The sequence below is a fragment of the Bufo bufo genome, chromosome 6, assembly GCF_905171765.1.
Source record: "Bufo bufo chromosome 6, aBufBuf1.1, whole genome shotgun sequence".
Lineage (NCBI taxonomy): Eukaryota > Metazoa > Chordata > Amphibia > Anura > Bufonidae > Bufo > Bufo bufo.
In genome coordinates, this window is record NC_053394.1 from 354,231,451 (window position 1) to 354,375,629 (window position 144,179).

At 46.6% G+C, this 144,179-nt stretch overlaps 2 protein-coding genes across 8 annotated transcripts; one reads left to right on the forward strand and one right to left on the reverse strand.

Annotated features, from left to right (window-relative positions):
* Window positions 1-27,668: 27,668 nt before the first annotated feature.
* On the reverse strand, window positions 27,669-101,562 carry MFSD11 (major facilitator superfamily domain containing 11). 2 transcript variants are annotated; one of them, XR_005779588.1, is made up of 15 exons: window positions 101,263-101,562; window positions 99,335-99,497; window positions 96,410-96,465; window positions 95,301-95,408; window positions 95,116-95,195; window positions 90,497-90,593; window positions 90,338-90,396; window positions 70,796-70,943; window positions 69,702-69,742; window positions 69,554-69,619; window positions 48,056-48,181; window positions 47,790-47,964; window positions 32,739-32,874; window positions 29,141-30,354; window positions 27,669-29,105 (listed from the first exon to the last, which is right to left on the reverse strand). XR_005779588.1 is itself a non-coding variant. In XM_040435592.1 (14 exons), exons 2-14 carry the CDS (start codon window positions 99,428-99,430, stop codon window positions 30,190-30,192), a joined length of 1,353 nt encoding a protein of 450 aa, XP_040291526.1. In that variant the 5' UTR covers window positions 99,431-99,497; window positions 101,263-101,562; the 3' UTR covers window positions 27,669-30,189. The 2 variants fall into 2 exon arrangements, 1 of the variants encoding a protein (XP_040291526.1); XM_040435592.1 differs by having other exon boundaries at window positions 27,669-30,354.
* Window positions 101,563-137,878: 36,316 nt separating this feature from the next.
* On the forward strand, window positions 137,879-142,783 carry SRSF2 (serine and arginine rich splicing factor 2). 6 transcript variants are annotated; one of them, XR_005779434.1, is made up of 4 exons: window positions 137,888-138,383; window positions 139,540-139,838; window positions 141,923-142,032; window positions 142,421-142,783. XR_005779434.1 is itself a non-coding variant. In XM_040434786.1 (3 exons), exons 1-2 carry the CDS (start codon window positions 138,013-138,015, stop codon window positions 139,829-139,831), a joined length of 663 nt encoding a protein of 220 aa, XP_040290720.1. In that variant the 5' UTR covers window positions 137,888-138,012; the 3' UTR covers window positions 139,832-139,838; window positions 141,923-142,783. The 6 variants fall into 6 exon arrangements, 3 of the variants coding, with proteins under 3 accessions (XP_040290721.1, XP_040290720.1, XP_040290719.1); XR_005779433.1 differs by having other exon boundaries at window positions 137,889-138,383; window positions 139,540-140,140; XM_040434786.1 differs by having other exon boundaries at window positions 141,923-142,783.
* The last annotated feature ends 1,396 nt before the right edge of the window (window positions 142,784-144,179 follow it).

Below are 144,179 nucleotides of genomic sequence, written 5' to 3' on the forward strand. Positions count from 1 at the left end.
GAGGGGCCCTTGCATGGCGCAGTAGTGTCCCCGACATGTGCCTTTCATATAGTATCATTTATACTGTATGAGGGACGCATGTACCGTAGGGTGCATTATACGGTATAATGCCCCCCCCCCCCATACTGTATAATGCCCACATAGGGAATACTCGCCTAGCCCATGCTCCCACAACTAGATTTCTCACTTCAGATCTGCTCTGGTCTGTCTGCCGGCTATTCGCAGCCTGCGCCAGATCAATGGTCGCATAGGGAACGGTAATGCTCCCTGCTTCCCCACTGTGTTCAGCTGTATCCATGTCCTGGGGTCGGTGGCAGCAGGGGGCCCTCCTAATCCCTAGGATCCCATGCAATTGCGTCATTTGTGTGGTGGCCAAAACTGCCGTAGCTCACGGGGCACTTTATGGTGGCACAAGGTTTGCCAATAATCTATAATATGGATGAAGTGATGCACTGACTGCTGCTTCCCAGACACATACCCTCCGTTAAATTCTATTAGGCCTTTGTCTTCCAAACATCATTATAAAGTCATATTAGAATGAGGTCTGCACTACTCCCAAAGCACAGTATTTTTGCATTAATAGCCTGCCACCATAATGTGATTCCATGTGCAATCATTACATACCTATTAGTATATACTTAATTGCAGAGACTAATCAGCAGGTGGCCTTGATGAGCTTGATTTTGAAGAGATATTCATTTTCTGAGATGCATGACCCCTGCTGATCCAGGATCTACAGAGGCTGCAGCGACGTCCTACACGTTATGATGCAGGCACTGTCTCTGCTCAAGAAGACCATGCAGCATTGAAAGACAACATGTATTCCGTGTGTTTTTGCCATCGGTAGCGCCAACATTGAGCACTGGGTCATCAGTAAGAAGTAAAAGTGTTTTATCTGCAATGCTTCTGGGCAGAGAGGTGACTGAGGTATCCTTGGCCCAAATGCAAAATCTACAACAGGGCCCCCAACCATGGCTTACTGGGGGAGTAGGTCCCTTTGGCTCCCCTCAGGTTGCAGTATCTGGGTGCAACTACAACCTCTGAATCTTTTATAGTTATATGTTGTCCATAATTCAGATACCTGCTCTCTATATTATTGTCCTGCCTAGGGGGCTACACAAACCCAAGAATTGAGACATAAATCTATGGATTAACTAACCAATTCCCCACATTTCTCAAACTCACAAATGTAAGGACTCCAGTTAAACAGAAGGAACCTTTTACAGTGGTAGCGACTGCTGTGGTGCCCGCAGAGACAGGATGGCCCTGGGCTTTAGTCCCAGACCTCCCCTACCAAACTATATATATATATATATATATATATATATATATATATAGGTAGTAAGATTGCTCGCCTAATGGCTGTTAACAGGCATTACGAAGAGCTGAAGAACCTGTGATGTCATTATTGTGCATTCAGTACAGGAGGGGTGGAACTCAGCAGTGGAGAGAAGTGGTAAAGGACCTGTGATGACATCACCATTATGTGATCAGTGCAGGAGGGGTGGAGCTCAGAAATAGACAGGCGAAGAGGTGGTGAAGGACCTTTGATGATGTCAACGGGACCCAGCTTTGTGTGGAGGAGAAGAAAGTGAAGAAGCATGGATTCAATGTAAGAGCCAGGGAAAAGCAGGGAGTTGGAGTTGTCTCCTCTTATGCCTCCTCTCTGTAATGTTCTCTGATATCACATAATAATGGTTTGGACATGCTGGGAGTTGTAGTTCCCTCCTCTTATACCTCCTCGTGCAGCATGCCAGACCTGCAGGGTATTGCGATGTGAGGTCACGGTTTTGGGCAATCGAGGGTTGCTCACTGTATTGGAGAACCCTGGGCAGGCATGCGGCAGTGAAGGAGAGGTAGACACAGTTCCTCTGGGGCACACTCGGTATGTAGGGACCAGGCCTGATGGTGGATGAGGTGCCCTGGATGTTACAGGTATTTTGAGTGCCTGGGGCAAGGTCCCTTTTGGATTCGTGACGCCAGTGCCTGTGACGGTGGCACACCGATTTGTAGTGGGAATAACTGAGGTACACAGATGATATAGTGAACCAAACGTTGCTTTACTGAACAGTCCAACTTTGTACATATAGATGGTAACACAGTCCTTTAGATCACAGCTTTACAAGCAGGCTTTATTCCACACGATGGCAGGTATTAATTATGCAAGATACTCAGAGGGTAAATCCACAATGCACTCAGAATCAGGTTGTACCTTTCCTCAGAAATAGCGTACACTGTCCTTTCTAGAACTCCTGTCTGGTTTCAATCCCAAGGCCCGGATGCCTAAATGGTGGCTTAAATCCTTGGTATATATATATCTTCCTCTCGTATTAAATCCTTGTTTTTCTTTCTAAAGCATCTGCCTATCAGGGTTACTTATCTTTGCTTGGATGATGAAGGAATGCGGGTTTCTCCCAGGAGGTGCTGTCCTGCAACTGGGGTGTCTTTAGAGCTAACTAAGGCTCTCTTGATCCGCAGGTAGGCTAGGATCCCTCTACTAGCCTCCTGGTAACAACTAGTAGCCTGGGCTGTCTAGCTGCATGTCAGGAGGAGGCCCTCAGCTTGTCTCTGGCTGGTGCCTTCTAACTTCTGTCTCTGCAGACTCCTGACTCTGAACTCCCTCTCCCTGTCTGGGCCTGAACATTTATACTAGGGGCTACCTATCTCCCTCTAGTGTGTAGGATGTCTCACTACACCCAACTAGGCCTGCTTACACATTTACACAGGGGGAATGCATATAAAAACACATTAGAAAATACATAAAATGCACAATTAAATATAACATTTCTGTCCCTTGCGAGTAGGAGTAACGCGCACACCAATTGACCCTTGTGTAGTGCCCACGCCTATCTAGTGGGACACTACACTCGTGTAATGTCATCTGCCTTGAGGAAGCATGGGATCATGTGAAATGGCCATCTCCTGGCTATACACATCTCTCCCGTCCAAGCTTACATGTTAACTATAATGGGGACAGGCAGAGTTCCAACGGTAAAGCGGCAAATATGCCAAGAATCGGCCGGACAAATACCACTGCTAGAACAGCCTGTCTGATCTCACAAACTGTAGCGTGAAACTAGCCTTACTGCAGGGCCATTACATTTAAGTGAATGGGAAGAGTATGTGTAATACCACGCACAGCCACTACAAATCATACAGCAGTGCGTCTAATAATGAGGAGGCCACATTGATCACCTTCAAACATGTAATTGGTGGGGGCCCCCACTAATCTAATATTGATGGCCTATCTTAAAGGGGTTGTCCAGGTTCAGAGCTTAACCAGTACACAACCCAATCTGCACTTATTCACGATGAATGAGTGGAGCATCGGAGCATTTCATGCTGAATCATGCAGGGTAAGGGCTATTTGTTTACATTTGGACACTGCTAGGCAGAGGCTTCCCGCTGATATCACCTTCTCTAATGGGCGGGCTCTAGTGCTGCCCTAGCCTGTAAAAACAGGCTGGGGCAGCGCTTAAAGGGAGTCTGTCACCACATTTCAGCATATTAGACCGATCAAATAGTGTTATATGTGCCCCCCAGAACTTAAAAACGGTACCTTTGTTGTAAAAAACGGACTTTTCTTTTAGCCGAAAATGAACTTAAGGTTATGTTAATGAGCCCTCTCAAGTGCCCAGGGCGGTCTCTCAATCCTCGGAGCCCCAGGCAGCACCTCCTAAACGGCTCATAACCCCGCCCTCCGTGCGCCTCTGCCCGCCCGTTTACTCCCCTCCCCTGTCCTTTTCCAATTTGGCTGTGCGGTCCAAATCGTAGCGGGCGCATGCGCAATGCGATGCCCGCTCCTGGCAGGGCATCGCGATACCTACTGCGCATGCGCCCGCTACGATTTGGACCGCACAGCCGCAGTGGAAAAGGACAGGGGAGAGGGAGTAAACGGGCGGGCAGAGGCGCACGGAGGGCGGGGTTATGAGCCGTTTAGGAGGTGCTGCCTGGGGCTCCGAGGATTGAGAGACCGCCCTGGGCACTTGAGAGGGCTCATTAACATAACCTTATAAGTTCATTTTCGGCTAAAAGAAAAGTCAGTTTTCTACAACAAAGGTACCGTTTTTAAGTTCTGGGTGGATCATATAACCCTATTTGATCGGTCTAATATGCTGAAATGTGGTGACAGACTCCCTTTAAGACCGCCCATTAGGGCCGGTGGTGTCACCGGGCTCACTGCTAGGACGAAACCTCTGCCTAGTTTACACACGGAGAGCCCGGTATGTCACCGGACCTCAAGAAAATTCCCTTGCAAGGGCAAGGGGAATCATCGGAGTGTGAGAGGCTCCGATGCTCCACTCATTCATGGTGAATTAATGTGGATCGGGTTGTTACCGGGTTCAGCTCATCCCAAACAATCCCTTTAACTGTGTAAGTGTGGAATAGTAGAGTTGAGTTTTTTAATGTTGAGTAGTGGAAGTGCTGTTACTGTCCAATTACTGTGGAATAGTGTTGGGCGCGAATATTCTAATCGCGAATATTAATCGCGAATATCGGCACTTTGAGAATTCGCCAATATTTAGAAAATAGTGATATATATTCTTAATTTCAAATATTCTTGATTTTTTTTCATCAGTATCCTCCCTTCTTGCTTGTGGGCCAATGAGAAGGCTGCAATGTCTTTGTCTGAGCTCAGCAACATCCCTAGTAACCAATAGGAAAGTTGCCTACCCCTTACTATATAAGAACCTCCCCAGCAGCCATTTTCTGTAGTTTTTTTAAAGTTCTGAGAGAGACAGCAGTGTCATTGCTGTGCTCTGTGCTTTCCACTAATTACATTAGATAGATAGTTATATAATACAGATAGTTAGTGGGAGATAGTCAGTGTAAGTTATATCCTGATATAGTGTAGTTGATAGGTTCTGCTGTCCATACCTACATGCTACAGACATAGTGCTGTGATGTCACAACAATACATAGTGCACCAGTCACTAAAATGTAGTCAGACCTGCTAAAATGTGAAGTTTCACGTATTGCGCCCAAATATTCGCATCATTAGTGCCGATTAGCGCAATTGCGAATATATTGGAGCACTCTATCTGCATATAAAGCTATTGTAATGTTCTGCCGTGCCAACCATTTTCTCCAGTCTCAGGAAACTTCTAGCAGCTTGGAAAATGTAGCAAAAGTGACCCACGCCTGTATTTTGCACACATTACGCAAATATTACATTGCCGAATTTTCGCAATCAAGAAAATAATCTGGAATTCACGAATATATGACAATATTCGCCCAAATATTTGTGAAGTATCGCAAATTCGAATACAGCCCCTGCCGCTCATCACTACTGTGGAATAGCAAAGTTATGGGACATAGGCTAGTAACAGGAAACAGGTAGACACTTAGAAAGATTGCTGCCTGTTTAGTCACTATATGCTGGTTCTGTTTCAATCTTGAATGGTGGTATTTAGTTTTGCATTTAATTTGAACTGTATAGTGACATATATATATATATATATATATATATATATATGCAGCGAGGCCAGGAGAAGTCAGAGCGGAGGATGGGAGTATTAGTGGCTCTGGCTGTAACAGTCAATCACAGTGGCTTTCCTCACACCCTTGCTTCCCATGGCCGTACAGAGAAAGGGGGAGCACCATTTATTCCCCTGGAACACATCCTGGTTTTGGGGCTCCTGCCTGATAGTAGTCGGGGTGCCCGTGATGTTGATTATTTGTATAGGTGCAATGGCTGGTGTATGATGCAGGAGTCCGTAACCATGCCAAAGTTACTGATGTTTGCAGCGAGCCAGGACCGCAGGGGGATAACTTGTGAGGTGATGGTGTACCGAGGAATAATAACAGTTAGTTCTTTACTTACAGTTTTGACGCTCCCTGGGCCGGACTGCAGTGAAGGGGAGAACAGCACCAAATTCTCCGGGGCACACTCTTCTACAGGGGACACCGGCCAGGTGGTGATTGAGGTGCCCTTGATGGTGATTGGAATTTCTGGGTGCTTGTGCGGCTGGGCCCCTGAATTAGGTAAAATCGTGACGCCAGCACCTTGGTGGTGCAAAATGATGAGAGTGGTTGTAGTATGGAGATGGAAGAATGAGACAGGGTTCAAATCCAACTAAGAACTTTACTGTAAGCAGGTTCTTGATAGCAATTTACATCCAGATATAAACAGTCGCTCATGAATATGGAGGTTGAATGCTGTAAATCCAGGTAGCAGGCTGTATACGTGGCTATAATCTCAGGCTATGGTAGGAGGTTGTGTACAGTCGTGGCCAAAAGTTTTGAGAATTACATAAATATTGGAAATTGGAAAAGTTGCTGCTTAAGTTTTTCTAATAGCAATTTACATATACTCCAGAATGTTATGAAGAGTGATCAGATGAATTGCATAGTCCTTCTTTGCCATGAAAATTAACTTAATCCCCAAAAAAACCTTTCCACTGCATTTCATTGCTGTCATTAAAGGACCTGCTGAGATCATTTCAGTAATCGTCTTGTTAACTCAGGTGAGAATGTTGACGAGCACAAGGCTGGAGATCATTATGTCAGGCTGATTGGGTTAAAATGGCAGACTTGACATGTTAAAAGGAGGGTGAAGCTTGAAATCATTGTTCTTCCATTGTTAACCATGGTGACCTGCAAAGAAACTCGTGCAGCCATCATTGCGTTGCATAAAAATGGCTTCACAGGCAAGGATATTGTGGCTACAAAGATTGCACCTCAATCAACAATTTATAGGATCATCAAGAACTTCAAGGAAAGAGGTTCAATTCTTGTTAAGAAGGCTTCAGGTCGTCCAAGAAAGTCCAGCAAGCGCCAGGATCGTCTCCTAAAGAGGATTCAGCTACGGGATCGGAGTGCCACCAGTGCAGAGCTTGCTCAGGAATGGCAGCAGGCAGGTGTGAGCGCATCTGCATGCACAGTGAGGCGAAGACTTTTGGAAGATGGCCTGGTGTCAAGAAGGGCAGCCAAGAAGGCACTTCTCTCCAAAAAAAACCATCAGGGACAGATTGATCTTCTGCAGAAAGTTTGGTGAATGGACTGCTGAGGACTGGGGCAAAGTCATATTCTCAGATGATGCCTCTTTCCGATTGTTTGGGGCATCTGGAAAAAGGCTTGTCCGGAGAAGAAAAGGTGAGCGCTACCATCAGTCCTGTGTCATGCCAACAGTAAAGCATCCTGAGACCATTCATGTGTGGGGTTGCTTCTCATCCAAGGGAGTGGGCTCACTCACAATTTTGAACAAAAACACAGCCATGAATAAAGAATGGTACCAAAACACCCTCCAACAGCAACTTCTTCCAACAATCTAACAACAGTTTGGTGAAGAACAATGCATTTTTCAGCACGATGGAGCACCATGCCATAAGGCAAAAGTGATAACTAAGTGGCTCGGGGACCAAAACGTTGACATTTTGGGTCCATGGCCTGGAAACTCCCCAGATCTTAATCCCATTGAGAACTTGTGGTCAATCCTCAAGAGGCGGGTGGACAAACAAAAACCCACTAATTCTGACAAACTCCAAGAAGTGATTATGAAAGAATGGGTTGTTATCAGTCAGGAATTGGCCCAGAAGTTGATTGAGAGCATGCCCAGTCGAATTGCAGAGGTCCTGAAAAAGAAGGGCCAACACTGCAAATACTGACTCTTTGCATAAATGTCATGTAATTGTCGATAAAAGCCTTTGAAACGTATGAAGTGCGTGTAATTATATTTCACTACATCACAGAAACAACTGAAACAAAGATCTAAAAGCAGTTTAGCAGCAAACTTTGTGAAAACTAATATTTCTGTCATTCTCAAAACCTTTGGCCACGACTGTACTCACTGGTATTTAGTTCTGAATCTGGTCCTTTTTCCCCAGCTTATTAATGGTGAGCCTGCCGGAAGCTAATGAATCCTTCACCTTGAATCCAAAGGTCCTTAAAGCCCGGTAAAATGGCTATTGTTTTTCGTGACCTTATCCAGTCCTTCTACTCCTCAACTTCCCCACTCTAACTAACTTAATAACTAGGCCTGACCTGAAACTATATATACTTTGGTGCTATCCCCATCTAGTGGTGGAATGTGTGAATTACACCTATCAGCCTGTTAACTTGGATTTTACATAAAGGTGCAATACAGCATGATATAACATATAATATAACAACTTTGCAGTACCCACATACATGAGTTGGGACGCTGCATGTTCACAATCACAATAGGAGTTGTAGTACATCCAACAAGAGCAAAACATAGTTCCAACTGTACACTGTGCAATTCTTCCCAGACAACAATGTATGGATTTATGTATGGGTGGGAGTTATGGCCCTCTTCCCTCTCTATCTGTCTCAAGTCTCTTCCTGTAGAATGTATGGTGGGCAATAGTACTCTTTCGATGGTGGCTGTAATGTCTACTGAAGGATACAGGGTTTTAGAGATACGACTGGCCAGATCCTGTCCAGGTGTGAAGGGTGTCTTAACATTGTCCACTAGTTTAGTGCTCTCATTAAGAGAAACAAAATAAGAGTATTGCAGTTTTGATACCTTTTAATGGCTAACAAAAATAGAAGTAATGATGTTACATAGCGTGCTTTCGAGACATCACTAGTCCCTTCATCAGGCGTACTACAAGAATATAAGCAGTAAAGTCTTAACAGCTTTTGGTAGCAGGTTACCTTACTGTCTCCAATGCTCGGCCATGCAGACTCTAGGTTCTCTAGATCTCTCCTTCTGTAGATCATTGAGAGATTGGTGAGGTAGTACAAGTCACAGCTTCTTCTCCGATCCAAACTGCCTCTATGTTCTGCCATTCTTTTATTATTTCTACTAGAAGTTATGAATGAATTGCTAGCAGTCTGCAGTAAGGGTACAGAGGGGAGGGAATAAGTTGGGGGGGTTACCTGCACAGACTGAAAATGGCAGCACTGATTGAATAGAGTCAGACTTTGCAGGTACACCCCCCCCCCCTTTTGTACCCTTACTGCAGACTGACAGCAATTCATTCATAATTTCTAGTTGGAATAATGAGGGAATGGCACAGCATAGAGCCATAACAATAGATGCTCCAGAATTGTTATTACATGGGGAATTCCTGTGGTTAAAGGTCCTTTTTAACCCTGACTAACTGAGCTGGTGGCTGATCATGGATCCCCACCCAACCCCCTGTAAGGACTAAGCCAGGATTGTTAACCCTGGCTGTGTCATCCATACCTAGTTATGCTTGGTGCATTACATAAACCATTTGCAGATACCCCCTGCTCTGGGATACTGTATATGGCACTGTGATTTTTAGCTACCAAATGAAAATGTTCCTTGGCCAACATATGGCATTGTTATTTAGGCACTATGATGTATTGTGCTTCTAATCAGACAGGGTATGGTTATTAGTATGCTGTATGCAGCAGAATGTGCTGCTCCGGGCATCATTCAGCCTAAGGATATACATAATAAATGTGGCCATATGGCGAAGGTGCTAAATATTCACTGGATACCCTGTATCAGGTGGCAGAACTCGCTGTACGTTATATATGTGTCCTTGAATTGTATGTATACCATTTTTTTCTGCACATTTTGTAAACATGAGAGTTATATCTTCCTTAAATAGATAAAACGGAACGTCCACCAGCCCAGGAGCTCTGACAGTAGTATTGATAATTTCACACCCACATGTCAAGATGTCAGTGTACAGCGCAAAGGTCAATTGACTTCATATATTATCGCAGATGATGCCATCAATAGGAATATGCTGTACTGCACTGCAGCTGATTTGCAGGATCACTTGTCCAAGGCATCTATAGAAAACATGGAAATGAGGAAAACACATTGTACCGCTAGATATAAGTCCCCATCGCTCTTCTATTTCCTGTACCATCCTTCGGTCCTCCATGGCCAACCACGTCCAGGTGGAATGGTGTCACGTGTAGGTTCACACAAATTCAGTTTCACCGATACGTATTCCATGATGAGTTCAACCTCTCCTAATTATAGAAGTAGGGCGGGAGTATCTTATGCTTCAGTTTGTAAGGAAACTTTATGAAAACCTAGAGAAGGGATCAGCAACCTTTGGCACTCCAGCTGCTATGAAACTACAACTCTCAGCATGCAAACTTACTCGACTGTTCTTGAGGATTCTGGGAGTTGTAGCTTCAGAACAGCTGGAGTGTCGGAGGTTGCTGATCCCTGACCTAGAGAGAGGATCCCATTAACAGAACATTCCTATAGCAAGGCAAACAGTCCGGTTTATGTAAGTTAGGGTGGGTTCACACTAGCGTTAGGGATTCCGTCATGGCTTTCCGTTATAACAGGGTAATAACGGAATCCATAAGACGGAAGGGCAGATCCGTTTTGCTACCCATAGACTTGCATTATGACGGAATGCAAAACGGATGCCTTTAAAAAGGCATTCTGTTTGCTTTCCGTCCTAATAGAAGTCTATGGGAATCAAAACGGATCCGTCTGTTTTCCGTCTTGCATAACGAGATCCAATATGTTTTCCCGTAAACCTCTATTAGGACGGAGCAAAATGGAATGTCTCTTAACCCCTTAAGGACATAGCCTTATTTCACCTTAAAGAGGACCTTTCACTAGAATAAAACATCTAAACTAACTATACAGACATGGAGAACGGCGCCCATGTATCTCCCTGCACTTACTGTTATACCCGGGCGCCGCTCCGTTCGCCCAGTATAGCCTCCGGTATCTTCATAGTTAGGCTCCACCCAGGGGAACCTGCCGGCGTCTCCTTCTCCAATGCTGTAGCGCTGGCCAATCGCAGCGCTCAGCTCATAGCCTGAGAGGCTTTTTTTTCTCTCAGGCTATGAGCTGAGCGCTGCGATTGGCCAGCGCTACAGCATGGGAGAATGAGACCGCGGCAGGTTCCCCTGGGTGGAGCCTAACTATGAAGATACCGGAGGCTATAACGGGAGAACGGAGCGGCGCCCGGATATAACAGTAAGTGCAGGGAGATCCCTGGGCGCCGCTCTACACGTCTGTATAGTTAGTTTAGATGTTTTATTCTAGTGAAAGGTCCTCTTTAAAGGGAACCTGTCACCAGTTTTATGGTGTCCTAACTAAGGCAACATAAATAAGTGACTGATTCTCTTAGCACAATGCTGGGTCACTTTCTTTAATTGACCCAGTCAATCTGCCAACATCTTGTATTGAAAAGCTCCAGCTGATAATGATGAGTCATGAATATTCATGAGCTCCTGACTCTCCCCGCCCACCTGCAGCTGAATGACAGTTTGTTTCCATATGAACCAGCAGCAGGTGGGCAGGGGAGTGGCTATAGCTCTGAATTAAATAAACGCTGGACTCAATGACATCACGCTGGACTCCAATCAGCTCATTAGCATGCAGCATCTTTGTGTGTATATTATGAGGTAACCATCTGTCACACCAGTAAGTGAATACATCTAAGGCACTTTTTAGTAGTTAATGATTATAATCTAACTAATTATATACAATCAAATATCCACATGACAGGTTCCCTTTAAGGACCAGGCCATTTTTTGCAAATCTGACCAGTGTCACTTTAAGTGCTGATAACTTTAAAACGCTTTTACTTATCCAGGCCATTCTGAGATTGTTTTTTCGTCACATATTGTACTTCATGACACTGGTAAAATTAAGTCAAAAAAAATTATTTTTTTTGCATAAAAAAATACCTAATTTACCAAAAATTTGGAAAAATTAGCAAATTTCAAAGTTTCAGTTTCTCTACTTCTGTAATACATAGTAATACCCCAAAAAATTGTGATGACTTTACATTCCCCATATGTCTACTTCATGTTTGAATTATTTTGGAAATTATATTTTATTTTTTGGGGATGGTACAAGGCTTAGAAGTTTAGAAGCAAATCTTGAAATTTTTCAGAAATTTACAAAAAAAACTATTTTTAGGGACCACTACAGGTCTAAAGTCACTTTGCGAGGCTTACATAATAGAAACCACCCAAAAATGACCCCATCTAAGAAACTACAACCCTCAAGGTATTCAAAACTGATTTTACATACGTTGTTAACCCTTTAGGTGTTGCACAAGTTATTGGCAAATGGGGATGAAATTTGAGAATTTCATTTTTTTGTCTAATTTTCCATTTTAACCCATTTTTTCCACTAACAAAGCAAGGGTTAACAGCCAAACAAGACTGTATCTTTATTGCCCTGACTCTGCCATTTACAGAAACACCCAATATGTGGCCGTAAACTACTGTACGGCCACACAGCGGGGCGTAGAGTGAAAGGTGCGCCATATGGTTTTTGGAAGGCAGATTTTGCTGGACTGGTTTATTTACACCATGTCCCATTTGAAGCCCCCCTGATGCATCCCTAGAGTAGAAACTCCCTAAAAGTGACCCCATCTAAGAAACTATACCCCTCAAGGTATTCAAAACTGATTTTACATACGTCGTTAACCCTTTAGGTGTTGCACAAGAGTTATTGGCAAATGGGGATGAAATTTGAAAATTTTATTTTTTTGCCTAATTTTCCATTTTAACCCATTTTTTCCACTAAGAAAGCAAGGGTTAACAGCCAAACAAGACTGTATCTTTATTGCCCTGACTCTGCCGTTTACAGAAACACCCAATATGTGGCCGTAAACTACTGTACAGCCACACAGCGGGGCGTAGAGGGAAAGGTGCGCCGTTTGGTTTTTGGAGGGCTGATTTTTATGGACCGGTTAATTTACACTGTGTCCTGTTTCAACCCCCCTGATGCACCCCTGGAGTAGAAACTCCCTAAAATTGACCCCATTTTGGAAACTACGGGATAAGGTAGCATTTTTTTGGGACTATTTTTAGGGTACATATGATTTTTGGTTGCTCTATATTACATTTTTGTGAGGCAAGGTTACCAAAAATTGAAATTCTGAAATTTAATCTCCATTTGCCATTAACTGTTGAGGAACACCTAAAGGGTTAATAAAGTTTGTATAATCAGTTTTGAATACCTTGAGGGGTGTAGTTTCTTAGATGAGGTAACTTTTAGGGAGTTTTTACTCTAGGGGGACTTCAAAAGGGACATGGTGTCAATAAAAAAGGCCATCAAAATCGGCCTTCCAGAAACCATGTCGGTCCTTTCCTTTTGCGGCCTCCCTTTTACTGATACAGCAGTTTTGGACCACAAATGTGGCATTTCTGTAAACTGCAGTATCAGGGTAATAAATATTAACTTTTGTTTGGTTGTTAACCCTTGTTTTGTTACTGGGAAAAACGGATTGAAATGGAAAAGTGCCAAAAATAGCGGTTTTGGCACAGTTTATTTTTTTTTTGACCGTGTTAATCTGGGGGGTTAGGTCATGGGATATTTTTATAGAGGAGATTCTTACGGACACGGCGATACCTAATAAGTGTATTTTTTTTTACCATTATTTAGGTTTTTGACTATATTATCTTTTTTGATACAAAAAAAAAACTTTTTGTATCTCTAAAGTCTGTGTCATTTTTTTTATCCGATTACCTTATATGGGGGCTCATTTTTTGCGGGATGAGCGGACAGTTTTATTGGCACTATTTTGGGGGCTATATGACTTTTTAATCGCTTGCTAGTAAACTTTTTATTATGTAAGGTGACAAAAAAAAAACTTTTTTTGCACTTTTCTTTTTTTCTGGACCGTGTTAATCTGGGGGGTTAGGTCATGGGGTATTTTTATAGAGGAGATTATTACCGACGCGGCGATACCTAATATGTCTACTTTTAATAAATTATTTTAGTTTTTTGGGGTGTCTCAAGTCTGAGAATCAGTTTTTTTATCCAATGTCAGTGCTAAATTGGGAAATAAATTTAGTACTCCATGGAAGTGTGATACTCCCTGAAGCAACCAATAACGCAGAGGCCCGGATGATCGGGGCACGTGTCACATTGAGTTGTGGTGTCCTTCCGTATCCCCCTCCTGTGACACACTCTGCATCTTTTTTGGGTTCATCCCTTCTTTCCAGTATGGGGGACCACACCTGGAAAGTGTTGGCCAGGGACAATCCGGGCGCCTACAGTTCCCGAGGTACTCCGGCCTGCTCTTTCCCGGTCCGAAAAGATCAGGGCCTTGAGGACTGCCTCATAGAACTGGAGGAATGTCCCTGTGCTGCCAGCGCTTCAGGATAGTACAAAAGAGTTGTACATGGCAACCTGTACCAAGTAGACCGCAAATTTTTTGTACCATGCCCGGGTTTTGCGCATGGCGTTATATGGCTTGAAGACTTGATCAGAGAGATTAACTTCTCCCATATACCGATTGTAGTCGACGATACAATTGGGCTTGAGGACCGTTGCCGCGGTACCTCGCACAGGGACAGGGGTGATGCCGTTACCATGAATTGTGGACAGCATAAGAACATCCCTCTTGTCCTTATACCTGACCAGCAACAGGTTTCCAGTGGTAAGGGCACAGGTCTCACCCCTGGGGATAGGTACCTGGAGGGGGAGGGCAGGGAGGCTGCGTTGATTTTTCCGCACGGTCCCACAAGCGGACGTGGATCTGGCGGTAAGGGACTGGAACAAGGGGATACTGGTATAAAAATTATACACGTACAGGTGGTAACCCTTATCCAGCAGTGGATGCATAAGGTCCCACACAAGTTTCCCGGTAACACCCAGAGTGGGGGGACATTCTGGGGGTTGAATCCGGGAATCTCGCCCCCTCGTACACACGAAATTTGTAAGTGTACCCTGAGGTACTCTCACAAATTTTGTATAGCTTCACGCCATACCTCACCCGCTTGGAGGGCACATACTGGCAGAAAATGAGTCTCCCCTTGAACGCAATGAGATACTCATCAACCGCGACCTCCCTTCCAGGTACATGAATTTGGCCCCAAAGTGATCGATGACCGGCCGTATCTTATACAGACGGTCATGGGCAGGATCACCTCGGGGGGGACATGCTGCATTATCGGAATAATGGTGGGCCGGGAAACCAGTACGGCTGCTCGTACTAGTGTGGGCCACAGGGTCCCTAACATGGCGGTCCCCTTGCTCCGCCTGGTGACGTCTCCGCCGCCTTGGGGGCTCATCATCATCGCTAGATGATCAGGAGGACGTGGATGACAACAGGAATGTGGGGTCATCCTCGTCCTCACTGGGACTCTCGGAGTTGGAGGCAAGCTGGGCGTATGCCTCCTCGGCCGAGAACATCCGGCGGGCCATAGGGGAGTGTGTGTCTGCATGTGTATGTGCGTGTGTGTAAAACTTTATTTGGTGTGAGTGTGTGTGGGGGCATGGGTGTTCACGAACTCACCCTAAAAGTAACAGAAAAAAAAAATTATTAACTAACTAAAAAAAAGCGAAAAATGTGAAAAAAAATATTCAAAACCGCTGATCAACCGTCTAAAGTTGATCAGCGGTGGGTAGGGTGGCAACTGGCTTCACCCTAGAAAGCCGGACCGGCCCAAACCACACCCACAAACCACTCCCACAATGAACCAAACCACGCCTCCAAACCACAAAGCCACACCCCATGCCAGTGAAGCCACGCCCCCACCATCGGCTGGAAAAACACGGGGGAGGAGAGGGAAGAACTTTGTGAATGGAAGGTGAGCGGGGGCAGCCGGGGTGCTTCTCTTCCCCTCAGTCATCCACAGGGAGCCATATCTGCGGCTCTAGTGACTGACTGGGGGTGAGAGAAGCCTCGGTCAGTTGCTGCAGCTTACGCTCAGACAGCACAATGCTGCTGTCTGAGACGTGAGCTACTGAAAAGGAGGACATCCCTGTGTCCGTCCAGGCACTGCGGCGGACGGAGGACAGGGAGCCTGAAAACCGGACTGTCCGGCCTAAAACCGGACGTCTGGCCACCCTAGCGGTGGGGTGTGCGATACGCTAACAGTGGCCGGACGCTAAAATAATCCTGCACCCCAAAAAAGTGGGGGGGGGGGCAGGGGGGACAAGGGGCAGCCCCCCTGGGGGGGTCTAGGGTCACGCAGCTGTGCTGTGGACCCCAGACACCCTAACTTAGGGTGATGCAATCAAAGTTTTCAAACTAACTTTCCCTTTATTTTCCCTGCCTAACCCAAACTTTCCCTATGCTTTCCCTATGTACCTGAAGTTCAGATGGGGGGTGCTGGGGCACAGATCGGGTCCTGGGGGGCACAGATGGGGTGATGCTGGGAATGATGGACGACGTGCAGGCAGCAACTCTCTCCTTTGGCTCCGGAACACAAAAGGAGGAGGAGAGGAGCGCTTGCATCATTTGAATCTGCCGCCGGCCCGCCCACAGACCAATCAGAGGCGATCCTGAGAGGTGATGTCACCATCACCTCTCAGGATCGCTGGATGGTGATTGGTGGGGTGAAATCACACCACAGTCACCATCCTGTTCCGGGTTATCGGGTCTTCAGAGACCCGAATAACCCGGAAACGCAGAAAACAGCAGGTCTGAATTGACCTGCGGTTTTCTGCTATCGCCGACATGGGGGGGGTCACAGGACCCCCCGGCGCATTTAGCCTAGGTGCCTGCTCAATGATTTGAGCAGGCACCGGGTTCCGATCACCGCCCGCCGCGCGGCGGTGATCGGAACCATACATGACGTACCGGTACGTCATGTGTCCTTAAGAGGTTAAAGGCTTCCGTTTTGCATTCCATCCTATGGATTCCATTACCCTGTTATAACGGAAAGCCATAACGGAATCCCTAACGCTAGTGTGAACCCACCCTTAAAGGGGTTTTCTGAGACTTTTCTATTGATGACTAGGGATGAGCGAACTTGTGTTTTAAGTTCGGCATGCAAAGTTCGGGTTATCGGAGGATTCCATTATAACAGAATTTTTAGATAACCCAAACTTTGCACGCCAAACTTGAAACACAAGTTCACTCATTCCTACTGATGCCCTATCTAGAGGATAGGTCATCAGTATCTAATTGGTTGGGGTCTGACACCCAGGACCCCCGCTGATCAGCTGTTTGAGAAGGCACTGGCTCTCACAGTAGCGCCGTAGTCTTCTCTCAGCTTAGCCAAGGCCATGTGATGTCACGTTCATCGGTCACGTGCCCTAGGAGCAGCTCAGTCCCATTCAAGTGAATGGGTCTGAGCTGCAACTCCAAGCACAGCACGCTCTACAATGTACGGCGCTGCGCTTGGTGAGCAGGGAGAAGGCCATGGTGCTACTGCCTTCTCAAACAGCTGATCAGCGGGGGTCCCGGGTGTTGGAACCCCACCGATCAAATTCTGGTGTCCCATCAAGACGATGAGTCCTCAGTAGAAAAGTCTGAGAACCCTCTTAATTGGGAAAGAGATTCTAATATACAGTGAAGTAATTAAACAAAAAATGTCCTTGGAGTTGGAACCTGTTCATACATTTCACAAGAATAGAAACATATTTCTATTCGAAACAGCCTGAGAACCAAATGAAGTCTTTTTGATGGGTCTTTTCTTCATTCCACACCAGTGCCACCTAACTTGCAGTTAAACCTGCTCACCCGCTTTCATAGGGCTACCCTTAAGCAGTAGTACCGTGAAGACAGTGTTAGCTCTGAAACGTAGACCAGCGCTTTCATCTGTAACCCACATGAGATTACTTTTGCTCTCCACACTTATAATTGTGAAGCATTTCAGACTCTCATAAATCAACATGATTGCAGCCTCTAACCTCAAAGGGATAATGAGAGCTCCCATGCCCGATACAGCCGAGGAAAAAAAAAAGATTCACTTATCACAACTGCTGCTCGAAGAAAACTGAACTCCGTGAGATCAAAATGATTACATTGAGAAATCACATTATTATTTACTTGACCAAAAGGACAGGGATGAGTGCTTAGATTGCATTATTGAAGAGCTTTCTTAGCCTTAAATAAAATCCTTCTTTCCTCGTCTTGAGCCGTGTTGGTTTGATGTCATGACAACCGATAAGAACGGCTCTACAGGGGTTGTCAGCCAGCATTCCACCACTTCCAAGGTTTTCGTCACGTGAGCAAATCATACAATCTTTAACGGGAACCTGTCAGGAGCTTTGTGCTGCCTGAACCCTGGGTAGCTTGAAATAACGACAGGCTTCCTGGTTTCAAAAACACTATGTTTTTCTCTGAAACACTGCGTAGTTTCATAGAAGACCTATTCTAGCTAAGTTTTCAAACAAAAGTATGCACAATGGCTGTGCTTTTTTGTACAATCATAACTGTGAAGGAACAGTTGTGTTTGGGCTTCCCTAATGTTTTTTTCAGCCATATTATTCCCCTCTTTAGCCGCACAGCTAGATGCATTTCACTCAGAAGCAGGGGACATATCCCTTCTATGGAAGTCTGCCAGCACTGTACTACTGTGCCATCCTTTCTCTTACTTCCCGCTATGTTTGTTTTCAGCTCCGAAGCTCACAGAACAGATAAGAAGGGGGGGGGGAGAAATCACACTTACAGAATAGAAGCAGTTTATCAAGCTTGCCTGACAACAGGCAGTGGACTGCAAATTAGGTGGAAGTGAGATTCCTACTGGTAACGACTTTACAGCTTTTTTTCAGGTGAATGCAGGCAGTTTCTAAATGAAGTGATTTAGAAATTCACTAGTTACATCATTCTCTATTGAATGAAATTTTGTGAAAGTACATAACTCTTTAAAAATGAACTGGGGAGAGGGAGAAGAGTTAAGGGGCAGCTCCCCATCAGCTTCTCTTTACCCAGCTCAGCTTAATTGACAAATCTGAAGTGTTTCAGAGTAAAACATAGTTGTTTGTAACCAGGGGGCCTATTGGTACTTCAGGCTGCCCAAGATTCGGGGAAGATGACCTACTGACAGGTTCCATTTCAACCAATTTTAGACAGCCATAAAGGGTTCGAGTTCTAGCACCTATAATGCTCACACCATTTGGGCCTTCCTTACTTCTACTATACTGAACTCATCATAGATCCCTATGGTAACCTATACTATATGGACAAAAATCTTGGGACACATTCACATTAAACATACAGGAGCTGTCAGGTTAAACTTATCTGGCGGTCCAGATCTGCCTCCCGCTCCCATCCACCAGGAAAGCCTGGCCGCTGTGCCCCCTTTGTCAATTCATACAAGCTGAGGCCTGCCGCCTGGAAAAGCCTCTCCATCTCTGTCTACAGAGAAAGGGGGGAGAGCACACGCCCTAATCTTTACCAGCCAGCTGGCAGTCCTCGGGTACCTTGTCCTAGGGGAAAATGCCTATGCAATAAGGTTGCTTAACTTGCTATGTTCCCTGTGAAGGTGTGCTGATCAGCTGTCTGTCCACGTACCAACCTCTGCCCGTTTACTGTGTTCTGACCTTCCTGACCTAATCTGTTACCCATATTGCTGCTATGCTAAACCCCCCGATCTTGGATTCCCATGTTGTATGTACTCCACCAGCCCTGACCTTGGTCCATTTACTGCATAGCACATAATTCGCCAGCCCTGATCTTGATCTGTCCCTGACTATAGTTTGCCTGAACCCTTGTCTCTGATCCATGTGGGTCAGCTGTTAATCACACAGAGACTACTGCAGGAGGTAGTGGACTGGTAGCTTCCCTACAGCAGATCCTGTACAGAAGTTAAAGAGGACCTTTCATATAATATTTGAGGAAGCCGGGGAACCCTTCTTCTGTCCCTGAAAGGAAACCACAAGCTTAGAGAACGACTTCCAGTCCTGAGTGGCAGAAAGGTACCGAATTAGGCACCTCCTAACATCAAGGCAATGGATTTCCCTTTCCTTCTGATTTTTTGGTGAAGGGCAAAAGGAAGGTAAAACTACATCCTGTGATCGGTGAAAAGATGACGAAACCTTTGGAAGGAAGGCAGGGTCAGGAGATAAAATAACCCTATCCTCTAGAATGCTAAGATACGGCCTTTCAATTGAGAAGGCCAATATCTCGCTCACTCTTCTAGCAGATGTAATAGCTAGCAAAAAAGACAATTTATAGGTTAAGATTTTTATTGGGATATCTTCAATGGGCTCAAAGGGATCCCCAGTTAAGGCAGACAAAACTAGATTTAAATCCCAGGGAGGAACTCTGGACTTCTGGACTGGTGCAAGTTTCGAAATCGCAATGACAAATCTTTTTATCCAGGGGTGGTCTGCTAAATTATACTCAAAGAGAGCGCTTAAGGCAGAGATATGGACCTTCAAAGTACTAGGTCTAAGTTCTTTATTCCAACCCTCCTGGAGAAAGCTAAGAACTACAGGTAATTCCGGGGGTTCTAGGACATTAACAGGCTTATTTGCAAACCCTTAAATACATTTTTGAAGTAACAGCCTTTCTGCTGGACAAAAGGGTGTTTATTACCTCCCCCGAAAGACCCTTCATTTCTAGGATTTGCCTTTCAACAGCCAGGCTGTCAAGTGCAGGCTCTCTAATTGTGCATGAAGTACCGGACCCTGCACTAGTAGCCCCGGGAAGACCGGAAGCACCCAGGGATCTGCCACCGACATCCTCCTTAGCCAGGAAAACCAGACCCTCCCAGGCCAAAAGGGGGCTATGGTAATTACTAAAACAACCAACACTTATTTCCCTTAAACTTATTATATTAGCGATCCAGTATCACCATTAGCGTAACCAATCATAGATACATAGATCAGATTGAATAACAAAATCATAACTCCATCAACAGTTACTTTTAAATAATCATCAATTTTATTGGTACACAGAGTTATAACCATTGCTGGCCTCACAGACATTAAGAACATTTAAAATTAACCATCAGACTTCGGGTCTATGGCAGTTACCATTCATATAAATAAAGTGCTAGTGCAACCGTATACATGGAAAAGTATAATCAGTGCACATACAGAGTGTTGTCCTGTCCACAATGTATGGTCACAGAGCCAGAAATACCGACCCTGGATCCTACGGACACTATCAAACACACTACTTGCTAGGTTATCGTACAATCAGCAAAAAGCTATGCATACTGACCCAGGTATCTGTCACACCGTTAGACTGTGCCCCGACGCGCGTTTCGCCGTCAGCTTTTTCAAGGGGTATTACTAGAGCCTTCTCCTCCCGAATCTTCTTCAGGATTCTCGGGAGTAGTTTTATAGGAGGGAAGGCGTACAGGAGGCCTACTCTCCATGATTGGGCTAATGCGTCCACTGCTGTGGGCTGCTCCGATGGAGATAGGGAGAAGAATTTCTTCACTCTTCTGTTTTCCCTTGTGGCAAAGAGATCTACCACCGGGTGACCCCATAGGGCCACAATGTCGTCGAAGATCTGCTGATTTAGGGACCATTCCCCCTGCCGAACACGATGTCTGCTCAGAAAGTCTGCCGTTACATTCTCCGTCCCTTTTAAGTGTACTGCCCTGATCGATGGAAGGAAATTTTCTGCCAGCTCGAAAATTTCTTTGGTCAGAGACATCAGGTCTAGGGATCTGGTCCCCCCCTGACGATTGATGTGAGCCACTGCAGTCATGTTGTCTGAATAGATCAAGATATTTCTGCCTTTTAAGAGGTGTTAGCACCTCTTCAAGGCCATGAGAATAGCTAGAAGTTCTTTGAAGTTGTGAGACTTGGAGACTATTTCCTGATTCCATTGTCCCTGCAGAAGTAGTGAATCTGTGTGGGCTCCCCAACCCCAAGGACTTGCATCTGTAGTCAGAGTTAGGGGATCCTTCCTCAACCAAGGGACTCCTTTTTGAAGGTTGGAAGGCACCGTCCACCATTCTAAGTCTTTTAACGTTTGAGGTGAAAGGAAAAAGAGAGAATCCAAGGATTGGGGATCCTTGTCTCAAACCTCCAGGATCTGCCACTGTAGTGACCTTGAGTGGAAGTGGGCCCATTCTACTCCTGGGATTGTGGCCGTCATCAGGCCTAGAACTGACATCGCTTCTCTTAAGGAGATGGAGTGGCGAGCTATAAAGGTCTTGAACCCTGGAGACTAGCAGAGATATTTTTTGTGGTGGAAGAAAACACATTTGTTTCTGGGAGTCCAGGAGTAGCCCCAGAAAGGTGCATAACTGGTTTGGCACAAGACTGGATTTCTGGAGATTTAATTCCCAACCCAGTTTTTCTAGAACCTCCCTGAACCAGGAAATCTGACTGATTAACTGGTCTGTTCCTGAGAGAGAAGGAGAAAATCGTCTAGATAGGGAATGACAACCAAATCCCTCTCTCTCAGATAAGCCATCATTTCCGCTATTATTTTTGTGAAAAGTCTGGGTGCCTGGGGATAACCCAAACAGCAGGGCCTGAAACTGTACATGTAGGAGTCTGTCTGGAAACTGAACTGCTACTCTTAAGTATTTCTGGTGATTGGGATGGATTGGTACATGGTAGTAAGCGTCCCTGAGATCCAGGGTTGCCATGCAGCAGCCTGGGAATAGATTTGGAATTATAGAACTGATGGTCTCCATACGAAATTTCTCGTACACCAGGTATTTGTTGAGCAGTTTCAGGTTTATTATGGTACGGTAGGTGCCGTTTGGCTTTATTACAAGAAAAAGCGTTGAGTAAAAGCCCCTCCCCCACTCTTGAGCTGGAACCTCCCGCAGGACCTTCTTCTTTAACAAATCCGAAATCTCCAGACGCAACGCTTCCAGCTTCTCTGGGCTGGAGCGATAGTCCGTCAAGACAAACCTTTCTGGAAGAGTTTTCAGGAAGTTTAAGCAATAGCCTTCTGAAATAATTGAAAGAATCCAGGGGCTGTTCGAGATCCTCTGCCATTGCTCTGCGAAGAGGGAGAGCAGACCTCCTACCGGGGATCTGGCGTCATTGTTGAGGCTTTTTTTGAGGCCTCTCCACCTGAAAAAAGAAATCCCTTGTTTCTTCTAGCCGCATTACCAGGCTGTCTGGGAGCTTCTCTTCTCTTAAAATTGAATCTGGTCGTCTGAGAGCGAAAAGGTTTCTTAGGGGGCTGCTGATATGTAGAAGGAAACCCCTTTTTTTCTGTCAGAAGCTTTCTCCAGTAAATCATCTAATGTTGGCCCAAAGAGGAATTCACCCTGACAGGGAATGGCACATAACTTCGCTTTAGAAACCGAATCTCCTCTCCAATCCTTAAGCCAAATAGCCCTCCGGGCAGAATTTGAAAGAGCAGCGGCTCTCGCAGATAGCTTCAGAGAATCTACTGAGGCATCCGCTAGAAAATCGATGGCACTATAAAAGGGTTGGAAATGAGGCAAGCAACTGCTCCACAGGTACCCCTTTCTTTATCTGCTCCTCCAATTCGTTCATCCAGACTCTTAATGATCTGGCCACTGAGGTGGCGGCTATGGCGGGTCTGAATGAGCCCGCCGTCGCTTCCCAATTCTTTTTCAAATACACGGCCCTTCTGTCCATCGGATCCTTAAGTGTACCTGAATCTTCGAATGGAAGGGCTGCCTTTTTAGAGATTTTTGCTAGTGGGGCATCCAGTTTTGGAGCTCTATCCCAAACCGCTGAAGCCATATCTTCAAAAGGGATACTTCCGCTTTAGGGCAGATGGTACAAAAAACTTTCTGTCTGGCCTACTCCATTCATTTTTAATTACAGAAGTTATATTCTCGTGAACATCAAAACACTTCAACTTCCTAGGACCCAGGCCCTCAAACATAGTATCCCTCATAGACTGAGGTTCTGACTGATCATCAAGTCCCATGGTCGCCCTGATGATCCTGACTAGGGAATTAATGTTTTCTGATAGGAACAGAGGTCTCCCCGCCATTTGCTCATCCTGGGAGTGATCCGAGGACGGTAGCTCTCCCTCCTCCTCTAACCCCGATAACCACTCTTGATCACTTGAAAGGGGAATGGAGGCAGCAGCAGAAGTGCTGGGGCGATTTTCAAGCAGGTTACTCAAGGATTCTCTCACTGATTCCTTGACCTCGTCCTTGATAATTTGTTTTAGGCTTGATAAGAGAGAAGGGGCCTCATCCTCCAATAATTTGCCCATGCAGGCCTGGCAGGCAGGTTTACCCCAACCGGACGGTAGCCTTCTCTTACAAACTGCGCAGCCCTTCTCCTTGGATCTTGACACCCTTCTCTCTTTGGAAGTCTAGGCACACAGAATAAAAAACTCCCATCAGGTTAAATGTAATATATGAAGATTGCAGGGTATTCAACCCTCTTACCCCCACCGGTACCAGAGATTTGTTGGTGGTTTCAGTGGGTTCAACGCGCTGTGTGGGCTCCATTTTCTGCCCTTGGCTTCCCTCCATGGAGATCACTGCAGGCCCCAACACCAGCCTGCAGCGAGAGCTGGCTGGATTGAAACTTTGCCGGGCGCGTACCGACACCTCCCCCCTTCCGGCCTTAGGCACGCCCCCTCCCACTGCTCATACCGGAAGCTTAGGATTCGGCGCTGACATGACATCAGCGCCGACCCGCTCACCCGGAAGTGACGACGTCGCGCCCCGCGCGAACGCCGAATCGCAGCCGAACTTACGGCACGGCCGCAGAGGTTCGCCGTGCAGGGGACACCAAAGCAACCCCGACGGGGGAGTGACCGGAGCGAGGGGGAGTCCAGAGATCCAGGCTTCAGCAGCGGCTTCCAGAGAAGACTTATGCCGCTCGGGTAGGCCCTCCTCCCACGGGTAATCACCAGGGGCTCCCGCAGCTCAATCCTTTTAGCGTGCTGTGCATCCACCCTGTCCCTTAGGACAGGAAACAGAACTGGCATGATGGGGGTAGTACTTCCCTTTTAAAGAGGCTGTGCTTCCTGTTTCTTGTCCTGAAGAGAGGGGCGGATGCTATCCATGGGTGCTGTCATAGGCGAGGGGAGGGGGGAAACTCTCAGGCTATGAGCTGAGCGCTGCGATTGGCCAGCGCTACAGCATGGGAGAAAGAGACGCCGGCAGGTTCCCTTGGGTGGAGCCTAACATGTGAAGATACCGGAGGCTATACCGGTCGAACGGAGCAGCGCCCAGGGATAATAGTAAGTGCAGGGGGATCCCTGGGCACCACTCTACATGTCTGTATAGTTAGTTTACTTTTTTTTTTATCTAGTGAAAGGTCCTCTTTAAAGGGTGAATACCAGAGGACTGTCAGGATAACTCCTTTAACCAAATCAGTTTGTTAACACAGTGGTTCCACACCCACTGCCAGATATGAGACTTCCATTTTTCTATTTCAATACCTGAAAACAAAAGCAAAGTTTTGTTACTGATGTCAACCTAGCTTAATATAGTCCATTTTCCCTCTATTTACATAGTTTTTCCATGTCCAGTCCAGAACAGTAATGGAACTGTCCAGAAAACTCATTGATCACAGACATTTAACATTCATTGCGACCACAGCACCTGAGAGGCCTTTTCATCGGAGCTCTCTGCTTGCGGTTTGTTTGCTATGGGAGCCTCTCACCTAAGAGGGCCCGTCTCTCTGCCTCATAAAACACCAGTATTATTCATGGTAGGTGGGGGGCATTCATGTTATTCAACGAGTCTGGATGATTTCATGTACAGTCAACATTTTCTGCATAGCTTCTGGGTACGTTTTCTGCAGCGCCCCATGATGGGTGGTACTGAAGTGCGTCCTTTACCTATATCGCCTCAGATAACTTTATTTAAATTGAGAAAGAACAGAGAAAAAGGAACTTGAAAGGACATTGATCATTAATAATTTATATTAGTCTGCTTCTCATTATAACCACCGTGTTCAGCAATCCGCAGGTCTGAATAATATTCCGGATCTTAGCTTTGTATGAAGTGAATTTCATTTCCCATTTCCCAGCGTTTGCTGTTCTCTGTGTAGATTTATGAAAATGTTGGTTTAGCTCTAAAGACTCCCAGATGAGCTGCAAAATGGGGGTTTTATAAAGAGCGCTCCTATCCATTTATTTCTTGGGACAAGACCACAAACAAGTCCAGGGTGCCATGATGGTTCTGGTTATGCTCTGCCAATGGCTGCAGCTTCCATCCCCACGTGGGCACAGTAGACATGTCAAACCTGGAAGCCTTGGATGGGATATTGTGTAACACAGGAAAGAAGCTATTTAGAAGACCGTGTGATTGGGCTCATAGAAATCACTTCTGTAAAGTGGCGGCCAATGCATCTGCCATGTGAAGAAATTCATGCATCGTAAAACATCAAACTGTGAATGCTGCTGATACAATCTCCTGCTCATTACAGCAGAATCCGCTCCATCTACGGTATTAGAAAAGGTTTTCCATATAAAAGTTGGCCAAACACATTGGTTGTGGTCAAATGGGTCAACAATCTCATGTATAGGGGGAAATATCAAACTCCACCTCCACAACGGATGCTGAAAAAACAAGGTACCAAGCATATTGGATTTCAGTATTCTTGAAAAAATAAATAAAAATAATTTTATTCCAGCATAAAAACCTACAAAAATGTACTAAGCTTTGGCTTAGCTGAAGTTATGCCAGAATTTTTTTTTTTTTTTTGAGGATACGATTTTTGCAAGGATCTTCTAGTAACAGGTTTGGACTGACCTAGTTAGAAGGGCTCTTACTTTCCTTTGGGTGGGATGCTCGTTGGTGGTTCCATCTTCCAATTTTTATAATGCCTCCCAAAATGCCCTGACCCCTCATACAGGTTATACTTACCATGCTCCCTGGCACCCGCGTCGCTTCTGAATGCCGCCCGGCTGCCACTGCATTAAAACATCCAGCAAAGGAAGGGGGGTTGGGTGGTGCAGCCAATATCAGGCCGCGACAGGGACAAGCCTCCCGAGCATTGTGGATGTTTTGATCTGTGCGACAGGGAGATGCAGTGGCAGCCGTGCGGGCATCAGAAGTGACGTGGGGAGCGGGGTAAGTATAACCTGTATAAGGTGCCCGGGCATTTTGGGGAGCATTATAGGGGTTGCATAAGCCCTTTAAGTATGTCCAATCCTAAACCCTGGCTTATTCCAATCTTGCCACTGAAATAAACAAACATGTGGTGTCCCGAGAAATAGCTTGTCCAGCCTTAGTTATGTCATGAGTAAGGCCAGCTTAAAGGGGTTGTCTCAATTCAGCAAATGACATTTATCATGTAGAGAAAGTGAATACAAGGCACTTACTAATGTATTGTGATCGTCCATATTGCCTCCTTTGCTGGCTGGATTCATTTTTCCATCACATTATACACTGCTGATATCCAGGGGTTACGACTAGGGATGAGTAAAATTGACTTCGGATGGTACATCCGAAGTCTATTTGCAAAAAAATTTGTTGTAATACTTTACGGAGTTCCTGCTCTGCACAGTATTAGAATGTATTGGCTCCGATGAGGCAAAGTTATTACTTCGCAAAGTCGCGCAAGACTTCGTGTAATAACTTCGGGAATTATTACTGTAATAAAACCTTGGTACTGAACTCTGGTTCGGTTCCTAGTGGTACCTTGGGCAAATGCAGACAATGGCAAATGCAGACCACGGACACTGAAGTCAATGGGTCCACACAAAAAGAAATGGATGTAACACAGACTTCATCCATATTTTGTGGACCTCAAAATACATAGTCGTGTGAATGACCCCTTATAGTGTGATCATTTACTGCAGTAGTTCTGCCTAGCATTAGTGGAGAACACGGGCACCATTTATGGATGATGTGCTGCCGCTGAGGAATTCCGTGGGTCAGCCTCGGATTCCTCTGCCAATACACCTCAGGTTTTTCCAACATGTCCTCTACTGGGTGTGGACATTCCCCAATAGTGCCCACACGGGACAAGGGACAGCGTCTTACAAGCTACAGCTCCATATAACCAGCCATTCTTCCGCTACAGTAAACCTGACGTCAATTAGCTTTAAATTAATTTGGTTAAGGACTCTTAAAACTTTAATGAGCTGCTTGTTGTTGTTGCCGTGAAGTGGGCGTCTCACTGCGCTGCGCAAATGATCTCCACCAGAGAGGTTACAGAAGACAATACTTTCTTCCCAGTAAATAAAAATAGCTTTTAATTTTTTTTCCAATTGTGATCAAGATGTCAGAGGAGAATCTGATTGAATCCAGATTCATACATAATTCATCTGTAGATGGTATCAATAGCTATTACCAAGTCTCTCTTCCCTGTCACGTCCCGGAGATGATGGCTTTAGCTTCAAGAGCATCACGATTTATCTCCTCAGGTGTTGAGCGGTTTTCTATATTTTGCCCATGGCACGGATGGGAGATAAGCAATGTCATGGATCTGACGTGGCTTTCAAATGAACCGCCTCCAGCAAGGAATATAGGCAAGAGGAAAACAATTGTAAAATGGCTGGAGAAGGAACAGAAAAAAATGCAACTTTTTCTGCTGTGCCTACTGTTGTCACCATGCCACTGGCCACCGGAGCCTGGAGTCACCCACAGCTCAACTATGGAAACAACGCGAAAACCTCTTCAGTTTAAAAAGACCTGAGTGCATACATAAGACTGAACCTGTGGCTACCATCACTAATATTGTACTATGTCTAAAAATGAAAAAATTTTAAGGAATGCTCCAGGCAAAGCGGGGAAAATTTAAGAATGTGACTTAGCCAAGATCTTGTAAAATGCCCTAAAATTTGCAAGATAATGTAAAGTTAAAGACCTAGTTATGAAGCAAATGCACCTAAAAGAATAAACCACCGCACCCGTTTCGGGTGTCCAGCTTGACAAATGGGTTGTGGCTTAAGATGCAACAACATTTGGCAAAATTTTGGCACAAAGTAAGCCAACAGGTAACGCAAAGTCATACAACAGTGTCTAGTCACACAGCAAATTTATCATCTGGCCTGAGCCACTGCTATAAATCTGGCACGTCTCTAGACAGTCTATGTTTATGGCATCTACATTTTGTCTGCCCCAAAGGGTAATGCCCAGTGCCGGCCTGAGAGAGGGGCAGGGCATGACTTCCTGTGGTGTCCTAAGAATGCACTCCCCCCCCAGGCAATGTATTAGGCATTACACACTGCTTTGCTTGGAGTGCTCCTTTAAAGAACATTTACATATAAAATAACACCAGTAAACATGGATCTTATATGTCCTCGTCCGTCAAGTTGGTGATCATTCACTTCAGTCCGACGATTCTGGGAAACACAAGTGATAACCAATGTATTACAGCTCAGACATGAGTCGTCACTCAGATTTCCCAGGTTCACCCCTTCAATTTATAGGGCTCTGTTGTGAGATCCACAAAAGACAAAAATTCTGGCCTGTGTGTGGACCTAACCTATTTTGCATTGGGCTGAGGAGCTTCAGTTTACACCTCTGCATTTTTAAAGGTTCACTGAGCTTTCAAAAACTTTTGATATATGTCATAATAAATATGTCAAAGGTTTTGATCGGTGGGGGTCCGAGTGATGAGACGGCCACTGATCGCTAGACCGAGAAGAGAGAAGTCCTCACATAGCATTCTCTCCTCGCTGCAGGAGACAGAATTAAGACAGACCCATAAACTTTCTATTGAGCCCATTCCTTCCAGCAACAGAGAGCTATGCGAGCGCGTCTCTCTCCTCTTTCTAGCGATCGGTGGGGGTCTCAGAATCAGACCTTCCACCGATCAAACCTTTGATATGACATCAAAAGTTTTAGAAAGCTCAGTGACCCTTTAAAAATGCAGAGGCGTAAACTGAAGCTCCTCAGCAAAATGTCCAATCTGTCAGGTGCACACACACGTGTCCGAATTTTTTTTCTGTGGATCTCGCAGAGATGGGGTGAAATAAGCCGTGAAAAATCAGCAAAAAAAAATCTGACACAACTGACATGCTTGATTTTCCACAGTAAAATGTGGATGGGTCAAAATGCCATATGTTGCAAAAGTGTGGCAAATCCAGAATGTACCTTGAGCACTTTTGATACCATGTGGCAGTAGGGCCCCCCTCAGGCTACAGAAGGCAACCTTTCAGGCCCCTATATCTATATGCCATAGCATTTTTCAGGGGTCAGAGGAAAAGTGAAGGAGTAAAATGCTCTTTAAAGGTGATGAGCGCTTACGTAGCAATGCTCATATGGCACCATGAAAAATGTAAAACCGGCGATGATTTCTGTGCACAATGACTTGTAGACCCATTATGATCCCCACAGTAGAAACTTTAGGTGTAATTCTTAAAAACCGCAACCAAAAAAAAATAAAAATAATTAAAACGGCACAACATAAAAGCGCTGGGAGTGTGAAGAAGTGAATCGCATTCAGCGGCTAGAGAATTGTAATCACCATGTCTAGTGAACCGTCCAGATCCTGTAATTGTCATGCAACTGTAATTAGTGCAGAAGACAGCGAGCCAAGGAATTTAGCAGCTATTGTCCTGGCAGTGTCTAACAAGCACCGCCTTTTATTTGCCCCAAATGTCACTTGGGAGAAAGTGCATTGTGGTCAAGTTGTCCCAAATTTTTACACCGGCTCCAGGGAATGCCCTGCGGCCAGCGCAGATCTCAGTGTTTCGAATCATAACCTCTGGCACCCTCTGAAACAGCGGCTGTGGAACAGGAATCTCATCATCAAATGCTGCCATAGCGAGTCTCCTGAGGGTCCAAACTGACCACTGCCCATTCCACGAAGAAAAAGGAGATGGTGCCAAAGAATCCAAAGATCACCATGACTAACAGCTGCCACTGCAGGAGGAGGTAGTTGCTGTAGAAGAAGGCGACAGCTGCGCTGATGGACTGGAAAGAAGAAGGAGAGCATATTATACACATGGGTTGTTAAAAGGCATCTGTTTGCTTTGAATCACTTAGAAAAAGTCTAAAAATAAGACCAGCCAAAAAATCATTAGCGGATACAGGATAATCAGAATTAAATAGCGATTTGCTGATTACTAAGGTCATAACGCAGCATGCTGGAGTGACTGCTCACCTACAAGCCAGAGATAGTCCATCTCTAGGCATTTCACTAGACCCTGGCAGCATATGACGCCATATAGTGACTGGCATGAGCTAACAGTCAGCAGATCCACTAACAAAATTGGCAGGCCCCAGCCGTCATCCATCAGGAGAAACTAAGAAAGGATGGTTTGGTTTTTCTTGTTCATGTATGGTACATGCATAGTAAGCTTAAAGGCTATGTACACCTTCGGGGGCAATTTTCTATAATTGCATTTTACTCATTTTGGGCTAAAAATCATTTTTTTACTTTGTCTTTATTAAAAAATATTGAGCTGTTCTGTCACAAAGGGTTAACTGTCATCTAGCTGTGTGTATAGTACCTTACTTTCACTTTCTGCTGGTCAAGTAATAAACCTTACAGTATCTCTAAATTACTATGGGGTCATAAACACTTATTTAAGCCATATTTTTATCAATAAGTTAAGGATTGAGCTTCATGAGTGTTTATAATGTCAAAGGGCAGAGATAAGGAGCCTGTCAGCTGAGCTGCATGACCGAAAGAGTAAAAATACAGATCCTGCTACTAGAGCATCTCAGCTCTGTACAGAGAAAAAGACTTCATATTTTTTATAAAATTATTTTTACCTCACAATGAGTAAATGGAATAAAACAGAAAAATTGCCCCCAAAAGGTGTACATAGCCATTAAAGGGGTTGCCCAGGATTCCCTTCCATTTTAAATCCCCCTTTCCCTGGTGGACCTGTGAATGGAAGCATACTTGTCTGATCCTGGCTGCTTGGTTCTGACTTAACTGTCTGTTATCTGCTGCAGCCAATGACTGGCCACAGCAGTGAAGTGTCCCCAAGTGGCACATCACAGTGTTCACCTGCCACAGAAGTGAATAGGAGCTACAGAAACAATGTACCACGTTGCATGACAAGCTTGGCTGTCCTGTAATTCCAACCACTTCTGGATGCCACATATGATGGGTATGTCCTATGGGAATACACCTTTAAGGCTAGGGATTGATAACCGTGATGCCAAAGGTTCAGTCGATTCCCAATCTCAAGTTTATTTTTTTACCCTCCTTTCAAACCAATGGAAATATTGCATATCAGTAACTATTTCCAATGACTTGTAGAGTATGGATGCCAAAGTTCCCAGACAGTCCCAGACCTAGTCTTGTCCAACCATGAATGAAATAAATATAAAACTAGGAGACTGATGATCCAGATCTAGGGTCTGGTCTCAATTAATTTCTCTCTACCAAATAGGACCAGGACCAAATATGTTCAAGACACCTTTCTACAGAACGCAAGGTCACTGCTTTCTATTAGGCTTCTTAAAGGAAACCCGTCACCTTGGTTTCCCTCCTAAAACTGCTCACTCATTGAGCAGCTGGAAATATAAAGGTGGACCTACTAATCCCATATAATAATGCACATGACCTTTACACACCTGACATATGTCCAATGGGGCCAGGAAGAGCCCGCCAAACTCATGAGCTTCTCATACAATCCAGCCTGTTGACTAAAGTGCCAGATCTTAACAGCCTCCTGGATGTTCTCCATGAAATTAACTGGCTGAAGTACACAAGAGGCTCATAAATATGGCCAACTTTTCCTGGTCCTGAAGTGACCAACGAACACATCTCAGGTCATGGGAAAACTTTATAATGTAAATCGCATCATTATATGAGATCAATGATTTGCATGTCTTCCCGGTGTGTACAGTACATGGCAGAATGTTTAGAGGGGCGAAAGATCATAGGTTTCTTTTAAAAGGGTGGCCCACAGGACAGGGGATAAGTGTCTGATCGGCATGGGTTTGACTGCTGGGGCCCAGGATGATCATGAAAATGGGGACCTGTGTACCCCAGTTTGAAAGGAGCAGCAGTCATGCATGTGCTTTGCAGCAGGAAATAACTGAGTGCTTGCATTCTGCTGTCTCCGACAGTCCATAGAGTTGATAACAGCAGTGGACATGCATGAGCGTCTGTTGCTTTATTCAAATAGGGAAACATTGGGGGACCCAAATGGTCAGACCCCCATCAGACTTTATCCCCCTATCTCATGAATAGCAGGTACGTTGTTGTAATGGGACAGCACCTTTAAAGATTTCTAAATGGTTCATGATTTTTCTAACTGAATGTAAAAATATTCTGCTGCTCAAGCAACGTTAATGCAGATGAAGATGTACTAACTTATATTTTTGCATATTATTACCTGTACAAATTTGAAGATTGCAAAAGCAGGTGCACTGTCGTCTGCATACAAGGTCCCCAAGATGCTGAGGAGCTGGGTGTTGAAACAGCTATCTCCTAAGCCCAGCAGAAAGCTGCAGAACATGGCCAGGGCTTTGCTGGAAGAGAAGAAGAGATGCAAAGCTGACATGTACAGTCATATGATCACATAACCTTCTTCATCCTCTAATAACACTTTTAATGATATTGTGCTTAGAGTTTGCATAGTTTGGAGCTTTTATGGGTTCGCTGCAGAAACTGCTATAATGATGCTGTTTTCCAGCCCAGTCTATGTAGGATTCTGGCTGAAAGCCTAAGTTGTCAAAGTCTTCCTAGAGATGTCTATGAAGAATGTCTGTAGTCATCTCTTAATTTTCAGGGAAGGAAAACAGTGACCCCTACTGTCTGTATGATAATGCTACAACGGGGCCTATAACATCCACAACCAATAGACAAAGAGGTTGTCTCAGGATGACAACCCCTGTCCATGCTCCCTCAGAAAGAGTCACTACGTATGTATGCATGCATGCAATGTTATGAGAATATATAATATAAATATATACACACACACACACACACACAGTACAGACCAAAAGTTTGGACACACCTTCTCATTCAAAGAGTTTTCTTTATTTTCATGACTATGAAGGCATCAAAACTATGAATTAACACATGTGGAATTATATACATAACAAACAAGTGTAAAACAACTGAAAATATGTCATATTTTGGGTTCTTCAAAGTAGCCACCTTTTGCTTTGATTACTGCTTTGCACACTCTTGGCATTCTCTTGATGAGCTTCAAGAGGTAGTCCCCTGAAATGTTTTTCACTTCACAGGTGTGCCTTGTCAGGTTTAATAAGTGGGATTTCTTGCCTTATAAATGGGGTTGGGACCATCAGTTGCGTTGAGGAGAAGTCAGGTGGATACACAGCTGATAGTCCTACTGAATAGACTGTTAGAATTTGTATTATGGCAAGAAAAAAAGCAGCTAAGTAAAGAAAAACGAGTGGCCATCATTACTTTAAGAAATGAAGGTCAGTCAGCCGAAAAATTGGGAAAACTTTGAAAGTAAGGGCTATTTGACCATGAAGGAGAGTGATGGGGTGCTGCGCCAGATGACCTGGCCTCCACAGTCACCGGACCTGAACCCAATCGGGATGGTTTGGGGTGAGCTGGACCGCAGAGTGAAGACAAAAGGGCCAACAAGTGCTAAGCATCTCTGGGAACTCCTTCAAGACTGTTGGAAGACCATTTCAGGGGACTACCTCTTGAAGCTCATCAAGAGAATGCCAAGAGTGTGCAAAGCAGTAATCAAAGCAAAAGGTGGCTACTTTGAAGAACCTAGAATATGACATTTTCAGTTGTTTCACACTTGAAGAAAACTCTTTGAATGAGAAGGTGTGTCCAAACTTTTGGTCTGTACTAATATATATGAATAGGTGTCCACCTATTCACCTGTCCACCTGTACTAATATATATGAATAGGTATCCACATAAATTTTATAGGCTTAAAAAATAAACATGCTACAATATTACATATAAAACATCTCATAAAAACAATTAAAAATATACAGTATATACCGCAAATAGTCAAAGGCACTGAATATCTGGAATTAAATAGTGCTAAAAGTCCCTGGGAGGGGCAATTTTTCAATAGCACTGACACCCTTGAAACGGCTGTTTGGCCGTAGCTGTTTACTGCTAGCTCCAAGTATCCAGAGTCAATTATAATTATAATTTCCACAGTTATTGAGGAGTCGTTAGTATATCCACATTGCAGCACTATTTAGATTTATAATTAAACAAGGTACTTTACCGCTCCTATGATCGGTCCGCTTGTACACCGAGGTTTTCAAGTGTAATGCTCTGTTGTGAGCTGCAAGGACCTTTGGGCGAAGTCTGTATATAAAGTTCCCCACGTTCCTGGATACGTTGTAGCGGCGCCACTTGGTATCACCGCTCTGACCTTCCAGGACCTGTGTGGTGTCCCACGTGGTTTGCTGGACAGGTCAGGTGAGCTGTAATTCCAGGCGGGGTTTTCAAATTTCTTTAGTGCAGATGGTTTGAAGCTTTGAATCCAAGTGTAGATACACAATTGTAGATAGTTCTTCTTAGCAATCCCTCACTGTCATCACCAATCTACAATTGTGTATCTACACTTGGATTCAAAGCTTCAAACCATCTGCACTAAAGAAATTTGAAAACCCCGCCTGGAATTACAGCTCACCTGACCTGTCCAGCAAACCACGTGGGACGCCACACAGGTCCTGGAAGGTCAGAGCGGTGATATCAAGCATTTGGGAGTGCTGAGGGGTAGTGCACCTTTCCAGAAGTGGAACAGTGAGAGAGCCACCATTGTCATAATATATATATATATATATAAAAACAAAAAAGTTCAGTGGCAGCACCGTCAGAGGAAAAGCTATGGGTGCAGCTGGCCCAGTGTGGATAAAGCCAATCCAAATAGATAAAATTGCAAAGAAGGGCAGCACTCCAGAAAGTAAAAGAAGAAAAAACTTTAATTACCCATATGGGACAGGCGACGTTTCGGCTCAATGTGTGAGCCTTTCTCAAGGCTTGAGAAAGGCTCACACATTGAGCCGAAACGTCGCCTGTCCCATATGGGTAATTAAAGTTTTTTCTTCTTTTACTTTCTGGAGTGCTGCCCTTCTTTGCAATTTTATATATATATATATATACACATATATATATATATATATATATATATACACATACATACACATACAGTGGCGGAAATAATTATTTGACCCCTCACTGATTTTGTAAGTTTGTCCAATGACAAAGAAATGAAAAGTCTCAGAACAGTATCATTTCAATGGTAGGTTTATTGTAACAGTGGCAGATAGCACATCAAAAGGAAAATCGAAAAAATAACTTTAAATAAAAGATAGCAACTGATTTGCATTTCATTGAGTGAAATAAGTATTTGAACCCTCTAACAAAAAAAGACTTAATACTTGGTGGAAAAACCCTTGTTTGCAAGCACAGAGGTCAAACGTTTCTTGTAATTGATGACCAAGTTTGCGCACATTTTAGGAGGAATGTTGGTCCACTCCTCTTTGCAGATCATCTCTAAATCCCTAAGGTTTCGAGGCTGTCTCTGTGCAACTCTGAGCTTGAGCTCCCTCCATAGGTTTTCGATTGGATTAAGGTCCGGAGACTGACTAGGCCACTCCATGACCTTAATGTGCTTCTTCTTGAGCCACTCCTTTGTTGCCTTTGCTGTATGTTTTGGGTCATTGTCGTGCTGGAACACCCATCCACGACCCATTTTCAGTTTCCTGGCAGAGGGAAGGAGGTTGTCGCTCAGGATTTCACGATACATGGCTCCGTCCATTTTCCCGTTTATGCGAATAAGTTGTCCTGTGCCCTTAGCAGAAAAACACCCCCAAAGCAAAATGTTTCCACCCCCATGCTTGACGGTGGGGACGGTGTTTTGGGGGTCATAGGCAGCATTTTTCTTCCTCCAAACACAGCGAGTTGAGTTAATGCCAAAGAGCTCTATTTTGGTCTCATCAGACCACAGCACCTTCTCCCAGTCACTCTCTGAATCATTCAGGTGTTCATTGGCAAACTTCAGACGGGCCTGCACATGTGCCTTCCTGAGCAGGGGGACCTTGCGAGCCCTGCAGGATTTTAATCCATTGCGGTGTAATGTGTTTCCAATGGTTTTCTTGGTGACTGTGGTCCCTGCTAATTTGAGGTCATTAACTAACTCCTCCCGTGTAGTTCTAGGATGCTTTTTCACCTTTCTCAGAACCATTGACACCCCACGAGGTGAGATCTTGCGTGGAGCCCCAGAGCGAGGTCGATTGATGGTCATTTTGTGCTCCTTCCATTTTCGAACAATCGCACCAACAGTTGTCACCTTCTCTCCCAGCTTCTTGCTAATGGTTTTGTAGCCCATTCCAGCCTTGTGCAGGTCTACAATTTTGTCTCTGACATCCTTGGACAGCTCTTTGGTCTTTCCCATGTTGGAGAGTTTGGAGTCTGCTTGATTGATTGATTCTGTGGACAGGTGTCTTTTATACAGGTGACTAGTTAAGACAGGTGTCCTTAATGAGGGTGACTAATTGAGTAGAAGTGTCTAACCACTCTGTGGGAGCCAGAACTCTTAATGGTTGGTAGGGGTTCAAATACTTATTTCACTCAATGAAATGCAAATAAGTTGTTATCTTTTATTTAAAGTTATTTTTTCGATTTTCCTTTTGATGTGCTATCTGCCACTGTTACAATAAACCTACCATTGAAATGATACTGTTCTGAGACTTTTCATTTCTTTGTCATTGGACAAACTTACAAAATCAGTGAGGGGTCAAATAATTATTTCCGCCACTGTATGTATGTATGTATGTATGTATGTATGTATGTATGTATGTATGTATGTATGTATGTATGTATGTATGTATGTATATATATATATATATATATATATATATATATATATATATATATATATACACACACATACATACATACATACATACATACATACATATACACACATACATACATACATACACCCTAAATGTAAAAATACTGGAACAAAATGACTAGGGATGAGCAATGAAACACCTGAAATCAATTCTCATAAAACTTTGTTTTAATACTGTAAGGAGTAGGAGCTCCATACAGTATTAGAATGTATTGGCTCCGATGAGCCGAAGTTATTACTTTGTGAAGACTCGCAGGACTTCGCGCAATAACTTCATAAATTAATTTTTACTGTAAAACTTTATGAATACATTTTTACTGTGAAATGGTACCTTTTGAACCGAACACGAGTTCGGGAAATGTTTTTTTTTACAGTTTATGAAGTTATTGCGCGAAGTCCTGCGAGTCTTCACAAAGTAATAACTTCGGCTCATCGGAGCCAATACATTCTAATACTGTATGGAGCTCCTACTCCTTACAGTATTAAAACAAAGTTTTATGAGAATTGATTTCGGGTGTTTCATTGCTCATCCCTAGTCATTTTGTTCCAGTATTTTTACATTTAGGGTATATATATATATATATATATATATATATATATATATATTTATATTAGAAGAAAGCAGGACTGCACTCCAAATAAAGTGAAAAATCAGTGGAGCTTTATTCACCCATAACTTTAGCAAAGTTGCCAAAGTTATGGGTGAATAAAGCTCCACTGATTTTTCACTTTATTTGGAGTGCAGTCCTGCTTTCTTCTAATCGTATTGTTGGGGCATTACCGCTGCCTCTTTGGATTTTGCACCCGATTCCTGGTGGTGCTCCCGCTGGATTTTCATCCATCCATCCATCTATATACACATACACACACATACACCCTAAATGTAAAAATACTGGAACAAAATGACTAGGGATGAGCAATGAAACACCCGAAATCAATTCTCATAAAACTTTGTTTTAATACTGTAAGGAGTAGGAGCTCCATACAGTATTAGAATGTATTGGCTCCGGTGAGCCGAAGTTATTACTTTGTGAGGACTCGCAGGACTTCGCGCAATAACTTCATAAACTGTAAAAAAAACATTCCCCGAACTCGTGTTCGGTTCAAAAGGTACCATTTCACAGTAAAAATTTATTCATAAAGTTTTACAGTAAAGATTAATTTATGAAGTTATTGCGTGAAGTCTCGCGAGACTTCGCGAAGCAACAACATCAGTTCATCTGAGCCAATACATTCTAATACCGTACGGAGCTCCTGCTCCGTATAGTATTAGAACTAAGTTTTATGCGAATCGACTTCGGATGCTTCATCCGAAGTAGATTCGCTCATCTCTAAAAATGACCCTTCATTTAAACACCATACAAAAATGGCAGCACAAGAATGTAGCAAAAAACTAGGTGCAAGCACAAGGGGACTTGACCAAATCCCAATAGATATAGCAGAAAAACGGCAGTGCGCTCCAATGATTAAAAAAAAAAAAAGTAAAGTCTTTCATTCAGCCTAGTAATTATGACGCTTCAGCTGAGCATTAGAGCCTCTCTCAGGAGAAAGGTTTTACTTCTGAGCTGAAACTTCGCAATCACCTGGGTGAATAAAAGGTGTGTGTGTGTGTGTGTTCACTAAAGGAATCAGCACTGTGTGTGTGTGTGTGTGTGTGTGTTCACTAAAGGAATCAGCAGTGTGTGTGTGTGTGTGTGTTCACTAAAGGAATCAGCACTGTGTGTGTGTGTGTGTGTGTGTGTTCACTAAAGGAATCAGCACTGTGTGTGTGTGTGTGTGTTCACTAAAGGAATCAGCACTGTGTGTGTGTGTGTGTGTTCACTAAAGGAATCAGCACTGTGTGTGTGTGTTCACTAAAGGAATCAGCAGTGTGTGTGTGTGTGTTCACTAAAGGAATCAGCACTGTGTGTGTGTGTGTGTGTGTGTGTGTGTTCACTAAAGGAATCAGCACTGTGTGTGTGTGTGTGTGTTCACTAAAGGAATCAGCACTGTGTGTGTGTGTGTTCACTAAAGGAATCAGCACTGTGTGTGTGTGTGTGTGTGTGTGTGTGTTCACTAAAGGAATCAGCACTGTGTGTGTGTGTTCACTAAAGGAATCAGCACTGTGTGTGTGTGTGTGTGTGTGTGTGTGTGTGTTCACTAAAGGAATCAGCACTGTTTGTGTGTGTGTGTGTGTGTGTGTACTAAAGGAATCAGCACTGTGTGTGTGTGTTCACTAAAGGAATCAGCAGTGTGTGTGTGTGTGTGTTCACTAAAGGAATCAGCACTGTGTGTGTGTGTGTGTGTGTGTGTGTGTTCACTAAAGGAATCAGCACTGTGTGTGTGTGTTCACTAAAGGAATCAGCAGTGTGTGTGTGTGTGTGTGTGTTCACTAAAGGAATCAGCACTGTGTGTGTGTGTGTGTGTGTTCACTAAAGGAATCAGCACTGTGTGTGTGTGTGTGTGTGTGTGTGTGTGTTCACTAAAGGAATCAGCACTGTGTGTGTGTGTGTGTTCACTAAAGGAATCAGCAGTGTGTGTGTGTGTTCACTAAAGGAATCAGCACTGTGTTTGTGTGTGTGTGTGTGTGTGTTCACTAAAGGAATCAGCACTGTGTGTGTGTGTGTGTGTGTGTTCACTAAAGGAATCAGCACTGTGTTTGTGTGTGTGTGTGTGTTCACTAAAGGAATCAGCACTGTGTGTGTGTGTGTGTTCACTAAAGGAATCAGCACTGTGTGTGTGTGTGTGTGTGTGTTCACTAAAGGAATCAGCACTGTGTGTGTGTGTGTGTGTGTTCACTAAAGGAATCAGCACTGTGTGTGTGTGTGTGTGTTCACTAAAGGAATCAGCACTGTGTGTGTGTGTTCACTAAAGGAATCAGCAGTGTGTGTGTGTGTGTTCACTAAAGGAATCAGCACTGTGTGTGTGTGTGTGTGTGTGTGTGTGTGTTCACTAAAGGAATCAGCACTGTGTGTGTGTGTGTTCACTAAAGGAATCAGCACTGTGTGTGTGTGTGTGTGTGTGTTCACTAAAGGAATCAGCACTGTGTGTGTGTGTGTTCACTAAAGGAATCAGCACTGTGTGTGTGTGTGTGTGTGTGTGTGTGTGTTCACTAAAGGAATCAGCACTGTGTGTGTGTGTTCACTAAAGGAATCAGCACTGTGTGTGTGTGTGTGTGTGTGTGTGTTCACTAAAGGAATCAGCACTGTTTGTGTGTGTGTGTGTTCACTAAAGGAATCAGCACTGTGTGTGTGTGTGTGTGTGTGTGTGTGTGTGTGTGTACTAAAGGAATCAGCACTGTGTGTGTGTGTTCACTAAAGGAATCAGCAGTGTGTGTGTGTGTGTTCACTAAAGGAATCAGCACTGTGTGTGTGTGTGTGTGTGTGTTCACTAAAGGAATCAGCAGTGTGTGTGTGTGTGTGTGTGTGTGTGTTCACTAAAGGAATCAGCACTGTGTGTGTGTGTGTGTGTGTGTGTGTTCACTAAAGGAATCAGCACTGTGTGTGTGTGTGTGTGTGTGTGTTCACTAAAGGAATCAGCACTGTGTGTGTGTGTGTGTTCACTAAAGGAATCAGCAGTGTGTGTGTGTGTTCACTAAAGGAATCAGCACTGTGTTTGTGTGTGTGTGTGTGTGTGTTCACTAAAGGAATCAGCACTGTGTGTGTGTGTGTGTGTGTTCACTAAAGGAATCAGCACTGTGTTTGTGTGTGTGTGTGTGTTCACTAAAGGAATCAGCACTGTGTGTGTGTGTGTGTGTGTGTTCACTAAAGGAATCAGCACTGTGTGTGTGTGTGTGTGTGTGTGTGTTCACTAAAGGAATCAGCACTGTGTTTGTGTGTGTGTGTGTTCACTAAAGGAATCAGCACTGTGTGTGTGTGTGTGTGTTCACTAAAGGAATCAGCACTGTGTTTGTGTGTGTGTGTGTGTGTGTGTTCACTAAAGGAATCAGCACTGTGTGTGTGTGTGTGTTCACTAAAGGAATCAGCACTGTGTGTGTGTGTGTGTTCACTAAAGGAATCAGCACTGTGTGTGTGTGTGTGTTCACTAAAGGAATCAGCACTGTGTGTGTGTGTGTTCACTAAAGGAATCAGCACTGTGTGTGTGTGTGTGTTCACTAAAGGAATCAGCACTGTGTGTGTGTTCACTAAAGGAATCAGCACTGTGTGTGTGTGTGTGTGTGTGTTCACTAAAGGAATCAGCACTGTGTGTGTGTGTGTGTGTGTGTGTGTGTGTGTTCACTAAAGGAATCAGCACTGTGTGTGTGTGTGTGTGTGTGTGTTCACTAAAGGAATCAGCACAGTCGCATTTACAATCACGAAATTTGGTGTCTGGGAAGGTTTTAGACCGGGCATCAGCTCTCTAGGACGTACCGTTCCTGAGATATTCCCAAAAAAATGCAAATATGGCACATCACATGACCTACTTTAGCCAATAGAAGCTTGCAGGTCTTTCTTTTCATATCCCAACTGCCATACACGCGGTCACATGTCCCTTATCAGCCAATAAAAGCTCGCAGGCCCTAAGGCCTCTTTCACACTTGCGTTGTCCGGATACGGCGTGTACTCCACTTGCCGGAATTACACTCCGGATCCGGAAAAACGCAAGTGTACTGAAAGCATTTGAAGACGGAACCGTCTTCCAAATGCTTTCAGTGTTACTATGGCACCCAGGACGCTATTAAAGTCCTGGTTGCCATAGTAGGAGCGGGGAGCGGGGGAGCGGTATACTTACAGTCCGTGCGGCTCCCCGGGCGCTCCAGAATGAAGTCAGAGCGCCCCATGCGCATGGATGACGTGATCCATGCGCTTGGGGCGCCCTGACGTCACTCTGGAGCGCCCGGGGAGCCGCACGGACGGTAAGTACACTGCTCCCCGCTCCCCGCTACACTTTACCATGGCTGTCAGGACTTTAGCGTCCCGGCAGCCATGGTAACCACTCTGAAAAAGCTAAATGTCGGCTCCGGCAATGCGCCGAATTGACGTTTAGCTTAAGGCCGGATCCGGATCAATGCCTTTCAATGGGCATTAATTCCGGATCCGGCCTTGCGGCAAGTGTTCCGGATTTTTGGCCGGAGCAAAAAGCGCAGCATGCTGCGGTATTTTCTCCGGCCAAAAAACGTTCCGTTCCGGAACTGAAGACATCCTGATGCATCCTGAACGGATTTCTCTCCATTCAGAATGCATTAGGATAATCCTGATCAGGATTCTTCCGGCATAGAGCCCCGACGACGGAACTCTATGCCGGAAGACAAGAACGCAGGTGTGAAAGAGCCCTTAGTCTCCACATACAGTTTTACACCAGGTTTCCATAACAACCCAGCCATTTTTCTTCACTTCTGTACGTCAGCTTTAAAAGGGCAGGGTGCTGTGGATGACACTGTTAAGGGAGTGGAGTGCTGTGGAGGTCACAGTTCAGAGGGCAGGTAGGGTGGCCATTCAGGCCACCCTCAAAAGACAAACTTAAAAACCCTGCCCCCAGGTCCCGCTAAGCCATTCCCCTGATCCGGTTAGGCCACATACCCTCCCACTAAAATAAAAGATAAAAATCAACTTCTGTTAGCTGCAGGGGTGGGAGGGAGGGTGACTTTCTCCCTGCAGCTCACGCTCAAACATCACAGTGCTGCTGTCTGAGAGTAAGCTGTTCAAAAGAACATCCCTGTGTCCGTCCAGGCCCTGCACCGGACGGAGGACAGGGAGTCTGAAAGCTGGACTGTCCGGCCTAAAACCGGACCTCTGGCCACCCAAGGGGCAGGCTGCTGTGGAGGTCACTGTTAAGGAGATGGGGTACTGTGGAGGTTACTAATAAAGGGGCGGCTGCTGTGGAAGGTCACTGTTAAGGGGGCAGGATGCTGTGGCGGTCTCTGTTAAGGGGGCAGGGAACTAGGGTTGTAGGAGGTATCGAATTATTGATACCCAATCGATACTTTTGTCCCGGTATTGGTTCGATACCACAATTTAACATTTACCGATACTAGGCTGCGCTACTGCGCAGCCTAGTATAAGAGAACATGGCGCACGCTGCTCTCAGCGCGCACAATGTTCTCCTCAGCAGCACAGGGGAGAAGGAAGCAGTCTCTGCCCCCCCCCCCCCCACCGTGCCGCTGCTGCCGCCAACAAGAGAGAGGTGCGGAGGAGGGGAGGGGCTGTGGCCACTGCGCCACCAATGATGATAACTCACCCATTAATACAAATACAGGAGGCGGGTGCCGGTGGCAGAATCACATAGCCGGCACCCGACCCCTATTAAAGGGCGCTGCGATCCGCTGCAGTTAACCCCTCAGGTGTGGCACCTGAGGGGTTAACTGCCGCGGATCGCAGCCCCTTGTCATAGAGGTCGGGTGCCGGCTATGTGATTCTGCCACCGGCACCCGCCTCCTGTATTTGTATTAAAAAGTTACTCATCTTCATTAATGGCGCGGTGCGCCCACTCCCCTAGTATCATAGTCATTGGTGGCAGTGGCCACAGGATCCCCTCTCCTCCTTCTCATTGGTGGTGCAGTGGCAGCTGCCAATCGGAGCCCCAGCAATGTAATCCTGGGGCTCCAATCGGTTACCATGGCAGCCAGGATGCTACTGAAGACCTGGCTGCCATGGTAATCTCCCTGCTGCTGTGTGTACTATTCACAGGGCAGCAGGGAGAGTGTAAAGTCCTATTCACCCTAATATAGCTCTATCAGGGTGAATAGGACAAGGGATGAAAAGATCTCAGGTTCTAGCCCCTAAAGGGGGATAATAGTTATTAACCACCTCAGCCCCCAGTGCTTAAACACCCTGAAAGACCAGGCCACTTTTTACACTTCTGACCTACACTACTTTCACCGTTTATTGCTCGGTCATGCAACTTACCACCCAAATGAATTTTACCTCCTTTTCTTCTCACTAATAGAGCTTTCATTTGGTGGTATTTCATTGCTGCTGACATTTTTACTTTTTTTGTTATTAATCGAAATTTAACGATTTTTTTTGCAAAAAAATGACATTTTTCACTTTCAGTTGTAAAATTTTGCAAAAAAAAACGAGATCCATATAGAAATTTTGCTCTAAATTTATTGTTCTACATGTCTTTGATAAAAAAAAAAATGGTTTGGGTAAAAGTTATAGCGTTTACAAACTATGGTACAAAAATGTGAATTTCCGCTTTTTGAAGCAGCTCTGACTTTCTGAGCACCTGTCATGTTTCCTGAGGTTCTACAATGCCCAGACAGTACAAATACCCCACAAATGACCCCATTTCGGAAAGTACACACCCTAAGGTATTCGCTGATGGGCATGGCAAGTTCCTAGAATTTTTTATTTTTTGTCACAAGTTAGTGGAAAATGATGATTTTTTATTTTTATTTTTTTTTCATACAAAGTCTCATATTCCACTAACTTGTGACAAAAAATAAAAACTTCCATGAACTCACTATGCCCATCAGCGAATACCTTGGGGTCTCTTCTTTCCAAAATTGGGTCACTTGTGGGGTAGTTATACTGCCCTGGCATTCTAGGGGCCCAAATGTGTGGTAAGGAGTTTGAAATCAAATTCTGTAAAAAATGACCGGTGAAATCCGAAAGGTGCTCTTTGGAATATGGGCCCCTTTGCCCACCTAGGCTGCAAAAAAGTGTCACACATCTGGTATCTCTGTATTCATGCTGGGTGAGATAAATATCTTGGTCAAATGCCAACTTTGTATAAAAAAATGGGAAAAGTTGTCTTTTGCCAAGATATTTCTCTCACCCAGCATGGGTATATGTAAAATGACACCCCAAAACACATTCCCCAACTTCTCCTGAGTACGGAGATACCAGATGCGTGACACTTTTTTGCAGCCTAGGTGGGCAAAGGGGCCCATATTCCAAAGAGCACCTTTCGGATTTCACAGGTCATTTTTTACAGAATTTGATTTCAAACTCCTTACCACACATTTGGGCCCCTAGAATGCCAGGGCAGTATAACTACCCCACAAGTGACCCCATTTTGGAAAGAAGAGACCCCAAGGTATTCGCTGATGGGCATAGTGAGTTCATGGAAGTTTTTATTTTTTGTCACAAGTTAGTGGAATATGAGAGTTTGTATGAAAAAAAAAAAATAAATAAATAAAAATATATGCATTTTCCACTAACTTGTGAAAATAAATAAAAAATTCTAGGAACTCGCCATGCCCCTCACGGAATACCTTGGGGTGTCTTCTTTCCAAAATGGGGTCACTTGTGGGGTAGTTATACTGCCCTGGCATTTTCCAGGGGCCCTTATGTGTGGTAAGTAGGTAAATGACCTGTGAAATCCTAAAGGTGCTCTTTGGAATATGGGCCCCTTTGCCCACCTAGGCTGCAAAAAAGTGTCACACATCTGGTATCTCCGTACTCAGGAGAAGGTGGGGAATGTGTTTTGGGGTGTCATTTTACATATACCCTTGCTGGGTGAGAGAAATATCTTGGCAAAAGACAACTTTTCCCATTTTTTTATACAAAGTTGGCATTTGACCAAGATATTTATCTCACCCAGCATGGGTATATGTAAAATGACACCCCAAAACACATTCCCCAACTTCTCCTGAGTACGGCGATACCAGATGTGTGACACTTTTTTGCAGCCTAGATGCGCAAAGGTGCCCAAATTCCTTTTAGGGAGGGCATTTTTAGACATTTGGATACCAGACTACTTCTCACGCTTTGGGGCCCCTAGAATGCCAGGGCAGTATAAATACCCCACATGTGACCCCATTTTGGAAAGAAGACACCCCAAGGTATTTCGTGATGGGCATAGTGAGTTCATGTGAGATTTTATTTTTTGACACAAGTTAGTGGAATATGAGACTTTGTAAGAAAAAAAAAAAATAATTCTGCTAACTTGGGCCAAAAAAATGTCTGAATGGAGCCTTACAGAGGGGTGATCAATGACAGGGGGGGTGATCAATGACAGGGGGAGTGATCAATGACAGGGGGAGTGATCAATGACAGGGGGAGTGATCAGGGAGTCTATATGGGGTGATAACCACAGTCATTGATCATGCCCCTGTAAGGCTTCATTCAGACGTCCGGATGCGTTTTGCGGATCCGATCCATCTATCAGTGCATCCGTAAAAATCATGCGGACATCTGAATGGAGCTTTACAGGGGGGTGATCAGGGAGTCTATATGGGGTGATAACCACAGTCATTGATCATGCCCCTGTAAGGCTTCATTCAGACGTCCGGATGCGTTTTGCGGATCCGATCCATCTATCAGTGCATCCGTAAAAATCATGCGGACATCTGAATGGAGCTTTACAGGGGGGTAATCAATGACAGGGGGGTGATCAGGAAGTCTATATGGGGAGATCACCACAGTCATTGATCACGCCCGTGTAAGGCATCATTCAGACGTCCGGATGCGTTTTGCGGATCCAATCCATCTATCAGTGGATCCGTAAAAATCATGCGGACGTCTGAATGGAGCTTTACAGGGGGGTAATCAATGACAGGGGGGGTGATCAATGACAGGGGGGTGATCAGGGAGTCTATATGGGGTGATCACCACAGTCATTGATCATGCCCCTGTAAGGCTTCATTCAGACGTCCGGATGCGTTTTGCGGATCCGATCCATCTATCAGTGGATCCGTAAAAATCATGCGGACGTCTGAATGGAGCTTTACAGGGGGTTGATCAATGACAGGGGGGTAATCAATGACAGGGGGGTGATCAGGGAGTCTATATGGGGTGATCAGGGGCTAATAAGTGACGGGGGGGGGGGGGGTGTAGTGTAGTGTAGTGGTGCTTGGTGCTACTTTACTGAGCTACCTGTGTCCTCTGGTGGTCGATCCAAACAAAGGGGACCACCAGAGGACCAGGTAGCAGGTATATTAGACGCTGTTATCAAAACAGCGTCTAATATACCTGTTAGGGGTTAAAAAAAACACATCTCCAGCCTGCCAGCGAACGATCGCCGCTGGCAGGCTGGAGATCAACTCTTACCTTCCGTTCCTGTGAGCGCACGCGCGTTCACAGGAAATCTCGCGTCTCGCGAGAGGACGCGCCGGCGCGTCCACCCAGAAGAGCAGGGCCGCCGCAAAGACGCAATCCTGCGTACGGCGGTCCTGAGGAGGTTAAATAAAGTAAAAAAAACAAAACCCCAAAATATTAAGTATAAATCCCCCCCTTTTCCAATTTTACATATAAAATATATAAAACAATTAATAAACAAACATATCGCTTTTTTGGCGTTTTATTTTTTTCGCGTAGTATCGAATGGTATCGAGTATCGCAATACTTTTTTATGGTATCAGAATTGAATAAAAATTTTGGTATCGCAACAACCCTACAGGGAACGGTGGAGGTCACAGTTAAGGGGCAAGGTGCTGTTGAGGTCACTGTTGAGGGGGCCGGCTCCTGTGGAGGTCACTGTCAGGGGGGTGGGGTGCTGTGAAAGTCAAAGTTAAAGGGGTGGGCTGCTGTGGAGGCCCCATTTTAAGGAGACGGGGCACTGTGTGGGGGGGGGGGGTCAGTGTGAAGGGATGGGGGCTGTGGAGGTCACTTAAGGGGGTGGGGTACTGTAGATGTCACTGTTATAGTGGATACTGTCGATATTTTAACAACACACACAAACCTTATAATATGTTAATATACACTTTAATACCTTGGGTCTACAAAAGCACGACTGTATGTTCCATCACGGGAGGCAACAGGGGCATCATTTGGAACGCTGAGGAATATCAGGTAAAAGGCCAAAAAATGAACCACGAGGCCCAGGAGAAACACTGGATTTCTTCCAAAACGACTGTTCTTACTGAGCAATCCGAAGACTGCTCCACCTGGGAATAAATGGACAATGTGGAATAAGATGGGAACTGCAGAGAGGAATGTCGTTATCAAGCAGCAAGAAATGGACACAAAGGGACAAACCTAAAACCTCTCCGAGTCCAACAAATATTCCTGATAGTCCAATGAGGCTCTTGGCGTCGGCTCCAAACGAGTTGATGGATCCTATGCATGTGCCAAAGACACCTGAATAAAAGGTGAGCTCAAAACCTGAAAGGGCAAGAGAGACAAGGCTTGTTAGAAAGAGTGGGATGAGCTAAGGCAAAGTAAAAATAAAATAAATAAAAACACATATACACATATATATATATATATATATTAGGGCTGCACGATATGGGAATTTTGTGCGATTGCGATTAGGGCCCTAAAAATTGCGATAACGATATGCGATGTGAGATTTTAAAGGGAATTGTGCTAAAGGTCTATTTGCTTGGATTTTCAAGGCAAAAGCACACGGAAATTACTGATAATGCTGAAATGTAGTTATGCTTCACTCAAGAACTGAAATGCACAGTGTTTTTCAAAATAAAACATCTTTTACTAAATTAAATAACATATTTGCATTACTGCAAAAGTACAAAATACAAAACCTGCCATTTTCTTAATAGCACTGCACAGAACAGATAAACAGAATAAATAGAAGAACATTTGTTCAACAAAATAACGACTTGCCTCCAGCCCCTCCTCCCTCCCCGCACTGTAACTGATGTATCGCCGGCCGCGCTGTGCAACATAGCGGCCGGCGATACATCTGTGTGAGCCATGTAAAAAGTCAACCATCGCTTTATAAGACGCTTTATAAGAAGCAAAGCGAAAAATATGGTAATACAATTGCAGCATTTTTGGGTCGGCCAATTTGCGATTGCGATATGGCGACTTATTGTGCAGGCCTAATTATATATATATATATATATATATATATATATATATAATATGTGTCAGCTAAAGACTTACAAAAGTCTCTGGCATATGCTGAAATCACTGTTAGCGAATCTACGATACGTAAAACACTAAACAAGAATAGATTTCATGGGAGGATACCACAGAGGAAGCCACTGCTGTCCAAAAAAAAAACATTGCTGCACGTTTACAGTTTGCACAAGAGCACCTGGATGTTCCACAGCAGCATTGGCAAAATATTCTGTGGACAGATGAAACCAAAGTTGAGTTGTTTGGAAGAAACACACAACACTATGTGTGGAGAAAAATAGGCACAGCACACCAACATCAAAACATCATCCCAACTGTGTAGTATGGTGGTGGGGGCATTATGCTTTGGGGCTGCTTTGCTGCGTCAGGGCCTGGACGGATTGCTATCATAGAAGGAAAAATGAATTCAAGTTTATCAAACATTTTGCAGGAGAACTTAAGGCCATCTGTCCACCAGCTGAAGCTCAACAGAAGATGGGTGTTGCAACAGGACAACGACCCAAAGCATAGAAGTAAATCAACAACAGAATGGCTTAAACAGAAGAAAATACGCCTTCTGGCGTGGCCTAGTCAGAGTTCTGACCTCAACCCGATTGAGATGCTGTGGCATGACCTCAAGAAAGCGATTCACACCAGACATCCCAATAAAATTGCTGAACTGAAACAGTTCTGCAAAGAGGAACGGTCAAGAATTACTCCTGACCGTTGTGCACGTCTGATCTGCAACTACAGGAAACTTTATTGCTGCCAAAGGAGGTTCAACCAGTTATTAAATCCAAGGGTTCACATACTTTTTCCACCTGCACTGTGAATGTTTACATGGTGTGTTCAATAAAAACATGGTAACATTTAATTCTGTGTGTTATTAGTTTAAGCAGACTGTGATTGTCTATTGTTATGACTTAGATGAAGATCAGATCACATTTTATGACCAATTTGTGCAGAAATCCATATCATTCCAAAGGGTTAACATACTTTTTCTTGCAACGGATATACACTGCTCAAAAAAATAAAGGGAACACTTAAACAACACAAAGTAACTCCAAGTCAATCACACTTCTGTGAAATCAAACTGTCCACTTAGGAAGCAACACTGAGTGACAATCAATTTCACATGCTGTTGTGCAAATGGGATAGACAACAGGTGGAAATTATAGGCAATTAGCAAGACACCCCCAATAAAGGAGTGGTTCTGCAGGTGGTGACCTGACCACTTCTCAGTTCCTATGCTTCCTGGCTGATGTTTTGGTCACTTTTGAATGCTGGCGGTGCTTTCACTCTAGTGGTAGCATGAGACGGAGTCTACAACCCACACAAGTGGCTCAGGTAGTGCAGCTTATCCAGGATGGCACATCAATGCGAGCTGTGGCAAGTAGGTTTGCTGTGTCTGTCAGCGTAGTGTCCAGAGCATGGAGGCGCTACCAGGAGACAGGCCAGTACATCAGGAGATGTGGAGGAGGCCGTAGAAGGGCAACAACCCAGCAGCAGGACCGCTACCTCCACCTTTGTGCAAGGAGGAACAGGAGGAGCACTGCCAGAGCCCTGCAAAATGACCTCCAGCAGGCCACAAATGTGCATGTGTCTGCTCAAACGGTCAGAAACAGACTCCATGAGGGTGATATGAGGGCCCGACGTCCACAGGTGGGTGTTGTGCTTAAGCCCAACACCGTGCAGGACGTTTGGCATTTGCCAGAGAACACCAAATTCGCCACTGGCGCCCTGTGCTCTTCACAGATGAAAGCAGGTTCACACTGAGCACATGTGACAGACGTGACAGAGTCTGGAGACGCCGTGGAGAACGTTCTGCTGCCTGCAACATCCTCCAGCATGACCGGTTTGGCATTGGGTCAGTAATGGTGTGGAGTGGCATTTCTTTGGAGGGCCGCACAGCCCTCCATGTGCTCGCCAGAGGTAGCCTGACTGCCATTAGGTACCGAGATGAGATCCTCAGACCCCTTGTGAGACCATATGCTGGTGCGGTTGGCCCTGGGTTCCTCCTAATGCAAGACAATGTTAGACCTCATGTGGCTGGAGTGTGTCAGCAGTTCCTGCAAGACGAAGGCATTGATGCTATGGACTGGCCCGCCCGTTCCCCAGACCTGAATCCAATTGAGCACATCTGGGACATCATGTCTCGCTCTGTCCACCAACGTCACGTTGCACCACAGACTGTCCAGGAGTTGGCAGATGCTTTAGTCCAGGTCTGGGAGGAGATCCCTCAGGAGACCATCCGCCACCTCATCAGGAGCATGCACAGGCGTTGTAGGGAGGTCATACAGGCACGTGGAGGCCACACACACTACTGAGCCTCATTTTGACTTGTTTTAAGGACATTACATCAAAGTTGGATCAGCCTGTAGTGTGTTTTTCCACTTTAATTTTGAGGGTGACTCCAAATCCAGACCTCCATGGGTTGAAAAATTTGATTTCCATTTTTTTATTTTTGTGTGATTTTGTTGTCAGCACATTCAACTATGTAAAGAACAAAGTATTTCAGAAGAATATTTAATTAACTCAGATCTAGGATGTGTTATTTTTGTGTTCCCTTTATTTTTTTGAGCAGTGTATATCAGCTTGACAAAGGCTCCATTGAGAGGGCTGAAATGCTGCATTGCGTTTGGGTGTGAATAAAAGAGATTAGAGATATATCTCTCTCTCTCTCTCTCTCTCTATCTCAATCATGCTTCATTCCCCTGTGGAGGCGCTGCAGAGAAATTGAGCACTTGCTTCCAAGTTTTCCCACAAAACAAAGGGATTGTCCTCAGTACAAAATATACAAAAATAATGATATTCTATTTTATTGGGCTTAAAGAAGATGTATCACTAGAGACCACTCCTTACTAAATCCTCTCTTTCCTTGAGCGATCAGCAGATCAGGTCCTGCTCCCTGCACCACTATGAAAGAGCGGAGGATGTCAGGGTACGCTGATCATCCATCACATAGGAAGCTCTAAGGAGGGGACGCCCTCTATGATATCAATATTTCTGAATTAGTCATAAGAACGGGGGCTGACATCATGAGACAACTCCTTAAAAGCTGCTAAATTCAGGGATTAAAAAGGGTTGTCTCATCATAGACAATGGGGGCATATCGCTAGCATATACCCCCATTGTCTTATAGGTGTGGATCCCACCACTGGGACCCGCACGTATATAGAGAGCGGAGCCCTACAAGGTGGTGGCTGGAGGACTCCGGTCCGGCCATCACCAAGCCGGCTCCCCGTAGAAGTAAATGGGAGCGTACCGCGCATGCGCGGCCCTTGCTTCCCCTCAGCGCTCGGCCATTTTCGCCGGCGCCATAGAAAATGAATGGAGGGCGGCTGCGCATGTGCAGTGCGCCCTCCTTCACTTGTGGGGTGCCGTTCTCAATATAGGTGCGGGTCCCAGCGGTGGTGCACACCTATAAGACAATGGGGGCATATCCTAGCGATATGACTCCACTGTCCATGATGCAACAACCCCTTTAATGTATTATCATTTAGGGCCCATTTAGATTAGCAAATTATTGGCCCAATTATTAGGAAAGAATGTTTGCATGAACGCTAGTTTCTGATAATCTGATCAGTTATGTTGCCAATAAAATCTGTTTTTGTGGGCAGCAAATCGCCCTGCATAAACATAGATGCTGTTAGCATAGAGTGAAAGTGTATGAGGGATGAACGATCGCACTAACCAATCGCTCATCCCATACAGAGGAAATGAACGATCGCACTAACCAATCGCTCATCCCCATACAGAGAAGATGACTGTTGTATGAAAATGAAGCTGAATAAACCGGCAATGATAGGGAAGTAATGCTTTGACGAAAATATCAAACATGAGGATGAAAACCTCATCATAATCCATAAATTCAGAATTCTCAGTCCTTCTAGATGTGGAGCACTTGTAAAGACATACCTATATTCACAGCCATTCACCGCAATAAAAGGCGCAATGTATTTACAGCATTGATACAAAGTTGGACACCTAGTAACGGAACTTATCATAAAAGTGCAAGAAGCAAAAGAAAAAGTTAAAAACTATCTGAGGAGAAGACACAATTTCATCCTGCCACTATTAGCCGCTTCCAAGGCTAGAACATTTCAGGGTGTCACCTGCCTTCTCATTACAGGCAGTCAGTAATGGATTGTAAAGACGACCGTTCAACGCACCCTCCCCCCCATCCTGCCGGCTACGCCGCTTTTTCCTATTAGCCTGCTGGCCTCTGTCTTCTCCATTACATATCTTGTTAGCAGCTTGTCCTATGAAAAAATAAATAAATAAAAACTGTCGAATCCTAACACCGCCTCGCAGGTCTCACACGGCAAGGTGAGGGGGATCAGAGGAACGGGCTCATCCGCCATTTACCTGATGCTCCTTTTGCAGTCAACTCTTCTCTAGCCGTGTAGCGCGTTACAATCTTTGAAGCTTTTCATGATGTTAGTGAGGCTGCTTTGAACGAGAGGCTGCCCTGTAGGGGGCGATAATCAATAACCTGCCTCCTGCTGTGACTTTCTCCTCTGCAATCATTTGCTGAAAAGGATGGGCATTAAAAAGTAATTGTACAATAAGTCTGTTTTTTTTGGACCATCACTCTGATGCATTCACATCAGATTACCGCCTTTCCTGCGTCTGCTGGGATTTCTGTTCAGATGGAATGAAAGGAGGCGACATGAAACAACATGCAGCAGCGCACGATGGGCGAGACTGATCAAACACAAACACTTTCAAACGGATCGGCTGCTATGGGAAATTTTGATAAATCTCCATTGTCGTGTAGATGGTCAGTGCCTTTCTGTTTATAGTGTTAGTGGGGACACATCAGTCTACATAGAACCTGCATACAGCGCCGTACATTGCATTGCGGCGGTGCTTGGTATTGCAGCTCAGGCCCGTTTGTTTAAATGGGGCTGACCGGTGCCTAGGCCATGTGACCGATGAAAGTGACGTCACTGACCTAGGAAGAGGCCGTAGTGCTGCAGCCTCTTGAAACACTTGATCGAGGGTGGTGCCGGGAGTGGGTGAAGTGTGAATATGGAGTCTCTGATCATTTGGATTTCATGGGGTCTTATAAAAATTATCCTGACCTATGTATAAATTGAATAGTTGTCCGCCATGTTTGTTTGAGACTGTCCATTTTATCTGTACCACCAAATCCTGATTTAGGCCTCTAATCCAGTTAAGTCAGTATTCTCTGCTCTGCACTGATGAGGGGCAATCACCCAGAAACAGGTGTCTGCAGATGAGATGCTGGCTTATTTAATATTAGAGTCATGTCTCAAAGCCTCTTTAATCGCCTCCGGACCGCCTAACGCAGGATCGCGTTCCAGAGGCGGCAGCCCTGCGCACAGTCACGCATCTACGCGTCATCTCGCGAGACGCGAGATTTCCTGTGAACGTGCGCACACAGGCGCGCGCGTTCACAGGATCGGAAGGTAAGCGAGTGGATCTCCAGCCGGCCAGCGGCGATCGTTCGCTGGCAGGCTGGAGATGAGATTTTTTTAACCCCTAACAGGTATATTAGACGCTGTTTTGATAACAGATTCTAATATACCTGCTACCTGGTCCTCTGGTGGTCCCTTTTGTTTGGATCGACCACCAGAGGACACAGGTAGCTCAGTAAAGTAGCACCAAACACCACTACACTACACTACACCCCCCCCCCCCCCGTCACTTATTAACCCCTTATTAGCCCCTGATCACCCCATATAGACTCCCTGATCACCCCCCTGTCACTTATTAACCCCTTATGAACCCCTGATCACCCCATATAGACTCCCTGATCACCCCCCTGTCATTGATCACCCCCGTCATTGATCACCCCCCTGTAAGGCTCCAATCAGATGTCCGTATGATTTTTACGGATCCACTGATACATGGATCGGATCCGCAAAAAGCATACGGACGTCTGAATGGAGCCTTACAGGGGGGTGATCAATGACGGGAGTGATCACCCCATATAGACTCCCTGATCACCCCCCTGTCATTGATCACCCCCCCCCCCCCCCCCCCCCTGTAAGGCTCCATTCAGACATTGTAAATAGCAGAAAAAGAAAGGAGTGAGCACTCACACCATCTGGACCATAGGATATATTTAATAAATGGTATGCAATAAGTCAATCACATCAACATTCAAATATAATAAAATTTCATAAAATAATGGTTGGTACCAACATAAAATGACACTGACGAATGGTAGTTGTGCAATCCTTGCGTACTTAGTATTAAATATAACACTTTAAACCGTATAGGGATGTAGTACCGCAGACCGCAGTCGGCAGTTTTAATGTCCCAATGAGAAGTACATATGACTCCAAGTTAATATTCAAGTGTCCTCATGTATGTAGATATGTCTTCCAGTATAACAGTCTCTCCACAATTAATCCGATATAACCGCACAGGGCTATAGATAGCACGCCACTCAGTATACAGTGCAGGTTCCTACCTTATCCCAAATTGTTCCAAATCGTTCCACGCTGAGCCGTCCTACCACGAGGAGCGAGTGATTCCGGCCGCTTCGGCGTCTCGCGTCGCAAATCCCGGGTTGCTGACGTCACGATATCACGGGATCACAAAATTCGGCTGATAGGAATAATAAATCGCTGGTGGAACCTGTAGTTATCTCCTGTATCCTAGAGCGGTATTATTGGAATTCCTTATCGCATGGCCATGCAATGTCTTTCATCCGGATCCAGTGGGTTAGGTGGGCGCTTCTCTTCCAGTCACCAGACGTGTTTCGGGGCGTCTACACCCCTTCCTCAGTGGTAAAAGCGCAGGTCCTCCTTCTCCACCTTTTATAGTCCATTCGGTATTCCGGAAAAACCGGATTTTGGACATATATACTCCATTGCGGTTTTCATGCGGTAGCATTGCGGTTTTTTTCCACCTAGTTGCGTTTTTTCATAAATTAGGTTGAGACCACAATGGGATTGACAAATACCCCAATCATAAGTTAAAACAACATTTTAATATATATAAAAACACATTAATAGACCTAAAAATATAAATAAACATTCCAAATCATACAAATTTTGCAATTTACCCATATTCTATCGGCTGAAAGATAAATAAATCGAGAGCATACACATATTCATAGCAGAGAGTCTGGCAACTACACAAGATGATCGAAAACGGATGCCCGGGGTGGTGGTCCCTACTCCGAGGAGGGGCCCCAGAACCAAGAATGGTAAACTCTGGGACCCCCCATCGGAGACGGGGCCACCATCCTATAAGAAGCTGAAAATCTCCAAATCCGAATTCAGGCCTGCCGGTAATAGGCAGCCAAATTCATAGATGTGTTTAGATTCGGCTCTGGACATCCTCTTAATATAGTCCCCACCTCTCCAATGTTTATTAATTTTCTCTAACGCTGTAAAGAATAGTTTAGGCGGGTCCCTGTTATGTACCTCATCGTAATGTTTCGAGAGGGAGTGTTTAGCATATCCCTTTTTGATATTAGTGATGTGTTCACTTATTCTAGTCTTCAGTAACCTTTTAGTTCTACCAATATATTGGCGTTTGCACGGGCACTGTAGTAGATAAATGACCCCAGATGAATTACATGTAAGGCAGTCATTTATCTCCCAAGTGAAAGAATTGTGTGCTGAGTGTACTGTGTCTATCTTTCTTTCTTGAAGACTCATTTTACATCCTATACACCTGCCGCATTTGAAAAACCCTTTTAGATTCAGGAAAGAGCCCAAATTTGATATGGGTTTTTTCTCTTTCACTGATGGGGCTATTTTGAGTTTCAGATTTGGGGCCTTTGTATATATTATTTTTGGTGTATTGGGTAGCTGTGAGCCAATCACCCTATCACTCAGTATGTGGTACCAATGTTTGGTTATAATATTCTTAATCTTTTTATAGTTACTATTAAAAAGGTAGAATCATCTTAATATCCGTCTTGGGATCCTCAGATGTCTCAGTTACCCCTTTAATTAAAAAAAAATGACTTTCTTTCCAGTTCTCTCACTTTATTTAGAGATTCATCCAGGATGGTAGTTGGATACTTCTTCCAACTACCATCCTGGATGAATCTCTAAATAAAGTGAGAGAACTGGAAAGAAAAATAGCCCCATCAGTGAAAGAGAAAAAACCCATATCAAATTTGGGCTCTTTCCTGAATCTAAAAGGGTTTTTCAAATGCGGCAGGTGTATAGGATGTAAAATGAGTCTTCAAGAAAGAAAGATAGACACAGTACACTCAGCACACAATTCTTTCACTTGGGAGATAAATGACTGCCTTACATGTAATTCATCTGGGGTCATTTATCTACTACAGTGCCCGTGCAAACGCCAATATATTGGTAGAACTAAAAGGTTACTGAAGACTAGAATAAGTGAACACATCACTAATATCAAAAAGGGATATGCTAAACACTCCCTCTCGAAACATTACGATGAGGTACATAACAGGGACCCGCCTAAACTATTCTTTACAGCGTTAGAGAAAATTAATAAACATTGGAGAGGTGGGGACTATATTAAGAGGATGTCCAGAGCCGAATCTAAACACATCTATGAATTTGGCTGCCAATTACCGGCAGGCCTGAATTCGGATTTGGAGATTTTCGGCTTCTTATAGGATGGTGGCCCCGTCTCCGATGGGGGGTCCCAGAGTTTACCATTCTTGGTTCTGGGGCCCCTCCTCGGAGTAGGGACCACCACCCCGGGCATCCGTTTTCGATCATCTTGTGTAGTTGCCAGACTCTCTGCTATGAATATGTGTATGCTGTCGATTTATTTATCTTTCAGCCGATAGAATATGGGTAAATTGCAAAATTTGTATGATTGGAATGTTTATTTATATTTTTAGGTCTATTAATGTGTTTTTATATATATTAAAATGTTGTTTTAACTTATGATTGGAGTATTTGTCAATCCCATTGTGGTCTCAACCTAATTTATGAAAAAACGCAACTAGGTGGAAAAAAAACCGCAATGCTACCGCATGAAAACCGCAATGTAGTATATATGTCCAAAATCCGGTTTTTCCGGAATACCGAATGGACTATAAAAGGTGGAGAAGGAGGACCTGCTCTTTTACCACTGAGGAAGGGGTGTAGACGCCCAGAAACGCGTCTGGTGACTGGAAGAGAAGCGCCCACCTAACCCACTGGATCCGGATGAAAGACATTGCATGGCCATGCGATAAGGAATTCCAATAATACCGCTCTAGGATACAGGAGATAACTACAGGTTCCACCAGCGATTTATTATTCCTATCAGCCGAATTTTGTGATCCCGCGATATCGTGACGTCAGCAACCCGGGATTTGCGACGCGAGACGCCGAAGCGGCCGTCATTACTCGCTCCTCGTGGTAGGACGGCTCAGCGTGGAACGATTTGGAACAATTTGGGATATGGTAGGAACCTGCACTGTATACTGAGTGGCGTGCTATCTATAGCCCTGTGCGGTTATATCGGATTAATTGTGGAGAGACTGTTATACTGGAAGACATATCTACATACATGAGGACACTTGAATATTAACTTGGAGTCATATGTACTTCTCATTGGGACATTAAAACTGCCGACTGCGGTCTGCGGTACTACATCCCTATACGGTTTAAAGTGTTATATTCAATACCAAGTACACAAGGATTGCACAACTACCATTCGTCAGTGTCATTTTATGTTGGTACCAACCATTATTTTATGAAATTTTATTATATTTGAATGTTGATGTGGTTGACTTCTTGCATACCATTTATTAAATATATCCTATGGTCCAGATGGTGTGAGTGCTCACTCCTTTCTTTTTCTGCTATTTACAAATCTTTTTGGGTTCGGGCACCCAAGTTGTGAGTTAGTAGCACCTACCCATAACCACCTGAGTGTGAGCCAACCACCAATCTATCACATTTTCCATTCAGACATTAGCGGAAATTTTTTTTTTTTTTTCTTACAAAGTCTCATATTCCACTAACTTGTGTCAAAAAATAAAATCTCACATGAACTCACCATGCCCCTCACGGAATCCAAATGCCTAAAAAGTTTTAGACATTTATATTCCAGACTTCTTCTCACGCTTTAGGGCCCCTAGAATGCCAGGGCAGTATAAATACCCCACATGTGACCCCATTTCGGAAAGAAGACACCCCAAGGTATTCCGTGTGGGGCATACTGAGTCCATGAAAGATTGAAATTTTTGTCCAAAGTTAGCGGAAAGGGAGACTTTGTGAGAAAAAAATAAATAAATATCAATTTCCGCTAACTTGTGCCAAAAAAAATAAATTTCTATGAACTCGCCATGCCCCTCATTGAATACCTTGGGGTGTCTTCTTTCCAAAATGGGGTCATATGTGGGGTATTTATACTGCCCTGGCATTCTAGGGGCCCTAAAGCGTGAGAAGAAGTCTGGGATCCAAATGTCTAAAAATGCCCTCATAAAAGGAATGTGGGCCCCTTTGCGCATCTAGGCTGCAAAAAAGTGTCACACATCTGGTATCGCCGTACTCACGAGAAGTTGGGAAATGTGTTTTGTGGTGTCATTTTACATATACCCATGCTGGGTGAGATAAATATCTTGGTCAAATGCCAACTTTGTATAAAAAAATCGGAAAAGTTGTCTTTTGCCGAGATATTTCTCTCACCCAGCATGAGTATATGTAAAAAGACACCCCAAAACACATTGCCCAACTTCTCCTGAATACGGTGATACCACATGTGTGACACTTTTTTGCAGCCTAGGTGGGCAAAGGGGCCCACATTCCAAAGAGCACCTTTCGGATTTCACAGGTCATTTACCTACTTACCACACATTAGGGCCCCTACAATGCCAGGGCAGTATAACTACCCCACAAGTGACCCCATTTTGGAAAGAAGACACCCCAAGGTATTTGCTGATGGGCATAGTGAGTTCATAGAAGTTTTTGTTTTTTGTCACAAGTTAGTGGAATATGAGACTTTGTAATAAAAAAATAAAAATAAAAAAATAAAAAATCATTTTCCGCTAACTTGTGACAAAAAATAAAAAGTTCTATGAACTCACTATGCCCATCAGCGAATACCTTAGGGTGTCTACTTTCCGAAATGGGGTCATTTGTGGGGTGTTTGCACTGTCTGGCCATTGTAGAACCTCAGGAAACATGACAGGTGCTCAGAAAGTCAGCTGCTTCAAAAAGCGGAAATTCACATTTTTGTACCATAGTTTGTAAACGCTATAACTTTTACCCAAACCATTTTTTTTTTACCCAAACATTTTTTTTTTTATCAAAGACATGTAGAACAATAAATTTAGAGAAAAATTTATATATGGATGTCGTTTTTTTTGCAAAATTTTACAACTGAAAGTGAAAAATGTCATTTTTTTGCAAAACAATTGTTAAATTTCGATTAATAACAAAAAAAAAAGTAAAAATGTCAGCAGCAATGAAATACCACCAAATGAAAGCTCTATTAGTGAGAAGAAAAGGAGGTAAAATTCATTTGGGTGGTAAGTTGCATGACCGAGCAATAAACGGTTAAAGTAGTGTAGGTCAGAAGTGTAAAAAGTGGCCTGGTCATTAAGGGTGTTTAAGCTAAGGGGGCTGAGGTGGTTAAAAAGGGTCAAACATTGACTTATAGAATAGCTGCCTTACATCTGATGGCATTAGAGCTCATTTGCATCCCTTTCTTCCCAGAATTCCAGAGGAGCACGCCGATAAAGGCTCACTCTCACCAAGGAGAGATAGTACCCCCCAAAAAAGATAAACAAGATATGCACAGTGATCATTATGGATACATTCCATTAGGGGGTGAAGCTCTTTGGTTAAAAGAGTATAAAAGCTGGACTGTTTCAGCAAACCATTGAAGTTCACCTACGAGGGAGACGTCCTCGCGTAGGAATATTGGTGTTTTCCCAATCGAGTCTCTTACTGCTTTCGCTGAAACAGACTTCCCAGCTGATGTTAACTCAATTGGTAATGTAAGTACCTTCATTCTTGATGTAGTGAGGACTATTCATTGTATTTAATTAACTTGCCAAAAGAAGGACATATATTTGCCCGATTATCACTATTACCTTAATAAACTTAATTATATATTTTACTCTTCTGAACCTGAAACTGTGTATTTGTCCCTCATCGTACAGATATTGATGACCTATCCTGAGGACAGGCCATCAATATCAAATTCTCAAGGACCACCCCTTTAAAAAGGGGTTGTCCTATCTCTGTCTTTCACAGCTGAGATGGGAATAACGGCTACGTAGAGAGGTGACATCTGTCACTGTAATCCTGCCTGTGAGGATAATGAGATGATTGCTGAGAAGTGATCTGTACAGACCAAGAAGTGGCGCCTATTATTAGGCTTAGTGGCCTGTGCTAAAACGGCAGGATTTTAGGATTTTTTTTTTAATCTAGATATGGACATGAAGAGTCGTATTGCCACTCTGGGGCAATACAGATGTATATACAACTCCTACGCCCTGCTTTTGTGTATGCTAATATATGTCATCTTGTGTATTTATTTCAGGTCCACTACAATGTGCACTCTTAATAATGTTTGTAACTGTTTATTTCAAATGTAATATGCCTGGTTCAGCAGCAGGTGGCAGCAAACATGGCAGAGCTACAGTTAGGTAGAATGGAGCTTTCGATTCCATTCTAACCCCTCTCTGTGGAGGAGTGGGCGAGTCCCACTTCCTTCAGGAAGGGTGGGGGATCAGTTTTAGTTAGTTTAGCTTACCCCCTGCTAGGGGAAGAAAGCAAGTGCTGGGCACATCTCTGCTGGACGTGCCCAGGCCAAGCCAAGCCAGCCAGCGCACCTTTAGCTCTGCTGGATGTGGAGGCCACAGCTTAGAGCCTCAGGAGCCAGGAGGAGAGTTCCCTGGCATAATCTAGAGACAGGCTACAAAGAGAAAAGTTGCAGCATAAAGAAGAAGCGGATTTCTACAGCAAGCCTGTCAGTACAGCAGAGCCAGAGAGCAAGAGATGTAGGAGAGATGATTTTGCCTGCCAGGTTTTTTTATGCTAAATCCTGCTGGGACCAGGACAAAGTTTGAAGATTGTGTCTGATGAAAGTTTATCAAAGTAAAGCTGCTATTCAACTTCATCACAAGGTCTGGACTCAACTACTTCTTCAAATTCCTCAACTATTCCCCCCCATTTGTCTGATTCAGAGCCAACCCCTGGGGCCCAGCCATATCCAGGTAGGAGCACCGTGACACAAAACATTAAAGGGACATTTTAGGCCACCCTGTACCACTCAGCCATTCCTACACCTGGCTACCACCACTAATTACAAAAGGGGCCATTGCCACTGCGTTGCACATCACCAAAAATTCTCTAAATACACGTTTAACATAAAAACTGTTATTTCTGGATGACACATTCCCTTTAAACAGTATTATTCAGAGCCCAGCTTTGAATCCTCCATTGATGTGCCCTCCCAGTAAATGTGAGGTCCCATCACAGGAATATCTGGGGCGCATATGTATTCATTTCTGTGTTTTAGCCGAGACCCCAATTACAGATGTCACATTTAACATCGGACATATCAAAAGTACTGTATTTGCATTTGCTGTCCTGAAATCTGACAAAAACTTGACTGAACCACTGTAGGTTATCTAACAGGATTCACTGGGGTCAGTTGCAAAATGGATCTGCCAAAGCTGGCATGCCAACGGAAGGCTGGATGATAATGTGAACAAAATCCCACATTACAATCCCTGGAAAGATTAAACATTCTAGACAAATGTCAGATGATATTTGCAGTTCCATTTCTATGTAGTATCAAAGGGGTTTAAGCACTTCATAGTGCATCGCAGTGGCCATTTCTTTCTGTAAATCAGTGTTGATGCCAATATGATCTTCCGACAAGTAGATAGGAGTTGTCAGAAGACCACAGTTGTCTGCTTTTTCCCCTTTAGTGTGCGGCCAGACGTAGTATAAACGATAACAATATTTGGCCACTTTGTCATCAGAGAATTATCTATTGTTTCAATCAAGTTTCTAGGTTTAACCATATTTTTTTTTTTTTTGGTGATGTTTTTCCATTTTCCATGACACGGACTATAATAAAAAAACTAAAATTGTGCAGTTTTTACACTATTCACTAGGCCTAATAATTTCGACCCTTCCTGTTTCCATAAAGATCACTGCTGAGAAGTCACCATATAATCATCACAGGCAGGATTACAATGACAGATATCGCTAGCTAGATAGATAAGGATCACAATAGGGGATGGTCACAGCTTATCTACTTCCCCTCCCCGTACAATGACCTCAGCACTGATCCCATAGATATCCATGACTTATCTCCTGTCTGATGTGGTGTATGGTCCATGTGACGGCCGTAAAGCATGTCTCGGAATACTGTTAACACAAGCTCAGCCAAAATGGCTGCCCCCATAATATTGAATAGAAAAAAAAAAAAAAATGACAATCACAAAATAAAAAATCTTAATTCTAAAATATTTTTTGTGATGTGGTTTCAAGTGTAAAAAATACAGGCGACACGTTGCCTTTAAAAACACTGATGTACCAGTTCTGAACCCGCTACATCCCTGGTGGGATGTCTGCGGAGCTGCAGTAAAAATGACATTTTCATATGCTAACCCGTTAACCTCTGGATAATTGATCTCGTACAAGGAGATTTTCAGCCTTATTAAGTTAGACTGCTATTGTGGAAGAGAAAAGCAGCTCCTGTAATGGTGCCGCTCAGCAGTATACTCCCCGCTATGTCAAATCATCAAATTGGACGAGCAAAGTGCTTTGTTCCTCTGCGCCATTGTTTCTTGTAATAGAAAAAATGTCCTTGCATGTTGTGGAAGAAAACATTGGCTATTGTGCAGGCTAAAATACCGCTTTTCCTCCACCCACATCCATCAATCAGCACAAATCCGTTTCTGTATACTGCATAGATTGCAGGGTACATTAACCAAGCAACTACCGGGCCACATATTCTACAATTAACCCCTTCGAAACATCAACCCTACGTGTGTGGCAGATGTCGGGTCTTTAAAAGGGAACCCGTCACCTGGATTTTGGGTATAGAGCTGAGGACATGGGTTGCTAGATGGCCGCTAGCACATCCGCAATACCCAGTCCCCATAGCTCTGTGTGCTTTTATTGTGTAAAAAAAACGATTTGATACATATGCAAATTAACCTGAGATGAGTCAGAGCTTGAAAATATGACTCTTCTCTGGTCTCACAAGTAAGATATGACTCGTATGTTACTTTGCATAAAAGGCGGGAAGTACAAAAATGCATAATACTTATTGAATTCGCTCAGTGAGGGCAGCATAGTAGAGGTGACAGGTTCCCTTTAAACATGGCTGCACAGGAGTTGAACGGGCCCCATTTTTGGCCGGTGCCTGCTGTCTTTCACAGCAGACATCCACCGGTAGTGTCCATGATCGGAGACAATGCTGATCGCAGACATTTAAACTCTGAGCCCATGGTCAATTGTGCCTGCCTCCCCTTTGCTGCAGGGTGGCTCCTGTGCCTGCCTCCCCTTTGCTGCAGGGTGGCTCCTGTGCCTGCCTCCCCTTTGCTGCAGGGTGGCTCCTGTGCCTGCCTCCCCTTTGCTGCAGGGTGGCTCCTGTGCCTGCCTCCCCTTTGCTGCAGGGTGGCCCCTGTGCCTGCCTCCCCTTTGCTGCAGGGTGGCCCCTGTGCCTGCCTCCCCTTTGCTGCAGGGTGGCCCCTGTGCCTGCCTCCCCTTTGCTGCAGGGTGGCCCCTGTGCCTGCCTCCCCTTTGCTGCAGGGTGGCCCCTGTGCCTGCCTCCCCTTTGCTGCAGGGTGGCCCCTGTGCCTGCCTCCCCTTTGCTGCAGGGTGGCCCCTGTGCCTGCCTCCCCTTTGCTGCAGGGTGGCCCCTGTGCCTGCCTCCCCTTTGCTGCAGGGTGGCCCCTGTGCCTGCCTCCCCTTTGCTGCAGGGTGGCCCCTGTGCCTGCCTCCCCTTTGCTGCAGGGTGGCCCCTGTGCCTGCCTCCCCTTTGCTGCAGGGTGGCCCCTGTGCCTGCCTCCCCTTTGCTGCAGGGTGGCCCCTGTGCCTGCCTCCCCTTTGCTGCAGGGTGGCTCCTGTGCCTGCCTCCCCTTTGCTGCAGGGTGGCCCCTGTGCCTGCCTCCCCTTTGCTGCAGGGTGGCTCCTGTGCCTGCCTCCCCTTTGCTGCAGGGTGGCCCCTGTGCCTGCCTCCCCTTTGCGGCAGGGTGGCCCCTGTGCCTGCCTCCCCTTTGCTGCAGGGTGGCCCCTGTGCCTGCCTCCCCTTTGCTGCAGGGTGGCCCCTGTGCCTGCCTCCCCTTTGCTGCAGGGTGGTCCCTGTGCCTGCCTCCCCTTTGCTGCAGGGTGGTCCCTGTGCCTGCCTCCCCTTTGCTGCAGGGTGGTCCCTGTGCCTGCCTCCCCTTTGCTGCAGGGTGGTCCCTGTGCCTGCCTCCCCTTTGCTGCAGGGTGGTCCCTGTGCCTGCCTCCCCTTTGCTGCAGGGTGGCCCCTGTGCCTGCCTCCCCTTTGCTGCAGGGTGGTCCCTGTGCCTGCCTCCCCTTTGCTGCAGGGTGGTCCCTGTGCCTGCCTCCCCTTTGCTGCAGGGTGGTCCCTGTGCCTGCCTCCCCTTTGCTGCAGGGTGGCTCCTGTGCCTGCCTCCCCTTTGCTGCAGGGTGGTCCCTGTGCCTGCCTCCCCTTTGCTGCAGGGTGGTTCCTGTGCCTGCCTCCCCTTTGAGCCGGGGTAGTTTTTGTGCCTGCCTTCCTTTTGTTCCAAGGGTATTTGTTGCTGCGGTATTTATCTGGCTGCCTCTCGGCATGTTTGCCGTACTGCCGCCAGATCTCCGGTGAATGGGGCAAGGGCAAACTTCGGGCAGCACACGTGTGCAAACATTATAACAGATCCAGCAGGCTGTTCCCCTGCCAGAACAGCTTGCCGGATAAACTTAACTTGAGTGTGAAAGTGGCCTTAAAAAGAAGCCTGACAGCTCTCCTTACTAAAATAGACGTGTAAATAGTTGATTTCCCCTGAAATAATTCTGGAGCATCTATTCTTAAAATTTGTATATTTTTAAAAACTTTTTTTCACTTACCCTAAGTGACGATAACAAGTACTCATTAAAGAGGACCTTTCACCGCTCCTGACATGCCTATTTTAATAGCTTCATGCATTCCTCATGTACTAACAGTTCTGGAGCCTCTGTTCTTATGTCTGCCATTCCTTTATTATTTGCCCTAGAAGTTATGAATGAACTGCTATTAGCCTGCAGTAAGGGTACAGAGGGGAGGTAACAAGTTGGGGGGGTGTACCTGCACAGTCTGAAAATGGCAGCACTGATTGACTCTATTCAATCAGTGCTGCCATTTTCAGACTGCAGGTACACAACCCCTGGTTAGCACCTCTCTGTACCCTTACTGCAGACTGCTAGCAATTCATTCATAACTTCTAGTAGACATAATAAAGGAATGGCACAACACAGAGCCATAGGAATAGATGTTCCAGAATTTTTATTACATGGGGAATGCATGAAGCAATTAAAACAGGATTGTCAGGAGTGGTGAAAGGTCCTCTTTAAATTGCTTCTGCAATAGATTGCATTGAATTGCTAACGCAATTCATTGCTCTATTGCCATGTTCTAATGGAACCCTGCCACCTGCAGGGCCCCATAGGAACTACAGCTCTGAAAGTCCTGGTTTCTTCAGCGAGACCAGGGCCTTCAATTTCAAACAACGGCTCCCCCAATCGCCGCATGTGGAATCCTGTCGAGTGCCATGAGCACAAACTCTGGGGTTTTTCATCTCTCAGATGCCATGGTCACATTTGACCGGGGTGTTCCAGGGTGGTTTCCATTACCTCTTGAATGGCTCAGCACAGAGCATGAGCCCCCATTGGTAACTAGGCTGCAAAGGTAGGTTGGAATATTATTGATAATTGCTGCCTCGCAGCTGTTGGGTATGCGGTCCGTTCAGCTCTTTGTATATGCTGCTGGAGATCTTAACTGTGGTCCAGCAATGAGATACAGACTGTATTATGTACCATGCAGCTGTAAATGGACGCAGTACACTCCGCCATCCATTCACATCTGTATATAGCCCCGTGTCTCATCACACCTCCGCTACTACTTGCCGCATTATAGAGAGATGAAATGTAAATGGATGGTGGGTTCTAACTTCTGCTGATCTTGACTTTAAAATGCATGGGGTGTTCTGCAGCCTGCACCAGACCCCAGATCAGTTCCTAAATTCACAAACCCCAGATCAGTAACCCGATTCCTACAGACCTCAGATCAGCCTGCAAATTTATACAGACCCCAATTCATACAAACCTGGCCTGGGTCCACATCTTGCCCCAAATTCATGCAGACCCCTGGCTGCCCATAACCCGCACCCAACCCCTGCATACCTTAAATGCAGAGTTGCAGACCTCAGACCAGACAAAACCCCTCTCCTTCACCTGGAACCATGACCACCACTCTGGCTCCTCCTGCAGCGCAGCACTGTGTACTGGCGCCAGTGCTGCACTACATCCTGATGCTGCTCACAGCAGGAGGTCATGATGCGCGCCTACGCACAATACGTCTGACACTGTGCGCTGTCAGGATCTAGGCAGAAGAGGACCATAGAGCAAAGGGTAAAGAGCATACTCACCACTCCCAGGGCCTCCTTGTCTCTAAGGCTGTACCAATGAGCGCTAGAACCCAGTGATAGACACATCCCTGGTTTTAATTTGTGTTGGGCCGCATTAATGGCGATCTTGGGTCGTATGTGGCCTCCGGGTTGCACACCCCTGCTCTAATGTTTATGGCTATCCTTATGTCTATGCAGGAGAACTATAGCTCTGTATGCAAAAACCAAGAGCTCCAACTGCTATAAAAATATATGAAGCAGAATTTTGAACTTTTGAGATTTTATCACCCCCTAAATATAATGGCTGCTGGCTGCAAAATACCGTTATTAATTATGCAGAAGATAGCTTTGAAATGAATGAACGTGCAGCCTGTAATTCAGAGGCTCTTATAGCCAGGGGACTATGCTAACCTCAGGACATTTACAGCAAAGGAGCACTGACTCAAAATGCCTTTTGAAGGCAGGGCACAAAGCCGTGTGCAAGTAATGAACGTCCAGACAAATCCATGGTATTCAGGGAGTTGGGCGGTTTTTGGAAATGCTGAAGTAGGGAATAACCTTATTTTATCATAGCTATATTCACTCAGTCCTAAGAAAAGGTCTTATGCTTCACATACATCCTTTCTTAAAGGGGTTGTCTCACGAAAAACATTCTACAGTTTTCAAACCAGCACCTGGATCTGAATACTTTTGTAATTGCATGTAATTAAAAATTTAGCCTAGCCACTGAGATATTCAGTAAAATGTATCTGTATAGCGCCACCTGCTGTTTGTTTTCCTTATTTCTTGGTCCGTCTGACTGAGAAGGCAGCACATGCTCAGTTTTATCTTTCAACTGCCTTACCAATGTATTGTGGGGCACGTACTAAAGTATTGTGATTGCTCATTTTTCTCCTTTGCTGGCTGATTCATTTTTCCAACTAATTATACACGGTTCGTATCCAGGAGTCATGGCCACTGCTGCAGTGAAGATATGAGGTTGCGGAGATATTAATAGGTCATCACTATCAGATTGGTGGGGGGACCATTTCCAGGCACCCCCACCAATCAGCTGTTCGAAGAGAAAGCAGCACTTGTACGAGCGCTGCCTTCTCTTCGTTGTTTACCTGCTCGCCATCCCAACTGCAGCAGTGAGCAGGTGTAATTACACCTGCCCACCACTGTGGTTGCGATGGTGAGTAGTTACACAATTAATGGAAGGCAGTGCTCATACGAGCACTGCTTTCTCTTCAAACAGCTGATCGCCAGGGGTGCCAGGAGTCGGTCCCCCACCGTTCTGATAGTGATGACCTATCAATATATATTAAAAAAGCAGGCAACCCCTTTAACCGGAACTTTCCTGGGCACACTTGCTCGGAATTCAGGTCCTTTATAAAGCCATGAGCTCATCCCCACCTGCGTTCGAATGCAGGCAGAATGGCAGTCCGATGCCCCACTTCTGCTGAGCGCATCCCCACTTCCAGTCCGCTGCTCTTAGGGATATATCTGGTCCCTTACTTCTACTACGACACACAACAGGAGAGGGGAAAAAAAAAAAGAAGGGAGCTGACATCTGGCGCAAAGCCTCAGCGTCCACTCTTATAGCAGAGACTGCCTACACCCGGATGGATACTGCTGAGAAACAGACTTTCAAGGTGGCTCCGAGAGGAGACTTACGCCGTACCAGGTATCCGCTAACCATAAAGTTGCATTGAGGCTCTACAGCCCAAGAGAAGCTCTCCATATGTCCTCCTATCCAGCGGGACAGTAAACGAGGCGCTAGGGGGTGTTCCCCCATTTAATGCTCTCCATACATGTTCTTGCATTCTGTCCTGGGCTGGAGACAGTCTCTCAGAGTGCCATCCTGGGCGTAAAGGAAAAACAGGTATATGGGGCAAAAATATGCAGTGTTTGGGGTACTCTCGGCAGATAAAATGAAATTTCATTAGGAAAGCAGAGAAACCTTGTAAAGGGGTTATCTGGGATCTGGAAGAGTCTGCATCACTGCTGTGGGCTCAGATGAATGGAGATGAGCTGCAAACCAGACACATTGCTGGTGGGAAAAGAGCAAACCTTTATCCTAATCCTGGAAACCCCTACTTTAGGCAATATATACAGTATACTACATTGTCTAAAATAAAAAATAATATAAGGTGCGCGGTTACCTGTATATGCCATTGATACGCTCAGCAGCAACATTTCTTTGCTTATAGACAGCCTCATAGATTTTGCTGTAATAAAATTAAAAAAAACATAAAAATGAAGAAAACTGGAGTGTCCAAGCAACTGTGCGAAGGATCAGTGGTCACTTACTGAAGGCATCCAGGGCTTTATTCATATAGCTTTGTGAAGACCTGTGATGGAAAAAAATACGTCTCAGGACAGAGAATTACATTACATTACAAAGTGATATATACTTTACATATAAAGCAGAAAGTGCTATGCCTCCTGACCAAAGGGTTGGAAGTATTTTTCCAAAATACTCCTTTAAAGGTGTATTCCCATCTTATAAAAATAAGGCATTTCATTTGGCTATGCAGTCACTTTATGATTGTTGCAGGTCTGATTTCTGGGACTCCGCCAATTCCCAGAATAAAAAGGATCCAGCACTGATTTAGTCCTGCGCCTCTTTCAAAGTATGCACAGTGGCGCTGACAGTCCCCCGCGCTGCAGTTCCCTGCGCAGTGGGTGGCTAAGTGCACACACAAGCCTTCCCTTGAAGGTATAGGTTACAAAAATATATTAAAATACAGTATATCTCCAGTGGAAGGCTGCAGTGTATGTCACTATATGGACATATAGGGGGTCATTTATGATGCTGAAATACACCTATATTAGACGTATTTCAGGTGCCCATTACGGTGTATCGGTTAGTTGCGCCACAATCTGCTACTTCGCCCCGCTCAAGCCAGATCTAAAATTGTGGGCGGGGGCGGTGAAGGAGGCAGGCAGGCAGGCCCGTCTCATTTACCATGGTTGTTTCAGACATAGAAAAAGGTCTAAATGTAAGACAGCGAGGAAGCTGGCTTTACATTTAGAACTCGCGGAGGACCCGCTGACGTTATGTAGAGGCCGGCGCCTCTTTATAACTTCGGCGAAACCACCAGTTAGGGATTTATTAAGACCGGTGTCTAAAACGCCGGTCTTAATAAATGTGCTCAATAGTGACGTCACACATCGATTGTAATTGTAACAAAAAAAAAAAAAAAAAAAAAAAAGCTGATGCATTCCACCCCACCTCTCTGGAATGGAGCTCTATGGATAGGTCTAGAAGTACGTGCCAAAAAGAAAAAAAGTTCAGATGCAGTGAGCACCACGCCTAATGCTGACTGCTAGGAAAGGTCACACTCATTACACACCTCCTCCCTATACAGTCTGTATAGACAGTTTAATTAAGATGCACTCACGAGCTTCCCTCCAGGACATCGGAGCCTCCATCATCCTCTTCATTCAGATGTGATACATTTGGCTTTGGCGTTCTGATCAGAAAAAACAGGACTGCCCCGACTAGGCTGATCACAGTCAGAGCGATGAATACCGTCCGGCGGTCTCTTTCTGATTCAGAAACAAAACGCATACTTGATCAATAACGACAGTGGGGCAAGGTCTACATTACAGATGTATAGAAACTGCAAACATATGTGTAAGGGCTCATTCACACGACCACATGAATGGGTCCACATCCATTCTGCAATTTTGCGGAACAGGTGCGTACCCATTCATTTCAATAGGGCCGCAAAAGATGCACACAGCACACTGTATTCTGTCCGCATCCGTAATTTTATTCCATGGCCCCGCAAAAGAGATAATCAGATTTTTTGTACTCACCGTAAAATCCTTTTCTCGTAGTAGGCATTGGGGGACACAGCACCATGGGTATATGCCCAGCTGCCACTAGGAGGCTGACACTAGAAACAAAAAAGTGTTGGCTCCGCCCAGGTGGGATATACCCCTCTGCAAGAGCCGAGATACACCAGTCGGTACAAAAGCAGTAGGAACGCCATACACCTGAACAAACAGAAAACTGAACGCCAACAAGTCTTCAACTGGGGAAACCCAACGACCACAAATCGCCGGGACCACAACAAGAAGAAACTCAGTAAGAAAATGGGAGGGATCTGTGTCCCCCAATGCCTACTACGAGAAAAGGATTTTACGGTGAGTACAAAAAATCAATTTTTCTCATGCATGGCATTGGGGGACACAGCACCATGGGACGTCCCAAAGCAGTCCCTGAGGGAGGGAAGAAGAACGCCATGTCGCCAATCTAAAGCACAGCTGCTTGCAGAACCTTGCGCCCCAGGCTAGCGTCAGCGGAAGCCAGAGAATGAATGTGGTAAAACTTAGAGAAAGTGTGAACTGACACCCAGGTGGCGGCCCGGCAGACCTGGGAAGCAGATGCCTGATGACGCACCGCCCAGGAAGCCCCAACTGCCCTAGTCGAATGAGCGGTCAACCTGGAAGGGGGAGCACGGCCCTTTGCGATATAGGCCTCCTTGACAGCCGACCGAACCCAGCGAGAGATGGTGGCCTTGGAGGCAGGCAAACCCCTACGAGGACCCGGCGGGACCACGAAAAGGGAATCCGAACGACGGAAAGGTTCCGTGAGGCGAAGGTACAGGCAAAGGGCCCGAACAACATCAAGGCAATGGAGGGATTTCTCCCTAGGGTGAGAAGGATTAGGGCAGAAAGAGGGAAGGACGATCTCTTCATTGATATGAAACGAGGAAACCACCTTTGGAAGAAAAGAGGGAACGGGACGCAACACCACCTTGTCCTGATGAAAAACCAGGAAAGGCGAACGGCAAGAAAGCGCCGCCAGTTCGGAAACCCGGCGGATGGAGGTGACTGCCACTAAGAAGCCACCTTGAACGAGACAAACGACAGAGATATCTCTGCCAAAGGCTCGAAGGGAGAAGACTGAAGGGCGCCAAGGACGAGATTCAGGTCCCACGGCTCCACTGGAAAACGAAAGGGAGGGGCTCGGCGAGCGACACCCTGTAGAAAAGTCCTAACCTGAGCCCGCGAGGCCACGGGACGTTGGAAAAGGACTGAGAGGGCCGAAATCTGTCCTCTGAGAGAAGCCAGGCGAAGACCCTTCTCAAAACCGGCCTGAAGGAAGGCCAAAACGTTAGGGACGGAGAAATGGAGAGGGCGGAAACGCCCAGACTCGCACCAGGCAAAATACGCTCTCCAGGTCCGGTAGTAAATACGGGCTGACTGGGGTTTGCGAGCGTGAAGCATCGTCTGAATGACAGAATCCGAGAGGCTACGGGACTTCAAGACCGCGGTCTCAACGGCCACGCCGTCAAACGAAGCTGAAGTAAATTCGGGTGGTACAGAGGACCCTGAGAAAGGAGATCGTGGCGCAGAGGAAGTCGCCACGGGGCGTCGGCGAGCAGAAACACTAGATCTGCGTACCACGCCCTGCGGGGCCAATCCGGAGCCACCAGGATTGCCGAAACCCGGGCTGCCTTGAGACGCTTGAGCACTCGGGGCAGGAGGGGAATGGGGGGGGAACAGGTACAGAAGGTTGAACTGAGACCAAGGCAGAACTAGGGCGTCTACCGCGAAAGCCTGAGGGTCTCTGGACCGCGCGACATATCGCGGGATCCTGTGGTTGAGACGTGACGCGAAAAGATCCACGTCCGGAGTTCCCCATCGGTGACAAAGTTGGAGGAACACCTCTGGGTGAAGAGACCATTCGCCCGGGTCGACTAGCTGACGACTGAGGAAGTCTGCCGCCCAATTGTCGACCCCGGGAATGTGCACCGCGGAGAGGACGGGAACGTGGGTCTCCGCCCAGCGCAGGATATGGGAGGCTTCCTGCAAGGCCATCACGCTCCTGGTGCCCCCTTGGTGGTTCAGATAAGCCACGGCGGTGGAATTGTCTGTTTGAACCCGGACCGGGAGACCGCGAAGACGTGGGGTCCAGTGAGACAGTGCCAGGAAAATTGCCCTGAGCTCAAGTACATTTATCTGCAGGGAGGACTCCTGAGCAGACCAAAGACCCTGGACTGTGAGAGAGTCGAGGACCGCTCCCCAACCCGAGAGGCTGGCGTCCGTCGTGACCACCCGCCAACTGGGGGGAAGAAAGGAACGGCCCAGGGACACCGTCCGAGGAAGCAGCCACCAGGAAAGGTCCTGGCGAAGCTGGAGAGGGAGACGAACCAGGCGATCGAGACCTGCCTGGGACTTGTCCCACCTGGATAGAAGAAACAACTGAAGGTCCCGGGAGTGGAATTGGGAATGGCTTCGAAGGAAGCCACCATCCTCCCCAGGACGCGCATACATGTCCTGATAGTCAGGGTGGACGGGCCGCGGAGAAGCGTCACCCCCGCCTGAAGGGAGGCAATCTTCTCTGGGGGGAGAAACACCCGCCCGAGGCGAGTGTCGAAAATCATGCATCCTCTGGCATGGGACGAGGGAGGACTTGGAGTGGTTGACGAGCCACCCGAACTGGGCAAGAGCTGAGAGGGTGATGTGCAGGCTGGACAGGTTGTCCTCCAACGACGGGGCCCGAATCAGAAGATCGTCCAGGTAAGGTATCAAGGCGACCCCCCTGGCACGTAGAAGGGCCATGAGAGGCGCCAACACCTTGGTGAAGACCCTCGGAGCAGAGGCCAGGCCGAAGGGCAGGGCTACGATTCGGAAATGAAGAGAACCACCGCGAAGCGAAGGAACCTTTGGTGGGAGAGGGCAATGGGGACGTGGAGATAGGCGTCCTGAATGATCGTCCAAGGAGGCGATCACTGACCGGAGGGATTCCATACGAAAGTGACGGACCCGGACAAAGCGGTTCAGCGCCTTCAGGTCCAGGATAGGACGGAGCGAACCGTCCTTTTTGGGAACCGTGAACAGATTCGAATAGAACCCCCGAAAGCGTTCTAATTCTGGAACCGGAACGATGACCCCTAGAGAGCGAAGGGAACTAATGGCCTGAAAAAAATCTTCTGCCCCGGAGGGGGACCTGGGGGGGCGACGTCAGGAAGAACCGTCCCGGCGGAAGATCGGAAAATTCGATCCTGTATCCGGAGGAGACTACCTCCAGAACCCAAGCGTCTTCTACACTTGCTTGCCAGACGTCCTGAAAGGCGAGCAGACGCCCTCCCACCTTGACGGAGTCATGCGGAAGGAGGTTTAGTGGACTGGGGGCGAGCAGGTTTGGGCTTGGCATGCCAGGAGGGCTTGGACTTAAAGGAAGGCCTGGAGGCCTTCTTGTCAGATCGGGCAGGGGGGGCCCGAAAGGACCGAAAGGACTGCGCCCGAGAGGACGACCCAGGAAAACGACGGCGGCGAGGCTGATTCTGGGGAAGAAGAGAGCTCTTACCGCCAGTGGCCTCCGAGATGAGCTCCTCCAAACACTTCCCAAAGAGCTTCCCACCGAGAAAGGGAAGGGAAATCAGAGCCTTCTTGGAGGCGGCATCTGCCGCCCAAGAACGAAGCCAGATGGTGCGGCGAATGGCCACAGAGTTAGCGGCCGGAACGGCGGGCCGATTCCATAGAGGCATCGCAAAGAAATTTGGACGCCTGATAAATTTGAGAGGCAAGCACTGCCAGTTCCCCTTGATCAGAGTCTGGGGGTAAAGCGCGAACAAGCTGTTTTGCCCAGATAGCGCAGGCCTTAGCCACCCAGGAGGCGGCAAACGCAGGACGGATGGCGGCACCCGCTGCGATGAAAACAGACTTGGCCAAAGAGTCGACCCGTTTGTCAGCGGGATTCGCCAGGCGAGCAACCTGAGGGTCTACCTGAGGAGGAACCGTCCAAGTATTGACAGATTCCTCAGAAAAAGGATAGGGGACGTCAGAGGCCTTGGTAAGATGAAGGCGCCGATCAGGATGACGCCACTCCTTAGCCAGAAGTGCGTCCAGATCCTCGTGATTCGGGAAGACCACAGTGGAACGCCTAGCCCGGCGGAAGGACACCGACTCCAGGGAGGAGGAGGAGGGAACGTCCTGCACATGGAGCGCGTCACGGGCGGCTTTGATGAGGTCCTGAATAGCCGCAGACATCGCCGAGCACCGCTCTGATTCAGAATCAGAAGCGGAGGAGTCCCCAGGAACGGCGGAAGCGGCTGAAGAAGAAATTTCGCCCGACTCAGACCTAACCGGGGAGTGATCCGGGGTAGCTGAGGAAGAATGGGACCCAGCCGAGGCTGTGCGAGGTCGCTTGCCGGACCTCGTACCAGAGCGGGAACGGACATCCCCGGCGGGGGGGTCCCTGCCCGAGGCGGCCGCAATCTGAGCGGGCAGACGGTCCAAGTACTGCGCTAGGGATTGGGAGAGGCTGGCAAGGTTACCTATGGCCTGGGACAGGGTAGCAGCCCATTCCGGAAGGACCGACAAAGAGGGGGCCGCAGGGGCGGACTGGGTGGAAGGCACTGCACGCAGAGAGAGGAAGACTGACCGCATGGGAACTTCCTATTACACACGGAACAGGCGTAATGAGTGGAAATGGCGGCAGGGGGAGTGGGGGCCCGACCAGAAGAAGACATGAGGGCGATGGAGGAGCCTGCAAAGCAAAAAAAAGAGTCAGCCAGAGGCTGCCTACCAGACCCAAGGTGCTGTGTCCCACAGAAGCACGTCCAGAGAGCCGAGTCGCAGGAGCAAGATGCGACAGCTGCAGGCAGGACAGGAGCCGGACAGGAGCCGGTAGTCGAGAAAGACACGCCCCCCCAGCAGCCCGCGCTGGTGCTGGATTGGTAGGAAAAAACGCGGCTCCCAGGGCACCGCCCACAGAGGGGAGGGAGGAGAAAAAAGCCCGGGAAGGCAGAAGGCGGAGACGGAGCTCCGCCCCACGTGACCTGCGGCCTAGGCTGGAGAAAAGCCGGGGCCTCGAGTAGAAAAAATGCTGCCGGAAACGGACGCCCGCGATAACGCCCGGAGGCAGCAGCAGAAGCGGGGACGCAGCGCCGACTCTCTGGGAGTGCGGGGGCCCGGAAGGCCAGGTAGTTAGCCGGAGGAAACCCGTAGGTACGGGAAGGAGCCGAAAGAACAGAGTCGGCCGTCTGAAAGGGCCAGGCCCTAGAAACGAGGGTGCCCCAAGGAAGTTTTCCCCCCGCAAAAAGGATGCCCAGGCAATCGTGCAGTGCCCCCTAGAGCCACCAGCCTCCCTAAACTAAAAAGGGGGACCAGACAAGAGGTGGTTGGTGGTGGAGGTGGTGTGGGTGGGGGTGAGGATGGGGAGTACAGGATACTGCCATACTCACCTTCCGACGTTTTCAGGCGCAGCAATGACCACCCCCTCGGCGGACTCAACACGGGAGCCGTGGGTCCGCCGGATTTCCGCTGCGGAAGCAGATAAGTGGGGACTGGGTGGCTGCCGGGTACCTGAGTATGCGCCCGCAGGGGGGCAACTAAAGTGGAACACGATGGAGCCACCCCTGCGTCCGGAAGAAACCTGTACAAAGAAAGAGAAAAAATAGAATAAAATAAAAAATAAAATTAGCAGGATGACCTGCAAAACAGGTCATGTCTGCCTCCTACGGACACTAGAACTAGACTGGTGTATCTCGGCTCTTGCAGAGGGGTATAGCCCACCTGGGCGGAGCCAACACTTTTTTGTTTCTAGTGTCAGCCTCCTAGTGGCAGCTGGGCATATACCCATGGTGCTGTGTCCCCCAATGCCATGCACGAGAAAAAGTGTTGGCTCCTCCCCGTTGGGCTATACCCTCTCCACAGGCACTAGACAGATCAGTTTGTACCAAAAGCAGTAGGAGAGAGAAGAAAGGCAAGGAACTAACAACTCCCGTACCAGGAAAGATCAAGAGACCAGCCCGGAGAAGCAGAAGTAAAAAACATAGGGTGGGATCTGTGTCCCCCAATGCCTACTACGAGAAAAGGATTTTACGGTGAGTACAAAAAAAATCTAATTTTCTCGTGCATGGCATTGGGGGACATCGCACCATGGGACGTCCCAAAAGCAGTCCCCGAGGGTGGGAAAAGAACAGCCATGCCACCTGTTGGGCATACAGGTGCGGAAGAACCATGGGACCCAACAGGAGAAAGGCACGGAATAGGCAGGAAGCCATATAACCAGGGAGAAACCCCAAGGAAGCCACAGTGAAGACTGCCAGCACCCCAGGACAAATGCCTGGGAGAAAGTCCCAAATGCAAGAACAAGGCAAAGGGGAACACCGAGCTCAGTTGAAGGCTGGAGAGAAAGTAGGACATCACCGCGTATTGGAGCATCTAACATTCTAATTGTCTCAGGCGAAAGCACAGGCAGGCCAGGGGAGAAAGGAAACATGGAATCACTGAAGGCCAAACGAGTGAGGGAAGCCAAAGCAAGGCTCACATGTGAAGGGAGCAGGTCTCCCCTCACCGCAAAGCAGGTGAAGAAGTTAAGCGCCCTATTGAAAGGAGAAAATCCCAAAGGCGCTAAGGGAAACCGCCAACCCTTGGAAGGGGAGGGGGTTGAAAGTAAAAGCCAGGAAAAGAGAAAAGATAAGACCTGCATCCCCCAAACCAGGAGACGAGGAACGAGCCTCTGTAAACAAAATATCGCTGAGAAGCGCAAGACCGGAGAAACTCTGGCCAAACGAAGTATCAGGGAAAAAAGGGGACCAGATGCAGGCCCCGGAAAACTCAGCAGGGACACACTGGAGTGAGGGAAGCCAGAAGGCGCTAAGGGAAACCGCCACCCCTGAAAAGGAAGGGGTTGTAAGTAAAGGCCAGGAAAAAAGAAGATAAGATAAGACCTGCATCCCAAAATCAGGAGACGAGGAACGAGCCTCTGAAAACAAAATATCGCTGAGAAGCGCAAGACCGGAGAAACTCCGGCCAAATGAAGTATCAGGGAGATGCAGGCCCAGGAAATCTCAGCAGGGACACACTGGACTGAGGGACATGGGAGGAGAAGGGGAGTACTCCCAACAATCTAAGGAGGAAGGTTCTACAAACAGGAGAAAGTCCCTCCCAAAGGAGACCATAAGGTGGAAATGCACTAAACCACTCAACACCAGGTACTTGACGTGGGAGGATGGGAAGATAGACACGAATCCAGAGAGGTCCACAAGGCTATTGGAACCCACAAGGGGACACATCAACCCAGGCCCCTCCCAAACAACGATTATCATACAGAATCTGTGTGGTCAAATGAACGGGGACGAGGAATCCAGAAAGGAGTACCCGCTATGGGCTCACAAGGAACTGAACCACCAGAGGACAGCAAAAAACAGAATATCCAAGAAAAAATGAAAAGAACCACCATAGGGGAAGGAATTGGCCATGGACAACTAGCCATTCTAAGAATAGTGTATAGCAATCCGCATACATTGTCCCGGGGGAGGGCAAGTACAGCGGCTTGGGTTGTACCACTAAAACAACAGACACCCATATGCATAAGGAATGGCGAAGTCGCTATAAAAGAAGCGGGAGTGACTACACGAAATGTAGAAACCAGCTGCGACCGACATACAGAAGACTCCCCGGGGGAGAGAGTACCTGACAGGCGCAGACAATAGCAAGGTCCCAGGGGACTGCCCTCTGTTAGATAGTACAACTAAGCAGAGAATATAAGGGAACACCCGGACCCAGAAGGAACTACGGAACCCTGTCCGATGCCAGAGCAATCAGCAGAAAATTCACCCACCAGGCAGGTGTGTGGCGCTCAGTAGTTCTGTCCCTGACTCATCAGGGAGGACGTCCAGCAAGGATAATGTCGCTGACCCCAGAAGGATTCCGTGTGGTGGAGGACATCCAGTGATGGCCGAAAACTGCTGCAGCGGCCGGTGCTCACCAAGCTACGTACCCCAACACGGAGAAGATCCAGTGGAGATCACTGTACTCCACCAGGAATGGTCTGCTCTGTAATAAAAAACAACGCGGGTACTCCTTTATAATATAGGGAACGCGGAGTGCAGCAGACAGCAGTATTTTATATGGATGGCCATAGCAACCCTAGCACAAAAGCCAACAACCACCTGGCCATGGTGTAGGGAGCGTGGTTGTATGTGGACCACCCACCAGATCAGCCATATACTGGGTACACCAGAAGTAGCACTAGACCAACAAGGTGGAGGTGGGGGTTGGGCTGGCCCACCCCTGCCAAATATGGTTACCATGTACATGCTGAACCAGGATGGCCTGTTGTGGACAGTGCCTTGAGAAAGTACAAGGAGAACATAGAGCACTACAGTAACGGAGTGGCAGATGTATGGAAGAACCAAAAAGGGAAGTAACCAACATCCGCAGCACAGATTAGAGCCCGGGGAAGGAAGCACCCAGTAATACAGAAACTGTATGGGTCACAGATTGCACCATAGGGCCCAGCACGTGGGTACTAAAAAAATACACGACTAAAACCGAGGTAAAGTGGCTGCATGAAACAAAGCCACAGCATCCGGGAATGCGACCGCATTTGGAGGGTACAGGTCCTCAACCTGTAAAGTAGAAATACGGCCGTGTAGTGTAGAGATACGACCAGACAGGTGCAATGGTACAGCATCTGGAGATGGTAGAGGTACTAGATTTAAGATTAGAGCGATGTGGCCGCCTGGTGCACCCTAGGACCAGAGAAGTGCAACGGCTGCCGCGATAGCAATGGTACCTAAATTCCACTCGGGAAGGGCCGCACGGTACCACAAAGAACGACAGGTGCACACCACAATTAAGTAAGTGCAATGGCAACTGAAGGAGGCCCTCTATTTCACCCGAAAAGAGGGAAACAGGGCCACATAGCACACCATAGAGCCAGACAGGTGTAACGGCTGCAGCATCAGAGACTGTGCAGGAACTCTACCTAAGAAGGGAGTAAGATGGCTGTTTGGTGCACACTATGAAGAGGTAGGTGCAGTGGCCACGGCAATACAAGGTGCCCTCAATATCTCGTCCGGTAAGGGAGAAATAGTGCCGCAAGGTACACCATAAGGCCAGACAGGAGCAACAGCAACAGCCTCTGGAGATAGTGAAGGTACTCTACCATGAAGGGACCAAGGTGGCAGCCTGGTGCCCACTAGAACCAAACAGAGGCAATTGTTACAGCAATTGAGAGTGGCCTCTATATCTCGCCGAAAAGGAGAAAATTAGTGCCGCACGGGACACAATAGAGCCCGCCAGGGATATTGGATACAGCATCAGGAGATGGTGTAGGTACTCTACCCATGAAGGGAGCAAGGTGGCTGGAAACAGACAGGTACAATTGCTACGGAAATTGAAGGTGGCCTGTATATCTCGCCCGGTAGGGGGAAATAGTGCCGCATGGAACACCATAGAGCCAGCCAGGAGTAATGGCTACAGCATCTGGAGTAGGTGTAGGAACTACCTATGGAAGTAACAAGGCGGCTGGAAACAGACAGATGTAATCGCCACGGCAATAGAAGCCGGCCTGTATCCTCTGGTACAGGCACTACAAAAGAACCCTTAGAGGCCGAGAAGGGTTACCAACCCTACAAGAGGCGTTTGCCTGAATTATCAGCTTGCCCAGAACATAGCCCCTGGATCGGGGAACCAGGAAGGTCTGTCGTGTACAGCCTACGAGGGCGCACGTACCAGAGACACCGTGTAGGTGTCCCAGTTGCTAAACACGGTGACGGCTGCCTTACCTGTGCAGGCAGGAGCGCGCCATCCGAAAGTCCACTAGAGGGGCACCAAACCTGGGTAGGGTAGGTTCCACCGTGCACGTTTGTCTTGACCACACAGAGGGATTCTACATGGTGGAAGACCGCCTGATGCTCTGTTCCGAGGGAATCGGTGCAGAGGTGTCCCCAGAGGCAATTGACAGAGAAGGCCGAGGAGGGGTGGAAGCTAGTTGAGACCACCCGAGGAAGGTCCGTGGGCTACTCCTTGCGTGACCCTGCATCTGAGCGTGAGCGTGGCCCATCTGCAGGGAGGACCCTGGGGGGGGGGGGGGGGGGGGGGTTGAGCGCTCCAGCGACTCCGCCAGGGATTGGGCGAGTCAGGCAAGGTTCCCATGGTTCGACAGGGAGGGAGTCCATTCAGGGGGGACCTACACACAAAATGGTGGGAGGGGGACAAGGCGACCACATGGAAACCTCCGTAGACAACGGACTCACGTGAAATACGTGGTGATCCGATAGGGAGGCAGGGAGAGGAGGCCCTCACAGAGCAGCAGGGCTGTCTTATCTGTCCCCGGATGCCACGTTCCCAAGAGGTGCTGCAGCAGCTATAGAACAGGTGCAGGGCTGCAGGAGAATGCGGAAATTGAGAGGGGAGGGGGAAGGAGCCTGCAGAGCAAATCAGCCAGAGGCTGCCTACCAGACCCCAGGAGCTGTGCAGCGCGCCCCATGCAGGAGAGCAGAAGATGGCGACCCAGTGAGAGAAGGAGCCGACAGCCGGAGGAAGAACTGCCCCTCTGAGAAGAGCAAGGAACCTGGAGCTGGAATGGGCAGGCAGGAGAGGCCCCAAGTACCTGAGTACGCGCCCGCAGGGGGGCAACTAAAGTGGAACACGATGGAGCCACCCCTGCAGCAGGCTGGAAGCGGCAGAGATGAGAAAAAAAAAAAAAAAGATTGAAGAAAGAAAAGAAAAAAATAAAGTAGCAGGATGACGTGCACAAAAAGCAGGTCAGGTCTGCCTCCTATGGACACTAGAACAAGACTGATCTGCCTAGTGTCTGTGGAGAGGGTATAGCCCAACGGGGAGGAGCCAACACTTTTTTATGTCTAGTGTCGCCTCCTAGTGGTAGTTGGACATATACCCATGGTGCTGTGTCCCCCAATGCCACGCACGAGAAAAAGCATGTTCAATTCTTGCCTGCAATTGCGGATAAGAATAGGCATTTCTATCATAGTGTCGGCCATGTGTGGTCTGCAAATTGCGGAACGCACACAGCCCGGTATCCTCGAGCAAGGCTCTGTACACACTGGCGTCATGACTCAAGAGCCATAAAGGTGATGATGAATACAGTATGATCTGGTTTGCATTGGTTTCTCTCAATGAGTCTGTTAGGTTTCCATTTATTTTACTGGATAGAATAGGGAAGCATGTGGCCAATAAGCAAAGGAAATGAAGTAATGGAAGTGTGAACCGAGGCCGAAACAATATGAAGAAGATGATTGACATTTACACACTATTAAAAAAGAGATCGTATTGATTAGTTTTAGGTTTTTTTTCCCAAAGGGGGTCATCCCATCAGAATAAACCCTTTCCATACATCCTGTCATCTTAGAAGAGGGTCCTCGCCTACGTGGGTGGCCATTTATTTCAGTCAGCCATTCATCCACATGCACCGACTTGTAAAACTACATCTGTCTGGCTGGCCATAGCTTCCCCTGACAAAAAGCAGCCATTTAACAATGGCGTCAGGACCTGAAGCGATCAACTAATACCCGCGACGGCTAACAATTTAAATAGTGTTTTCCATGATTGTATGAACCCTATGATATAGGTCAGAAAACAACCGGATCTCAGACTGATAGTGATACAATCAGTGCCTGATGTGACTGAGAGTAACAGAATTTATTAAAGGGGTTTTATGGGAATTTACTACCAATGATCTATTATTCGGATAGGTCATCAATATCAGATTGGCAGGAAGCCGCATCCGGACACTTTCAGGTCTGCTCTCCAGTCTATTTTGGTAAATACATCTTCTATTTACAACTCTGCATTGCACCGTTCCTCTGTTATTCCTCCTAGATTTATATTAATAAATTGATAACTGGGTGTTACCAAGTCAGGATTGAGTCCCTACAGAGTTCAACATGGTCTAATCAGTGTAAGGCCTATTGCACACGGACGTTTTTTTTCCCCGTTTACTGGACTTTTTTGCGGTCCGTATACGGAACCATTCATTTCAATGGGTCTGCAAAAAAACGGAATGTACTCCGTATGCATTCCGTTTCCGTATTTCCGTTTTTCCGTTTTAACATAGAACATGTCCTATCATTGCCCGCAAATCACAGTCCGTGGCTCCATTCAAGTCAATGGGTCCGCAAAAAAACGGAACACATACGGAAATGCATCTATTGAAAACCATCTATTGAAAATGTTATGCCCAGCCCAATTTTATCTATGTAATTACTGTATACTGTATATGCCATACGGAAAAACGGAATGGAAAAACGGAACAGAAACGGAAACACAACGGAAACAAAAAACGGAACAACGGATCCGTGAAAAACGGATCGCAAAACACTGAAAAAGCCATACGGTCGTGTGCAATAGGCCTAACAACGTCAAACAGTTTAGGGACACACCCCTTTGAGAAAGGAAATGGTAAGACTCAGTTGGCAATTTATAAAAAAAAAAAAAAATAGTGATAACAGAAGAACTGCACAACATAGAGTTCTGGTAAAAGATTTTTATTTATGGATAAAATAAGTATTTATTAAAACAGACACGTCGGGAGACAGGTTTTCTTTATAGGGAACCTGTCACCTGGATTTTGTGTATAGAGCTGAGGACATGGGCTGCTAGATCCGCAATACCCAGCGTGCTTTTATTGTGTAAAAAAAAAACGATTTAATACATATGCAAATTAGCATAAAAGAGTCATATCTTACTTGTGTGACCAGAGAAGAGTCATATTTTCAAGCTCTGACTCATCTCAGGTTAATTTGCATATGTAGCAAATCGTTTTTTTTACACAATAAAAGCACACAGAGCTATGGGGAGTGGGTATTGCGGATGTGCTAGCGGCCATCTAGCAGCCCATGTCCTCAGCTCTATACACAAAATCCTGGTGACAGGTTCCTTTTAAAGGATTTGTCCAGGATTTTTTTTATTATTATTTAAATTGCTCCTTTGCCCAGCAGGACCTGTGAAGAGATCTGTGCTTACCTCCTCCCCTCTGCTCCTTTCAGGCTCAGTGGCTCCCGAGCTGTGTTCACTGAACTTCTGGTCCCCATACATAAAACACCTGCATGGACGGGGTCACATTTGCCAATCACTGCTGGGGCTAGTCACTGGCTGCAGTGGCGCACGTGACCCTGTCCGGGCAGAAGTGCAGTGAACACAGCCCTGGAGCTTCAGCGCTGAAACCAAGCAGCGGGGAACAGATAAGAGTATTACACTCACCGGTAATCCGGTTTCCTGGAAGTCTCCATGACACCAAGTCCTGAGATTGACTTCCTTCTGATTGGACAGGAAAAACACAGAGAGGTTAAAACCCCCACCCCCTCCTCACATCACCAGTGTATTTTAACGAAGAACCCCAGGATGAAAGGATAATAGCTAATAGCAGAAAAAAAGGGTGGGATATATGTGGTGTCATGGAGACTTCCAGGAAACCGGATTACCGGTGAGTGTAATACTCTTTTCCCCAGTCGTCTCCATGACACCAAGTCCTGAGACAATATCAAAGATACAATTAGGGGGGGACAACTGCCGACAGGACCTTACGTCCAAATCTTAGGTCGTCATTAGCAGCTACATCTAGTCTGTAGTGCTTAGTGAAAGTATGAACTCTTTTCCATGTTGCTGCCCTGCAAATCTGTTGTAAGGAGGCTGAGGCTTTTTCCGCCCAGGAGGCAGCCATGCCTCTCGTAGAATGTGCTTTTAGGGAAGCAGGGACGTCTTTTCCCTGAGCTTTATATGCTTCGGAGATTGCCATCTTAATCCATCTGGAGATGGAACTTTTTGCCGCTTTCTTCCCTTTGTTAGGACCTGAAAATTGGACAAACAGATTTTTGTCTTTTCTCCAAAGGCTGGTAGCTTCCAGGTACTTTAAGACCGCTCTCCGGACATCTAATGTGTGGTAAGTGATTTCTTGATCGTTTTTCGGATCGTCACAGAACGAGGGGAGAACAATGTCCTGAGACCTATGGAAGGTCGAGACTACCTTGGGGAGGAAAGTCGGATCTAATTTGAAAATTAATTTGTCCTCAAATATTGCAAGGAATGGTTCTTGGATGGACAAGGCCTGCAGCTCACAGACCCTTCTGGCTGAGGTTATTGCCACCAGAAAAATCGTTTTAATGGTAAGCCATCTGATGTGGATAGAGTCCAGAGGTTCGAATGGATCGGAGGTTAGACCCCCTAGTACTGTATTAAGGTTCCATGGTGGCACCATGTTTCTAATTGTAGGTCTGATCCTATCTGCCGCCTTAAGGAATCTGGATATCCAGGGATGTTCCGTTAGCTTGGTATTATATAGTGCTCCTAAAGCCGATACCTGGACCCTAAGGGTATTGGGGGATAGACCTAAATCTAGCCCTTCTTGAAGAAAATCCAGGATTAGTGAGATGTTGGCTCTAAACTGGTTGAAGGAGGTCCCAGACCAATCAGCAAATTTCTTCCATATTTTTTGGTACTTGTCGTTGGTACTCTGTTTCCTGCTAAGGAGTAAGGTGTTCACTACTTTTTTTGATAGACCAAAGTTTAATAAGTTGGATTCTTCAGAATCCAGGCTGTTAACTTTAGTATTTTCAGGTCTGGGTGAGAAATAGGTCCCTGACTTAGAAGGTCCGGCCTTTGAGGTAGAAGGAGAGGAGCTTCCACGCTGAGGGCTTTCAAGAGGGAGAACCAACTTCTCTTGGGCCAGAAGGGGGTTATCAGGATTAGTGTACACTTTTCTTTTAGGAACTTCTGTAACACTCTGGGGATAAGCGGAAATGGGGGGAAGGCGTAGACTAAGTTTGTTGTCCAACTCTGGTTGAGGGCGTCTACTGCCCGAGGATGATCCCTGGGGTTGAGGGAGAAGAACTGGTTTAGCTGATGATTTCTCCTGGATGCAAACAGGTCTATCGTCGGCCTGCCCCATTTCTTCGTGATTAAATGGAAGGCTTCTGGGGCTAACATCCATTCCCCTGGGTCTAGTCTGTGCCGGCTTAGGTAATCGGCCTGAATGTTTAAAACTCCCTTCAAATGAACCGCTGAAAGAGATTGAATGTTGCCTTCTGCCCAGGAAAAGATTTTGTTTGCCAGGTTCTGTAGCGGGCGATGCCTTGTGCCTCCCTGGTGTTGGATAAAGGCCACGGCTGTAGCGTTGTCCGAGTAGACTAGGACGTGACGACCCTTTGCCAGCTGACTTGTGTGTTTCAGTGCTTCCCACACTGCCCTCAGCTCCTTGAAATTTGAGGATTGCTGGCTCACGTAATTCCCCCATGTTCCCTGGTAGGAGTTCCCCTGGACGACCGCTCCCCACCCGTGGAGGCTGGCATCTGTTGTGATGACTAGAGGGAGATCTTGTGCCCAGAAAATCCCGTTTTCTAGGTTCGAATTGCTGAGCCACCAAGTTAGTGATTTTTTGGTCTCTGCATCTAAGAATATTTTCCTCTCTAGGGTTAATTGCGATCTGTTCCATTTGTCTAAGATGAATTTCTGGAGTGGTCTTAGATGGAACTGTGCCCAGGCAACTGCTGGAATGCAAGCGGACAGACTCCCTAGTACCTTCATGGCCTGTCTTATTGAACAGAATTTCTCCTTCTTGAACTTCCTCAAAGCTGTCTGAAGTTTTACTATCTTTTGAGGTGGTAGAAAGGATCTTTGGGAGACTGTGTCTAGAGTAATGCCCAGAAAAACTTTCCGTTTGGATGGGATTAAATCCGATTTTTTCCAATTGATGAGCCAACCTAGGCTCTGTAGATGATCCAGGACTAACCCGAGATGGATTCCCATGGTCTCTATGTTGTCCGCCACTACCAGTAGGTCGTCCAGATAGGGGATCACACAAATTGCCTTTTCTCTCAAGGTTGTCAAGGCTTCCGCCATTATTTTGGTAAAAACCCTTGGGGCAGAAGAGATCCCGAAGGGGAGACACCTGAACTGGAAATGCTGAATGTTTCCCTCCAATTCTATTGCGAACCTTAGGAATTCCCTTGATGACCTGTGAATTGGGACGTGATAATAGGCGTCGCTTAAATCTATTGTGGCCATCACTGCATCCTTTTTTAAGAGTTTCACTGCTGACTTCAGGGTCTCCATTTTGAATTTTTGATATCTTACGTATTTGTTTAGATGTTTCAGATTTATAATTACCCTGGATTTCCCGTTTGGTTTCTTTATAATGAAGAGGCGGGAATAGAATCCCAGTCCTGTCTGATTTTTCGGGACGGGCTCTATGGCGTCCAAGGTTAATAGGTTTTTTATGTCGTTTTTTAAGGTCGCAGTTTGAGATGGGGGAAGGGTAGTGATCACATATTTCTGTGGAGGGGAAGAGAGAAGATCTATCAGATAACCCTCTTGTATAATACTTAAGATCCACCGGCTGTTTGTTACATGCTCCCAAGATCTTAGAAAGGAGCCGAGTCTTCCCCCCACTGGTATGGCGTCATTGTTTGTTGTTGGATGAGGAGGCTTCGGCCCGATTTGGGTTGAAGAGGAAGCTTCTCCCCCTGCCTCCCTTCGCATAGCTCCACCTCCCAGTCTTCCCTTTATCTTTTTTATTTTCGGGTTGAAAAAATCGGTCACGAAAGGGCTGCCTTTTTTGTTTATATCTTTCCTCTGGAAACCCTCTTTTTTTATTTGTCGCGTTGTCTAGGATTTTATCTAGATCTTCTCCGAAAACGTACTGACCGTGGAAGGGGAGTGCGATTAATTTATTTTTAGATGTGATATCTCCTGACCACGCTTTAAGCCATAGTGCCCTTCTCGCTGTATTTGAGAGAACAGCTGTACGGGCGGACAGTTTAACTGATTCAGCAGCTGCGTCTGCTAGAAAGGAGGTTGCCATCTTTAATAGAGGCAAGCTCTCTAGAATTTGATCCCGTGGTGTCTTATTGACCAGATGTATCTCTAGCTGGTCTAGCCAAAGGTTCAGTGTTCTGGCCACACATGTGGAGGCAACGCCCGGTTTGAGAAGGGCCGCCGTAGTCTCCCAGGTCTTTCGCAAGAGACTTTCCGCTTTCCTGTCTAGAGGATCTTTCAATTGTGCTGAGTCTTCAAACGGTAGGGCCGTATGTTTTGCTACCTTGGCCACTGGCGCGTCTACTTTGGGAATGGTCTCCCAATCCGTACAGTCCTCTTGGCTAAAGGGGTAGCGCCTCTTAATTCCTCTTGGGATAAAGGATCCTTTATCCGGTTTTTCCCATTCAGACCTAATTAATTTTTGGACACTATCAGGGACTGGAAAAACGGCCTTCTTCCTTTCACCTAGACCCCCAAAAATTTCTTGCTGGGTAGACCTAGGGGTTTTAGGCATCTCCATCTGAATGGTGGCCCTGATGGCCCTGATAAGTTCATCAATATCTTCAGGATTGAACAGGAAGCGCTTATATTCGCCCTCTTCATCTGAAGATGCCGGGTGTTTTTGGACAGATTCGGAGTCTGAGACCGCCAGCCCCTCAGAGTCGGAATCCAGGATAAGTGATTTAACACTACGGGCGTCCTGAGTGGGGGGAACTTTGGGAGGAGTAGGTTCTCTGGTAGTTAAGGCTAGCTGAACCTCTTCTTTTACCACTTTTCTAATGTCTTCAATTAGACTAGAAGACTCAGACTTGATGACACTGGCAGTACATTCTTTACACAGGGGCTTGGATCCAGTGTTAGACAATCTTTTGCAGCAAATACCACATTTTCTAGTTTTTTTGGCTGCAGAAGCCGAATCCTTTTCTCCTGTCCCAGGGTTTGATGCAGGCTCGGTTCCAGAGCCCGGCGTGAGGGGGGTGCTCATCTTGACTCCCGACCGCTTCAGAGATGCTTCACCAAAATATGTGAGCCGCGCTATGCAGGGCGCCGTTACACAGGTCCTGAGCGTTTTTATAGTGTCTCCATGTGCTTCTCATGCTGCAGGACCTGTGGCGCATGTTGATGACGTCAGCGCGCTTAGCTCCGCCCCCGGCGTCTGACGTCATCCGCCTGCCGGCCGGAAGGGACACATCACAGTGCCGATCCGCCGTGTTCCTCCTTCCCTCTGCATCAAGCCCTCCGGGACCGCCGCAGAGGGAATCTTCGCAGGGGCACTACCTATGTGCCCGAGCCCAGGCCTAACCAAACGGAGGAGGGAGAGCTGCACTGCAGATCCGACCTCGGCCCAGATGAAAAAAAAAAAAAAACTCCAGGTGAGCCCAAACGAGCTCCGTGCACCTCTCCTGCTTCCTATCCTGATGGGACAGGAAAAACACTGGTGATGTGAGGAGGGGGTGGGGGTTTTAACCTCTCTGTGTTTTTCCTGTCCAATCAGAAGGAAGTCAATCTCAGGACTTGGTGTCATGGAGACGACTGGGGAAAAGTATAGTTCCCTTTACAGGTCCCACTGGGTCGGGAGGGACATTTAAAACAAAAATCGTGGTCAACCTAACTGTGCAAAAGCTGTATGGCACGCTGTAATTCTGACAATTCACATCCTAAAATCCACATAGGTTTTCTGTGGATTTTTAGAGACGTGTATAAGCAAATATTCATTCTGCAACATGTGAGCAAATGACACACAACTTGAGGCTTTCAAGTTTTTGTGAAACTGCAACTCCCAGCCTGTGGTTGTCAGAGCATGCTGGGAATTGTAGTTCTGCAACAGCTGGTGAGCCACAGTTTTGAAACCATTGCCCAGCTGCACTGCCTTCAGTAACTCTGGGACTTATGGAAGCAGTGTAGCTTGTTCTGCAAGGCCGTTTGCATAGCTCCCACTAAGGGCTCATGCACATGAACGTATTTTCTTTCAGTGTCCGCTGTTTTGTTTTTTTTGCGGACCGTATGCGGAACCATTCATTTCAATGGGTCTGCAAAAAAAACTGAAGTTACTCATTGTGCATTCCATTTCTGTATGTTCGTACGTCTGTTCCGCAAAATAATAGACCATCTCCTATTATAGTCCGTATTACGGAAAAGGATAGTACTGTTCTATTAGGGGCCAGCTGTTCCGTTCCGCAAAATACGGAATACACATGGATTTTTGCATCTGTATTTTTTGCAGATTGCAAAACTTATACGATCGTGTGCATGAGCCCTAACTACAATGGGAGATATGCAAACAATGAAGCGCTGGGCCCACTCAGCTGTTTCCATAAGCCCAGCCACCTAGGGCCAGAGCGTACTCCCGTCTCACCATGCTAACGGCGAGATGAGACCAACCCTTTATATTTCTTTCACTGATCCAAAATGCAACGTACCTGATATAATGATCTCTCCTTTCCAAGCAATGTAGATATAGAGGTTTCCAAAAAGCATACTGCAAGAAGGGAGGGAAATAATTCAGCATAATTCATCTGTATAGAGAAGGATATAGTGTAAAAACAAAATATAAAAAAAAATATAAAACAGCAGCGCACCTGAACTGCAGCAGTGCCCAGAAAATGCCACTGTTCCTGCCAATGGACTTGTCATCGGAATTCACAGTCAAACACGTCCCCTGCGCAGTCCAAAGAACTGGAGAAAAACATAAGGAACTTGGTTAGTTCTTAAAGTGACCTGGTTCAAATGTGTCACCAAAAATGTTATCTGCCAGTTAAATCCAGATAGTAGCACATATCCCTTTTTTCTAATCTGTTTTTATTTTCTGATTGTAGATTTTTTAATTCAATTCCTGAACATGATTATGGGGCGGCCATCTTGCCTGAGGTGTTCTTGACAGCATTTACAAAGCATTAAAATTGCTTTACGGCAGCCCCATGGACCAAAGACACAATGGTCAGGAGGGGACTGCATTGGCTTATATGGGAGAGTTTTCTGGGCACGTTACCTGTGCAGAGGTCATTGTACAAGAAAATAATAGATAAGCTTGTGAATAGAGGGTCCGGTCTTATCTCTACAATTGACGTTATTGTAGGCTACACGTTTTGTCAGAAACTTTATGTTCTGACTCCTAGAAAGGGGATACCGCTCTATGGTGACCATGTGTCCCAAGAAGAGACCTAAAAGGGGTTGTCTCACTTCAGCAAATATCATTTATCATGTAGAGGTATCATGTATGTCCATATTGCTTCCTTTGCTGGCTGGATTCATTTATCCATCACATTATACACTGCTCGTTTCCATGGAAGCAATATGGACAATCACAATACATTAGTAAGTGCCTTGTATTAACTGGCTCTACATGATAAATGCCATTTGATGAGGGGAGACAACCCCTTTAAGGTCCCCTTACAGGGGACGATATTACAGCAGACTGTCGGGAAGGAAGCGTTCCTTCCCGACAATCTACTGCTCGCTGGTGGAGGAGAGCGATGTACTTACATGCAGTGATCTCCTCCAGAGTAACGACTCGTTGTTTCCCCGGCAGCAGATCGTGTTTACACAGCACCATCTGCCGTTGGGAAACAGGATTTTTGTGCTCACACAAATGATCCAATTACCTGATTAACGAGCATTTTGCAGTAATCGGCAGTACATTCACACCACCAGATCATCGCTAACGAGCGTTACTATGAACACGTTAGCGATGATCTATGCAATTCTCGGACCGTGTAAAGGGCTCTTTAGAGAGGAGATCTCTTTGTGAGACAACCCTTTAAGGGGGGGGGGGGGGGGTGCCAGGGGGGGGACCCTCAGCGATCAGATATTAGTGACTTATACTGAGCATAGGTCATAAATATCAAAATCCTGCACAACCCCTTCAGTCTCTTTGTATCAGAGCAACATTTTAGTTTTCATGCCTCCTGTTGAAACCAAACCCTTTTCTTGTGACCGCCTTTCATTCTGACTACTTGTTAATTTTGTTGCTTTTTTTTTCTTTGGGTACCCTTGGAAATCCTATTGATATGTGTGGGGAGGTGCTATAATCACCTGTATTTAGGGAGCCACTTGGACCTCTAACCGTGTGCTTAGGAAAGGGCTATTTGTATCAGGAGTCAAAAATAGTTTGTGAAAAAACCCTGGGAGAAAGTAGTAGATAAGAGCCTTATCAGAATCTATAGGAAACATATGTGATCTGTTTCTTCCTAGGAGACTGATAAACCAATTAACCCCCTTACAGTTTTGCCACTCGGGCTTTGAGAAAAGGCACTAACACTTTAGCCCAAGGACAGCTCATGCAGCAAGGTGAGGAGACCTACTTTAACCCATCATATCTTGAACTTGGTAAAAACTAGACTGGCCTTGTTTGAAAGCCGAGGGCCTAGGCTTTAAAACAAGACCAGAATCTTAGCATGATCTCCTCTACATCAGGAGATAGCGTTGTTTTAGAAATCGGTCGGGAGTTATAGCAGGTGAGAGTGAAAACAGGTTACAGTTGCTTTCATTCCTAACAGCTCTGGAGGAAATAATGCTGTAATTCGGGTCTTGCTTGAAAGCTTAGATTGTTAACTTTCAAAGAAGACCAGACTCTAGCCATTACCAAGCCCATGATATGAAGAGTTAAAGCAGCCCTCCCCCCATTCAGCTGGCTGAGATATCAGCCAGCCTGGAGAAGTAGAGGGGAGGGGGGCAGTGGGGGAGAAGACAGCCTGCAGTATAGGAGAGGAAAAAAAAAAAATAATATTTTTTTTTTATTAATATAAATATATATATATATATATATATATATATATATATATATATATATATATATATATATATATATATATATATATATATATATATATATACACATATACATATACATACACACATATACACACACACACATATATATATAAATATGGTAAGGCTACTTTCACACTAGCGTTTTTCTTTTCAGGCATAGAGTTCAGTCACAGAGCTCTATACTGGAAAAGAACTGATCAGTTATATCCCCATGCATTCTGAATGGAGAGTAATCCGTTCAGGATGCATCAGAATGTCTTCAGTTCAGTCATTTTGACTGATCAGGCAAAAGAGAAAAACTGAAGACTTGCCTGAATTCCGGATCCAGCATTTTTCCCCATAGGAATGTATTAGTGCCGAATCCGACATTCAAAATGCATGTGCAGACTGTTAAAAATGTGAAAAAAGATACAAGACGGATCCGTTTGTCCGCATGACAAGCGCAGAGACGGATCCGTTCTTGCAATGCATTTGTGAGACGGATCTGCATGCGGATGCGTCTCACAAATGCTTTCAGTCACATCCAGATCGGCGGATCCGGCAGGCAGTTCCCGACGACGGAACTGCTTGCCGGATCACACTGCCGCAAGTGTGAAAATAGCCCAACTTAAAAATCGTACTGACCTACAGAATCAAGTTATCATGTTATTTATACCATACAGTGAATGCCACAAAATAATGTTGAAATGACATTTTTTTTCTCTTTTCCTCAAAAAATAAGATAATGAAAATTAATGAATACAATGTATGAACCTCAAAATGGTTCCTAACAAAAACTACAAATCGTCCTGCAAAATTCAAGCTCACATACAGCGAAACGGAAGAAAAAAAATAAAGTTATGACCGCTGAAAAACTGGGGGAAGGGGGGGGGGGGGGCGGGAGAATTGTTATTGGTCAATAAGGGGTTAAAACTAAGTTGTGAGCCAACTAGATTTACGTCAGACAGAAATTTAAAATCTACAATTAAAAAAAGTGACATTTTGGGGGAGGTTTTTACAATTTAAATATGACTGTTGAGGGGTTAATATATAATAGAGCTTGGACTGTTCTACTGATATTGCTTCTTATGGTATGAATTATAGGGCTATTCCCATCTGGGATATTTATGGCATATCGATAGTATATGCCATAGACATCTGATTGGTGTGGGCATCACCTCTTGCACTGGCTCCTATCTCAAGACGCAGGACATCTGGCTGCCATCATTTCCAACATCTTAAAGCTGACCCGGCAGGGGGGGGGCTCTGTCTGAAGGTGTCTTGAGCTTTATCCGACAGACATCCTCCCCAGTGAAGGGAGTTCTACATCTTTCTTTCAACCAGCTTTTTAACTTTGAATAGCTTGACCTTCTTATGTTTTTATACTTAGCCCGCATTCACCTATTATATTTCATTACGTATATATATTTTATACTATATCCCTCCCATCAGAGACACAAGTTATCGACTTTTGGCCACAGGGGTTCCTGTTGCGCCCTCTGATCCCAAGGTGGCAGATCTGTCCTTCCTATCTCAAGAAGGGGGTCCTGAAGTGAACGGAGAACACATTGTGCACGTGCGCCATCCCCACCATTCACCGCTATGGGGCTTCCAAAAACAGCCAAGCAGAACCATTAGATTAATTTATCCCCTGACCTGCTCCCGCGGTGCCGGCCACGAGAGGCCGGCACTTTTTTCTACAGCTGATGGATTGCAGGGTGGTTGTAACCATGAAAACGAGCTGTGTAAAATGCAATTGAAAAATAAATCCAGCCAGGAAATGAAGCAATATGGACAATCACAATACATTAGCGAGTGCCTTGTATTCACTTTCTCTACATGATAAATTCCACTTGCTGAAGTGACAACACCTTTAAGGCTTCCTTTGCAGTAAAGAGTAACTGTATAAATTCCTATGCACTTAGCGCCATCTAGTGGTGGCTGCAGACAGACAGTTTAACAATACACTGAGAAAAAGTTGCAGACATAGAGCTGTATAGGGGGAGATTTATTAGTGTATTTATGCCACTTATCTGGTTAACTACATTTGGAAATTTGTAGTTCAGAATGAGCGCCATATTTATGAAGCATCTATTCCATTTTTTCCAAAGAAGAAGCCAAAAAGTAATTAAAAAAAAATTGCCCTCTGCCTCATCCAATTTAGTTTTTCTTTAAACTTCTTCTGCTTATCAAAATAAATAAATAAAAAAGACATTTGCAAAAAATCTGATAAAGTCGCACTTTGCTTTGTCCATTGCCAAAGTAGTGTTTGATGTTGTAAAGACTATGTTTTGCTAGGGGCCCTGTGAGATCCGTGCACACCCCTCGCTTCCACCCTACTTCCAGCAAGAAGGTGACCGTTTTATCATCAGTTGCTGGGAAGTGACACCCAACATGGCTGCACTTGTCACTAAGTAACAGTCATGACGCAGAACTTAAATTCTCTCACCGGCAGCGGCAATCCCAATTAAAACGGACAACGTGTAAAACGACCAAGTGTACGGCTGGATGAACATGGCGATATAAGCACTGAAATGAGAAAAGGAGGGGAGAAAATATTTTACACGAAATACATTATACAGTTCAGTATAGTACCGCAATATAGAGACAACAACCAGCCCCAACATCACTTACCTGTAAAATATCCCGCTCAGGAACATGGACAACTGAGTACCGATCAATGCCACCACGGACGGCGCTATCAGATTGGAGGCAGAGAACACGCCATAGATAATGGCCATGCTGCAAAGAAAAGAAAAACGTCACACGTGAATAATGCTGTGTGCATGGCGGTAAAGAAATACTGAAGATACAGGACACAAGGAGGAGGAGATGACATAATGAACATGCAGCAGGCTTTCTTCTGGACTACCAGTCATTAATTCCATTGAGGAACACTATAGTCATCCTCTCCCCAGCCCAAAATAACTTCTCCCGTTCCACTGCACAGTAAATACCGCTAAGATATAAAGTATGCTGGGATATGCTCAATAAGATTCTTAACCCTTGGGCCTCTTTCATACAAGCGAGTTTTCCGTCCTGATGCGATGCGTGTAGTAAACACACAGCATCCGGTCTGAATCCTGACCCATTCACTTCATTGGGTCCGTGCACATGAGCGTCGTTTATCACTGATCAGTTCTGCAGTCAGGAAAAACTGCAGCATCTTCTATATTCTGCGTTTTTCACGCAGCTCTGGCTCCATAGAAGTGAATGGGGCTTGTGTGAAAAACGGAAGGTATCTGCATGTAATGCGTTAATCAGTTTTTCTTTATGCACATGACAAAACTGATTCAACTTGTGTGCAAAACCATCAGTTTTTCCCTGAACAGATCCTGACAATCCATATCACTCATGTGACATAAGCCTTAGAGCTCAGGCACACAACCGTATTTATTTTGCAGTCCGCAAAACACGGATCCGCAAAAATACGAATGACGTGCGTTTGCATTGCGTATTTTGCGGAACGGAGCAGCTGGCCCCTAATAGATCAGTCCTATACTTGTCCATTATGCGGACAATTAAAGGACACGTTCTATTTTTTTGCGGAATGGACATATGGACACGGAGTAACTTTTTTTGCGGACCCATTGAAATATGTGGTTTTGCATACGGTCTGCAAAAAAAATTAAAATAAAGTGGAACGAATACCCCTTTAAGATGTGAAATGTTACTAGAGGTGGAGATATATCTAACATTACACTATGAACGCAGCACAGATCCCACAGAGAAAACCTTTGTACCTGGTATAACCGCTGCCGTGGAAGTCGGTAGTATTTAGGCTGGAGATCACAGTTTGCTGTAGGGAAGAAGAGCAGGACACACATCATACATGATCCGCCCGTCATAATGTCATAGTCAATATCACGTGACGTCTTTTGTGTCTCAGCAATGAGGGGGCACCTTTGGCAGTTTGGTCACGGAGGACACATATGAAGGAAAGACTGAGTCTTCTCTTTATGATCAGTTCCTGGATTTGGCTGGAAAAACCGCATAAAAAAACCTAAACATGGAAACTCAGCCTAAAGGAGAACCCCCCCCCCCCCAATTATTCAACAGCAAAGATGTCTGGTAGTAAGTGTATACATGGGTCGAACTGTGACTACAGGATCAGCGGGGGTACAGCATGAGACCACTAACCAAATGAGAAGTGAATAACTATCCTCCCCTTAAAGGTGGAATACATGAGCAGAAATCCCATGGTGGATGCTTCAGCTGCCGGTTTATTCCAATATGCAAATGAACTCTAAAGTGCACCAAGGACAGGTCTTAGGTGCACCCAAGATAAAGTTCTTCATTACCTCGTTCGACTGAGAGCCTGAATTCTGCTCCTGCACCATGCATCACTTAGGCCCCTTTCAGACGAGCGAGTTTTCCGCGCGGGTGCAATGCGTGACGTGAACGCATAGCACCCGCACTGAATCCTGACCCATTCATTTCAATAAGGCCTCTTTCACACGACAGTATGTCTTTTTCAGTGTTTTGCGGTCCGTTTTAAACGGATCCGTTGTTCCGTTTTTTGTTTCCGTTGTGTTTCCGTTTCGTTTTTCCGTTCTGTTTTTCCGTATGGCAAATACAGTATACAGTAATTTCATAGAAAAAATTGGGCTGGGCATAACATTTTCAATAGATGGATCCGCAAAAAACGGAACGGATACGGAAGACATACGGATGCACTTCCGTATGCATTCCGTTTTTTTGCGGACCCATAGACTTTAATGGAGCCACGGAACGTGATTTGCGGCCAAATATAGGAGATGTTCTATGTTAAAACGTAACGGAAAGACGGAAAAACGGAATGCATACGGAGTACATTCCGTTTTTTTGCGGAACCATTGAAATCAATGGTTCCGTATACGGACCGCAAAAAACGGCCCGTAAACGGGGGGAAAAAAAACGGTCATGTGAAAGAGGCCTAAGGCTGTGTACATGAGCGTTGTTTTTCACGCATCAGGTTCTATATTCAGCGTTTTTCATGCAGCCCTGGCTCCATAGAAGTAAATGGGGCTGAGTGAAAAACGCATTGCATCCGCAAGCAAGTGCGGGTGCGATGCGTTTTTCACTGATGGTTGCTAAGAGATGTTGTTTGTAAACCTTCAGTTTTTTATCACGCGCGTGAAAAACGCATCAAAACGCATTGCACCCGCAAAGAAAAAACTGAACAACTAAACGCAATCGCAGACAAAACTGACTGAACTTGCTTGCAAAATAGTGCGAGTTTCACTGAACGCACCCTGAACGCATCCGGACCTAATCCGTCACGCTCGTGTGAAAGAGGCCTTAGTTGGTGTATGCACAGCATGGGACCTGACTCTTGACTGGGAGAAAAAGTGTGTACTGCGCATGCCCTAATGAAGTAATGTTCTTACTGGAGCAGCAGTCATGCAAGCTAATCTGCGGCTTCCGGAGACTGCAGAGTACAAGAGCTCGGCCACCTCCAGGAGCCCCATATGGAAGCATGACCAACGCTCCATTCAAATGGGGGAACACAGGGCCCCCCCCCACCATGATTGGCAAGGATCTCCGTGGTTGGATACCACCGATCAGACACCTATCACACTTATGCAATGGGACAACCCCTTTAATATAAAGTATCCGTACAGGACCGTGGAATATGTTGCAGTTACTTAAAACACCCGAAAAAATAATGCAGCGCTGACCACTACTCCATTCTTCCACCACATCTTGTATACTACAGGTACCAACAGAACTGGGAGTAGTGGCTAATGGGACATACTCAGGACAACTATCTTATGTGTGTGGGGGGTCCCAACTATCCACCGACAGATTGGCGTGTTCTGCAGTATGCCCAATCTTTTGTTCTTAGAGAAAAGTCGCCTCCACCAGAGGTGTCTGGCAGCGTCCATTCCCCCAGCTAGTACACATTCATACTCAGCAGCCTAGCCGAGGATGCATACTGTATGTATTAAGGGGGTTAGGGGGAACAGCAGAGGTGTGTGGTCAGCTTTAGTTTCTATCAGAGTAAAGCAGAAACAATAATTAAAGGTTATGTAGTTTGACTATCAATTTCTTGCAGTTAGTCACAGTCTCTGCTTGCAGTCGCTGAATGAAAACCGTCCCTTTTACCAGATGTGCACTGCTCGTTACAACAGACTTTTCCATACAATGACAGCAAGCAGAGCTCTTGAAAAACATCAGAATCTGATATACGAAGAATACACAGTGTACGTTATCCAATCAATAAGTCTGATTTGGTCCCGTCTGGAAAAAGAATAAGCTTTCTAAATAAGGCTGCTTTCACGTTTACGTTATTTTCATTCCTATAATGGAGCAGAACGGAAATAATAAGGGCAGATGTGAAAGCAGCCTAAGGCCTCTTGCACAAGAAACGGGCCGCAATGCACGAACATCCATCGTTGGGCAGCCGCAGCGGATCGCGGACCCATTCACCTTAATGGGTCTGCGATCCGGCTGTTCCGCAAAAAGATAGGACATGTTCTGCAAGTGAATGGGTCCACATCCGTGATGCGGAATGCACACGGAACGGTGCCCGTGTATTGCGGATCCGCAATACGGCCACGGAGCGCACACATTTGTGTGCAATAAGCCTAAGATGTATGAGTCCTCGCTGTATTCAGGAGCATAACGCACTGAGCCTGTGTGACCATCAGCGGGATCCGCGCCTCTGTATGTGACAGCAGACTTACCGCTACGTTGCCGCATGTCTGGAAGGCGGTGAACATAAACATGAAGGCAAAGCCCAGGATGAAGATGTTTAACAGTTTCTTCTGCTCCGGAGTCATTTTTTCCAAGGTTTATCAGATTGAGGAAGTGAATAAAAAAAAAGATGAAATCTCGTAGCAGCAGCAGCTGGAGGAGAGACACAAGGAGTGTGAGTGTTATAGCAGTATAGTATATACACACATATAGATATATTATAGATATTGCATCTGTTCTGACCTAATATTCACACACCAGTGATACGCGATATGCTGCGGAAGCTTTTATCACAGCTGGCGGCTCGTGGTGCGGGTACAACACCTTCATCAGCGGAGGACCAAACGCTCGCTCACCCTACAGCCTTTCCTCCGATACACATGCAACTCCAACATGCCCACTCCTTATCTCCCTATCATCTGCAATCAGGGGAGAAGCGGGAGACCCCGTACACATCAGATGGTCAGCTGAACATGCCAAAAATGGTGGAATCCGCCAACATAGACCTGAGTGCACAGATGGGTCAGACGGTCAGTCCTCAGGCTTACTATTGTGCGGTAGGACTTGGACGGACGCCACTGGTTTGGGCTGCTTTGCTTGTGACTCTCCATTGATTGTGCTCACCGTGTCCCAGGAGCGGACTAGGGGCTTATACCATAATTAATGGAAATCGGACATCATATAGTACATGACCAGCCCTGTACCTCACATGGATCCAGAGATCTCCCCATTCATTGCTCTGCTAGGTTTATATCAAGCTGACAGCTCAGGTAACGTGCACTCTCAGGGGGCGTGTCCTTTCTACTGAAGGATGGAGCTGAGAATGTGCCTCAACCTCAGTGAGCAGGACAGAGAGATTAGAAAAAGAGCAAACAGCAGGTGGCGCTATACAGATACATTTCAGTGAAGAACTCACTGGTTATAATACATTTTTAATTACATGCAATTACAAAAGTATTCAGATCCGGGTGCTGGTTTGAAAACTGTAGGATATTTTTTGTGAGACAACCCCATTAAAGTAGCCGTGGAAAAAGGGTTGGCCCATCTTGGACATGGGGTAGTCATATCTCTAGGATATGTCCCCAATGTCTGATAGGTGCAGGTCCCACCTCTGGGACCCACACCTATCCTTAGAACAGAGCCCGCAAATTGCATGAGGGCGCACCACCACGCATGTGCAACCAGCCTCCATTCATTTCTATGGGACTGACGAAAATAGCCGAGCGCTGGTTCGGCTATTTCGGTAAAGCCCCAAACAAGTAAATGGAGCGGTGGCCGCGCTTGCCATTCATTTCAATGGGGCATCCCTGAATAGCCCAGCGCGCCACTCAGCTATTTTTGGTGCTCCCATAGAAATAATGGGAGGGCGGCAGCGCATGCGCTATTCTAGTCCGAGTAGTGAGACCCGCACCTATCTGACATTGGGGGCATATCCTAGAGATATGCCCCCAATGTCTGAGGTGAGACAATCCCTTTGAAGGGGTTATCCAAAGTCTGTAACATGCCCCCCAATGCCCAGGACCCTCATACAGCATCGCAGGTGACACTAGGGAGGCTCGTCCCCGTGACGAGGAGATGCAGCAGCGGCGGCCGCCTGGGGATCAGGAGCGAAGCGGGTGCCGGAGACCGGGGTAAGTATTTTAAAAATTGGGGGCATGTTTTAGACTTTGGATAACCCCTTTAATCAAGGCTGAGATCATTACGTACCCACCAGCGGCCATGAAGACGGCTCAGGCAGCCCCCCAGGGCAGTAGCCCACTGGGAAATTTTCCTGTGGTGTCTATGGCCAGTCCGCCCCTGCCCTGTCCAGAATTATGCACCCCTCATTGGCTTGGCATAAAACAGGTGAAAGCTCAGCACCCCCCAACACATGCAGCCAGGGATACAGCTGGGGCACATAAGCTGACGCGTTTCAAACCTGTTTGTCCTGCAGCTGGCAGGGTATGCTGGGACTTGTAGTGTCCTGTCGGGACTGGAGCCGGTCACCGGGCAGGCTGCATCTGTGTCCACACTCCTCTGTGCAGTCAGCTGACTAAGGTGGAGACGCGCGGGGCATGCCGGGAAATGGAGTTCACCGGTCACCAGGCAGCTCCTGAGGCGAGGAGAGACGTGTTCACACACGGGGCGTGTCTGCTCCTGCCGCACAGGAGACCGGAGGGGGCCGTGAGGCGGTTATTATCAGCCGCGGTAACGCGCCTCTCCGTGCCGGGCTGCTATCAGCTGATCTATCCCGGCATCCTCCTCTGAGGCGGGAGCTGCCGCTTTACCCCTTCACGCCCGGTGTGAAGTCACCAGAGCTGGGGCACTATTCCCTCATGCTGGGAATGTGCCAAATGGGAGTGCTCCTTTAACCCTTTCATGGTTTCATGTATTATTGAGAGAATTACAGTCCACAAAGTGGACTTCAATCCGAATTTCAGGGAAAAATTTGATTTGCCGCAAAGCCGAATTTCCAGTAAAACAATCATATCTACCTCATCCGTTTGAGCACGAAGAGTCGGCCGCCGCCATCTTGATTGAAGATCCCACGGGCCGTGCGAAATTCCGCACTGGATCTTTAATCAAGATGGTGACCGGCTCTTCGTGATCAAATGGATGAGGTAAGTATGATTTTATTTTAGGGTCCATTCACACGTCCGTGGTGTATTGCGGATCCGCAATACACCCGTCGAACTGTCTATTCTAGTCCGCAATTGCAGACAAGAATAGGACATGTTCTATTTATTTTCGGAGCCGCGTCCTGGAAGTTCGGGGCCGCGCTCCGGAAATGTGGATGCAGAGAGCACATAGTGTGCTCTCCGCATCCCGTTCTGCCCCATTGAGAATGAATGGATCCGCACCCGTTACCGATATTGCGGAACGGATGCAGATCCATTTGCAGACATGTGAATGGAGCCTTACGCTGTGTTATTACTGTCAGATGCCGCGATCAGCCATGAATGCGGCATCTGAGGGGTACAATGACGTGGAGCAGCGCAATCGCCACTCCCTGTCAAAGAAATGCGCTTTGTGGCGAAGTAATCCGCAGCCGAATCGAACTTCCAATGCTTCGCTCATCTGTTGTTGTGGCAGCATGTGTCATTTATAGTCTGCCTGTGTCAGAGCGGGGCCACTGGGCCCCTTCAGGTAGCAGACCCAGGGGCCAATGCTGTCTCTGTACCCCTTGGTTGCTGTGCCTGTATAAGGGTTAATATATAGGATTAGTGAATTTCTGTGTAAAATAAGCCAAAAAAGAGAGAGCTGTCTGTAAAATCAGGTGATGTCGATGTCACATACAGTGTGTGCACCCGTACCTGGAGAACATAGTACCAGCTATTGCAAAAATGAAAAATATATATATTTTACTGTAATAAAAAAAAAAACTATGCAACAAACAGTGGTGTACATAGAGAAGTAAGGGCCCCACAGCAAGAGTCAAACCAGGACCCCCACACAGGACAAAAGGGTTTCCTCCTAAACCATTTTTTCCACTGCTTCATTTGCTAAAAGTTGTTCCTTTAGAGCAGCGGTCCCCAACCGTCGGGCCGTGGCAATCAGGACGCGGTACTAATGAAGCGCTTCATTACTAGCGGAGGACCAGGAAGCAGTGAAGGATCTGTACTCACCGCTTCCTGGTCCTCGGCTTGGCTATCAGCTGTGGAGGGCTGCGCACAGCGTGAGGGCGCTCTGTGACCTGTCCGCAATACACAGCCAACAGCAGGATGAAGAGGATCACGATGGTGAGGAGCAGTGGCGTCCAGGAGCAGGAGAGGTAAGTATTTTTATTTTATGGGGGCTGATGGCTGGCTGACACGGGGGGCTGATGGCTGGCTGACACGGGGGGATGATGGCTGGCTGACACTGGGGGGATGATGGCTGGCTGACACGGGGGGATGATGGCTGGCTGACACGGGGGGATGATGGCTGGCTGACACGGGGGGATGATGGCTGGCTGACACGGGGGGATGATGGCTGGCTGACACGGGGGGATGATGGCTGGCTGACACGGGGGGATGATGGCTGGCTGACACGGGGGGATGATGGTTGGCTGACACGGGGGATGATGGCTGGCTGACACGGGGGGATAATGGCTGGCTGACACGGGGGGATAATGGCTGGCTGAAGGTTGGGGGGTTGATCTGAGGCATTGGGGGTCTGATCTGAGGACTGATTGCTGGTCTTACCTGAGGTATAATGGAGAAAAAAAAATATTCTTATTCTCCTCTAAAACCTAGGTGCATCTTATAGGGCGAAAAATATGGTACAGTGCAGCAGAGACCATAGTTTATATAGTGTTATATATTTTAATATGCACCTTGTGTTTTGTTATGCACGTTTATCAGTCAGCGCCGACCAGCACCCCCTAAGCCCCACCCCAGAACCCCCCCACCTGTTCCCTGGGAAAATTGTTTTGCATGAAACTGGTCCTTGGTGCAAAAAAGATTGGGGACCACTGATTTAGAGGGTAGATTCCTGACCAAGTTTTCACCCCCAGTAGAAGAGGAGATAATCCTAACTTAAGACTGGGCCCACTCTTGCCCTGAGCCCCATAGCAGTTGTATGGCCTGCCGCTATGTTAGTTACACCCCTGGCAACAAATGGATGTCCTAAACACAGTGTGAATAGAGCCTATCGTTTAGGAGGCCAGCAAACAGTAGAGACATACAGGGGCAGACTGGCCACAGACCCTACAGGGGAATGTCCCAGGGGACCACCCAAGTCCTCATTGCCTCTGGCCGGTAACATAATGATCTGTGCTCTCAACTTAAAGGGGTTATCAGGTTGACAGGCTGCAACTACACGGCATGGTCGTGTGGCATGTGGGACATGACTTGGCGCAATTAAGAACCACACAGCCGTACGAGCCGCATCGGGCACTAATTAAACTAAGGAGACCAAACTGTTTAGCCGCTCTGCGTTGTTAATGGTGGCGCGGTATTGCGGAGGCGGCACGTTCATTACTGGCTAAACGGTCTGGTCTTTTTAGTTTAATTAGGGCCTAGGGCGCTGTCCTTGATCACAGAATGGCCGCACCATTTGGTCATACCCTTACAGGGAAAGAGTTGCAGCAGAAAGGACATGCCCCCCGAGAAAGCTCGTGTCCCCTGAGCTGCCAGTCTGAAATAAATCTAGCAGAACAATTGCAGCAATGAATGAGGAGATCTCTGGATCCATGTGAGGTACAGGGCTGGTTCTAGCTTTGTTAGAAAGAGATGTTATGTTCTATATGATGTCTGATTATCATTTTTACAATATTCATGGCATAACCTTTTTAAGGGAGCATCGGGTACATGATGTACCTGGCTGGTAGCCCCAGATCCCCTCCTGAATTCACTTGTACGTCTATCCTCAGGACGGTCCTGGAGCAGGATATGGGAGCCTATGGCTTTGCCCTTCACCCTCATAGGCCACTATATGAGGCACTGTACAAATGGCGCAGGGACACAGACGTCTCTGAACACACCTCCTGTCAATTCGGATCTGCCTACAACATGGGGGCCATTTTAATATATATTTTTTTTAACTTACCAATCCACCCCTGGAGACATATTCTTGACCTCCTGTACCTCCATATGGCGCTGATTTCACCCAGACACCATGTTATTGGTAGAAAGGCAATCATGGCGTCTATATGAAGACATTGCTAGAGAAGAAGTCCTCTGTACATACTGCGCGAGAGAGTTCGTACCACGATGCATTAACCACTTCACATCCAGGCCATTTGCCCCCTTCCTGACAGAGCCTAATTTTGCAAATCTGACATGTGGTAATAACTTTGGAACGCTTTTACTTATCCAAGCCTTTCTGAGATTGTTTCTCGTGACACATTGTACTTCATGATAGTCATAAATTTGAGTCAATATAGTTCACCTTTATTTATGAAAAAATCCCCAAATTTACCATAAATTTTCATAATTTCAATTTCTCTGCTCTTAAAACAGAAAGTGATACCTCATAAAATATTCATTACTTAACATTCCCCATATGTCTACTCTATGTTGGCATAATTTTGTAAATGTCATTTTATTTTTTTAGGACCTTAGAAGGCTTAGGATTGTAGAAGCAATTCTTAAAATTCTTACGGAAATTGCCAAAACACACTTTTTAAGAACCAGTTCAGGTCTGAAGTCACTTTGTGAGGCTTACATAGTGGATACCCCCCATAAATGACCGCATTGTAGAAACTACACCCCTCAAGTTACTTAAAACTGATTTTACAAACTTTGTTAACCTTTTAGGCTGAGTTCACACGGGCGTTGCGGGAACATGCGCGATTTTTCCACGCGAGTGCAAAACATTGTAATGCGTTTTTCACTTGCGTGAGAAAAATCGCGCATGTTTGGTACCCAAACTTCTTCACAGAAGTTCGGGCTTGGGATCGGTGTTCTGTAGATTGTATTATTTCCCCTTATAACATGGTTATAAGGGAAAATAATAGCATTCTGAATACAGAATGCATAGTAAAATAGGGCTGGAGGGGTTAAAAATAAATAAAAAATAATTTAACTCACCTTAATCCACTTGCTCGCGCAGCCCGGCTTCTCTTCTGTCTTCATCTTAGCTGTGTGCAGGAAAAGGACCTGTGGTGACGTCACTCCGGCCATCACATGATCCATCACCATGGTAAAAGATCATGTGATGACCGGAGCGACGTCACCACAGGTCCTTTTCCTGCACACAGCTAAGATGAATACAGAAGAGATGCCGGCTGTGCGAGAAAGAGGATTAAGGTGAGTTAAATTATTATTATTATTATTATTATTTTTTAACCCCTCCAGCGCTATTGTACTATGCATTCTGTATTCAGAATGCTATTATTTTCCCTTATAACCATGTTATAAGGGAAAATAATAATGATCGGGTCTCCATCCCGATAGTCTCCTAGCAACCGTGCGTGAAAATCGCACCGCATCCGCACTTGCTTGCGGATGCTTGCGATTTTCATGCAGCCCCATTCACTTCTATGGGGCCTGCGTTGTGTGGAAAACGCAGAATATAGAGCATGCTGCAATTTTCACGCAACGCACAAGTGATGTGTGAAAATCACCGCTCATGTGCACAGCCCCATAGAAATGAATGGGTCCAGATTCAGTGCGGGTGCAATGCGTTCACCTCCCGCATTGCACTCGCGCGGAATACTCGCCCGTGTGAACTCAGCCTTAGGTGTTCCACAAGAATGAAAGGAAAATGGAGATCAAATTTTTAAATTTCACTTTTTTGGCAGATTTTCCATTTTAATCCATTTTTTTCTTTAACAGATCGAGGGTTAACAGCCAAACAAAACTCAATATTTATTACCCTGATTCTGCGGTTTACAGAAACACCCCATATGTGGTCGTAAACTGATGTAAGGGCACATGGCAGGGCGCAGAAGGAAAGAAGTGCCGTATGGTTTTTGGAAGGCAGATTTTGCTGAACTTCTTTTTAGATGCCATGTCCCATTTCAAGCCGCCCTGATGCACCCTCACAGTAGAAACTCCCAAAAAGTGACCCCATTTTGGAAACTAGGGGATAAGGTGCCAGTTTTATTGGTACTATTTTGGGGTACTGTCACGGAACCATGAACCAGACGTACAACAAGGGATAAGTGGAAATAAGAAGACTTTATTGAAAATAAAGCTGTAAAGCAAAAGTCCAAACGGATGGCGAAACCGAAGCAGAGTCTTGCGAAGCCAGAGGTCAGGAACCAGAAAGGTAGTCAGACGAAGCCAGGATCAGGAACCAGCAGGGTAGTCAGACGAAGCCAGGATCAGGAACCAGCAGGGTAGTCGGACGAAACCAGGATCAGGAACCAGCAGGGTAGTCGGACGAAACCAGGATCAGGAACCAGAAGCAGCAGCAGTCTAGAAGCATGTGAACACAGGAGGACCAAGCAAGGAACTGAAGCCACAGACCTCCTATATATATGAGCTGGGCATCCAGCTCCTCCCAGTGGGAAGGAGGAGCCGCAGGGTGGGAGGCTACAAGAAACCCAGAAACCAAGATGGCCGCCAGCACATGTCAAACGAAGGAGAACAGCAAGAAGGTAAGACCATGACAGTACCTCCCCCTCAAGGGCCCCTCCTCCGCGGAGTAAAGAACGGTTTCTGAGGGAAGCGTGCGTGGAAGGCTCGGAGCAAGGCAGGAGCATGGACATCTGCGGAGGGAACCCAGGAACGCTCCTCTGGACCATAACCACGCCAATGGACCAAAAACTGCACCTGACCGCGGACCAGGCGTGAGTCCAGGATATTGCTCACCTCATACTCCTCACGATTACCCACTTGGACCGGACGAGGCCGAGGAACCGAGGAAGTGAAACGATTACACACCAGTGGCTTCAACAGGGAGACATGAAACACGTTGGAGATCCGCATGCCAGGAGGAAGCGCAAGGGCATAGGCTACCGGGTTTACCCTGCGAAGCACTCGGAAGGGACCAACAAAGCGAGGCGCCAGCTTGGGAGTGGGCACTCGAAGGTTGAGGTTGCGGGTGGACAACCATACACGGTCTCCGACCTGGTAGGAAGGAGCAGGCGCTCGTCTGCGATCAGCCTGGAGTCTCTGGCGCTGCGCAGAGACCTCAAGGGACTTCTGGATCAGTACCCAAGAAGCACGTAGGACGGAAAGGTGATCCTCCACAGCCGGAATATCCTGGGGAGAGAATACCTCCGGTAACACGGCAGGTTGGAACCCATAATTGGCCATGAAGGGAGACGTCCCAGAGGAAGAGTTCACCGCCGTGTTCCTGGCAAACTCAGCCCAAGGCAGGAGGTCAACCCAATTGTCTTGGTGATCGGAGACATAGCAACGAAGGAATTGCTCCAAGGCCTGATTGGATCGTTCTGCGGCCCCATTGGACTGAGGGTGGTAGGCCGAGGAGAAGGAGAGATGAATCCCCAACTGGGAGCAAAAGGCGCGCCAGAACCTGGACACAAACTGACTCCCCCGATCCGACACAATCTCCTTGGGCAAACCGTGCAATCGGAAGACCTCCCTGGCAAAAATCGTGGCCAACTCTTGTGCAGAGGGTAACTTCTTGAGAGGAACACAGTGGCACATTTTGGAAAACCGATCCACAATCATGAGAATGACCATATGGCCTCGGGATGCAGGGAGGTCCACAATGAAATCCATCCCCAGGTGTGACCATGGGCGCTCCCCGGTGGCTATGGGTTGCAGAAGGCCCAACGGAAGGTGCCGAGGGGACTTACTCTGGGCACAAACGGAGCATGCCGCTACATATGCGGCGATGTCGGAACGTAGGGAAGGCCACCAGAACAGACGTGAAACAGCCCAGGACAGCTGATTCTTTCCAGGATGCCCCGCGGTCTTGGAGTTATGGTAGGTTCGCAACAACCGAGTGCGCAACTCCTCAGGCACAAAACATCTGCCGTTGGGTCTCCCAGAGGGAGCACCAGATTGAGCCGCCAAAATCTGCTCAACCAGGGGAGAGGTCAGGCTGGTGCGAATGGCGGCCAAGATCTGATTCGGAGGTATGACCGAAGTCGGAATCGACTCCTCCCTGGACAGCTCGGAGTACTGCCGTGATAAGGCATCCGCCCTGATGTTCTTGGAACCGGGTAGGTAGGAGACCACGTAATTAAAACGTGACAAGAACAGAGCCCATCTGGCCTGACGTGGTGTCAATCTCTTGGCCTCAGAAAGGTAGGTCAGATTCTTGTGGTCCGTCAGGATGAGGACCGGAACCACCGAACCCTCGAGCAAGTGCCTCCATTCTTTAAGGGCCTGCACGATGGCCAATAACTCCCTGTCACCAATCTGATAGTTGCACTCCGCGGAAGACAGTTTCCGGGAGTAAAACCCACAAGGAAGCAGAGGACCCTCTGGTGTTCTACGCTGAGACAGAAGGGCGCCTACTCCCGTCTCAGACGCGTCCACCTCGAGGACAAAGGGCAACCCAGGGTTGGGATGCGACAGAATCGGAGCCGACACAAAGGCGGACTTTAGAGCCTCAAAAGCTCGGATGGCCTCGAGCGGCCAGACCTGGGAATTACTGCCCTTCCTGGTCAGATCCGTGAGAGGCTTGGCTAGCATGGAAAAGCCCCTGATGAACTTCCGATAATAATTAGCGAAGCCCAAAAAGCGCTGCAGGGAACGAAGACCACTGGGCTGGGGCCACTGTAAGACAGCCGAAACCTTCTCAGGATCCATGGAGAACCCCTCAGCGGATATGATGTAACCTAAGAAGGTTACCTGGGATCGGTGAAATTCGCATTTCTCAAGCTTACCGAACAGCTTGTTCTCTCGTAACCGTTGCAACACTCGTCTGACATCCAGAATGTGGGCCTCCATGGATTCAGAATATACCAAGATGTCATCCAAATAGACCACCACACACTGCTGCAACAGGTCACGGAAAACATCGTTGATGAATTCCTGAAAGACTGCGGGCGCATTGCACAACCCAAAGGGCATAACCAAGGTGTCACGGCTGTATGTGAGCAACAATAGTAATTCACAGTACAGAGCAACTGACTGGACCCAGAACTAGGGAGGATAAAGGGTGACCCCTGTCCGACCCTCAACGCTTTCCCTATTCTGCTAAAGCACATGCCCGGATCCAAATGGCGGAACGAGGCATGCCCACGTGCCTAAGACTAATGACCACTGTAACCCCTACAATAGTGGAAGGGGCACGGCCACCAGTGCCCTACTCAGTATATGGAGGGAACCGTGGCCACCTCAGATCCAGTCAGAAAACAAACAGGAATACAACAATGTCTGCAGACTTAGCTGAAGGTGTTATAGCCGCAGAGAAGATGGATCCAAGGACAGGCTGGCAATATCCGGAGTGCTAGCTGCAGCAGAACACAGGTCCAGTGAACTGATAGCTACAAGTGAAGAAACTAAAACAAGAGCTACAACTGAAGTGAGAACTATAATCCACATCCTATCATAGGAGGAGGGGTGATATAAGGAGAGGGAAATCAAACACATGAAGAACATCTGTGGTGAAAGAAACCAAAAGTAAACAGAGTAGTGAGAACTCCTCCCAGCTCTAGTAGTGACATCATCACAGGGGTGGAGAAACAGAGCTGTGAGAACGTCCCAAAGCTCTGGTAGTGACAGTACCCCCCCCTCTACGGGTGGACTCCGGACACCCAGGACCCACCTTCTCAGGATGAGCCCTATGAAATGCCCTGATGAGGCGAGTGGCTTTAATGTCCGACACCGGAACCCACATCCTCTCCTCAGGACCATAACCCTTCCAATGAACGAGGTACTGAAGAGAACCGCGGACAATGCGAGAGTCCACAATTCTGGAAACCTCAAACTCCAGATTGCCATCAACCAAAATCGGAGGAGGAGGCAAAGAGGAGGGTACCGTGGGCTGGACATATGGTTTTAAGAGAGATCTGTGAAATACATTATGTATCTTCCAAACTCGTGGAAGATCAAGACGGAAGGCAACAGGATTGATGACTGACAAGATTTTATAAGGCCCAATAAACTTGGGACCCAATTTCCAGGAGGGAACCTTCAACTTAATGTTTCTAGTAGACAACCACACCAGATCACCCACATTCAGGTCCGGACCAGGCACACGTCTCTTATCAGCCACACGCTTATACTTCTCACTCATTTTTTTAAGATTACTCTGAATCTTTTGCCAAATGGTAGACAAAGACGAGGAAAATCTCTCCTCCTCAGGTAAACCAGAAAGAGCCCCTCCCGAGAATGTCCCAAACTGCGGATGGAACCCATATGCACCAAAGAATGGTGACTTATCAGAAGATTCCTGACGACGGTTGTTCAGAGCAAACTCAGCAAGAGGGAGAAATGAACACCAATCCTCCTGGTTCTCTGCCACAAAACAGCGCAAATATGTCTCCAGATTCTGATTGAAGCGCTCAGTCTGACCATTCGACTGCGGATGAAAAGCAGAAGAGAAGGACAGCCGAACCCCCAGGCGAGAACAGAAAGCCTTCCAGAACCTGGACACAAACTGCGTGCCTCTATCGGAAACAATATCAGAGGGAATGCCGTGCAATTTAACAATATGGTCGACAAAAGCTTGCGCCAACGTTTTAGCATTGGGTAAACCAGGGAAAGGTACGAAATGAGCCATCTTGCTAAAACGGTCCACCACCACCAGGATCACCGACTTCCCCGAGGAACGAGGAAGATCCGTGATAAAGTCCATGGACAGGTGTGTCCAAGGACGGGAAGGAATGGGTAACGGGAGAAGGGAACCTGGAGGCCGTGAACGAGGGACCTTAGCTCGAGCGCACGTCTCACAAGCAGCCACAAAACCCTCCACCGACTTACGAAGAGCCGGCCACCAAAATCTCCGAGCAATGAGATCTACCGTGGCTCTACTCCCGGGGTGACCAGCAAGAACCGTATCATGATGCTCCTTAAAGAGTTTGTGACGTAGTTTAGGAGGCACGAACAACTTCCCAGAAGGACAACGGGCAGGTGTCTCAGTCTGGGCAGCCTGGACCTCGGCCTCCAAATCGGAATATAGAGCAGAAACAAACTACCCCCTCCGCCAAAATGGGACCCGGGTCCTCGGAGTTTCCTCCTCCCGGAAAACAGCGAGAGAGAGCATCAGCCTTCACATTTTTTATCCCAGGTCGGAATGTAACAACAAAATTGAATCTGGAGAAGAACAGAGACCATCTGGCCTGTCTCGGATTCATACGCTTGGCCGACTCCAAGTATGCCAGATTCTTATGGTCGGTAAAAACGGTGATAGGGTGCCTGGCCCCCTCCAACCAATGGCGCCATTCCTCGAAAGCCAACTTGATGGCCAACAACTCCCTATCTCCCACATCATAGTTTCTCTCTGCCGGGGAGAGTTTTTTAGAGAAAAAGGCACAGGGTCGCCACTTGGCAGGGGAAGGGCCCTGGGACAAAACCGCACCCACACCCACCTCGGAAGCATCCACCTCAACAATAAAAGGTAAGGAAACATCGGGATGCACCAAGACGGGAGCAGACGCAAAATTCTCTTTAATCTTAGAAAAGGCTGTAAGCGCCTCCTCCGACCAAGAGGAAAAATCCGCCCCCTTTTTTGTCATGTCAGTGAGGGGTTTGACAACAGAGGAATAATTCAAAATGAACTTTCTGTAATAGTTCGCAAAACCCAGAAAGCGCATCAATGCCTTCTGATTCTCAGAAAGCTCCCACTCAAGTACAGCACGGACCTTCTCGGGATCCATGCGAAAACCAGAAGCAGAGAGGAGAAAACCCAGAAATTGAATCTCCGATACCATAAAAAGACATTTCTCCAGCTTGGCGTACAATTTATTTTCCCGCAGAATCTGCAGAACCTGAAAAAGATGATCCTGATGGGTCTGAACATCAGGGGAAAAAATCAAAATATCATCAAGATACACCAATACAAATTTCCCCATTAAATGATAGAAAATACTATTAACAAAATGCTGAAAGACGGCCGGAGCATTCATCAGGCCGAAAGGCATAACGAGATTCTCGAAATGCCCGTCAGGGGTATTAAAGGCCGTTTTCCATTCATCCCCCTCTCTGACCCTGACCAGGTTGTACGCGCCTCTCAAATCCAATTTGGAAAACACCTTGGCCCCAACAATTTGATTGAAGAGGTCCGGGATCAGAGGAAGGGGATAGGGATCGCGAATCGTGATACGGTTCAGCTCCCTAAAATCTAGGCAAGGTCTCAGAGAGCCATCTTTCTTTTTAACAAAAAAAAAACCCGCGGCCACAGGTGACTTTGAGGGACGAATATGCCCCTTTTCGAGACTCTCGGAGACGTAAGTTCGCATAGCGATTCTTTCCGGTTGTGAGAGATTGTAGAGGCGTGCTTTTGGCAGCTTGGCGCCGGGAATGAGGTTAATGGGACAGTCAAACTCCCGGTGAGGAGGTAGCTCCTGAACACCGCTCTCGGAAAACACGTCCGAGAAATCAGAGAGAAATGATGGCACCGTTTTAGTAGACACCTCTGCAAAAGTCGCTGTGAGACAATTCTCTCTACAAAAATCACTCCACTCATTTATTTGCCTTCCTTGCCAATCAATAGTGGGGTTATGTCTAGTGAGCCAGGGTAACCCCAAAACTAGAGGAGACGGCAATCCGTTAAGGACAAAACAAGATATATCCTCCACATGAGTGTCACCTACAGCTAGCCGGATATTGTGAACAATGCCCTTCAGAGATCTCTGTGAGAGTGGAGCAGAGTCAATAGCAAAAACAGGTATATCTTTATCTAATGTGCAAACCTGAAAACCATGCATGGCTACAAATTGAGTGTCAATAAGATTGACGGCCGCTCCACTATCGACAAAAATCTCACAAGAAATGACTTTGCTCTCTAGCGCCACCCTGGCAGACAGGAGAAAACGGGAACTGCAGGTCAGAGGAAAAGCATCAAATCCTACATCAACTTTGCCCAAAGTAGCAGATGAAGCAGAACCTGATGATTTACCTTTTGAGATTTTTCTCTTATTATTGCTCTTAGTACGGTTCAAGAATCTCCTAGACGGACAAACATTTGCCAAATGACCTATGCCCCCACAACAAAAACAGACCATACTCTGAGGACTAAATCCTCTTTTATCAGGGGCAAGTCGAGCTAGCTGCATGGGCTTCTCCTCAGAGGGGAGCGAGACAGGATGAGGCCCCTGCACACTGAATGAGTCCGCACCACTGCCCCTAGACTGACAATGGTTGGACAGAGAGGTCTCGTTTCTTTCTCTTAGACGCCTGTCAAGGCGTACCGCCAATGACATGGCAGACTCTAAGGACGTTGGTCTCTCATGGAAAGCAAACGCATCTTTTAATCTCTCCGAGAGACCATGACAGAACTGACTCCGGAGTGCAGCATCATTCCAACCCGAATCAGCTGCCCATCTCCGAAATTCAGAACAATAAAGCTCCGCAGACCGTTTGTTCTGGCATAAAACACGTAGGTTAGATTCGGCCAGAGCAACACGATCCGGGTCATCATAAATCTGCCCCAGGGCCACAAAAAATCCCTCCACGGATCGAAGGGAGGGATCCCCTGATGGCAGCGAAAAAGCCCAAGTCTGAGCATTACCCCTGAGCAGGGAAATGACAATCCTCACCCTCTGCTCCTGATTACCAGAAGAGTGAGAACACAAGCAAAAATGGAGTTTGCATGCCTCTCTGAAACGAACAAAATTCTCACTGCCCCCGGAGAACGTCTCCGGAAGTGAGACCTTTGGCTCGCAACAGACTCCATGAGCCGGAGCAGGGCCCAATGCTTGAAGCTGGGTCATAGATTGACGGAGATCCGCTACTTCCAAAGAAAGACCCTGCATGCGGTCAACCAGGTCAGAAAGCGGATCCATGTCAAAAAAGGACGGTTTTGGTGGATTATAATGTCACGGCTGTATGTGAGCAACAATAGTAATTCACAGTACAGAGCAACTGACTGGACCCAGAACTAGGGAGGATAAAGGGTGACCCCTGTCCGACCCTCAACGCTTTCCCTATTCTGCTAAAGCACATGCCCGGATCCAAATGGCGGAACGAGGCATGCCCACGTGCCTAAGACTAATGACCACTGTAACCCCTACAATAGTGGAAGGGGCACGGCCACCAGTGCCCTACTCAGTATATGGAGGGAACCGTGGCCACCTCAGATCCAGTCAGAAAACAAACAGGAATACAACAATGTCTGCAGACTTAGCTGAAGGTGTTATAGCCGCAGAGAAGATGGATCCAAGGACAGGCTGGCAATATCCGGAGTGCTAGCTGCAGCAGAACACAGGTCCAGTGAACTGATAGCTACAAGTGAAGAAACTAAAACAAGAGCTACAACTGAAGTGAGAACTATAATCCACATCCTATCATAGGAGGAGGGGTGATATAAGGAGAGGGAAATCAAACACATGAAGAACATCTGTGGTGAAAGAAACCAAAAGTAAACAGAGTAGTGAGAACTCCTCCCAGCTCTAGTAGTGACATCATCACAGGGGTGGAGAAACAGAGCTGTGAGAACGTCCCAAAGCTCTGGTAGTGACACAAGGATTCATAATGACCGGTCCTGGTGTTAAACGCGGTCTTCCACTCATCGCCCACCTTGATCCTTACCAGGTTATATGCCGCCCTCAGGTCGAGTTTGGTAAAGACCGTGGCCCCTTTAAGGCGATCGAACAGCTCGGAAATCAAGGGTATCGGGTAAGCGTTCTTGATCGTGATGCGATTGAGACCCCTGTAATCGATGCAAGGCCTCAACTCACCGCCCTTCTTTTTCACAAAGAAAAATCCAGCCCCTGCCGGGGACGAGGATTTGCGAATGTGTCCGCGTGAAAGCGCCTCCCTCACGTACTCCTCCATGGCCTCATTCTCCGCTACCGACAGTGGATAGACTTTGCCACGAGGAGGAACGGCACCAGATTGTAACTCTATGGCACAATCGTATGGGCGGTGCGGAGGTAGGGCAACCGCGCGCACCTTATCGAATACATCCCGGTACTCCTCGTATTCAGGAGGCAACAGAGAGTCCGAGGAAGTACACAGCAACTTGACAGACCCATGGATGCAACTAGCCCCACACTGCGGTGACCACGAGAGGATCTCGGCCGATCTCCAATCGAAAGTCGGATTATGCTTCCGGAGCCAGGGGTACCCCAAGACCACCGAGTAGTGTGGAGACGAAATAACCTGGAGGCAGACCGACTCTCTGTGAACGGCACCAATGGCTATCCCCACTGGAAGGGTCTCATGAGTCACGTGTGGCGGCAGAAGGGGTCTGCCGTCTATCGCCTCAAGAGCCAGTGGGGAACCTCGAGCCTGCAGAGGAATGGAATTGGCGGCAGCGAACACATTATCAATGAACAAACCACCAGCACCAGAGTCCACCAACGCCTGGGTCGTCACCGAGCCCCCGACCCAGGAGAGGACAACAGTGATCAGTGGTTTGTCAACACGGGAAACCGGGGACGAGGAGACTCCACCCAAGATCTGCCCCCGACAGGATCTCAGGTGCGAGCGTTTCCCGGACGGTTCGGACATGCCAACCGAAAATGCCCACCGAGACCACAGTACATGCATCGGCCCTCGCGTCTCCGGAGTACCCTCTCCCCCTCGGACAGGCGAGCAAACCCCAGCTGCATGGGTTCACCCCCAGACAAGTCATCCCCAGGAGGCGTGGGAGGAGAGGGAGGCACGGGTGGGACAGCAAACGTAGGCGCCAATCTGTTAGAAAACCTCCGCAGGCTCTCCTTAAAGGAAGGTCTCTCCCTGAGTCTGGTGTCAATCAAAATCAGGAAAGAAATAAGAGACTCGAGCTCCACTGGTAGGTCCTTAGCTGCAACCTCATCCTTCAAGGCATCCGAGAGACCATGAGAGAAAGCAGCGACCAGAGCCTCATTATTCCAGCCCACCTCTGCTGCCAGGGTATGAAACTCAATGGCGTATTCAGCTACGGATCGTGAACCCTGTCTGATGGACATAAGGAGCTTCGCAGCAGAGGCAGCACGAGCCGGCACATCGAATACCTTCCGAAGAGAAGCAACAAAACCGGAAAACTCGGCAACCACCGGATTGTTGTTCTCCCATAAAGGGCTGGCCCAGGCCAAGGCCTTGTCCGAGAGCAGCGAGATCAAGAAGCCCACCTTTGATCTCTCAGTGGGAAAGGCATGTGGCAGCAACTCGAAATAAATGCCCACCTGGTTAAGGAAACCTCGGCACTGAGTTGGCTCTCCCCCAAAGCGCTGTGGAAGAGGGGCAGAACCGGTCATACCCCGAAACACCGCAGGTGCAACAACAGGTGTCGGGGTAGACTCTGGCGCAACAACCGGAGCGGCAGTAGGAGCGGGCCCAGGAGCGACAACCGACCCATCGGCAACGGGAGCGAAATGAGCCGTGCGTTCAAGCAGGGTTTGCAACGCCACAGCGAACCGACCCAACAGGTGATCCTGCTGATCAAGTCTGGCAACCAGCGTGGGTAGCGAGGATGGCCCTGTACCGTCAGAATTCATGGCTTGGTCCTAATGTCACGGAACCATGAACCAGACGTACAACAAGGGATAAGTGGAAATAAGAAGACTTTATTGAAAATAAAGCTGTAAAGCAAAAGTCCAAACGGATGGCGAAACCGAAGCAGAGTCTTGCGAAGCCAGAGGTCAGGAACCAGAAGGGTAGTCAGACGAAGCCAGGATCAGGAACCAGCAGGGTAGTCAGACGAAGCCAGGATCAGGAACCAGCAGGGTAGTCGGACGAAACCAGGATCAGGAACCAGCAGGGTAGTCGGACGAAACCAGGATCAGGAACCAGAAGCAGCAGCAGTCTAGAAGCATGTGAACACAGGAGGACCAAGCAAGGAACTGAAGCCACAGACCTCCTATATATATGAGCTGGGCATCCAGCTCCTCCCAGTGGGAAGGAGGAGCCGCAGGGTGGGAGGCTACAAGAAACCCAGAAACCAAGATGGCCGCCAGCACATGTCAAACGAAGGAGAACAGCAAGAAGGTAAGACCATGACAGGTACATATGATTTTCAATTGCTCTATATTACTTTTTTTGTGAGGCAAGGTAACCAAAAAATGGCTGTTTTGGCACTTTTTATTTTTTACAACATTCATCTGACAGGTTAGATCATGCGCTATTTTTATAGAGCAGGTTGTTACGGACGCAATGATATCAACTATGTCTACTTTCTTTGTTTCAGTTTTACATAATGCATTTTTGAAAAAAAAAATAGTTTGTGTCTCCATTTTCTGAACGCCATATTTTTTTATTTTTCTGCCGATCGTCTTGTGCAGGGGCTCGTTTTTTGCAGGAAGAGTTGATGTTTTTATTGGTACCATTTTTGGGTACATGTGATTTTTTGATCATTCATTATAACACTTTATGGGGCAAGGTGACCAAAAAAATTGGTTGTTTTAGCACAGTTTTTATTTATTTTTACAGCGTTCACCTGAGGGGTTAGGTCATGTAACCTTTTTATAGAGCAGATCGTTACGGACGTGGCGATACCTAACATGTATACTTTTTTTTATTTAGGTTTTACACAATAATAGCATTTTTGAAACAAAAAAAAGCCATTTTTGTCACCTTACATCACAAAAAGTGCAGCACCAAGTGATCAAAAAAGGTGTATGTCCCACAAAATGGTACCAATAAAACAGTCACCTCATCCCGCCAAAAATGAGCCCCTACATAAGAAATTCGCTCAAAAAAAACCCAAAAAAACCCCAAAAAAAACTATAGCTTTCATAACATGGACACATTAAAACATCATTTTTTGACATTTTTTTTATATTTTTTTTATGGTGCTTATCAGACTGGGTGGATCATGTGATATGTTTATAGAGCCAACCGTCACGGACGCGGCAATACCAAATATGTCTATTTAATTTCTTTTTTTCTATTTAACTTCTTTTTTTTTTTACACTTTGTGTGCCCCATAAAGGTCATACAAGACCTTTGGGGGGACATTTAACTTCCCTTTATTTCTTTTTGCCACTATTGATTTCTTCTGTAACTGGGGCTGACATAGTAGCCCCAGTTACAGGGGAAATACACCTCCCAGAGAGGCTGTACAGCACTATACAGCGCTGTGTATACAGCGATCTAGAAGGCAGGGATACCTGGGAATTGTCCCTGCCTTCTCTCTGGGTTGCCCTGCTGTCACTGACAGCGGGCAACCCGCTCTGCAGCTGCACAATTAGCGTGCAGCTGCCATCTCTGAATGGACGTTCAGAAACATCAATTCAGAGATAGAGAACCACCTCCCGGACGTTTATAGTCAACGGGCAGACGGGAGGTGGTTTTTTTAACACATGCCCCTAATCTAAAGGCCCATTTACACACAGCATTTATCCCTATGCATGGGGATGAATGATCACTTTGACGATCGTTCTTCCCCATGCTGATTCATTACTTCTTTACACAGGGGGATGAGCTGCCCACCAATGATAATTTTATGTGCTGCAAGACGGACGGATCACCCGACAAACAAGAATTTTGCTCATCTGATGGATGATCGTCCGTGCATTTACATGGGGGGCAATCAGGGAGGAGTGTTCATTCCCAACAATTGCCTTGTTAATCTGCCCATGTAAATGAGGCCTTACGGACTCTGCAGTGCACCTGCAAACCGACTGTGCATAAAGTGGACTCAGACAGGAGTCCCACAGTGAGTACAGAGATAAAATTACTCTCGTAATATTTGTGCATTACTGTGCACAACAGGGTTGGTCCCAGAAGTCCTTGTTAGGGTCCGGTCGCTCATTGCGCCATCCTCGTGCAGTCAAACATGCAGCGGCCAATGGGCGCAGGATTTTGAATGTAATACCTTAGATCTGCTTGTACAATCGTGCAGTGACTGGGCGCCGCCTGTGAGCGGGGCTTCAGTGGCATGTGGATGCCGCAATGTCTAACCATACAATATCATACCAAGCTCCTGTATTGCTGCTCCCCGTCAAGATATCACAGGACACACGAGACCGGCTTGTAAATAGTACATCGAGGGAGGAATTTAGTAAGACCGGCGTTTTGTAAGCTAGTTTTATTCTCTGTTGGGCTGACGTACTAAGGGGTGAACACCTTTTAATCATTTTGGCGAATCTCAGGACCCTGAGCAGAATTCTAAACCAGTTTAGAGCTGGTGTGGATTTTAGGCATCATTTTCTGGCACAAATTGGGCCACCGACCCCCTACCCTGGACTGTTCTCTTTTATGAAAAGTGGAGAGCGCGGCACAAGACTCCAAAAAAATCATACATTTTTGCACTAGTGCATCCATCCGCCCTTAAAGGGTTTCTCCCATGAATAATGTAAAAGATGAAAATCAGACATAATACAGTACATGACAGTCTCTTTCAAACAAAGCTAGAACCAGCCCTGTACCTCACATGGATCCAGAGATCTACCCATTCAGATCTGTAAGATTTATATCAAGGGGAGTGTCCTTTCTGCTGCAGCTCAGGGGGCGTGTCCATGCTCTTCCTATCATAGCTCAGGGGGTATGTCCATGCTCTCCCTATCACAGCTCAGGGGGCGTGTCCATGCTCTCCTTATCACAGCTCAGGGGGCGTGTCCATGCTCTTCCTATCATAGCTCAGGGGGTATGTCCATGCTCTCCCTATCACAGCTCAGGGGGCGTGTCCATGTTCTCCCTATCACAGCTCAGGGGGCGTGTCCATGCTCTTTCTATCACAGCTCAGGAGGCAGTTGGAGGATGAAACTAAGCATGTACGGCCATCAAAGGCCTCTTTCACACTTGCGTTGTCCGGATCCGGCGTGTACTCCACTTGCCGGAATTACACTCCGGATCCGGAAAAACGCAAGTGTACTGAAAGCATTTGAAGACGGAACCGTCTTCCAAATGCGTTCAGTGTTACTATGGCACCCAGGACGCTATTAAAGTCCTGGCTGCCATAGTAGTAGTGGGGAGCGGGGGAGCGGTATACTTACAGTCCGTGCGGCTCCCCGGGCGCTCCAGAATGACGTCAAAACGCCCCATGCGCATGGATGACGTGATCCATGTGATCACATGATCCATGAGCTTGGGGCGCCCTGACGTCACTCTGGAGCGCCCGAGGAGCCGCACGGACGGTAAGTACACTGCTCCCCGCTCCCCACTACACTTTACCATGGCTGCCAGGACTTTAGCGTCCCGGCAGCCATGGTAACCACTCTGAAAAAGCTAAATGTCGGATGCGGCAATGCGCCGAAACGACGTTTAGCTTAAGGCCGGATCCGGATCAATGCCTTTCAATGGGCATTAATTCCGGATCCGGCCTTGCGGCAAGTGTTCCGGATTTTTGGCCGGAGCAAAAAGCGCAGCATGCTGCAGTATTTTCTCCGGCCAAAAAACGTTCCTGATGCATCCTGAACGGATTTCTCTCCATTCAGAATGCATTAGGATAATCCTGATCAGGATTCTTCCGGCATAGAGCCCCGACGACGGAACTCTATGCCGGAACACAACAACGCAGGTGTGAAAGAGCCCAAAGTGAGCAGGACAAAGAAATAATGAGAAAAAAAAACTGCGGGTGGCGCTATACAAATACATTTTATTGAATAACTCAGTGGCTATGTAAAATTTTTATTTCCATGCAATTACAAAAGTATTCAGATCCAAGAGCTGGTTAGAAAATTGTAGAAAGTTTTTCGTGAGACAACTCTTAAGAAACCATAAGAAGGGCTTTGTGGCCCCAAAGAAGAAAGGGGTAGTAGTGGGGCAACTGAGATGTTAAAGTCTCTTTAACCTCGCTCCTGCGCCGTTCGATATTCAGAGCAGGCGCAGTAAGGATGTTGGCAGCCAGTGAGCATCCTTTCTTCACTATGCCTGCGCTGCCTGGCCCTGTCAATCAAGACTTGGAGGGAGATGACAGGTCGGAGAACGAAGCCTCTAGGAGCAGGAGCAATGCATCCTGCTCCTAGAGGCTAATTTGCATATTTCTGGAGTAACGGGGGCATGGATAATAAAACTAGGACTAGGCTAGTTAGGTTCAGCTGACATTAGCACATCGCTAATGTCAGCCAGTTTAATTTAGGTATTTCTGGTGACAGAAACCCTTTAAGGTGGATTTACACTGCTCGATAATATGATAACGCTCGTTCCCGACAATCTGCAGTCTATAGGTGCCGCCAATCACCAGGGTGATCCTGTCGTACCTGCAGGCACATTAATTATTGTCTCTGGGCAGTATATCGTGCTGTCTAAGGCTACTTTCACACTTGCGGCAGGACGGATCCGACATGCTGTACACAATGTCGGATCCGTCCTGCGGCTATTTCGCCGTGCCGCCGGACCGCCGCTCCATCCCCATTGACTATAATGGGGACGGGGGCGGAGCTCCGGCGCAGCACGGCGGTGCTCGGCGAAAGCCGCCGGACTAAAAAGCCTGACATGCAGTCATTTTAGTCCGGCGGCCTTTCGCCGTGCTGCGCCGGAGCACCGCCCCCTTCCCCATTATAGTTAATGGGGACGGAGCGGCGGTCCGGTGGCACGGCAAAATAGCCGCAGGACAGATCCGACATGGTGAACAGCATGTCGGATCTGTCCTGCCGCAAGTGTGAAAGTACCCTAAACAATGATCTGCTGCCCAGAAACAAAGATTCTGTATAGAGACAAGGGATTGCAATAGTGATCCCTCATACTGTGAAGGAGATCGCTGCATGTAAATGCACAGTCTCCTTCACTGAACAAACAGCTGACTGTCGGGAAGGAACGATTCCTTCCTGACAATCAGCTGTACATCGGAGCATCTAAACCCACCTTTACATGGGATGACAGAGCAGCAGTTTGTAGGGAAGGAAACGTTCCTTCCCAACAATCTGCTGCTTGCTGATGGAGGAGACCAGTACATTTCCATGCAGCGATCTTCTCCACAGTATGGGGAGGAGCAGTCACTAAGGCCATCGCTCTTCCCCTACTGACTCGTTGTATGCCGTCAGCAGATCGTGTTTACACAGCAACTTCTGCTACCGGCAAACTAATTTTTGTGTGGGCACAAACGATTCAATTACCCTCGCTCATTCACTGGAAAATCGGCGGCACGTTTACACCACCAGATAATTGCGAGCGAGCATTACTATGAACAATTATCTTTTGGATTCTCAGCCTGTGTAAAGAGCCCTTTAGGATAGGGGTCTCTTTGTACAAAATGGAGATGGCCATGTAAGTGTGGGCACCAGGCAATCTATGGGGAGGGGTAGATAAGAGAACAATGGAGGGCAGTTCTCTGGATAGAAGTTACGTGTAAAGGTCATTGTGTGTCACGATCAGTGTGTGTGGGGGTGGGGTGGGACTCCATACTGAACACAGGAGGGAAGGGGAACAGTAACTGGGCCTGGAAACTAGGGAAGAAACAGGTCACCTCCTAGACAACCCTAATCCAGGCCCTGACTATCTATCAATATGAATAGACCTTGAAGGTAGGAATATTCATATGGAGGATACCTAGGCCCTTATATCCCTATAAGGCCCTGGAATGAGGTTAGGACCAGAGACAACCCATTCCTCCCCAGATGGATGAATGGAAGTCTCTGTCTCAGGCCCAGATACAAACACAACATTTAACTTCTGTAGAGATGGCCGAGCAGGAACACCAGAGCCAAACTCACACCAGCTCAGCCAAACCCAAATGATGCCATCTACCGCGTAGTCAGAAGGGTGGGGTCAGACTATAAAGCGTAGAAGTGATGACCACCGAGCAACAGCTGAGAAAAGGGAAGTGGTCATTAACCCTATCAACACTGAATCAAGAGAAATCAAGGAGGCTGTTAGATTTCTCCACGCTCAGCCAATCTCCTTGATTTCCTGACATCAGTCACCTGAGGGAATGTGACATTGTGTGAAGGGAGCGAGGGGATTTTTAGACAGGGCAGGTGAGAGATAGAAGACTCATTTTGTTTCTGTGTTAAAGCAGCATGGAGTGATCTCCAAAAATATATAATCATAATGACTGCAAACAGTATAAACTGCACAAGGTTAGGAGTCGAGGGGGGGGGCACTATATCTCCTTATGGAGAGCCCAGTCGGCCTTAAGCTAAATGCACACGATCAGGATTGCGTGTGGATTTTCGGCACCGTAGGTCATGTGCATTGTATTCTATGAAAATTAGAAATTCTTAATGCACATGATGCAGATTTTTTTCCACGCGGATTTTGACCTGTGGTGTGGATTTTAAAATCTGCAGCATGTCAGTTTTATTTTTCCTGACCGAATTTTCTCCATTCACTTAGTAAAATCCGTACCAAATTCGCATGCAAATCCGCACCAATTGATGCGGATTGACCGCATGGATTTGCCTGCGAACACCTTCGGATTTCAGTGCGGATTCTCTGCACATGGAGCCTGAACGTGTGCATGTCCCCTTATAGGGCAGGCAGTGCTCCTCTGAAATCCTGGAAAGAAGGTATACAAATCAGCGCTTAATGAACAGAGAATAAAGGTCCTCTTCTATAGGACTATGTAGGGTATGAACCCTCGTTCCCAATAATTGGCCCGTGTACAGGTGCACCGATCAATAATCATAATAACATAGTATCCTTGTCCGTAATGCGGACAAAAATAGGACATGTTCTATTTTTTTGCGGAACGGACATACAGAAATAGAATGCACATGGAGTAATTTCAGTTTTTTTTGTGGCCCCGTTGAAATGACTGGTTCCACATACAGGCCACAAAGAAAACGGAATGAAAACAAACTACGTTTGTGTGCCTGAGCCCTAATACTGATGACGTATCCTCTGTATAGGTCATCAGTATCTGATCGTTGGGGGTTCGACACCCAGAACCCCTGCCCGTCAGCTGTTTGAGAAGGCACTGGCGTTCCTGTGAGTGCCATGGCCTTCTCGCAGCTCACCAAGCACATCGCCGTACATTGTATAGCAGCAGTGCTTGGTATCACATTCAGACCCCATTCACTTCTATGGGGCTGAGCTGCGCCTAGACCACATGACCGATGAACGTGACGTCACATGGCCAAGGGAAAGCTGTGAGAAGGCTGTGGCGCTATTGCGAGCACCAGTACCTTCTCAAACAGATGATTGGCGGGGTCCCTGAGTATCGGACCCCCACTGATCAGATGAGTGATGACAGGATAACAATCGAGAGAGGACTGACCTCTAGTCGTATTTCCTGTGCATTCTAGTAATGTCACTCTTCCAAACAAAATCGGACATAATCCTAGTTATTTTTTCCAGTGTCTACACCGGGCTGCTTTGAAATACCATTGTGAGCTGTGTCGGGAAAACCATTTTCATTACCTTTTACTCTCTCCATTATTTTCCTCACCTTCACTTTATGTTATGAAATACTGGAGTAATATTTTAAGTGAAGGGGGGCTGGGCTGCAGTATGCCGGTGCCAGAATCTACAGTGTATACAGCCTCCCTCCTACTCTATAGTTTCTGGCACCAGCAACTGCTCAAAACATCTGATCGGTGGGAGTCTGGACCCCCGCCATTCTGATATTGATGACCTTTCCTCCAAATGCAGAATAAAAATACTCCTTTCCGCATTTTTGAGGAGTATAGTTAGCCAAGGAGGAGTCCTGGAGTTAATAAGACCCTGGGTGGCGGGGTTACCCTGGGTGGGTTAAGTGCACACATGGCACAGCAGCCGAGTGTTGTCAAGTGAAAAAGATAGAACTTGCTCTATCTTTTTGCGGAACGGAAGGATCGCAGACTTATTCAAGTGAATGGGTCTGCGATTCCCATGCGCCTGCCCCACGGACGGTGCACGTGCATTGCGGACTGCAATTTGCGGTCCACAGCACGGGCACGGCCTTCACACGTTCGTGTGAACAAGCCCTTAGTAGCAACAATTTCCTTACTCTCCCCCAGTGCTGCTTACCATTGTCTGTGAATAATAAGCTTTATTATTGGCCCGGGTTGGCCTCTGGCTGCAGCGCTGTGCCAGTCGGGGAGCTGCTCAGGGCAGGGAAAGTCTCATGCGTAGAAATACACGTGAGACTTTTTTCCAAAGCATAGAAGTGCTTGTACAAGCATCTGTGACACGGATTATTGGGGCTATATATATATATATATATATATATATATATATATAGGTCTGTACAAGTCAAGCTCTCATTGATCTTTTCCTGGTTTTCCTAGAGACTCTAGGAGTAATGGTAACGCCCCCGTTGCTCCTAGAGACTCATTTGCATATACAAAACATCATTTTTCTCAGCAATGCGTGCACATATGAACATGGAACCCACACAGATGCCTTCAGCTGCCGAGTGCACATGTAACAGGTCAGCCAGTGTCATAGGGACAAAACTGCCCTTTAATAAATTTGCAAGGTTTCGCTCACCCGCAGTGCATCAGTGCGTAGCTAGACATATTCGCCTCTCAGAAGTCTAGAAAAGCCATGTAACAGCTCCTATCGTACCCATGCTGTATTTAACAAGCTTTCCTGGAAACACATCTAGCTAAAAACTGACTGCTTAGGGTACTTTCACACTAGCAGTTTTCTTTTCCGGCATAGAGTTCCGTCCTAGGGGCTCAATACTGGAAAATAACTGATCAGGCATATCCCCATGCATTCTGAATGGAGAGAAATCCATTCAGGATGCATCAGGATGTCTTCAGTTCAGTCACTGAACGGCGTTTTGGACTGAGCATGCTGCGGTATTATCTCCGTCCAAAATTCCAGATCAGTTGCCGGAATGTCAAAAATTTAAAAAAAAAATTGAAATGGATCCGTTTGTCCGTATGACAAAAACGGAGAGACCGAACCGTTCTTGCAATGCATTTGTGAGATGGATCCGCCTACAAATGCTGTCTGTTTGCATGCAGATTGCCGGACAGAACTGCTTGCCGGATCACTCTGCTGCAAGTGTGAAAGTACCCTTAGAGGATTCACGCAAGATCACAATTTCACGTTAGCAAAAAATGCCCCACAATATTTATGTCACAAGGACTGTCCCATATAGGAGGACCTGCTGGTTCTCACATGATCACCGTGGTAAAGGTAGCTGACATCCCAGGTCATCAGATGTTATGGCCGGGATGCTTCAGACACTGCCCTTTTTATTAGAAATATGCCACTGAATTATTCCAGTGCCTAAGGCTGAGTTCACATGCGCGATTTTTCTGCGCGAGTGCAAAACATTGTAATGCGTTCACAGAAGTTCGGGCTTGGGATCGGTGTTCTGTAGATTGTATTATTTTCCCTTATAACATGGTTACCTTCCGTTGTTTTTGCGGACCCATTGAAGTGAATGGTTCCGCATACGGTCCGCAAAAAAATGAATAAAACAGAAGCGGAAAGAAAATACTTTTGTGTGCATGAGCCCTTATTGTTATTTTTCACCACTCTAAACTCTTCACTATCCAATAATAAAAAAAATAAAACTTTTACACTTTTCACTCCCTCTTCAGTCTTGAAAATGTAGACTGCTATTACAGACCTCTACGCTGACGATCTGACCACTTACCGTATTTTTCTCTTTTTAAGACGCGTCTTATAAAGCGAATACTAGTGAGCGCTTCCATTATGGAAGCACTCACTAGTATGCTTTAGGTGCCGTGAGTGAAGCGCTGCAAGCGCTTGTAATACTCACCCTCCCGGTCTACGATCCTGGGGCCAGCGCTGCACTGTCCTGACCCCGTACAGCGTCAAAACGTAGTGCACGCACTATGACCTGGCGCTGCACTCAGTCAGGTGACAGTGCAGTGCGGGCCGGAGAAGACATGGGAGTGCGACTGCTGCAGGAGATGGAGAGGAGCCGCGGCGCAGGAGAGGTAAGAGAAGTTTTTTTATTTTATTCTGATGTGAGATCTGATGGGGGTTCTGGCAAGGAACTCTGATTGGTGGGTCGAACAATAAGGGCTGATTTGAGGTCTGATAGGGGTCTGGTCTAAAATAAAGGGCTTATCTGAGGTCTGATGGGGCTCTCACATTGAGGGCTGATCTGAGGTCTGAAATAAAGGGCTGATATAAGGTCTGATGGGGTCTGACACGGAGGGCTGATATGTGGGTCTGATGTGATGTCCTGATAAGGGGTCTGATCCGATGTCCTGATATTTATGGGGGTCTGATATGAGGTCTGATGAAAAATATTTTTTCTTATTTTCCTCCTCTAAAACCTGGGTGCGTCTTATCATCGGGTGCTTCTTATAAAGTGAAAAATACGGTACTTCAAAGATAGAATTTAAAAAAATCTAGCATAAAATTATCTCCCAGTCTCCAAGTCTCATCGATCCCCTTCCCTCCCGCACCTCCTGTTGTTCACGCTTTACATTTCACCCAGTCACAGAAGTCTCCAGGCTCGCCCTACTTACCTGCATTCCCTCACATCTCCTCCAGTCTCTTTCCCCAGCTGTCACTACCGACCTAAAATATTTAACCTCTCTCTGCATGTATCTCCTCCTCCTCCTCTTTTAAACATTATCATAACCCCAATGCTGAAAAAAAACATCTCTTGTCCCATCCTGATCTAACTACTGACCTTTCTCTAATCTCTCCTTCATCTCTAAGCTTCTGGAACCCCCGGTCTACTCTCACTTCATTCATTATCTCCTTGGCCCTCACAATCTGATTTCCACACTTCAGAAACCGCCCTGAGTTCACATTACCGGCGGATCCGTTAAAAGAACTGAAAAATAAAGAAAAAAATTGATCCTGTATTTTAAGCATCTGTTATGCTCAGTTATACACATTTGGCATCCGAGATCCGTTATATTGGGCAGGGAAAAAAGTCCTGCGTAGAAGACTTTTTTTCCGTCTAAAATATTGGATCTCAGACGGAAAGGGCTAAAACTGATGCCAAATGTGCATAACTGAGCATAACAGATGCTTAAAATACAAGATCCATTTTTTTCAGTTTTTCTAATGGATCAGAACAAAGGAAAGCTAAGCGGTGATGGGAACTCAGCCTTAGGCTGGGTTCACACGGGCGTCACATTTTGGCTCCGGATGCGTCCCGGGTGCATTGCGGCAAACCCGCGCGAGTAGGTACCCAATTGTAGTCAGTTTTGACTGCGATTGCGTTCCATTGTTCAGTTTTTATCGCGCGGGTTCAATGCGTTTTGCACTCGCGTGATAAAAACTGAATGTGGTACCCAGACCCGAACTTCTTCACTGAAGTTCAGGTTTGGGTTAGGTGTAGTGTAGATTGTATTATTTCCCCTCATAACATGGTTATAAGGGAAAATAATAGCATTCTTAATACAGAATGCTTATTAGAAGGTCAATTGAGGGTTAAAAAAAAAACAAAAAACCTCACCACCTCCAATTGATTGCGTAGCTGCCGGTCTCCTGTTCTTTCTTCAGGACCTGTCAAAGGACCTGTTGTGACGTCACTGAGCTTATCACATGGTCCATCACCACAGTGATGGACCATGTGATTGGACCATGTGATGTGACGTCACCAAAGGTCCTTTAGCCGGCAGCTCATGATTAAAGAAGTAAGAAGAGATCGGCAACTGCGATCAAGAGGAGGATGTGAGTTAATTATTATTTTTTTAACCCTCAATTGACCTTCTACTAAGCATTCTGTATTAAAGAATGCTATTATTTTCCCTTATAACCATGTTATAAGGGAAAATAATACAGTGAATAGACTGTCGTCTTAGCAACCATGCGTGAAAATTGCACCGCATCCGCACTTGCTTGCGGATGCTTGCGATTTTCACGCAGCCCCATTCACTTCTATGGGGCCTGCGTTGCGTGGAAAACGCACAAAGAGGAGCATGCTGCTATTTTCACGCAACGCACAAGTGATGCGTGAAAATCACCGCTCATGTGCACAGCCCCATAGAAATAAATGGGTCTGGATTCAGTCCGGGTGCAATGCGTTCACCTCAAGCATTGCACCCGTGCGGAAATCTCGCCCGTATGAAAGGGGCCTTAGGGTACTTTCACACTAGCGTTATTCTTTTCCAGCACTGAGTTCCGTCCTAGGAGCTCAATACCGGAAAAGAACTGATCAGTGTTATCCTAATGCATTCTGAATGGAGAGCATTCCGTTCAGGATGCATCAGGATGTCTTCAGTTCAGACTTTTTGACTTTTCAGGACGGAGATATTACCGCAGCATGCTGCGGTTTTATCTCCGTCCAAAATTCTGGAACAGTTGCCGGAATTCCAGATCCGGCATTTTTTTCCATTGACATGCATTAATGCCGGCCCCGAGTGTTCCGGCATTGCTGTCTGCGCATGCTCAGACCGCAAAAAATGTGAAAAAATAAATGCCGGATCTGTTTTTCCGGATGACACCGGAGAGACGGATCCGGCATTTCAATGCATTTGTCCTACGGATCAGGATCCTGATCCGTCTGAAACATGCCATCAGTTTGCATATGTTTTGACGGAACTGCCTGCCAGAATCCTCTGCCGCAAGTGTGAAAGTACCCTTAGGCCTCTTGCACATGGCCATTGTGTGCCTATGGCCGTATTGCGGCCTACATACGGCAGGTCCGCAATACACAGGCACCGGCCCGTGTGCACTCCGCATCACGGATGCGGACCCATTCACGTGAAACTGAATATATAAACTGAATATATAAACTAAAACTGAATATTTCAAAATCTGAACCTTGTGAGTTTCCACTATCTACTAACCTACCTAAACCTGCTATTTCAATTCCAGTCTATGGTACTACAATAACTCCAGGACAGCACTGAAACATCCGAAGTCGATTCGTATAATACTTAGTTTGAATAATGTACGTAGCGAGCGCTCCGTACAGTATTAGAATGTATTGGCTCTGATGAGCCGAAGTTATTACTTTGCAAAGTCTCGCGAGACTTTGCATAATAACTTCATAAATTAATTTCTACTGTAAAAAAAAACATTTCCCGAACTCAGGTTCGGTTCCAATTCGCTCATCCCTAGTGACTATGTCTGAAGCTGGTCCTTCTTTCACTCACTATATTCAATCACTTGCTGCTCATGTCACGGGCAGCTCAAAAACATCTCCAGAATCCGCTCCTTTCTTAGGCCTCTTTCACACGAGCGTGACGGATTAGGTCCGGATGCGTTCAGGGTGCGTTCAGTGAAACTCGCTCTTTTTTGCAAGCAAGTTCAGTCAGTTTTGTCTGCGGTTGCGTTTAGTTGTTCAGTTTTTTCCGCGCGGGTGCAATGCGTTTTGATGCGTTTTTCACGCGCGTGATAAAAAACGGAATGTTTACAAACAACATCTCTTAGCAACCATCAGTGAAAAACGCATCGCACCCGCACTTGCTTGCGGATGCGATTTTCCCGCAACCCCATTCACTTCTATGGGGCCAGGGCTGGGTGAAAAACGCAGAATATAGAGCATGCTGCGATTTTCACGCAACGCAGAACTGATGCGTGAAAAAAAACGCTCATGTACACAGACCCATTGAAATGAATGGGTCAGGATTCAGTGCGGGTGCTATGCATTCACCTCACGCATTCCACCCGCGCGGAAAACTCACTCGTGTGAAAGGGACCTTAGGCTTGTATTAGACCAGAATCAGAATCAGCTTTATTCGGCAAACACGACACAGTCGATCGTGCTCGGAATTGGGTTAGGCACAGGTACAGGCATAGTACTAGGGGGTGGAAGGGGGGGGGGGGTTATGCAATTGGCACATCAGGGGCGACGGATTATGGGCGGGAGATGGGGCGTGATGAGTTCAGCAGTCTGACGGCCGTTAGGAAGAAAGTGTTCAGCCTCCTCGATGTCCTTGCAGGGATGGCCTGATACCTGCCGTCGGACTTTAGACGTCTGAAGAGATGATGGCCCGGATGGGAGTGGTCATTGGATATTTTCAGAGCCCTGGAGCGCAGTCTGTTGGAGAAGATAGAGTCAAGGGGTGGTAGTGGCAGTCGAGTAGTTCTCTCCGCCGAGCTGACCAGCAGACGTCTTGCAGATAGAGGGAAGATTTTGCAACCCGTTAGTGACCAAAAATGTGCTTATTACATAGAGTGATGTTCATTCGTACTTTCGCTCGTTAACAGTTCGCTATAAAATATCTCGCCTTCATGTGATCTGTAAGCGAGTAGATGACGCCATAATATACGGATCTGTGACCGAGGAATCATCATTTTTTAGCAGAATGAAAGATCACGATCTGTGCAAAATGAGCGATTCCTGACTTCCTCGCTCATACTTATTACATCTCGCCAGCCTCATTCAATTTCGATCGCATTAACGACATTCGGTACGATATTCGCTCTGTCTAATATAAGCTTTACTGTGGAAACAAAAGGTCTCATTGTTGCCCTGATTCATTATCATCTTGACTAATGTAACTCAATACTATCTGGTTTACCACTCCCCAAACTCCCCCCCAGCAGCCAGGCCAATGCCTCCACCCGATGCCAGTTACTTCACTGATTGACCATACAGTATAGAATTCAATTAAAGGTACATTCACACGACCGTATTTATGGGTCCGCATCTGCGGAATGGATGAAGACCCATTCATTTCAATGGGACCGCAAAAGATGGGGACAGCACACAGTGTGATGTCCGAATCTGTACTTCCGTTCCGTGGACCCGCAAAAAAGTCTCACCAATCGCTTTAGATCTCCTCCCCTTTTCGATAGCCTCACTTGTTCAATCGCAAAAGCCCTAAAGTTTGGCACCTTACGTTCGTGTTTAGAAATGAAGTGCTTAGCCGCATTGGATATGTTCACACTGTCGGGATTACTGATGTAGTTGAGATGGCGAGATTGAGGGAGGCTTTTTGGATTTTTAAGTTGGATACCAGACACTTGAATGGTCTTAACATGAAAAACGAACTTATGCATTTTTATTGACCATTTTATTTTCGATTGATAATGGAGACTTCGGATTTATTTATGTTGGAATCAGCATATGCTACTAAAGATACTTATACACGATAATCTGTATCAGTATTTATATGTATACTGTGTATTTTTATTTCTGCATATGAAATTTTACATTTATGTTCACTGTTTTGGTTATGGAATTTTTTCACATTATATATGTAAGATTATTGACTTCATATAGATGCTACGTGCATCCCCATTGTAGGGCAATGTGAACAGTGCCTTATCTAGGGACCGGAGGGCTCCACCTTTTCCTCCTTTCCATGCGTCCGCCCTCCAGGTGGGAGTGGAACCAGACCAGTATTTAATTCTTTGGAAAAGACACTGTTCATAGTTAAGAATAAGAACTCTGTTCGAAACGCGTCAATGTTGCTGCACTAGTGGGTGGATGTCCTGTACACTATTTTCTACTGCCTGAAAAAAAAAAAAGGATTTTAGCTACCAAGAAATCGTGAGTGCTGGAACTTTATTTTTTCATTAATGCTGCATGGGCTCACCGGCCTGTTCCGTGCACGCGGGTGATTCAAATGATTGAGTGAGCTGTGCATATTCGCGATATGCCCCCAATGTCTGAGATGGTCCAACCCCTTTAACACATATGGTTTTTACTGTACACTGATGTATAGAACACTGTTTCTTAACCGTCTATGTGCTGCAGGGTGAGGGGGTACACAGGACTGCCCTAGCATCCAAGAGGTGCCATGATGTCATCATCATCATGATCGCATGAGCTTGGCTGCAAGCATCGCCCGTGTCCTGCACCGCATCACAGACAGCAGCATGGAACCAGAGTGAGGTCTGTGAGTTTGTTATTTTCCTTTAGCACCACAGGGGGGCACTATGGGGGGCAGTAGTACTACTGGTGACACTATAAGGGTCCATTCACACGTCCGCAAAATGGGTCCGAATTTTGCGGACCCATTCATTTTCAATGGGGCCGGAATGTGCTGTCCGCATTTGCGGATCCGCACTTCCGTTTCCGCAAAAAAATAGAACATGTCCTATTCTTGTCCGCAATTGCACCAATAGTACCGGGACACTACAGGTGGGCATACTACATTAACCCCTTAAGGACTCAGCCCTATTTCACCTTAAGGACTTGGCCATTTTTTGCAAATCTGACCAGTGTCATTTTAAGTGCTGATAACTTTAAAACGCTTTGACTTATCCAGGCCGTTCTGAGATTGTTTTTTCGTCACATATTGTACTTCATGACACTGGTAAAATGAAGTCAAAAATTTTTATTTTTATTTATAAAAAAATACCAAATTTACCAAAATTTGTAAAAAATTGCAAATTTCCAAGTTTCAATTTCTCTACTTCTATAATACATAGTAATACCTCCAAAAATAGTTATTACTTTACATTCCCCATATGTCTACTTCATGTTTGGATCATTTTGAGAATGACATTTTATTTTTTGGGGATGTTACAAAGCTTAGAAGTTTAGAAGCAAATCTTGAAATTTTTCAGAAATTTTCAAAAACCCAATTTTTAGGGACCAGTTCAGGTCTGAAGTCACTTTGCGAGGCTTACATAATAGAAACCACCCAAAAATGACCCCATTCTATAAACTACACCCCTCAAGGTATTCAAAACTGATTTTACAAACTTTGTTAACCCTTTAGGTGTTCCACAAGAATTAATGGAAAATAGAGATACAATTTCAAAATTTCACTTTTTGGGCAGATTTTCCATTTTAATAATTTTTTTCCAGTTACAAAGCAAGGGTTAACAGCTAAACCAAACTCAATATTTATGGCCCTGATTCTGTACTTTACAGAAACACCCATATGTGGTCGTAATCAGCTGTACGGGCACACGGTAGGGCGCAGAAGGAAAGGAGTGCCATATGGTTTTTGGAAGGCAGATTTTGCTGGACTGTTTGTTTTTACACCATGTCCCATTTGAAGCCCCCCTGATGCACCACTAGAGTAGAAACTCCAAAAAAGTGACCCCCATCTAAGAAACTACACCCCCAAGGTATTCAAAACAGATTTTACAAACGTCTTTAACCCTTTAGGTGTTCCACAAGAGTTATTGGCAATTTGTAAAATTGCCAATACCCCTCAAGGTATTCAAAACAGATTTTACAAACGTCGTTAACCCTTTAGGTGTTCCACAAGAGTTATTGGCAATTGGAGATGAAATTTCAGAATTTCAATTTTTTGGCAAATTTTCCATTTTAATCCATTTTTCCCAGTAACAAAGCAAGGGTTAACAGCCAAACAAAACTCAATATTTATGGCCCTGATTCTGCAGTTTACAGAAACACCCCATATGTGGTCGTAATCAGCTGTACGGGCACACGGCAAGGCGAGGTTTTTGGAAGGCAGGTTTTGCTGGACTGGTTTTTTTGACACCATGTCCCATTTGAAGCCCCCCTGATGCACCCCTAGAGTAGAAACTCCAAAAAAGTGACCCCATTTTAGAAACTACGGGATAGGTTGGCAGTTTTGTTTGTACTAGTTTAGGGTACATATGATTTTTGGTTGCTCTATATTACACTTTTTGTGAGGCAAGATAACAAGAAATAGCTGTTTTGGCACCGTTTTTATTTTTTGTTATTTACAACATTCATCTGACAGGTTAGATTATGTGATATTTTTATAGACCAGGTTGTCACGGATGCGGCGATACCTAATATGTATACTTTTTTTTATTTATGTAAGTTTTAGACAATGATTTCAATTTTTAAACAAAAAAAAAATCATGTTTTAGTGTCTCCATATTCTGAGAGCCATAGTTTTTTGAGTTTTTGGGAGATTACCTTGGGTAGGGTATGATTTTTGCGGGATGAGATGACGGTTTTATTGGCACTATTTTGAGGTGCGTATGACTTTTTGATCGCTTGCTATTAAACTTTTTGTGATGTAAGGTGACAAAAAATTGTTTATTTAGCACAGTTTTTATTTTAAAAAAAATTACACTGTTCATCTCAGGGGTTAGGTCATGTGATATTTTTATAGAGCCGGTCGATACGGACGCTGCGATACCTAATATGTATACTTTTTATTTATTTATGTAAGTTTTACACAATAATATAATTTTTTGAACAAAAAAAAAATCATGTTTTAGTGTCTCCATATTCTGAGAGCCATAGTTTTTTGAGTTTTTGGGCGATTATCTTAGGTAGGGTCTCATTTTTTGCGGGATGAGATGACGGTTTGATTGGCACTATTTTGGGGTGCATATGACTTTTTGATCGCTTGCTATTACACTTTTTGTGATGTAAGGTGACCAAAAATGGTTTATTTACCACAGTTTTTATATACGGACGCGGCGATACCTAATATATATACTTTTTTTTCCCCCTATTTTTTAACAATTTTTTTTACTTTATTTGGGGAAAATGACTTTTTTGTTTATTTTTACTTGAAATTTTTAATTTTTTGGGGGGAAAACTTTATTTTTTCACTTTATTTTTTGTCCCGCTTTGGGACTTTTTGGGGTATATTCCTTTACAATGCATTCCAATACTTCTGTATTGGAATGCATTGGCTGGAGTAAGGCCTCATGCACACGACCGTTGTGTGCATCCGTGTCCGTTGTTCCGTGATTTTCTGCGGACCCATTGACTTTCAACGGGTCCGTGGAAAACTCGGAAAATGCATCGTTTGTAATCCGCGTCCGTGATCCGTGTTTCCAGTCCGTCAAAAAAATAGGACCTGTCAATGGGTCCGTGAAAAAACAGGGAGGCACACAAGATTGTCATCCGCGTCCGTGATCTGTGTCCGTTTTTTTCCTATCATTTTCAAGGCAAACTTGACTTAGATTTTTTTTTCACTTTTCTTGTCTGGTGATCCTCCAAAAATCAAGGAAGACACACGGGAAAAAAAACGGACATGGATCACGGAACAACGGAACCCCGTTTTGCGGACCGTGAAAAAATACTGTCGTGTGAATGAGGCCTAATACTGTGTGTATTACTCATACAGCTTCCGGGGCCTGTGAGATCCAGGGGGCTGGATCTCACAGGCTCTTCACCGGAAGGCAGCGCAGATGCCTCAGGAAGGCATCGCGCTGCCTTCCATGCCATCGGGTCCCCCCCCACAGCCCCATGGGGACCCGATGGCACCACCGCCGCACGAGGTAAAAGCCTCAAACCGAAGGTCTGAATTGACCTGCGGTTTGCGGCGATCGCCGACGCGGGGGGGGGGGGGTGGGGGCATTTAGCCGAGGTGCCTGCTCAATGATTTGAGCAGGCACCGTGTTCTGATCACCGCCCACCGGGCGGCGGTGATCGGAAACAACACATGACGTACCGGTACATCATGTGTCCCTAAGGGGTTAAGGCTCCATTCACATGTCCGTGTGTGTTTTGCGGATCCGTAAAACACAGACACCGGCAATGTGCATTCTGCATTTTGCGGACCGCACATCGCCGGCACTTAATAGAAAATGCCTAATCTTGTCCGCAATTGCGGACAAGAATAGGACATGTTCTATCTTTTTGGGGAACGGAGTTGCGGACCCGGAAGTGCGGATCTGCAATTCCGGATCCGGGCAGCACATCGTGCAGTCCCATAGAAATGAATGGGTCCGCACGTCCACAAAATGCGGAACAGAATTGTGGACGTGTGAATGGACCCTAATTCTGGGAAATACTATGGTGGGCTTTATTACTACTGGGGAACTATAAGAGGACATTTACTATAGGGGCACTATGGTGGACTTTTATTTTACCTATGGGGTGCACTAATACTACAGGTGGGCTTAGAACATTAATTCTGGGGAATACTATGGTGAGTTTTATTACTACTGGGGGCACTATAAGGGTACATTTACTATAGGGACACACTATGGGGGCTTTATTACTACTGGGGCACTATGGTAGGCTTTGTTACTTATGGGGTGGTACTAATACTACCGGGACACTACAGGTGGGCATAGAACATTAATTCTGGAGAATACTATGGTGGGCTTTATTACTGCTGGGGCTCTATAGGAGGGCAGTGGCACACTATGGGGGATTAATGACCGCTGGTTCCGCACTACGATGGACTTTATTACTACTGGAGACACTATGGGGGAATTGGTACTTCTAGGGACACTATAGACTAGGGTGCATTATTACTTCTGGTGATTTTAGAGACTATGCTAGCCATACACGATAGACATGAGAGCCGTTTTGGGAGCTTTGCCTCCCCTTCACTTGAGAGGACATTTTTATGACACACATAAAGAACAGCCTCATGTACACGACGATACACGCCGGTAGCCGCCATCTTGTGGAGAGCGGAGCCGCCGAGGGGCGGGGCTAGCAGCAACATCACCAATGAGAATTTTTTTTTCCTGTGGGCTTCTACGTTCCTGATTGGCTCCGATTAGGGGGTGGGGCAGCAATCAGACTAGCTGCCGCCATTTTGTAGCCGCGGTTATAAGGCTGGTTAGCGGGCCGCGCTGCGCTCTGTCTTGCAGCTCGCCTGAGGTGGAGAGTTCGCAGAGGCCAGCAGCAGCAGTGCTCGGCACGCTATCTACAAAGCGCACTACCAACAACCGCTACCATGGCAGACATGAGCTACGGGCGCCCTCCGCCTGACGTGGAGGGCATGACTTCCCTCAAAGTGGACAACCTGACGTACCGCACGTCCCCGGAGACCCTGCGCCGCGTCTTTGAGAAGTACGGCCGGGTGGGCGACGTGTACATCCCGCGGGACCGCTACACCAAGGAAAGCCGCGGCTTCGCCTTCGTCCGCTTCCACGACAAGCGCGACGCCGAGGACGCGATGGACGCCATGGACGGAGCCGTGCTGGACGGCCGGGAGCTGCGGGTGCAGATGGCGCGCTACGGCCGCCCGCCCGATTCCCACCACAGCCGCCGAGGCCCACCACCCCGGAGGTACGGAGACTACGGCGGCCGCCGCAGCAGCAGGAGGTGAGTGTGACACGACCACTACAACTCTCAGCGTGCTGCTTATTATGATGGGAGTTGTAGTTACGTTATCACCGCCGCCGCTCTGCTCTTAGACCAGGCCTCCATGCGGAGATTTCAAGATGGCGCCGCCGTTGTGCGCCAGACTTGGTTACCCGCCGCCTCCTAGCACGTGTGTGGGCGCCATAATCGAGGGGGGCGGGGCAGTGGTCACGTGGTGGACTCTAGACTACCTCCGGTGTCTCCTGGCTGATGGCCTGCACCTCGGACGCTGGATTCCCTGTAGTTACTGCTCCTCATCAGACCAGGGGATGCTATGGCCTGGGGCACATCAGCCATGTGCTGGACCGGAAGGAGCCCTGTTATCAGAATGGATGATGCTCCTGGTGTCCATCCTCTACACATTGGTGGTTTGCGCTGCTTTCATGTTGGTGTTTTTATTCTGATTTTGACCTATGAGACAGGATCTCAAAACTCGAATAAAACATTTCCTTTTCATTTCAAGGGATTGTCCTAGCCATATGCCCCCATGGAGATGAGACCACTCCTTTAATATATCTGGACGCACCTGGTTGTATTAAAGGGGTGTTCCCATTTTAGACAATGGGGGCATATCGCTACGATGTCAGATGGGTAGGCACCACCGTACACACTAGTTGGTCGGCTGGTCCTGCTGAGATCTTGATGGTTTGTCCTCAGATTTGCGGGGGGCTGACTTTTGCCGCCCCCAATGATCCACTGTTTGAAGAGGTTCCGGTGCTGTAGGATTTCAGCTCTAGGGCTACACGGTGACATGTTGTGTGGTAATAACAGTAATGTGCCATGTGATAGTCGCACAAACATCCAACTTGTTGCAAGTCAGTGCGACGCCATTGAATCGTTATAAAAAAAATGTGACTTGTAGCCCGAGCCGAAATCTTCAAATCCTGGCAGCAGCTCAGGGCTCTATACTGTTTGGCATTGGTACAAGTTTAGTCAGTAGGCGGCCTGCTGTTGTAGCCCTGTTTGTCTCTTGTACATAGGTATTGGGCCCTCCTTCAGTGTGTGTTCCCTTGTTTCACACTAGCATTAAGAGACTGAAAATATGCCGACAGTAGGCATGACAAAAAACCGCTCCGCCTTATCTGCCAATTCTTAACTTGTTTTACCTATGTTCTAGCCCAAGGCGAAGAAGACGCAGTCGGTCCAGAAGCAAGAGCCGATCGAGGTCACGTAGCCGATCACGTTACAGTCGCTCCAAGTCCCGGTCCCGCACCAGATCCCGTTCCAGTTCCAAGTCTCGCTCTGCCCGGAGATCAAAGTCCAAGTCTTCCACTGTGTCCAGATCCCGCTCTCGCTCCCGGTCTCGCTCTAGATCTAAGACGACGCCTCCGCCAAAGAACTCCTCCAAATCAAGATCAAGATCACCGACTCCGCCCCCTAAAACTCCAGAGGAAGAGCCATCTACTTAGACTGGAGGTAATGTGTGCCTGGAGCATGTGCTGTCTGGGGTCCGGGGGGGTTTGTCGTGCGGTCTAGTTAGCTATACTGCAGCCGCTGCTATCCGGACAAGGTTTGTATGTTTACCAGGTCTTGCTGTAGGTTGCTGGGGATGTCTGGGTTTTATACTGTATCCATCTGATTGTTTAAACCAATATCTGCATTTTCCTCTCAAAGCTGCGGGCTCCAGTTGCTTAAGGAGTAGTGAGCTGTATTGCAGATATTAAGTGGTTTTTCCTGATCCTCCAGAGAGCAGTTTCTGTGGGCGTGTAATGGAGCAGGTTTGTTTCTGTCGTTAAAGATGCACTATCCTGGAATCTGTCAGACGCTGTTATACCTGCCATATACCTTTGAGACAACACCCAATGGGGAGCAGCCCCTGCCATACACCTCTGGCGGCAGGTTATCTCCTTGAAGTACAAAGCATAGGGCATGTTAACATATGCCGCCAGGGAAGTCTGTACACCGCCAAACGCATTGGTTAGGTATTGGCAACCTCCAGCATTCCAGCTGTTCTGAAACTACAACTCCCAGAATCCTTCTTTCACTTCTCTGGGAGTTACAATTACAGCCGATTATCTAAGAGTTGTAGTTTCTCAGTAGCTGGAGAGCCAAGGGTTGCTGATCCCTGCATTAGATAATCAGCCCTGCGGGAATCTACAGGTTCGGCTGACTCATTTAACATGTATGGTGACGTTGTTGGTTCGTTCATGTGGGACATAATTGGAGGAAAGGTTTATGGCAGAATCTGCATAGGGTTACATGTGGATTTCACCCTTTGTATTGCAAAGCATGAAATCCACAGCATAAGGGTACTTTCACACTTGCGCCAGAGGATTCCGGCAGCCACTTCCGTCGCTGAAACTGCTTGTTGGGTCCGGATGTGGATCCGTCTCACAAATGCATTGCAATACCTGACCCGCCGTCATCCGGAAGAACTGATCTGGTATTTTCTCATTTTTGAAGGTCTGCACAGACCGCAAAACCAAATCCGTTTTGCCGGAATACTTGATGCCAGATTCGGCATTCCGGCAAGTGTTCAGGATTTTTGGCCGGAGAGAACTTTAGCATGCATTTTCTCCGGCCAAAAAACATAAGCGGGACTGAACTGATGCATCCTGAACGGATTGCTCTCCATTCAGAATGCATTAGGATAAAACTGATCAGTTTTTTTCAGTGTATTAAGCTACTTTCTCACTTTCGGCAGGACTGATCCGACAGGCTGTTCACCCTGTCGGATCCGTCCTTCTGCTATTTCGCCAGACCGCCGCTCCGTCCCCATTGACTATAATGGGGGCGGAGCTCCGGTGCATGGCGAAAGGCCGCCGGACTAAAAGGCCTGCATGTCCGGCGGCCTCTCACCGCGAGCTGGCATACTGCGTCGGAGCTCCGCCCCATTATAGTCAATGGGGACGGTCCGGCGGCACAGTGAAATAGCAGAAGGACGGATCTGACAGGGTGAACAGCCTGTCAGATCCGTCCTGCCGCAAGTGTGAAAGTAGCCTTAAGCCCCTGTGACGGAACTCAATACCGGAAAAGAAACGCTAGTGTGAAAGTACCTTAAATCTACTTTCTGTGGTTTTAAAAATCGGCTTCACATGTCAGTGTCTGCACATGTATTTTGTGAAGCGTGTAGATATTTGTTTAAACCTCATCCCCTTTGCTGCTGTGGATTTTGTTGGAAAATCTGCTGCGTGATCATACACTAAGGCTGTAGGCACTTCAGAAGACTCTGCAGCGTTCCCCTAACATCACATAGAAGCAGGAGGACCCCTGGATAAGGAGCGCTTGGGGCTGCCTCTTTCAAGGATAGTGTGTCTTTAATCCTTAACTGTTTGGTCTTTCAGCCGTAATCTCAAGTTTACTGACAAATGCTTCACGTAATCCCACATCGAGACCCTCCAGCCTACATTCAGTTCACGTTACCCCAAGCAGGGACCCTAAACACAAAGCCAAGACTCCCTCCTCCATTGGAGGTCTTATCACCTCTTACATGCGTGTGCTGTATTTAATGCTGACGTCTTAAAGTGCTTCTCACAGATGTTTCTTCTCACAACCTCCAGAGTCGTCTTAAAGGCACCCGCCCCGCTGGACCTGTCTGGGATGATAACTGTACAGTAAATGTACAGCCCTTGGAATTGTACATGGAGCAAGCAAACAGCCTTCCGAAAAGGTGGTTATCTGTATGATTTGTTTTTCTATACTTTTACCAGTTTAATTTGCGCCTGATGTGGCAGACTCTTATTTTATGTGCCATTTTTGTTGCTATTCCAATTTCTTGTAATTTAGTGAACGACAACAGATTTCATTGTTCTCTTGGATGCTCGAGGTAAAACGTTGCTGTTTAATACATTGTCTTTCGGCCGCAGGCTGTCAGTCAATGCCTCCGCTTTGGATACAAAAGCTTCATTTAATAAATGTCAGACATTTTCATGTATGTAACTGCATTTTAATGGGAGGTACTGAAATGCAAATGTATTTAGTATGAGATGCTGTTGTAAGGGCGTGTTTTTATTTGACCACATCTCTAATCTTTTCTCTTGTGTATTTTTGTGCACTAGGCGCAGTTGTGTAGCAGTTGAGTATTGCTGGTTAGCTGTTAAGGTGGCGTGTTGCAGTGCAGAGTGCTTGGCTGTTTCCCGTTTTCTCCTGATTGCTCCTGTGTAACGCAGAAACACAAATGGCTGTCCAGTTTGTTAGCTTTCCTGACAACTGCACGTCCAGTCGCCCGGGCCTTGCATAAAATAACGGAGCATACAGTGAGCACCTCTAACTGATGATAAACACCTTCTTTTACAGAACCTTGTAAATCCGATGTCATGCAGGTGTCATTCCTTTTGTATGTACTGATATCTGGCTCTGTAACATTCTGTACTATAACCACTCTTTATGTAGTTAATAAAAAGTTCTTTATAAAACTCTTGTCTGTGATGTGACTGGCACCTGTCTGAATAAAATCCACCATCTCACAGGACCGAGCTCTAATACACTTGTGCAAGCACAAACTTGCTTTCTGTGTAAGCACCTGGTCTCCCAGAGCATGTGCCTGATGAGGTCTGGGCCATGTCATAAATTAGGCGCATCCTTCAGCACAAGGGGGAAATCTTAGTCTGATGTAAAGCCGTTCTATGATAAATGACTCCCATAGAATTCAATGGAACTGCATGCAGTCTGGAGAACACAAACAGCACATGGACATGCGAATAAGCCTTAAAATAATTTTCTGAGATTTTACTACTGATGACCTATCTTCTGTATAGGTCATCATTATTTGATCGGTGGGGGGTCCAACACCCAGGACCCCTGCAAATCAGCTGTTTGAGAAGGCAGCAGAGTTCACATGAGCACCACAGCCTTATGTCGTACATTGTATAGCAGCTGTGCTTGGTATTGCAGCTTGGCCCCATTCACTTAAATGGGGCTGAGCTGCACCTAGGTCATGTGACCAATGAACATATCAATGGCCTAGAGAAGGCTGTGAGGCTACTGCAAGCGCCACTTCTCAAACAGCTGATTGCCCAGGGTCCCAGTTGTCAGACCCCCACTGATCAGATACAAATGGGTCATTGGTATTAAAATCCCTTAAAAGCTTTGTTCACATTTCAGTCTGTCATGCTATCCACAATTTTTCCCTGGCACCCCCAGGACAGGAAATGACATAGAAGGTCAATTTTAAAAGGCCCCCTCCCCTGCTTCAGTTTGTTTCCTGTCCTCGGGATCACATGGAAGCAGCTCCTGCTATGTCAGGTGTTCATGGATCGCATTGCTTAGATAATGTTGCCCTATCCGGGAGGGTCATGCAGAGGTTGGGTCCGGCTCATTCCCTGTCCCCATTCCTTTGGCATAAGACCTTCCATGAAGGCAGCCATGGGCTTCTGTTCCCCTGCTCACTCATCGGGGGATCATGCACACACAGGCTGGAAGTTCTGTTGCCAGGCCTCAGCGTCACTTCCGGTGGCGGGTGACGTCAGAACTGGCAGATATGGGGCGGGGATCATGGAGTTTGGCATTCCAGCATCGCTAAGAGCCTAGCATGTTGGCTCCCCTGGAAGCTCCTGAGTACCGCAAGCCTGTGGATCCTGCTGCCCAGAGCCCGGTAAGCCTCCTTATGCTAAGTACTGACCCTGCTGAAAAGGGGGGGAAGTACATTATTATTTTCCCTCACTGGTGCGGTGCTGGTGTTTATAAAAAAAAGTCACCATAGTTAGAGCCCTAAAGTTCTTAAATATTACCTTACAGGGCAGGGACACCAGCACCAAAAGATCTGCTGAGGATTTATTATCTCAGAAGAAATGTGCAATATGTAGGAAATCACTACCC

Excerpts from the sequence above, each read along its gene's own strand:
- MFSD11 (XM_040435592.1), bottom strand. The coding sequence starts at position 99,430 with ATGACTCCGGAGCAGAAGAAACTGTTAAACATCTTCATCCTGGGCTTT. Across the intron at positions 96,466-99,334 it reads AGACATGCGGCAACGTAGCG|CAAACTGTGATCTCCAGCCT; the intron begins GTAAGTCTGCTG and ends TCTTCCCTACAG. Across the intron at positions 90,397-90,496 it reads TGGGCACTGCTGCAGTTCAG|TATGCTTTTTGGAAACCTCT; the intron begins GTGCGCTGCTGT and ends CCCTTCTTGCAG.
- SRSF2 (XM_040434786.1), top strand. The coding sequence starts at position 138,013 with ATGGCAGACATGAGCTACGGGCGCCCTCCGCCTGACGTGGAGGGCATG. Across the intron at positions 138,384-139,539 it reads GGCCGCCGCAGCAGCAGGAG|CCCAAGGCGAAGAAGACGCA; the intron begins GTGAGTGTGACA and ends CCTATGTTCTAG.